This window comes from Haemorhous mexicanus, chromosome 19 (genome assembly GCF_027477595.1).
Source record: "Haemorhous mexicanus isolate bHaeMex1 chromosome 19, bHaeMex1.pri, whole genome shotgun sequence".
NCBI lineage: Eukaryota > Metazoa > Chordata > Aves > Passeriformes > Fringillidae > Haemorhous > Haemorhous mexicanus.
The window spans coordinates 8,702,542-8,824,365 of NC_082359.1; the positions used below are offsets into that span (position 1 = coordinate 8,702,542).

At 41.7% G+C, this 121,824-nt stretch overlaps 3 protein-coding genes and 1 long non-coding RNA gene across 6 annotated transcripts; 2 read left to right on the forward strand and 2 right to left on the reverse strand.

Moving 5' to 3' along the window:
* The first annotated feature begins 3,746 nt into the window (after window positions 1–3,746).
* On the forward strand, window positions 3,747–21,899 carry SUSD2 (sushi domain containing 2). Its single transcript, XM_059863294.1, has 15 exons — window positions 3,747–5,944; window positions 7,212–7,416; window positions 8,743–8,894; window positions 9,382–9,549; window positions 9,775–9,949; window positions 11,365–11,566; window positions 12,586–12,671; window positions 12,882–13,150; window positions 13,709–13,852; window positions 14,258–14,413; window positions 15,446–15,694; window positions 15,995–16,267; window positions 16,799–16,984; window positions 21,219–21,309; window positions 21,614–21,899. Exons 1-15 carry the CDS (start codon window positions 5,878–5,880, stop codon window positions 21,624–21,626), a joined length of 2,436 nt encoding a protein of 811 aa, XP_059719277.1. The 5' UTR covers window positions 3,747–5,877; the 3' UTR covers window positions 21,627–21,899.
* LOC132336131 (uncharacterized) lies at window positions 13,420–21,266 on the reverse strand. The gene is made up of 2 exons (XR_009488804.1): window positions 20,964–21,266; window positions 13,420–14,605 (listed from the first exon to the last, which is right to left on the reverse strand). It is a non-coding gene; the product is annotated as an uncharacterized LOC132336131 (long non-coding RNA).
* Window positions 21,900–23,413: 1,514 nt separating the features above from the next.
* Window positions 23,414–53,601, forward strand: KREMEN1 (kringle containing transmembrane protein 1). Its single transcript, XM_059863295.1, has 9 exons — window positions 23,414–23,648; window positions 33,014–33,176; window positions 36,002–36,093; window positions 40,717–40,841; window positions 41,276–41,429; window positions 42,244–42,576; window positions 43,207–43,365; window positions 44,512–44,596; window positions 45,324–53,601. Exons 1-9 carry the CDS (start codon window positions 23,570–23,572, stop codon window positions 45,484–45,486), a joined length of 1,353 nt encoding a protein of 450 aa, XP_059719278.1. The 5' UTR covers window positions 23,414–23,569; the 3' UTR covers window positions 45,487–53,601.
* ZNRF3 (zinc and ring finger 3) lies at window positions 53,572–119,925 on the reverse strand. Of its 3 annotated transcripts, none has more exons than XM_059863291.1 (9): window positions 119,512–119,924; window positions 84,069–84,194; window positions 67,476–67,550; window positions 64,087–64,218; window positions 63,049–63,159; window positions 61,916–62,083; window positions 59,908–60,010; window positions 57,445–59,190; window positions 53,572–56,424 (listed from the first exon to the last, which is right to left on the reverse strand). In XM_059863291.1, exons 1-9 carry the CDS (start codon window positions 119,749–119,751, stop codon window positions 56,381–56,383), a joined length of 2,745 nt encoding a protein of 914 aa, XP_059719274.1. In that variant the 5' UTR covers window positions 119,752–119,924; the 3' UTR covers window positions 53,572–56,380. The 3 variants fall into 3 exon arrangements, with proteins under 3 accessions (XP_059719274.1, XP_059719276.1, XP_059719275.1); XM_059863293.1 differs by lacking the exon at window positions 119,512–119,924 and adding an exon at window positions 118,838–118,987; XM_059863292.1 differs by lacking the exon at window positions 67,476–67,550 and having other exon boundaries at window positions 119,512–119,925.
* Window positions 119,926–121,824: the final 1,899 nt, after the last annotated feature.

Sequence of the window (121,824 nt, forward strand, 5' to 3'; positions counted from 1 at the left end):
GACAGAGTACTTAGTGAAACAGGCTGCTGGGAGGTTCCTCAGCTTTTATGTGATCTCAGAAGTGACCTAAGAAGGAAGGAGCTTAAAGAGTCTGCCAAAATGGATCCTTCTTGGAAACAGCAGCTGAAGCAGACTCAAACAGTGCTTCTTTTTTCTGCTGGGTGTAATGAATAGGATAAAAAAGGAAGCCAAAAAGATTTCTGACATAATTCTTTTCTGATATTAGGTTTTTTTCTGAAGCTTCTGTCACTTTTGATAGCTTTTCAGTTGCCCAAAGTAGATGTGATTTAACTTGATGTTATAATATTAGTACTGTCTGCTCTGTAAAACAAAACACTAAAGATATCATCCAAAGAGAAGGTGATTAATTATAGGGAGCATTTATGTTTGAAGAGTCCATCCTTAAGGTTTCAGGGCTAATTAATTCCTGATAAGAAACTTCTGAGCGAGAAAACTCATGATGGCACTAGTAGGGAACACCAAATTTACTTGAGAGAGCAAACAGAATTTGTTTGGTATATTGGTATGTGAAATCCCACAAGGCTGGATTATTCCTTCCTTTATCCCAAATTTTGAACAGGCCCAGTGACAGCAGACCAGCTTGTTGTCCTGAGCTAGCTCACACCTGGAGCTGTCTCACCATTCTGTTCCTGGGTTTACCAAGCACTGAAGCCCAGCATCTTCCCAGAAGCAGAGATCTGAAATTCAGGAATTAATTTGTTAACAAATATCTTCATCCCCTTGGTCAGCTCAGACAAAAAGAGGTTCAGTCCCAAGGAAACTCAGGCCTCCACATGGATTTAAGCTTGGAACTTTGCAGAGGAAAGCAGCTCTGAAATATTTGTGTGCAGACTGACAGCTTGTGTCCCAGGCTCTGGGACAGAAATCACCAGCAGAGTTCCCAGAGTTCAGAGTGAAAATTCTGTTCTGCATGAAACTGCTCACAGAGACCAGGCACTTCTCATCTGACACAGGAAAGGTCTGGTGATTTTTCTCAGGGTTTTTTTGGTTCGGGTGTTTTTTTTTTTGGTTTTTTTTTTTTTTTTTTTTGTGGCTGGTTTGTTTGTGGGTTTTTGTTTTGGGTTTTGGTGGGGTTTTTTTTAAGGCCGTATTTCAATCACACTCAGTCATTTTCCCTCCAGTTAAAACCCAGCTGTTAATTGTAGGTGTTTCATCTTGGTGAGGCTGTGAAGCTGGAGCCAGTACAGTGGAAATCCCACACAGCACACAAAGACTCTGCTCCAGTCTGTCATTTATTGCCTGAATGGAAAGAGTAACAGCCCAACACAAATATTTGGACTTCTCTTTGTTCTTGCCAGGGCTCTTGAAGCACACACACACGAGCAGATTGCATTTTGTTTTGTGAGGATGGGAGAAGCAAAAGAGAGACAGAGCTGGGAATGAGCCAAATCAGCACACAAGAGAGGCAGAGGCTGCTCCAGGGCTGTGCCCAGGTGTGCAGGGCTGGAGCACCAGCACAGGGAGTTTTCAGGATGAGTGGATTCCTGGAGCCTTATCAGGGTGTACATCAAGGATGGCTGTTGATTATGAAGAACATCACAGAGAAGAATCTCCCACGGGTAAATCCTCTGTCTGTGGGGCTGTGAGCAGAACTGAACCAAACACCAAAAGATAGAGATCTTTTGCTCCAGATCTGAGCAAAAATCCAGACCTGGACCTTCTCAAAACTGCTCCAGCCTTGTTACATCCCACTTGACCAGAGCAAACCTTTAACCAGATAAACAGCACCTTCAAAACAACAGCATTTTCCTGTCCTTATCTCAGAGCAAGGGCAGGACCACTGGAAAGCTCAGCAATTCTGGCTCCACAACCACACAGGTATGATGTCCTACCACTCTCACATCTGCTGCCAGTCCAAATACACAGCTGTGGCAGGGCCAGCTTGTCTTTGGGAGCAGTTACAGAGTGCTCACCTCGTGTTTGGTGCTCTGGAAACTCGTGCAAGGTGTTGCCCCACCTTCAGAAAGCACAGGAGCAGGAGATCAGAGCCCTCCACCGCCCGCAGAGCAGGAGGCCATGAGCAGACCTGGTTTCACTGATAACAACAGCACAATTTACACAGCTCGTGGAAAAACAAACGGTCTGGTGGTTGATATGCCTGATTCCTTGGCTCATGGCCCAAAGAGGGAAGCTTGGGAGCACTGAGGAAAAGATTCAGAAGACAGGCCTTGAGTCAAACACCCACCTGAGAAGTTTGTGACCTGCACTTGCACCAGGACTGAGCTGAGGAGCTCCTGGGAAGGCACTGCTGTCTCCCCAGCTGGCTGCTGCTCCATTTTCCCTCCTGGTGCTGGATTTCACCAGCAATCACAAGAGGCTGCTTGTCTTCAGTTTGGAATATGAGTCCCTAGTGACATAACTTGTAATCCATATAAAAGGCAAGATTAGAATTAACTTCTAATATTTCTCCTACTGTTCACCCTGCCCTAATCCAGCATGGTTTGCCAAATACTAAACAATACTAACTACTTCATTCAGACCTTTTTTCTGATGGTAAAAAGAATTGAATCTGCTCTGCAATCATGGCTGCAAGAAGTAAGAAGTGAAAGAAAAAGTCCAATAGCAACACTCTCTTTGCTGCTCTGTGCATAGCAATGGGCTCAACCAGACACAGCAGCTACACAAACTGTTCTGCTGCAGTGCTGGGAACACCCAAAATATCTGTCTTTAGAAGTTCAGTGCTGTGCTGGGTATTCCTGATCCATGTTACAATTATTCCTTAACATTTACCATAGCTCTTCACATCCCTCCGTGCCAGCATGCTTTCAGAGCTGGGTTCAGGCAAGCTGACTGCAGGCAGAGAACAATGCAGCACTTTCTCTCTGCAATCTTCCACTGGGGTACAGCCCCAGAGCTCCCCTGGGCACACCTGCCCAGCCCAGCCCAAACAAACCTGAGATAGTGTGGGCAGGAGCACTCTCAGCTCTGCCTGGCAGTGCAGCCTGCTGGCAGCTCTCTGCTTCTTCACCCTCAGAGACACACACAGGCAAGTGGGGAGCAGAGTGGAAGTAAACTCAGCACTTGTCTTGCAAGGCTCGGGATAGCATTAGAGCCCTTCCCATGATCTGGGAGCAGAGCAGCAGGGATGCTTCTTCAGAGCTGGGAAAGCAGCTCCTGCAGGTGTTGGTCAAGCCCCTTTCTCTTGGCAGCCTCCTGCAGGGACCAAAGAAAACAGGAATTGCTGAAGGATCAGCAATCTCTTGGCAAGCACTTCCCAAGTCAGCCTGTACCAGTCTTCAGACACCCATGGAAGGAGAGGCATTACCTGAATGGCTTTGCCCAGGATCTGCAGAGGTGCCAGCTCACCCAACTGAAGCCACCTCGTCCTGCCCATGCCAAAGGCTCTGGTAGGAGAGGGCAAAGCACAAAGCTCTGCACCCGCTCCCAGCAGGGTGGACAGCAGCAAATAAACAGACAGATGGCCTTTGGCAGCATGTTAAAAAGCATTTCAGTTTCCTAATGAGAAACAGCTCCTGCTGTGGGCACTGGAGCAGCACTGGGACCATCCCCCTCTGCACCAGACAGTGACACCAGCTCTGCTGCACATCTCAGCAGGGCAGTGACAGATGAGTTGCTGTGACAGAGCCCAAGTTCTTCCATCACGTCAGTGCTACCTTGTGTGACCCAGGGGTAGCAATAACAGCCAGGCTCCACTCCATCATTCTGCCAGAGTGAAACTATTTAGAGACAGGTTCCAAGGGCAGCCATGAGCTTGCTTCCCTGGCAGGCTCACTGGGCCAAGAGCTTTGAGAGGTAGGGCACATCTATACCCCTGAAGGAGGTGAAGGCCAGTAGGGACATGGTTTCCTTCATTCCTATAAATGCAGGATGTGCCAAATGTATGGAATGTGCTTTGCAGAGCAGGATTAGCATGGGTCCTGCAAAGCTCTACTCGCCCGAGCACGGATTTTGCTTAGAGGGTTTCTAATCTCACTTGTTTATCCTGGTTGTGCATGATAATGAAGGTGTTCCAGAGCCAAGAGAGATGACAGAAGTGCATTCCTAATGAGCTGCTCCCTCTCTTCCAGCAGAGGACTCAACAGCCTACACAAGGCACTATTTTTTGTGAGGGCTGGGGCTGGGCTTAGGCTTGAGAGAGTCCGAGAGCCTAAATCCAGGAGCACTGGCACTGGGAAAGCCATGCCAAGGCCATCCCAGCATTGCTGCTCCTCCATCTTTCTGATCTGAACCAGGAGCACTGGTGATGGGCTTAGTCTGAGCTCAGTCTCTGAGCTGAGGTGAGACTACTGTGAGTGTTTGAGGAATCCAGGGAACATGGAGCTGGGAATTCCAGGCAATAATAGACCAATGCCTTAGGTCTGTTTAGTTTGTGCCTGTGAGAACTGGGGCTCAGGCTGGAAAGGTGCTGTTGGGAGCAAAAGATGGAGTAAATCTGCTCTCTGTGCAGTGAAGGACTGAGGAGCAGGGAAAGGGAATATTTATGAACTATATGAATATTTCACCCAAACTGGGGGGGGAGGAGCAGTGATGTCCATGTTGTCCTACAGAACTGCTTCACTTATGGGTCAGAGAGAGAGAAGGGAAACCACTTTTTATTTTCTTGCCATTTTTTCCAGACAGAAGTGGGACATCACCTTTCCCCTCCCAGAGCACTCCAGGCACATGGGGAGTAGCTCAGTGCTGGCCCAGTTTTCTGAGAGATAACAACATTTGAGAGCTTTAAGTGTTACTGACAACTCTGTTGTCTCTTGATTGCAAAGATTCAGTCCTACAGACCCAGACTGATGAGACAGAAAGGGAATTTCTCCATACAGGTTTATCCAAAGAAACACTTTCAGCTCCCTTGCTTTCAGAGCCCAGCTCCAGCATGCAGTTTCTTGTTCCTGTGCATGTGTGATTGTTGCAGTCACTGAGCACAAATATCCCTTGCAAGAGCTGCACAAGGGCTCATTTCTGTTTGCAGTAGCGCTGTGAGTCACCAGGTGCCACCAGCGAGTCATTTCAGCCTCTGCTCATGTGCTCGCCGCTCGGATTCCACCCACAAAATTCAATATATCCGAGGATTGCTCCCAGACAAAAGCTGCCAGGACAGAGAGGACTTGGGGACTTCACCTCCCCAGGACAGCCTGTCACCTGCACCTGAGACACTGGGGCTACGTGTTTTCCTTCCTGTGGAAAGGAACTGTCATTGCTGTTATTCTCTGCCTGGATCCCATTGCTGGAATTTCAGTTCCACCTCCAAAATTGCATATATCCAAGGACTGCTCCCACACGAGAGACGTGGTGCTGGGGAACAGGCAGAAGTGCTCTGAAAAGGAGGGGAACCCTCTGATTTAAGCCCTTAAAATGATTATAAAGGGTGAGTTTCCTTCCATTTAACCCCTTAAAAAGAGGGAAAAAGGAGGGGTCTACCTTCACTTAAATCAGCCCTCATGCTGTCACATCCAGTGCAGTAAGCATGCTTCCTCAATATCCCATTATCTTCTGAACTAAACTGTACTGTCAGCATGTATTCTTTATCATTCTTCTAAGTGATAACAGGTTTTAGTTCCTCCAGCAAAATTAAAGCATATAACTTTTGCCAATGACCCCGTGGCCTTGAGCTTTGAAGCAGAAATGCTTGTAAAACAATAAACATCTACCCCCCTTTCAGAAAAACTTGACTGGTAATGTGAAGGAGTTGCAGCGACTATCTCCCCATCTATCTTTTCCTGGATTGGAGATGACCTCTGAAATGGAGCATTTCATTCAGTTTGTTTTGCTTCAGTAATTTACAACAAACCTTTGAACAGTGAGAATCTTGTTTATTTCTGGACACCCATTTCCATTGAAGACTTTTCCCAGACTAGCACGAAGACTATCACAATCAGCCATCCTAAAACATCTGGACAAAATATGAAATTCATCAGCTTAGATGTTTATTTCTTCATTCTTTCCACCCTCACTGCTCTTTGGAATGCAGGTAAGTGATTTTTCAAACATTTTGCTGCTTTTAACTGCAAACTTCTTTGACTTCTCTACTTCAGAATACACACTTGTGGTAAAAAATTGCTGATACCATCTATACAAGGTAAAGCAAAGGCACACGGGCCAGCTTTTACCTGCATGGTTTCATTTTCAATCCCCTCCTCTGTAATTTCCAGCTGGTCAGTGGATCTCTTCTGTAAGTAAACAGACAATCTGGATAATGCAGTAAATATATTTAAAGACAGAGAAAAACTTTCTAGCTTCCCATACTGAACAAGTGTTTTTACTTCCCTACTTTGCATTTTCCTGTGCTTGTTCTTCACCACCCTCCTTGATCCCTACCTTTCTTTTTGCTTGTGTCCTCCCAAATAATCAATCTTATCTTAGTTACTTTTTCATAATTGGTTCCAATTTTGCAAGATCCATGTCCAAATTTAGAATTTTTGATACTAACCTAGATCATCTCAGCATTGCATGGTATTCTTGATACAGCTCCCAAGCAGTGTCATCCTTGCAAGATATCACTTCCCAAAAGGTCCTCAGTGCTCCCAGCTGGCTCTGCAGCTTGTTCATCTCAATTAACTCCCCCTAAACTGTTTGTGAAATCCAGTAATTTTTGAGAGTGCTACTGTAATGTCTTTCTTCTTCTAACTGTTTTATTTGTTGAGTAGTTTCCCATGGGATGTCCAGTAATTACTGACAGTCTGTAAGCCAAGAGCCTCCTCACCTGTCTGTGTACCCAGAGCTCCTAACACCTGCCTTGTTAAGGCCAGACTCAAATGAAATGCACAAAACAGACATTTCAGTTGCTCTTAATAAACTTGTGTTGGAGCCCATTTTGTTGCAGATGTTAACTTTCCAAGAGCATTGGCCTTTTGTTCTTAATGATTCCCATATAGGGTTCATGGTGGGGGACCCCTGTTCTGGTATGTTTAAGACTTATCCTCAAAAATAAATGTAATTAGTGGCACTTACTGAGGGGCTGCTCTGGAGATTTATCTGTCTATTACATGCAAAAATACCCATGGAATTAATGAAATTATATACTGTCTGAGAGGTAAATAAGTGTATTTTGCTATTCAAAATGGAGCAACCTTAATATGCAGGTGATTACAACCTTCACCTAAATACATTCCTACACTAAAATAACCAGCCTATTTTATTTACTTACAGCAGTCCTTTGGATGATGTACTTGTGCTTCAGAGAACATCTAGAAGAGTTCAATAACATTCCTGACCCTTTTTTTTCTTCCTTTAACAAGGAGCTCAAGACTCTTGTGCACAGCGATGTGGGGAGCTGCTTGGTACCTGTTCTTGCCAGGTGACATGCCAGTCCTTGGGGACATGCTGTCCTGATTATAAAGAATTTTGTCTTCAAATTTCTCCATACTCAGGATCTCTTATGGGAGGCAAAGACTTTTTGATTACCAACACAGCTTTTGATGCCTCTTCTGTGCTAAAATGCAGGTGGGCCATGATTTTATATTCCTCTGCCAAAGGGAGGCAAATCTTTATAATCTCACTCTCCAACAATAGGCAATTACCACAAAACAAGACCAGTCCATACAGGAGTGAAAACTGTTAGGATCCTGAAATGTACAAAATTTCTGCTCACTCTCACCCCTCAAGGACACCTGTTGACTGTATTTCTACACAGGATTGTTTCTTTTAGGTGGAGTTATTGTGTGGTACAAGAGTACATGACTCTGCTCATTCCTCCCTTACCATATTAAAACAGTGACTTTTGAAAAGAGTTTCCTTTCAGGGCACTCAATTGTCAATATTTTTTTAGCATTTCCCTTTGTAGGAAAGAAGTATTTATTTCTTAATCTGAATGAGAAAACAGCAAGACAGAAATGTAGGTAGGACACCTGATGTTTTTCCTGTAAGAAAAAGCTGTGTATCCTAAATGTGTCAGCCTGTATCACACTTGGGTGCACGTGGCACATGCAATACATACAGTACACTGAATTTTGATGACCCAGATGTTGTGCTATTACTTCCACAGAAGGTTCTGAGTGAGATTTTGTAGTCCTTCCTATCTAGGTAGCAATACCTGAAAAGGTTTTCAATTCTTTTTTTGGAAAACCTTTGACCCAGGCATTCATTTTGTTGAACACAACTATGTACTTCGAAGTACCTGCAGAGTTACATAATTATAGCCAAGGCAAATTCCAGTGCAGAAAAGCAAAGGTCCTATTTCCTGGCAGACCCCAGCTCCCTCTGATACTTGGAATAGATATTCAGTCCCCATATATCAGTCTTGAAGAGTCACAGGAGGGTTAATCCCCAGGACTCTGGGCAAGAGCTCTAACTGGAACCAAATGGTTAAATAACAAGCAGTGCCTTCTGAGTTAACCTTTGCAACAGAAATTCTAGAACAGCATGAAATTACTTTCGTTGCCCTCACAGGACTTACCAGGGGAAAAAAAAACAAATCAGAAATTTGCAATAACTGCATTATGGTCATTGTTACCCACCCTGTAATCCTACTAATGCTATAACGTTATTTTCCTCTTCCTCTTGCCCCTTTGTTGCTAATTTATCATGTCTCATTCCCCCAGTAATTAAATAGTAAATTGAAGGTTTGTGGATTGCTGTTTATTTGTGCAGCTCAGAGCAGAATTCACTTTGATGTAATTAGCAGATTTTTCCAGTTTATATTCCCTGCTACAAGCAAAACAGCCCCAGATTTGAAATTATCCACACATGAGACAAGGTTGCTTGCTGAAGCACATTCAGAATTTTCCTTCTCTCTATGGTGACACCAAAATATGTTTTCAACATCTACAGGTTCAAGCAGCAAATCACAACCAGTGGCTACATTGACAAGGATGGGAAAGCCCACTGCATCTCCCCATTGCTTTATGAGACTGGTTTCATCCCTTTGGAAGTTTCTACAGATGCTGGGTCAACGTTTCCCTACTCTGGAACTTGGTTATCAGGTTACTTATATCTACAGCATCCCTCTTCTTCCTATATTCTTCCTCCATGCATGCAAGACTATAGAAGTCTTTTCCTTTTGATCAGTTTTATTCTTCCTTAACAGGCCTCAGAAAAGAAAGTCTCACTGGCCTCATGTTAATTCATCTTTTGAGAGATGAACTTTCACAGCAATTGAGTAGCAGCAGTAGCAGCATTAACTGATAAAAAGTCCTGCTTAAAAATGAGTTTGACCAAAACTGTTCCCATCTCATCCCTACTTCTATCCCTTTTTGTCCCCTCTTCAAATAATTACATTGTGGTGTTGGATTCTAAGGACTGCAATATTAGTAAGGGTTGCATTCTCTCAGCTTCAGCTTATTCTTTTCATGTCATGCATCCTGTGCTGTGTGGAAAATCCTGCTAAATCTTAAATAATAGAGTAGCACTTTTTCAGGACTATGCAAAGCCAAAATGTCATTAGCCCTCTTTTTCTGCTCTGCAATGCAGTACATCACAGCAAAGTTTCAGATGAAGAAAAATGCACTTTGGTAAATCAGACAAAGTGGCAATATTATGGCACCTCCAACACTGGTGGAAACTTAACTCTTACCTGGAAACACCAGACACTTGCAGCAACCCACGTCAACATAGAAGTCTGGGGATACCAGGAAACAGGTAAAGTGACCCTTTTCCTACAAGCATTTATCACACACATAACTCATGTGCAGAGCTCTGCACAGCTTGTGATCACTTTCACTGAGACCTGAAAGTATAAACAACTGATGACAATAATGTCAGCTTTTCCTCTTCATTTACATATGGGTGGAGACATCTCATTTCAATCTTGTGGCTATTGCTCTTTTCCAGCATCCAAAACCCTTTTCCTCCTCTATCTGACAGGTGACACTTATTCAGAAAACTCGATGGCTGAATGGAAATACCTTTATACTTTGGCAAGAGAAACCCCCAACACAGGGAAATATTCTTTCATTCCTGTACCTGCCAAAGGAAGTTACAGTAAATGGGACTATGGAATTTTGAGAATTATACCCAGCAACTATGTTGATGGGCAGAGGCAAGTGCATCTCAACATGTAGTAGTAGTAGTAATAATAATAATAATAATAATAATAATAATAATAATAATAATAATAATAATAATAATAGTTACCTTATAAGCTGTTGTCTCCTTTGGAATTCAAAACTGAGACTCAGGCTCTATTTTCTGGGAAAAAATGGGGAGAAAACTGGAAGGTCAAAAGTGAGAAAAACTCATAGGTCAACATAAAGGCAGTTTACTTAGTAAAGAGGAGCATGGAGGAAGAATCACAAAGTCTCCCATGACTGATGCACAGTTAGTCACCCAGTAAGGGCTGTTTTGGAAAAACACCTCTGCAGTTTTATTGATGGACATGCTGGTCTAGGGCATGGAATATCCCTTTGGTCAGTTTGGGTTGGCTGTCACAGCTGTGCTCCCTCCTGGCCTTCTTCCTGGGGCCAGCATGAGACACAGAGAAGACCTTGACACTGTGCCAGCGGGAGATAAACACTGGTGTGTTATCAGCACTGCTTTGGTCACAAATCTAAAATGTGGCTGCTATGAAGAAAATTACTCCAGCCAAACCCATGCTGTCACCAGAGTAGGATCTGCTGATTCTTTTGTTTTGTGGCAGCTGGGGAGGAGTCCCTAAATGCAGAACTCAATCACTGCAGCCACAAGCCTTCCTCTTCTATTTTGTATGTGGGTTTTTGCATTCCTTCAAATTTTATGCCCATTTTCTTTTATTTCATTGCATATTTCCCCATGATTTCTGGTGAACTACCTGTGTAAGTGCTCCATGGATATTCCTTCATAATTCTTCCATATCTGCAGGTTTGATGTAGATGGTGTAGACTGTGAGTATATAAATGCCACCTCTGCAGTGTTACAACATATTGCTAATATGTCAGAACCTTTTTGAGCATAGAAGGATAAACTTTTCTCCTTCTAGAAAAATTTTTATTACACTTTGTATATGATATTTTTTAAATGGGGAAAAGCAGAGTGGCTTTGGAACATTTCAAGGATTCTGATTGGTCTCTGTAGCCATTAGTCCTGATATTACTGGGGTGCAGTTGTTATGTTTTGTTAAAGAATCCAGATATTCTTCATTCTGGCCTAAATGAAATTGCAATGTCAAAAGGCATGAATACAAAACCTTCCTCTAAAAGGATCTATGTAAGCCAGAATCATGATTACTAAAATGTATTCTGATTATTGCATACCTGTTCCATGCTGTCCTGTCACGTCCTGAATTTGGAAAAATGTGATGTGCCATAATTTTTTGAAGGAAAAAGAAAGCAGTGGGCTTTGTAATGAAATAACTTGAAAGTCAAAAAAAATGCTTTTTAATTGTAATTAGCAACTGAGCCACAGTGCTACTGACAAAATAGTGCTTGTTCAGCTATCAGATCTATTTTTTGTTTCTCTTTTTTTTCTTTTTTTTCCCAGCAATATTCCATCCATCTGGAGCACAGACCATGCACTGGCTTGGCACCTTGAGGAGGACTTCAGAAATGACCCAAATGCTTGGGCAACTGCAAAATGTATGGAATGGGACAGAAAAGAAGAGTTGCTTCCAAACTTCTTAGAAGAAATTATAGACTGCCCTTGCACCTTGGCACAGGCAAGAGCTGACACTGGCAGGTTCCATGTAAGTTATTAATTTATCCCTCTGGCTTATTACAATTCCAGGTGGAAGCTTAAGGAGTGCCAAACTCCACACACACCCCTGTTCCCTCTTTAAACATCATTACAAGGAAATTAAATTACATTTAGATTTGCCCAAGTAGCATATCAAATGGCAGAGGTAAATACAGCTTATCTAGGTAGTATGAATCAAAGTGCCTATAGAATAGGAAATGGAAATGACACTCAAACAGAGAATTAAAACAGGAGTTCCAATGGCAGACTGAAAACACTCTGTGGAGCTGGGAGCAAGGATGGCTTCTTCAAGATCTTACAAGATCACAGTCAGTGTTTGAAGGTGATATCCCATGCTGTGGCAAACTATTTCTGCCTAGTTTTTCATACTTTGCTGCAAACCCTTCTGCCATGTACATCAGAGCTGAAGCCCAGAGCTGTAATTCATTATTTCCTTTATCCTGCTTCCTTCCTCCTTCTCAGCTCCACTGTTATCAAGGAACTGACAAAAGCTAAGAAATCAATTGCCATTCAGTCTACACTTTCACTTACACTGCTGATCTGAGGACCAGATGAGAGTGACCTTCTCTCCTATTTATGATACCAAATGGGGGCATGTGTTTATGCATTAAAAAAAAAGTTTAGGTAAACATTGTTACTATTCTGGTTATGAAGCTCCAATCATGATGTGTAAAAGCTTGTGAAGATAAAGAATATAAGAACATAGGGTAAACATTTACACTGTGTCTGTGTTTGTTGTACACTTACAGTTGAATCCCCATCTGGCTGCCTTTGTTCTTCAAGGTCTGTTGTAACAGACTGCAAAATGTTCAGGTCAGACATGTTGCTCCAGACACTTGAGTATTAAATTCACCATTTTTCCTATCGTTCCACGCTATTCAACACAAACTTAACCAGTTCATGTCAACTTTACACACATGTCAGATACAAAGGGTGGGAACACAATGTAAGAACAGAAAGGACAATGAAGCAAGAACCCCATTAAGTGTGAGCATTGATCTTTTTCAGACAGATTATGGCTGCAACATTGAAAAGGGGAGTGTGTGTACTTATCATCCTGGTGCTGTGCATTGTGTAAGAGGCATTCAAGCCAGGTAAAGAACATTTTTTAAACTGTATTTTTTTGATTAATCCTTTCACCTCAGAGACAGCAGCATCACAGCAGTCAGGGGTGAAGTCTAACTGGACATCAGATAAAGCTTGGCAAATGAAATATTTAGCTGTATCCATAAAAAGTCAGTAAACAAATAGAAACAAACTCCACAGAGCTAAATGATGATTTTCTTGCTGCTTTTCTCAATCAGTCCCCAGTATGGGGCTGGACAGCAGTGCTGCTATGACTCCACGGGAACCCAAATCCTCACGTACGACTCCACCGGAGGCAGCACACCTGATCGAGGACATGACTGGGGTTCACCACCTTTCTTGAAGCCTCCCCGGATACCTGGCTTTTCCCATTGGCTTTATGATGTTATCAGCTTCTATTACTGCTGCCTGTGGTCTGATAATTGTGACTTCTATATGAAAAGGCGGCCCTCTAGTGACTGCAGGACGTACCGCCCTTCCCGAGCTGGTAAGGCTCCAAAATATCCTCGTGGAGTGTAGATTTTTCAGACAGTGTTGGCTTCTAGAATATTTGTATATGTGCACATATGAGTTGACAATGGTGAGGGTACAATATCCTGTGAAAAAATTCCATGGAAGGTTTCTTTTGATCTATCACTTACAAAATCTGTATGTGTAGTTAGGGGTCATGAATGAGTGGTCTGGCTGCTTAAAGAAGACCCATCAAAAGTATTGGCAGAAGCAGAGTTTGAATTGGTGAAAATACAACTTTACAACTTGATGGCAAGGTGCATTGTATTAGTTACTATACAGATTAAAGCATACAAAAGAAGATAAATTAGAAGCAGCTTGGAGCAATTTACATGGAAGTTGGAAATGCAAAAGGGGATAAGGATGCAAAGGATATGGATGCAAAGATAAGGCAATAGCCCTGTATTCATGTCCAAATCTCCCCATATATTGCATATGACACAGAATTCTAGCCTCTGTCCTTTCTCATGAACTTGAGGAGTAACAGGTTGTGATTTTTGCTTGTTCTTAATTCTCTTTTTGCTTTTAAAAATAGCATCTGCTTTTGGGGATCCTCATTTCTTTACATTTGACGGTCTGAACTTCACCTTCAATGGCCTGGGAGAATACACATTGGTAGAGTCTGATCTCACATCCCTGAGAGTGCAAGGGAGGACACAGCAGGCACACTTTTCCAATGGTAAGTTGGTAAGAGAGGAAGCAGAGCTTCTGAACTTCTGAGATTTGCAGAACTGAGATTTGATATTTGCTTGATTTGCACTTAGCAGCAATCCTCCTGTCATCTCTGTTGTTTCTAGTTTTCTTTTTTGGCCATTTGTGAACAGTCACCATTCTGAAGATAATCAGAAAGCAGACAACATCTTCAGGAAAAACTTCCCAATCAAAGTTTAATTGCTAGTTTTATTGGGTGTGAGTAATGGAAGTGTAAAATTTCCAACTGTGTTTAAGAACTCCAAAAAAGTTCTGATTTCTCTCCATGCCCATTCTCATCAATAAGGAAACATAAGGCCAGTTCTAGAAATCAATAGGCACAGCTGCCAGCTGATGCATTTTGATAGCATTGTTGGTTTTTTTCACTTGGAAGGAACTGGGGCTCAGGGGACAGGCTTGTCTGCAGTGGCCATGCAGGAGAACAACTCTGATGTGATTGAAGTGCGCTACTCTGAGGATTTGCATCTGGAGGTCCTCCTGAACCAGAGGGCTCTCAACTTCTCTGAACAAACTTGGATGGACTTGAAAGGTTAGTTACACATATCAGCCTTGTCAGCAATTCCATTCGGATGGAGCCCATGGACAGTTAAAAGTGCCTCTAGGTGCATGCATTTCAACTCTCTTTTCAGCATCTTTTGGTGTTTTAACACATGGCTTCAGTGTCCATGGTTTCTATGTCCTCTTTCACTTTTTTGTGGAGCAGTGGTTTTCCTCCTCAATCCTGTGGACAGTGAACAGAATTAAAAACTCTGTCCTCTACATTCTGCTTTGAGCTTACTGCATCTAATGCAATGAAGCCAGCCAAATAAAATTAAATATAACTAAAATATATCCTAAAATATAATTCAATTTCATATTTACCTATTGGGAGCTCTCTCAATTGGTCAGATATTATTCCTCTATTCTTCTGCCAAAAAGACTATCTAAAGTTGACTTTTTGTCCAACAGGGCTGTGATCATTTGATTAATCTTAATGATAATTTGACAAATACTCATCATGCCTCACTTTAATTTTAAAAGTAATCCCTTTATTCAGCAGGGGAGCATTTCTGTGGCTAACAATTCATATTCCTCACTTGGCTGAAGAGCAGGTGGAGGGCTACACTGCCAAGGAGCTGCAGAAACAGAGATGCAGGGAGGAAAAAAAAAATGGAAGGGACATTGAGGGAGCCTGGAGAAGAAGCCATATTAGGGAGGTGTTGACAAGACAAGGGAGAAGGAAAGGAAAACTGTGACCACTGAGAGAGGTGCTTCCAGCTCACAGCCACTCTCTGATGTGAACATCTCATATCTTTAAGCTTCTGGGCTGGGCCACTGGCAGGAGGCATCTTATATCAATAGTGGACCTCTCTTTGCTGCCCCTCTCTAGTAGCCATCTTGTCACAATTGTAGTGTGAAGGTGTGGCTTCCCTTTAAATGCTTCTCAGAGTGCAGCTCAGAGTGGAAGGGAGGAAAAGCTGTATGAAAAAGGGTTAAAACTGATGATTTTAACTGATGCTAGAACACAACATTTTTTTCACTCTGGATAATTAGCTGTTTTCTCTTCCTCTCATGGTTATAGGTCTCTTTCTCTATTCTACACCTAATCAGAACATCACAGTGATGTTCTCTTCTGGGTCTGGAGTGGAAATAAGGGGAAATGGAGGATTTCTGACCCTGACAATTCTGCTCCCAGAGAAATTTATAAATCACACATGGGGTCTCTTTGGGGTAATGAATGGCAATCCACAGGATGACTACACCTTCAAGAATAAAACCACCATGTCAGTTCATGCAAGTCCCCAGCAGGTGTTTGAATTTGGAGCTAGCTGTAAGTAATTTCTATGGTCTATTATTTCTTTACAAATTTAAGACAGCTTATGATTTAAGGACTGGGAAATGAAGTCTGTGCCAAGCAACTAGTACTGGGGGAAGAGAAGGGAGTAAGAGAAATATGTCCACCTCTACCCACATGGGGAGTGAAAACAGAACCATGTTGGAGTGTTCAGCACTTTGTACCTACATATCTTCCAGTTTCAGCTACATTTCTATAGATGAACACTTGGATTAATAGCAGAAGGTTGTCTATGCTGGCAATGTTACATGTGAATATCTCTTTCTGTCTCCCAAGGGGCAATTGAAAATGGAACCTCTCTCTTTACTTATGACACGGAGCTCTTACTGGACAGTTTCTTCTATGGGGACAAGCACAATGCCTCTTTTCTGCCTGTGTTTTCCCCTCATGAAGATCCTGCTGATCCCCTGCTAAAAGAGATGGTCTCACATTGTGGCTCTGACCCATTCTGCAGATTTGATGTCCTGACAACAAGAAACCTTCAAGTGGGAAATTCCACAAGACTTTCCCATCAGAATCACAAGCTGCTGGTAGAACATCTAGAGCCAGGTGATACAACATTCCACAAAACATCATTACAGAATTACAGGATACTCTGAGTTGGAAGGGACCCACTGGGAAAATCAAATCCAAACCTTAAGTGAACTTTCTATAGGGAGCATCACTATAGATATTTCTACATGGCATCTAAAGAGTTAAAAATGTTTGAGGAGGCTTTGCTTAACTGTGAAACTGTTCATGCACCTATAAATAATCTGACCATGGGGAATCATGATTGTACCAGGAAATCTCTGTACTGATAGAATACTTAGGCAAGTATCTCAAAAAATTTCTTTCCATTTTTCTTCCACTATAACACCACAGCATAGAAAGTTTATCTTCACTTTATATGCATTAAGTTGTCTTCCTTGGACTTCAGAATAAGTTTTAAAAGTAGCAGGAAGTATTGTCTTTCAGATAGCCTAAAACTCTTTGTTTGTTTCTCCATGAGTTGCCATTAAAATGCTGTTTGAATCATTGTGATGGAGATTTGCTGGTCTAAGTCCTAAATACTCTAACCAGATATGTTTCTTTTATTAGTGATCTCTTGTGGCTGGCTGGATCCTCCAACCAATGGAAGAAAGAATAATACTAACTACCTGCTGGGCTCAACCATCAATTTCACCTGCAATGAGGGCTATGAACTCACAGGAGGGTCACAGGAAAGAACTTGCCAAGTGTCAGGAGCCTGGTCAGGGGACACACCCCAGTGCAGCCAAGTAACAGGTCTGCTGCCTTTTAGATATCACATATTGTCACTAAAAAATCATTATCAAGGACAAGGCAATCTCAGAATACCATGATGGCCCTTGACAATGCAACTTCTCTTACTTGGTAAAGCATTGGTCATGAGATATCTGAATTTCTAGAAAGACTATTATTCAAATCTAAATAACAGGTGACTTATGGTGGTTCTGTGCATTTTGGTGGAGGTTTAAAAGCTTTTGTTTTATCAATGGGTACCTGATGGTGGGTGAAAAGAGGATAGAGCCAGGATTTTTTCAGTGGTGCCCAGGGACAAGACCAGAGGCCACAGGCATGCTCTGAAACACAGAAACTTCCCTCTGAACATCAGAAACCCCTTTTTTACAGTGATAATGATTGAGAACTGGCACAGCGTGCCCAGAGAAGTTTGAATATCTCCCTCTCTGGAGGTATTCAAAAGTTGTCAGGTCATGGTCCTGGGCAACTCACTCTGGGTGGTCCTGCTTGAACAGGGGAGTTGGATGAAATGACCTCCAGAGGTCCCACCCCACCTCAACTCTTCTGTGATTCTGTGATTCAAGAGCAGACACAGCCCACACTTGTTGAACCCTTTCACTTTTTTTTTCCTAAAACATTATCTTATCTCAAAACATAATTCTATAGCAGTAAAAGTATTGTGAATGATGCAATAGTATTTAGAATAAATAACACAGATTTATTCCCCCTCTTGTGTTACTACTAATAGATTATCAGTTAGCCTGGGTTTGTTGGATTTAGTAGCAGTTTAGTAGCATAGGCTGTCTCTATGATTTACAGAAAATGGCCCAAAATTTTCTTTTTATTCATTCACCACATACACTCCAAATGTCCTCAAGATGGCAATATTTCAAAGCACCAGGGTGGTGCAAGGCCAGATGGCATGTTGAAGCACTTTCAATGCTAAGTTAATAGCTCCCAAAAGCACTCATCAAATAATTCATACTAACAGATTCTCCATTCTAAGACCCTTCCAAAGAAATGTGGGAAGTGCACTTCACATCAGCAACGAATTCCTGTCATGCTGGCACATTTCATCAGCCTCTGCTGCCTGTACCAATTGCTTGTACATTTCCAGTGCATTCTGAATTTAGTAATATTTGTAAGATGAACTGCAGTGAGCTTGGGCAGCAGAAAAATTCACAAAGGCCAGATCTTAAAAAGGCAATGGCAAAACTTTCTGCCAAGCTGAAAGCTAAGAATATTTTTCCACTGCTGCCATCAACCACATACATACTGGATAAGAGCCAGTCAGTCTCAATAAGCAAAACAGATGCTGACATTTACACTAGCAAAAGGGGGACAGAAAGGCAGCCCTGTGAGATCAGAGGAAAGGAGCTGGAAGATATGCAGTGACTGATTGCATTCAGAATGATGGAGATGTGACACAGCTTTGTGGATAAGCAAACAAAACACACAATGTTTTCCAATGCTTTCCTGGAAGGTGACAAAGAAAAACAAGGTGTGAAAAAATTTTATTGATCTGATTGCAACAAAGATCTTCCTTACTATTTGGTATTGGGTGTTCTAGTTCATTTGCAATGTGAACCAAAATTGATGGTCTTTATAAACTGCAGGATGTTGGAGTACGGCAATGCTGTCCACAGCAGCAGGATACTGACAACACCAACAACTGAGCAACTCAATATAAAATACAAATTTCTCCATTCTTTTTTTCTTACTGCTATGCCCTACTAGTGGCATTTATAGCTAGCCTTGTTTCTCCTTCTTCCATAAGGTGTTCTGCAAGATGTGTTTGTCAGAGGAGGCTATTTTATTGACAGGACCAGGTCTCTATAGAGAAGAGAGGCAATACAGTTCAAAGTTCCTTTCACTGATATCTAAACTTCTCATATTTTAATAGCATGGACAGCTAGTACTTACTTTCCACTAAATACATTTCTGCCTCAAGTTCAAGACACAGGTGAAATCCAGTGCCAGTTTTCCTTCTTACTTCTCTACTTGGCTATTTTCTCTATTCTCCATCCCCCAAGCCTTCTCTTCTCCAGAACAGAAAAGGTCCTTGTGTTGTCAAAATCTGTTGTTCCTGAGGTCAATTTTCTTTATTGTTTTCCTCCTTTCACAGCAGCATGCTGCTGTTTCACCAACATCCATTTTATCAAGTCCTGTGACAAAGACCTTCTTGACACCAAGAAAATGCTGACAAAATTAATGGACAGCCCTTCCCAATTTCTGGGTGCCTGAATGGGGGACCACTGACCTAGCCACTGTGATCAGCAGTCACTTTTTTACTTTGAAAATGAACTATTAAACACACACTTTGTCAAGTTATTTCTTTCATGCTGGTCAGGAGCACAGAGCCCAGCCCTCTGTTATTCTAAGCCTGCAGGTGTATTTCTTTTCAGTGTTGTGTTCATGACGCTGCAGTTTTGTGGCACATCAGATTCAAACTCCTGCAAATCATCAAGGTTTTTTTAGTTGCTACATGCCTTTTCAAAAGAGAATATTTAAAATAAAGGCATGGGAACCAGGAAAATTGGATAGGAAAAGAGGTGGAAACAAGAAAATGTAATGCCAGTTATTTTACAAAATCCATTTTGGTATTTTGAAGCTTCAAATACAAATTATGTTGTTGGGCCTGCATATTGTTGTTTTTGAGTTTTGCTTCCTTGGACTAAAGTTTCCATGGAAATCCTCTGCTAATAATTATTTTGCTATGCTTCTAATTACAATCCCACTGCAAGTCTTGCCAGTACCACAGCAAGCTCTCTTCACAGAATATCACAAAGAGGAAGAACAAAGAAGCCATCCAGCAAAAGCAAAAAGGAGATTCTAGTAAAATGAGATGTAATATCCAGCTAAAAATCATAAGATAGTGGCAACATATGTACATACAGTCTTTTTGAGACAGACAATATGGGGATATTAAGGGCAATCTAGTTTTGTTTGTCTTCTGGGTTACATTCTCCTTTCCTCCCCCCTCCTCTATTCACTTTTAGATTTCCTTTTCCAGTCTCAGGCTCTGTGTAAATGCTGTTCATTTTGAAAAGCTGTCAGAAATCTCATTAGTCTTCTGTGTTTTTTTCAAACACAAAGATTTCACAACAGAGGCAAATCACTAGTGGACTAACTACTTTAACCAGTGGTGGGTTCTCATCACTTGGCAAAGACTGGGTGCCTCCCTGTGTAGGATGTGTAAGACAAACATTGAGCCTTGTTCAGAAGTTACTGGATGATGGATCAATTCTTGTGAAACAGTTTATGTATCCAATTTCTTTCCTTAAACTTCACTATAAAGCAAATCAGCAGCTGAATAATCTGTTCTAGGATCATAGAAGTGTCTGTTCTGTCACTCTGCCATCACTGTGTGCTAGGCTGTGGGTTGGGCAGGTGTGAGAAAGTGATGGAAGGAAGGGCTGACAAAAATGAAGCCCTGATGTATTGAGGCTCAGATACAAAATGCAGGAATCATTGTTTCTCCCAGACAGTTCACTCCTCATGCAGCATCTCCTAGCTTTTACAAATATTCTTATATGGTAATCTGCCATTGCTTAGTAGAATAAGAAAACAAAATGATAATTTTTATTCAAAATTTGTTTCATATCTGGTTTCTTTCTCTTTTTCAGGTGTCCTTGTTAGGCAGTCACAGAATCAAGTAGATAGTTTTTTTTAGTGTGTTCAAACTCTCTAATGTAGTTCAATGTACCCACATCAGAGCAGTCACTTCTCTTTTATGTAGATTATTAAGCAGCAAAGGTAGTCCATATTAAAAATATTACCCTATTTCTAATGCCAAAATAGGACAATATTTAAAGCAATCAAACTGTATGGAATAAGGACTGAAAACGATTTGAGTTGTTGGGATTGACAGTTCCACATCAATATTGCACATTCAAAATGTTGACTACATATTAACCACTAGCCACCCTTCGTGTTACAAAGCTTTTGCAGCCACCTGCCCTAACAGTAAATTGTAGGAATTCTGTTAATTCCTAATCTTTACCTGTTTCAGAGAATCTGAAAGGGTGAAAGGTTGGAAGGGACCTCTGGACATCATTCAGGCCAATCCCACTGTCAAAGGGAGGCAGCTCCACAAGTAAAGAGAACAGCAAAATTAACACTATATGCACAATTTCAAAAATTGTCATGTGACTGCATTCAAACAGATATGAAAAAATGTATATCAAAAATGTATATCAAACCATGAATACAAAAAATGTATTCATGTTTTTTTTTGTGGTTGGTCTCTGTTTTTCAGCTATCAAACAAGTAATTGTTATTGGCAGTGTATTTGGAATAGTTGGCCTTGCAGTCCTGGGACGTCTGGGTTATTTATGCAGAAAGAAGAGGTAAGCCTTAACTGAACTGAAAACACAAATGAGCCTCCTAAAGAAATAGCAACTGCTATGACTTTTAAAATAATTTAATAATGACCACTGGCAACAAACTGCCAGTGTGATACAGGTAAAAAAAAGTGCAACTGATGTATAAACACTTATCAGCTGTGTGTGAAACTGGTTGGTAGAGAAAGAGGGCAGTGTAGTGAATGAAAATGATTTTGCCTAGGAATACTGGTGGATTGAAATGGAGATATGGTTGATTTTCTGAACAGTTAGCAACTGTTACAAATTTTTTAATCCTTCTCTGTTCCAGTGTCCACAAGTAATAGAATGCCAAATAAAATGGAATCGAAACTGAGTGAATGGAAACAAAATGGGGTTACTGCCCTTGGAAAGAAGACTGTATGTGTGAGGAAGAACTAAATACTTCTGAACCTGTCACCAAAAAAAAGCACAGTGCCAAGCTAACAGAACACTGCTATTGTTTTTCAGTATTTCATTGCTTAAAAATGCTACACTCACTATGAATTCAGCTGAAAGAAATAAGAATGTGGCATATTATGCCGTGATATTAAAATTTATGTGTAAAACCATGCTACTATTTGAAGACCATTTTTTGCTTTCTATATGTGTCACAAAGGCCAAAAGAAATGTAAGCATATTTTCCCCCTCAAAATCAACAGCTTTATATGGCAGGAGGTTTCTGTATGATAAAAGTGAGATGCATCCTCACTGTGTATTGATACAACAGTTAAGGCCTACAAACTGTATTTTGATTGTTCCCCTTTAGAATAGCAAATTGTTCTCTCCCTGTATGGCTTGCTATTTGATTACACAGCAGTGTTGTAAAGGGGGTACAAGGATGTACCTTGTACAAAGGATGTTTGCCCTATTTCTGTTCCTGACAAAGCAACTTTTTACACGCTCTTTAACTGTTAGTGTGGGGTTTTTTTCGTGTGGTTGCTTTGTAGCAAAGCTGTTCTACCATTACTAAAATGTTTCACAGGCCAAGTAAGGACTTTGTAGAAGTTTAGACAATAGCTTGACATTACCACCTTGACACTTTGCCCTTTGGTATCTTCAGCTAGATGAAAACAAGCAAACAAACAAACAAACAAAACCCAACCCAAACAAACCACAAGCCCTATCTTTCTGCACGTGCATTTTCAAAAAGCAACGATGCTCCTGTCGGTCGGGGAGCTGCTGGCCGCTGTGTTTGTGTTTGTCGCTCTGTGTGTGTTGCGCTGTAGGCGTGGGTGTCTCCTCATGTCCCCGTGTCCGTGCCCGTCCGCCAATGCCCCGGGTCCCTGGGCGTGGTGGGCTCCTGCGGCTGTGTGCTCCTGTCTGTGTGGCTGGCTGTGTGGCTGTGTGTTCCTGTTTGTGTGGCTGTCTGTGTTCTGTCTGTGCGGCTGTCCCTGCCACCCGCGGCCGGGACAGCGGCCCCCGCCCGGCCTCAGCTCCGCCCGCCTCGGGACGCGGCCTACGGGGGACACGGCGGCTTCAGCAGCCGCGCTGCTTTCGGCCAGGGCTCCCTCAGCACGGCTCCGCCGCCCCGGTCACTTCTGTGGGGCAGCTGGTGCCTTTCCACTTTTAGAACGACGCCCCAAATCGCAGCGTGCGGCGCTGGCACCTCGCCGCCCACAGAGCCGCTCATGCCCGCATCCCTCGTAAAGTTTGCAGCGTTCTCTCCCTGTGCCGTGGCCGACCGTGCCTTCGCGCCTTCAGGAGAGGAGAGCCGGGCTGCACCTGCGCTCGCCCATCGGCTCCGACGCCCTCAGGGGGAGCCCCGCGGGGCAGGGGCACCGGCCGGCCGCGCCAGGCCACGGGGCTGACGGGCTCTTGCCCGACCACTTCCGCGGGACACTGGGTACGAGGGGAGTGACGAGAGCAAGGCTTGCTTCGCTGCTGGGATGGAGGAGTGTGTGTGTTTGTAGTGAGGCATCCCGGCTAGCGAGGAGGGCTCTGCGGGGCCAAAGCGCTGCCCCGGGGCGAACAGCACCAGCCCGAACCTGTCGGTGTCAGAAGTGGAAGCGGCAGCCCTGCGGTCCCGCGCCGCAGCAGGTTGGGATGTCGGTCTCTATCCTTTCCTGTCACATGGCTGGTAATAGGATCCCTCATCTGCCACTCGGCACCTCGCCGGGGCGCACTTACAGGACACATGCTGTAGGGCCTCCGCTTCCCGCACTTTGCGCTCTTCCCGGCCGCCTGCCACCCCCGGAGAGCCGGGGCTGCCGCCTGCGAGCGCGGCGCGGCCCGGCGGCCGCTGCCTATGGAGCCTCCCGCCCTCGCCGCCGTCCTGGCCTTCTCCGGGCTGGCGCTGAGCTGCTGCCGCGAGCCCGTCCTGTCCGGTGAGTGCCGCTCCGCGGGGAGCCGGGAGGGGGACGCGATCGGGGCTGCTCCCCGAGCTCCTCGCCGGGCTGAGCGGCGAGGGAGCGGGGCAGCCTCTCCCCGAGCTCCGCAGACAAGCAGCCCCCCGCGGAAGGGCTCTGCCGGCCGGCAGCGCCTCTTCGAGGTCGCGGCGACGTCCCTTCCTGCTCGGCAGAGCCGTGCCGGGCTCGAAGCTGCTCGTGCGGGTGTTTTTGCCTGGTATCCCGGGGTATTTGAGGCTCTCCCAACTGTGAGCTCGGGATCTCCTATGAAAGCGTGATGTAAGAGAAAGAAGAGCAGCACGTTTCTCTATAAAAGTGGTTCGATAGCTAGGTCTGCGGAATGGAGGCAATTAAAGGGAGAGGGGCGTGCGATTGTTTGTGTCAGTGGGGAAAAACCTGGGGCAGCAGAGCCAGAACTTGAACGGTGAGCATCCCTCCTGTCCGCAGTGTGCTGCCCCAGCTCCCGGCCAAGCCTGGGATCCTCTCACCATTTAGAAGCCTGAAGCTTCACTTCCTAAGGTGATTGTTCATTTGAAGTTTCTCGGCACCCTTTTCCCCCTCGGTTTAGTTGTTACTAATGGTTTCAAGTACTATGGTTCTCCTCTGGTAAACATTGGCCATGCTTTGCAAGATCAGAAGTGGCAGTTCCAGATGGTCACAGCCATCAGATGTGTGGTCCTTCTGGATACATTTTGTGTATTCTTGATTGCTGTTTCTTCTTACAGAGTAGAATTTGCTCTCCTTCTTTTTGAACGCATACTTGCTTGTAGATGTGCCTAATTAGAAACGGAAAATACTTGCATAGCCATTTTCAGGGAATAAAAAACCTTTTACAAAAAAAAGTTCTGGTAAATTTTACTTCTTCTCAGAAGTAAAATATGAGAGTATTTTCAGATAAGCATTTAGAGAGCTGCCTAGACAGGGACCATGTCTAAGAGTCTGTTCCCAGTACCATTAGGACGTGCTTGGTGCACACAGTGGATACTCCTTCCTTTGCTTAGGCTGAAGAATGTTTGCTTGTAAGGTTTCTGAACAGAACACTCCATGTGTAACCATGTCTCTCACAGAGGGCTGTGTGACAGCAAGTGGAGGATATGGCCCAGTGTGAATGTTTGGCTGTTAAAGAGGACAGAAGTGCCTGAGCACAAGCAGCTGGGGCAGGGGGAGGAGGGAAGAGTATATAATGCCTCCAAATGAAGGTGTAGCAAGGCAGAATGGATCTAGAAAGCACTGCCACCCATGTGTCTTCTGCTCAAGAACGTGGAAACAGTGCAAATCCAGCAACTTGTAATTTGTATGGCCATGTACAGGATCTGCAGAGTTCCTAATCTGCACAAGGTACACATCAGGGTCTTGGTCTTGACCCTTAATCCCACAGAACTGAAACGGGATCAGCTGTTGCATTTGAAACTAGCAGAATTCTGAAATGACAAAAATTACTATTGCTTTTGGAAGGCAGTTTGTTGTATGGTATGTTTTTAATGCCTGTTCCTTGTTTTGGTTTTTTAATGCACGTCCTTATAAGCTTTTTGTAAAGTGCAGTCAAAATAAAGACTGTCACCATCACTTGCTAAGATGGGAGAAAAACTCCAGGAATCACTATATGAAAAATTACTCCAGTTGTTAGAAATGAAAGTGAATTAACAACCATTTTTGCACATGGTACTATGGTACTTTCCACATAATGTTTCTGCTTCACCATGAGATTTTTAACAGTTTCTGTTAATTCATACACTGACATTTCTGCATTCAAACCTTGGCATTTGTGCATTCAAACATCAGCCATGCATCATTTCTCAAGTGGATCAGAAATACTAAGTGTGTGGATAGATTACCTACCATTAAAGGACTGTTTGAATTTGGTGAGTTTTGTTACAAGGCCAAAGCAATGGAAATGCCTTCAGCAAATGTTAGTTTTGGTGAACAAATGTTATTTTATATACTCAGTGCAATAAGTTATAATTTCTAGTTTCTGTATTTATACCGTTCATTTAATTTCCCCATCAGAAATGTATGTGATTATCAATCTCTTTTTCCTTTCTCTGTTTTCTTTCCATTTAGCAATACTGAGTCACCATGTCCTTGGTTTTTTTCCCAGCTGAGTCTTTCCTTTGAGCTGTTATTCCAGCCTTCTCTTACAAACCTGGTATCTCTTGTCATCTTATTCTCTCTATGCCTTAGTGATTCAGAGAAGCAGTTCTACTTGATATACCATAAGCAAGCCTCATGGAAACATTTTAAAAAGCTTTTTTTTTTCTTTCTAACTAGGCAGATAGGGGATGAAATAGACATTTCAGCATATCATGCTTGTACATGTATAGAGCATAACTCAAAATCCAGAGTTATGTGAATAGATTTAGGCAGGATGGAGCCAAAGAACTAGGAGGGAGGCAGGGATTACATGCTGCCAGCTGCAAAATTTTCATTTTTGTCATATCACACCATAATGGTTGTGCAACTGACCACTCCCATCATCCACACAGTGGCTATGGCCCATCCTGATCAAATTGCCAAAGGGATTCAGCCCTGCCACACTTGACAAGGGAACAACAGTTTTAAAACTTCACAAAGAAAGAAAACAAATGGGTGTATTAAGGAACAGAAATTCTTATGAGGTCACATCACACTTTCTTACTTCCAGTGATGAAGAATCACAAGGCAAGCAAGTGTGTTTGCATCTTGTGGCTGAGGAGCAGCCAGCAGCTGCAAAGCTCTGGCTAATATAGCATGTTTGTATTGTACAAATAAAAAGACAAAAGGGACAGAATGCATTTAGAAATAATGGGAACTGTCTCTTGTGCTCATAACCTAACTCATCTGCTTCCAACATATTCCAGAAAAGATCTGTCCAGACAGATTTTTTTTTAACAAATAAAAAGTGATGAAAAGTGATTAGCTTGACAGAGTCAAAATTTCACAAGGATAGCAAGTTCGCATATATGACAGCTCACACACTGCCAGGGAACACAAGTATCAACTCTGCATGTCTGTACATTTCCAGGAATGTGCATTTTTACAAGATAGATGCTTCAGTCAAGGTTTGATCAAATCTCAGGTGGCAAAATTCAAGTAGAATCAGATATTCACTGTGGCTACTCTCTGGCTTGGACCAGAATTAGGTCTCTAATTATGACTAGCAAAAATAATTGCATTTGAGGACTTCCAAAATTCTATGTGTATGTCTGTGTGTGTCTGCATGGATATGTAGAATGAGCAGGATACAATTCTTAAACTACATGTGGAGTGCCCCCACATTGTAAAGGAAAAAATGATCAGCTAATTAAGTTCCCTCATAGCATCACATCAAAATTTAACTGATTTAGGAAATGGGGAGTTGTTTTCTAAGAATTTTGAAAATTGCTATTTTAAACAATGATAATTCTTTCATGATGTTTTTTCTTTAGCTTGTATCAACTGTTCTGTTGTGGGAGGTTCTTACTGTTACAGCACAGGCACAGAAGCCTGACAGTTTTGATAAGTGGTTGTATTATATTGGCATGAATTGGAATAGAAAAGTATTGAAATAGTACACTATTTTTTTACTTGGGTAGATCTAAATCAGCCTTATACTTCCCAAAAGCATTTATTTTGCATCATAGTATGGAATGAGATTTTTTTTTTCCTGACCACTCATATGATAGTATGCAAATTAACTTTTGGTTCAGTCGATAAAACTGCATCTTCAAAGAAAACCATTGCAATGCTAAAAATATTTTTAATAATGACCACAGAAGCCATATTTGTGTCTTTCATCTCCTGAAGCTTCTTCTGGTTTTAATCAGTGATCCCACATGAAGAACTGTGGCAACCTATGATAATAGAATCCCTATTCACATCTCTAGGGAAACAGAAATGTTCTCATTTGAAGAAGGTGATGTGGTGTTCTGCCCCTTCCACCCGTGGGCCCCTGCCTCTGTCACTGCCGGGGTATCTTGGCATCAGTTAAGTGGTTTCTGTCCTTTCCTCTGTGCATTACTTTCTCATTGAAGTGTTTCTGCTGTCTAATTATACCCTTTCAATCAAATTAGAGACTGCAGCATCTGGTTAGTGCCTGTAACTGTTGCCATCTGCACCTAGATACAGTGCTTTCATTTAAGGAGGAGTGCTTAAATTGCAATCTCCAGCCAGAACTAGAACAGTTTAGATAGAATGGATATGACTTAAAATTATTCTTGGAATACTCTGCAAGCACATGCATCAGGCAACCCACACTGAGTCATTATCGGACCTGGCACCCTTGGTTTCATACCCTTATATTCTACTTAAGCATTTTTCTGACTTTTAGAAAAGGCTGAAGGAAAAACAAGTGAAAACTGAGCAGGCAGTTATACCACGTAAATTCAAGGAACCTTTAATTTTTGGTCCGACCTTACATTTAATTACACTGCTGTAATGAAACCCAAGATTTAAATAGTAGCCACTTTCATTTATCTTTCATTAATCTGGAGATCTTTAAAAGAAAACCTTGCTTTTTGTTGGGCAGTAGGTGGTAGGGTAATTTCTGGCTTGGGTAGGCTAGTTTCAGGTTGATAATTGTTGTCAGTCTCTCTGGACCCTGCTCAATGCTCCAAGTAGCTTTGAAAACATTAAGCAAACAAAGTGGTTTGGTTTGTTTGTTTTTGTTTTTTTTTTTTTTGCTCTCCAGTGGAATAGGAAGAAGTTTGTCATTCAAGATTTTCAGTCTCAAAAGCTATGTACAGGCCTCAAACTTGGAAAGTACTCTAAGAAGTCATTTAAACCATCCTGAAACCTCCATCCCTTCAGTCTGCAATTTGTAGAGTCTCTAGATAGATGTCTTTGAGAAAATCAGTGGAAGCCAATGCAGACTCTGAAATGTCAGTGATTAATCATCAATAAAACATCAGGCTGTTACAGTCTGCACTACCTTAATTTTTCAAATGATCCTAAAGTGGCGCCCATGTGGAGTGCAGGCAGCCATGCAGTCCCAAAGTAACAAAGGAAAATGATCATTGTAAGGTCCCTACATTGAAGAAGAAACCGACACAGATGGAAAGAATTTCTACAACAGCTGCTGTTTGATCTTCCAAATGTTGATCTGGCTCTAATAAAACTAATTGTGAACCTGTATCACACACTGAGTATTCACTTACAGTGGACAACATCCCTAGTCTTGTTTTCTGCTTTTTTGTTCTAGCAGTTGTTACTCAGTACATGCTTACCTGGCCTCAGCATTCATTTTAAAAGTTACTTGCTGTCAACCATGGCACCTGATGTGTTGAAAACAAAACAGCCCTGACCACAAAGTGCTGTCCCTGTTTTCTCACAAAGGCTCATGAACATTAGCCTGAACAGCATCTGTTGGAACCTTTTCTGACTAGAACCACTGTAAAGGTTCTCTGATTAATTATCTCTGATTAATCTCTGATTAATTCTGTTTACAGACATCCCCATGACACAGCAGAAGCAGCAGGGTCATTAGGCAGTTAATTGAGTGAAATCATCATGGACACTGATTCTAATCACATATTTGACATAAGCCTCTACTTCAGACTATGTCTGAAATCCAGCTGACTAAAATCTTAGAAGTATGAGGTCACACACTTCTAGATTTGAGTGGTCACAGCTTTCTTCATGTCCTGTCTGAAACCCTAGTGTTTTAGTAGAGGTTTATAGCTGACAGGATGGTCTGAGCCTTGTGTGCCTGAACAAAATCCTTATGGCAAATCTATCAAGCACAGTGGCAACCTGATGCCTTCTTGAGGGCTCTCAGCTGTGGTATCCCCAGGGTGTCTGTCCTTGCCCCTGGGACTTGGATACAGTGCAAGTTCTGTCACAGTTGACCATAATCTTACAAAACTTTAAGGAATAAGGCTTGCTGAAATTCACAGAACCAGTATTTGTTTTCTTGAGTCACAATTCTGATGTTACATTCCAAGTGAGGGGCTTCATACCCTAAAGTGTCATGGGAGTATCACTCAACCTAAGGGTGCCACAACACAGAGAGGTGGTTGTTGCTGCTTGATTCACTCATTTCCCCCTTCCTTTTGCATAATCTACCAAAGAGAAATCGGGTGATTTGAGTAAACTGAAAAGTTTTACCAACAGGATTCAGTCCAGTCTTTTCTGACTGTTTAATTTAGATGACCTCATCCGAATTAGTTCTGTGCAGACAAATCTAGGTGACCTTTTTTTAAGCTCATCTTTTCACAGAATTCTTGCACCAGTGGTACAATACAAAAAGTAGGGTGGAGGCTCTAACCTCCTGTTCTCCAGAATCTCTTAGGGCTTGGATTTGAAATAGAGAGGACAGTGGCCTTTCTGCAGACAAAATGCACCTTCAGCACATTGAGAGTATTAATTTCCTGGTGAAATCACTAAGGTAGTGTCTTGGCCGTCATGCAGCAAAATATGATGAAATCACTGTGTGTGATAAATAGAAGAATTTTTTAGTTGTTGCCAAGTAATGCTTACTCTAAATCAAGGACTTCTCAGTTTCCCATGCTTAGCCAGTGAGCAGGTGCACAAGAAGCCAGGAGGGAGCATAGCAAGGACAACTGACCTGATTTTTTAAAATGCCAATATTTATTTGAAAATATTGGGCTCCCATGCTATGGCAAAATTATTACTAATCCTTAAGGAAATCCAAATTCCCTGTAACACAAAAGGTTTTGTATTTCATTTGATAACAGCTGCTAAATTCCATGACTTAAAGTTTTCACTTCAGTGTTTCAGGGATAATCAATGATTTTCCGTGGTATCTCACTGCCTCCCCTTTCCACATCCACATCTAAGCCAGGGGAGCTTTGTTACAACTCAGCTGAAACATTTGTACCAAATCTCTTGATAGCACAAAGGAACACGGGAGGCCCTGATACAGCTACCTATTGTCTGGGGAACAAAAACTGCAGTTAAGAGGAATGAAGAGAGATAGGTAGGCTAGATAGATAAGCTCTGACTCTTCCTTTTTTTTTCCTAAAGTGCAGTGCAGTTTGAAGAAAATCAGTTAAAAAAAGCTGACATGAAAATATAAGTCACTACTGCAAGTTAAAGCATGGGCCAGTCTTAGCAGATCCTAAAATGGACTGAAGTTAACTTCAGTTTAGTTTGTGTGCCAGACTAAATTCAGGTGTTGTAGCATTCCTTAAATTTCTGAGTCGATGGAAGTATATATTGCTTTTCATATGTAGATATATTTTCTGGATGTGCTTGTCACCCATCACAAATGCTTTTTGCTACTTATTATTTTGTTTATCTATTTTGATTATGTTTTTCCCTCTTTCCTAAAATTCATCAGCTTATATTTTTCAGCTATAACTTCCAAAAGCTTTTATATTAACTGCAAAGCAAAAGAGGCATTGAAGAAAGTTGCAACACAGTCATGACCTTAGAGTGGGTTTTTTTCATGTTTACACAAATATCTGTGGTGGCCTGAATACTGGAAACTCGGATTTGCATTTTTAAGCAAATGCATGCAGCCCACCTGTTTTGCTAAGGCAGGTAAATTACAGTAAGGAGGAGTATTGACCTGAAGCTTGTTTTTGTTAAATTATACACCTTTCTGTCCACAGATGATAACAGAATATATTAATGGCTGTGCAGACACCTCTTCTATGTGCCTTCAGCAACAACATTTCATTTAATAGAAATCCAAACTTGCCTAGGCATGAAAGTGCACAGTGAAAGCACAAAACCATTGTCTTTCATCTGCTGTGTAATAGAACTCTGAAATAATTATTATAATTGTACCATTCTGATATTTGTGAGCCCAGACTAAACTAATTTCAGAGGCATGGTTTTAATAATCCATTTTTCCTTCTTCTACAGTAGTTCTAAATACAAAAACAGTACACTGTTAATATCAGGATTAAAATGTGGGTGGGTTTTTTTTTCCTCTTCCAACTGCAGCCACACAGATCTTTCTAGACTTGTTTTGTAAGTTAGATTTCATGAGGGACACCTGAGATCAGCACATACTTCAGAGCACTCTCCCACTCCCTCAGGGCAGTAGAACATCTCTGCAGCTGCAATATGGTTTCTACAGAGAACACTATCAGATGAAACAGGAGGTTTCACAGCCTGTAGTGAGCAGAAAGCTAATTTTCAATGAATTTCCCCAGTAATGCTGTCCAGTACAAAGAAATGCTTACAGCAGTGTAACACTACAGTTTTAATTCTGTCCCAGACTGTTATGTTTTAATCCTATTCTTAAATAAATGCAAGGATGATAAATGTTAGCAGCTATTAATTATAAGCAGGATGGACTTATTTATGGTAAACTAATTATAATGATTCTTCCTGGGAGATAATCACAGAATGGTTGAGATGAAAGTGACCTCTGGAGGTCACATTGTCCAACTGCTGTGCTCAAGCACAGTCACCTAAAGCAGGTTGTCCAGGACCATGTCCAGGTGACTTTGGAATATCTCCAAGGATGGAGATTCTACAGCCTCCCTGGACAACTTCTTCCCATGCTCTGCCACACTCACATTGCATAACTTAATCAAAAATGCTTGGCAATTTCAGCAAAAGTAAAACTGTTCATGCATGTGGATATTTATTTCATCAGAAGATGGCCAGTGAACATGTCCGTGGCCAGGGGGTTGGAACTGGATGATCTTTAAGGTCCCTTTCAGCCTGAACCACTCTACAGTTCTGTGATTAACAAGGCCCAGCAAAGCCAGGCAGCAGGAAATTTGTAGTTCAGCTGAGAAGGGGCTAATGTATTTAGTGAAATCATTCTCTGCTTTGGTTTCTAACTTGCTGAGTATTAAACAAATCTAAGTGGGAGAAAATATGAGTGAGGCAGAAGAATACTGACCCATGCCTTTTAATCTGAAAGCATAAATGCTTTAGTAGCAAATCACAGTATTGTGATCATACTCTGCTGAAGGAGGTCCCTTTCTAAGGCAATTCAATCTGTAAGAATTTTTCTAAATCAGAACGTAACTGGTGGTGAGATCCACACTTACAAAGTCTTTCACTTTAAAGTACAGATAGTCACAACTTTAGCTGAAGTGGCATGAGAGTTTGGTTAATAAGTAGCAGACTATAAGGTCATATGATTTCATTTTTGGAAAATTAACAAGAGTCATCCTAATGAGTAAAACACAAGGAAAACAGTAAAAAGTATTATGCTTATTCAGAAAATGCATGTTAATTGTGTAAACCTCCCATCAGGCCTGTCTTATACATTGTTTATTAAAGTAATGACATCATAATCTCTTGAATAGAGGTTTGACTGAGAGAAAGCTTAAATCCTAGCCAGCATCTTTAGCTGCCTAAGCAATGCAGGAAACATGGTCTCTTGGATATGGGGTGGAGGGTGAGGGAAGAGCAAACACTAAACCTACATACATTCTTTTTCCATTTCTCTTTCTTCCCAGAATGCTATACAGCCAATGGGGCTGACTACCGTGGCACTCAGAACCAGACCTCCCAATATGCAGGGAAACCTTGTCTTTTTTGGAATGAGACCTTTGAGCATCCTTACAATACTGTGAAATATCCCAATGGGGAGGGAGGGCTTGGAGAGCATAACTACTGCAGGTAAGAAATATCCCATTGCTTTCACATTGCCTGAACACCCAGTGTTACTTTAAGCAGTTGACAGAAAATTAGGAAATGTCCTGTTATACAGTGAAGAATGTCAGAACCATGGGTATCCAACACTTTTTGGTTTACCCTGTTATCAGTACCCTGAATCTATCAGCATCCTTATTTTCAACCCAGCTCCCACACTTTCTCAGCACAGTCCCTATCATGTGTCCAATTGATAAGGTGGCACAACAGAGAAAGACTACAGATTACTTAAATGAAAAGGTGGAGATTAAAAAAAAAAAAATCCAAATTAGAAGTACACAGTGCAGTGAGTGTCTGGAGGAGTCTCTGGATGGTTTTTATCCTCACACACAAGCCTGGTTCTGTTACACTATCCAAGTTTTGTTCTAATGAAAGTTATGTAGTCACTAAAAATTCTAATTGAGCATCAGTGATTTAGAGTTATTTGAATTCAGAAGCTCATCTGTCAGGGGTTACAGTACTAGATTAAACCATGGCAGATGCATTTCTATTTCCTTGCCTTCTAGAGGAAGTCCTCCATAACTATGGATAGAACTTAGAACAAAACTTAAATAAGAAGTTCTGATTTGGCTCCTCAATTCTGAAGTTATTTTCAGAGATGTTTAGGCTCTGTAGGCTTTTTTTAAGCTCTGTGTCTCCATAGGCATACTAATACAGAGCTGTGAAAAATACAGTGGTCACTGAATTCTCTTTGATAATAATAGCAGAATCAAGAATGTAATTTTGATTGTTGCTGTGTGGCAATATTCTAGACAAGCTGTATCCACAGAATCTTACTTTTGGCAGTCATCTCTGGCTAATATTTTGGTTAGTACAAAGCAAACATGTAAAAGCTGAGCAAAAACATGCATGAGAAACTGAATGTTTATCCAGATACTCAAAAAACACTTACTTGAAACTTGTTTTACCTAGCAAATGAGAACTTGATAAATGCTACAATTAGCAAGAAGCCTATAATGTGATAGGTTAATCTGAGAAATTACTTAATTACCAAAAAGTTTTTTACCTGAATCTGCTAGGTATTAAATTGTCCTCATTTTCTTCCTTAGGCTGTATCACTTGGCCTAGGAATATTCTCACAGGTGTGTGGAATGACAGTCCTAACTAATGGATGACTTTTAACTTCACATTCTCTTGAAAGAAAGCTTGGAAAGTCACTAAGAGTGCCAGAGTATATCTGTAGTATGCAAATGTTGTCAAGGGCTGTGATACAGCTGTTTTAACTTTCTCTGACATTCATCTGCTTGATGACAGTGGACAAGTGGATTTTCCCTTTTCTCAGGCAGCACATACCTCACAAGGCTTTTTCAAGGCATAATACATTGCCTTGAGATTTGATTTTTGGGGACAGCATTTGAATAATCAAATTTTACACTTGAAGTATTAATCAGAAGCATGTTACCTCTCCATGGGTGGTCCTTACTTGGAACACTTTGTTTACTGCAAGACACCCTGTTAAGATGGAAATGCCTCACTCCAACCATAACAAAATAATGAGGACTGAAATTTTTGGAGATTTTGAAAGACAGAGTTGGTTTCTAACTGCCATGCACTTCTGAGGTTGAAGACAAAGATTTCTAAAGACATTCATCATGTTTCTCTCCAATTTCCTCGCATTTTTAAGGCATTTCTATGTAGAGTGCCATTCTCATGATTGAATTCCTGACATACGGTTTCTGTCATGAAGATGTAATTGCAAAAATTCCTGCAGCTCTGGATACAAGGGAAAATGGGTTAGTTCAAGTACAAGCTTCACTTGGTTTTAGACTTCTACTTTTTTTAGCTACTGGAGGTTCTTGCATTACACCTAAATTCCTAGCATAGCTAGTCTTAGACTTTCCTGGTGCACTGCCTCTACTAATCTGTTTGAAAGCCTAACTAGCAACATTTTAGTCATCTAAACTGCACTCATCTCACCAGTTGTTTTCAGCAGTCTGCTATTTGACCAAAAAACATCCACAGAATTTCTAAAATTGGATCTCCCACAAAAGAGTTGTTAATAAGCATAAATGACAACATGCAGCTGGACTGACACTTCAGTAGAGCTGTGTCATTTATAGAATTCATGCCAAAGCACATGATAAAAAGATTGCAACTGGTTATAATTTAAAAAAAGGTCATATTTCAACCTGACTGTCCAAAATAAGAATTATTCTCTTAAATAGATCTTTGCAATGTGAATAGCCTTTCACAGTGTATATAGAAAAAAACTTTAAATAACCTAATGACTAATTAGGTATGCATTTGTAAGTGGTGCTACACAACAGCAAATAATTATAAAAATAGTGATCATCATCATCATGGACATATAAGGAATGAACCATCAATATAAAGAGATCACTGGAATGGATTTAGTTTTATTGAAAAGGAGGAAAAAATTCAGTCTTTCCCAGAAGACTTTATCACCTAAGTGTTTTTATCACCATACACACAGAAAGTTGGAGTCTGGACTATTTTGTACCAAGGCAGAAAATCAAGTTTATGAGTCTATGGAACCTGTACACAGGATGTGGGACAGCAAATCTTCCTCTCTGTCAATACTGACCAGAAACATCTCTGCACCTTTTAACCTTAGACTAAAACAAAGCTATATCTTAGACATTACTAGCATCTTATGCTTGATGAAAACTGTAATAACCAAAGCTATCTGAACTTTCTCATAATGCAAAACTTTGCGTTTTTTGGTAGGTACTAGAGCAAAAATAGTAATGCCATTGAAGCTTGATAAAATTGAAAAACCACACACACCAAAAAAAAAAAAATTAATTTCAGTGACTGTTTTTCTCTTTCAGAAACCCAGATGGGGATGTCAGCCCATGGTGCTATATTGCAGAACATGAAGATGGAATATACTGGAAATACTGTGAGATCCCATCCTGCCGAAGTAAGAGCACCCTGCCATTCTTTTAGGCCTGCATCTCAGCTGAGCAGAGACTGGCAGTTCCACAACAGTGGGTGGTGATTTCCAAACACAAACTAGGATAAGGCAAAACAGCTTCTTTTCAGTTTCAGACTAAGCTGTATTTTAAACAGGTTTCTTTGAGTTAATGACAAGCTTACTGAATTGTTCCTCCACTGTTATCCTTTTCATCTTACCTCAGAATTAATGGATTGTGGTATTTACAAATAATACCGTATGACAGGGAATCACACAAAACTTGTGAAATACTGCTAGTTCTTTGAATCCATAGATCATTAATTTATTAAAATCTAGAGGGGAAAAAAAAAAAAAAAAAGGAGTTTTTACAAGTTATTTATGTGTCCATACATTGCAATTAGCTCATGAAATGAATTATATTAGTTTAATGTGTACAGGGCAGTTCCTCCAAGAACTGCTTGGAGGAAACATAAAAATATGAGAGGACACAGTGAAAAGGTGTCTGTGCTGTATGGGAACTCCAGTAGAATTCTGTCTCTGGCAGGTGCAGATACTCAGCATTGCTGTGAAACCACAACTTGGACTTCATTTGATTTTTTTGAAATCAGATCATTTACAAGCTACTTACATGAAGCTTCTTTCCAGAATTTTATATTTTTACTGTTTTCTATTTTTTTACTGTGTCCACAGAGTCATGATTTGTGTATCTTCCAAAATTTTCTTTCCCAAATCACATTCTTTAAAATATGCCCAAATATTAAGAAGATATTCTAGTCTTGCATGTTAACAAGCAACTACAGCTACACATTTTAGTAAGTGTAATCATCAACGTCCTCACTTGCTTTCCTAACTTCTTTTGGGCAAGTACCCTCTATTTCTAAGGCATAATTTAGGTCTCCACTGCTAAGTACCAGAGCAGGTGCCCATATGTGGACACACATTTGATTGGAAGAAATGTATTTCTTACCTGAAGTTAAGAAAAAAACAGACAAGAAAAATGGAGCTAAAGTGATTTTTTTTTTTTACTGTGTTCATAGCTTTGTTGTTTTGGGGTTTTTATGAATGTGAATGACTCACATCTTCATGCTAGGCAAACAAATACCCCAGTGTGACCTTAAGACAGATGGCTTTTACCTAGACTTAAATACAGATTAAGGAGTCTAATTTAAATAACACAAAATCATTCAACACTCTGATACTCATTGTTCAGAGGACATCTTACTTATTTTTCTAATATATAAGGTATGATTTAAGAAACTTGACCCTCCTAATTAAGAAATTTAACTTGGTCTAAAATGAAAAAATTTGCATTTTCTTTAAAGACCACAGATGTTAACAAATTATCTGGATATGGCACCAGGAAAAAAGCTGAAAGACAAATTCTCTCCAGTCCATTTGTTCTACACAAAGGATCCTTTTAAAACCAGCCTTGCTCATTTTCTCTGTGGTGGGGAGCAGAGGATTTAAACTTGGACACTTACTTGCACAGATAATCCAGACTTACATTTACAAAATGTCCTTTTGACCAGTAGCAGCTGCTTCAAGCATTGCACTGAAACTCGATACTAGAAAAAGGAATTGCAGCAATTTAGAGCAAACTGTACATTGCAAGCCCATCCAAATCTTAATACAAACCTCATGGTTTATGAAGCTGTGTAAAAAAATCTTTTATTCTTCATCAGACTTTCTGTTTTCAGTAAGCATGATGCTAAGTCATAGGACCATCAAAACTATCTTGTGAAGTATGCAAATGAAATGCAAAGTCAGTTTTTGAATGCAAAACTTGACTTTTGTGATGGAGCAAAAAAGCAATTGTTTTTTAAAAAAAACCTATTCAAAAATTTTTAGAGAAAAAATTCTTATATAAGCTTCTTTACCTTAATGATATTTACTACTAGAAAATTATCTGGAACATAAGTTACCTATTAACTGTGCCCACATAATGCCATGGCAGTGCCAACAACATGAAGCATCTTGATTGCCTAGGGAGATTTGCATGCAATGATTCATCTCAACAACAGTTAAGAATCTACAGTTAAGAATTTTTCATTATGGTGATGAATTCACATGATTATCTCATGTGTCTCATTCTCTAACATTTACACATAACACTACATGCTTCAGTCAGAAATGTGTTCTGATATTCTGCAAAGGTAATGTACAGAATTTAGCAGTGTTAGATGAAGATGGATGAGCACAATCACAGAAAACAGTGGTAGTTACTCCAGGAGGAGCTTTGTCTTCCCTTTTCTTCCTCTCTCCTTTTTCATGTCTGCTAAGCAGACTGGAATGGACAGAAACAAAATAAAAGGCAAGGCTGCAGCTCTGAGTGCTGAGAGAACATGTGCATCTCACATGGAGGATTCAGAACTGAATGCTTCAGATGGTTTGTTTGCAGTGCTGCAGCTATTCCTGACTTTTTTGGTCTCCTTGTTAATGAGGTTAGGTTTAAGTTCAAAGGAAATAACTTACACTTCCAAAATGTGAAAGAAAGAAGGAAAGAAATAAAGGCTTGCTATACCACTTAACTACATCTTCATGTTTATGACTCACATGACTCTCTCCCCATAAACAGATTTCATTACTGGAATCATATTTCCAGTGTGCATGAATGTAATGTAATAAATTGGACTGAAATATGGAGGAGGTGTTAAATGGCAGGGCCAGGTAAGTTATACAGATCTGTATGAACACAAGAACAAGAACAACCCTAACAATTTGTGCATGTGCAAAAAGCTGGGAGGCTCTTCAAAGACAGCTAGATGAGCATAGCTGGAACATGGTTTTGAGCTCAAAAGGATTAATTCCATATTTTAATACATTGAATATGTGCCTCAACATGTAAAATGCAGAAGCTGTGGTGTTTGCCAGGACCTCATTAAGTCAAATGCTACTTAAAAGAAAAATAATATGCTTGTGCAAAAGAAGTGACCTTTTAAGCAGAAGAGGACAACTAGAAAATAGATACAAATGGGTGAAGACAGTGTAATAGTGAAACATCACTGGTGAACATGGAGAGTAATTGCAGAACACTGAATACCTCACTTTTTGGCCAAGTTTCTTTAGCAGGCTAAATATTAAGAGCAAAGAATGTTAAAATACTGCTGGGACACCAGAGACTTATTAGTCTTAGGATGTATGCTTGATTTAGTTAAAAAATTTAAGAAGTTTTCAAATTACTCAGGTTTCTTAGCATACTGAAGTACTAATCCTCTGGAGCCAAGGTTGAAAGGTCTCACTAATAAAGCTACTTTAAAAAAGAAAAAAAATTATAAATCCCAGGTCTCTTAGGAAAATGAGCTAGGTTGGATAACTAGGAAGCTTTTTCAGGGCTGTGAAATCATGTACAATACAAGAAAGAATGAGCTCTCTCATGAGTTATCTGCCCAGCTGTACTCAGCTGGGGTGGGGCTGCAAGTGGGGATTTCCAAAGGTATGTTAAATCAGGCTGTAACTTGAAGTCTCAGTACTTATATGAATGTTGCTGCTATATCAAAGCCATAACTCCATGCAAGTATTTATAATTGAAATTGTATTCTTAGAGAACAAAATTAATTTCTGAACAGTATTTCAAGCAATGTTATGTCATTATTTATAATAAGTTTACTGGGTACTCTAATAACCAATGACTACATAAATAAAACACTCATACAGGTCTCTGAGCACATCATGTCAAACAGAGCTGTGGCAGTTGGGTGGACAAAAAGAATCCATGTCAATCTGGCACAAGAATAAAACTTAACATAGAGCTAGTAACAGATTTAATTTCAGGCATGTGAATAGATATGACAAGTGGGCAAGGGATAATTTTCTGCCATTATCCCAGCACTGTATTGTACTCCACATCCTCTCCCGGGGGTGGTCATGGCTAAATTCCAGTGCTTTGATGAAAAGTGCAAAACCAAGAAAAAAAAACAGAGCACTGAAGGGAGAAAACTCTGATCTCCCATAGTGACCAAGGAGCCTTGAAACATCATATTAATGTAAATAGATGGCTTGGTTTTTTTAAGTAAAATTGATCATTTTTAATCTCCTTGTACGATGCTTCAGATTCATATCAGAATTCAAGTTTTAAATATTAGGAAATTCCCCTATATTAGTCCCTCCCATAAAACTTGCCAAACTCCATTCTAAAAGTGTTTAGATTCCCTTCCTCAAATACCCTGTTTTGAAAACTTCCAGAATGCCCAGTTTGGAAGGTCAGACAGAAATACAACCAGTTTAATTTACATTTTCAGAATATGCATGCCAGTAGTAAAAAACCAAAAAAACAAACCACACAACCCCCCTGAACCCACTTAATGCCTTGGGTTCTTTAAATTGCCTCTTTCAGGAGAAATGAGCAAGGTATTTATCTTGTATATTTTACTGCAGCTTACTGAAACCAGCTAGACAGTCTTACAGGTATATTGCTGAGATGATATGATACTCTTTTGTCCCATCACTCATCCCTGGGCGTGTTTGGAAAATATGACAAGAATCATGCAGAGCATGAGTAACAAAGAGTTCCCATAGTGCAGCATCGAGCCCAGAACGTAGAGAGAGCTGCTCAGAGACCAGGTAGTTCATGAAGTGGTGTGGGATGTTTACAGGCACTTTAGAATGACTGCTGTGTGTCACTCCTCCCAGTGCCAGGAAATCTGGGCTGTTACAAGGACCATGGGGAGCCCCCACCTCTGACTGGCACCAGTGAGACCTCCAACAAACTCACCATCCAGACGTGCATCAGCTCCTGCCGCAGCCAGCAGTTCAAGGTGATTTCCTTCACATCCATTACAAAACCTTTTCAAAGACAAAAATGGCAACATGCCTAGAGGTCTCTGTCATATTTCTCCTCTTGCCCTTTTTTTTAACCCTTGGGAGGTTAGAAAGGTGGAAGGTTGGACTTCCAACACAGAGATCAAGCCCTCTCTCTGCATCCAGAGGAATCTGAACAAATGACTAATGAATAATGAAAATATGGTTGCTTACTGCAATTGTGTCAGGGTGCCCTCCCTTCCATCTTTCCCCCCAGTCCTAAGCAGCATCCTGACAGCCCAAACAAAAATAGCCTGTGGTGGTTCCTCTGAGTAATCATACTTCTCCAAAACACACATTTTCTGCTGCCAGCTTTCTTGCTCAAACAACCTCCTGCTGTCACTCCTTCAAATACTTTTCCTCCCTTCCTTATGCATCTTTGTTGTCAAAGTTTGCAGGCATGGAATCAGGTTATGCTTGCTTCTGTGGAAATAATCCTGACTACTGGAGATACGGGGAGGCAGCCAGCACGGAATGCAACAGTGTTTGCTTTGGAGACCACACTCAGCCCTGCGGTGGGGATGGCAGAGTCATTCTTTTTGACAGTAAGTATTGAAGCAGGCTCAGCTTTTCCCAAAGGAGAGGCCTCACATGTTCAGCAAATTGGGGAAAAGGCTCAAAACAAAGAGAGCTGTTGCACATCAAACAGCAAAACACCTCTGTTCAGTATAAAATAAAGCTGCTCTTTCTGCCTAAAATTCTCATCCATTAATAATGTGAAATAGCTCTTCCAAGAAATGATGCTTGCTCATGCTCCAGAGGTTCTTTCACTTTCCTCACAAGTGGTACTAAGTCAGCTGTCAGAAACTCCCTAAGAATTGATCTTGGTAGAGAGTAAAAATTTGTATGTGCACGTGTGGATATGCATTGTCAGTTGGTGGCATTTGAGTTCTCTCTGGATTCACTGGAGTTTAAGTTTTCAATTTCCTACAGCTGAGAAGGAATGTCAGTCATTAAGCAGTGAGAGTTAATAGTCACTAATCCACTTTCCTGCCTGCCTGATAGGTTTAGAATAGAAGCCCCTGAATCAGTGATTTATCTTTCATCCCATTTCTGCAAGGATGCAGGAGAGGGTGCCTGGTCACACACAAGGACAAAGGAAAGTTGCAGTGTTCAAGACTGATGCATAGGTCAGAGTAATGAGGCATGAGTATTCCAAGAAAAGGCAACAAAAGCTGTGCTGAGGGAGGGAAAGAGCAGCTGCAGAGACTACATCCTGCTGGCCTAGCCAGTCTGTACCTTTAAGTCACATTTAAGTATTAGAATCTATAGGGTGATAAAGCTTGGCAAAATTAATGTATTACTTCTTTTTTTTCTTTCTTTCCTCCCATTTTCCCCCTTTTCCTCTTCTTTTCACAGCCCTTATTGGTGCCTGTGGAGGGAATTACACTTCTGCTACAGCTGTGATCTATTCCCCAGATTTCCCTGACACATATGGCACAGGCAAAGTCTGTTATTGGACCATACAAGTTCCAGGAGCATCTCAAATCCACTTCACCTTTGTCCTTTTTGAAATCAAAGATGCTACAGATATGGTGGAATTGCTGGATGGTTACACCTACCACGTCCTGGCTCGTTTTAATGGCAAGAACAGGCCTCCCCACACCTTTAACATCTCCTTGGATTTTGTCATTTTGTACTTTTTCTCAGATGACATCAATCAAGCCCAGGGATTTGCAATCAGGTATAGAGGTAAGGAGCTATCTTTGCTGTTTCTACCTTTCAGTGAAGCATTTAATTCCCACAGGAGATTTCTGAAGTAGCAATTAAAGAGCAAATATTTCAGCTCTTGTCTAACAGGTCTTTCATCACTCTTGTTGCCACTACTCACTGGGTGAAAGCTTCACCAAAATTCCTCTCAGTTTAGAACATTCCAGTCAGCTACATCATAAATAGCAAAATACAGGTTTTCAAAACCTGCACTTTGCTGTTTATTTCATAACTTCAAGATTCAATTCTATACCTTCCTGTTAAAACAGATTGGAAAATGACAAAGGAAAACAAAACAAACAATAATCCATCTGCACGTTGGTTCATCTTGGCTCCTTCCAATAGTCTCTTCTTCTCTAGCTGAAAGTCATCAGGAGAAAATGTTCTGGTCCTTGAGTTGCACCTGCTGTTATGATGAACAGTCAGCTTCCAGAAAAATGCTGAGAACCCCAAACTGGTGAAATACAGGCTTTTTTAGGAATCAGATATAAATCCATTATTTGAGTTCTCTTACATAAACCAGAGAGCAGCATGTCTGTTTATAAGCACAAAATAAAGTCAAATTACACCTGTTAAGAGATTGTTACTGTAATCACACTCCTGTCTTTTCAGCTGTGAAGGACAATGTGCACCAAAACAAGATCCCAGTGAATCACACCCTTCCAGAGAGAACAAACGAGCAAGCAAATCTCAGCATCAATGCAGCCCGGTCATCAAAGATACTCTATGTCATCACAACCAGCCCAAGCCACCCAACCAGCTCCATGCCTGGTAATGACACAATAAAATGTGAAAATGGGTAAAAAAACAAATTTGCCAAAGCAAAATCTGGAGTCACTATTTCCTTTGCTGCCTCCTCCAAGTTAGCAGATCCACTGTGCATCTCACTAACAGATGAATTTTCATTCAGTCTAATTAGCACTAACTGGGATTCTCTCATTACATTTCAAAACACTTCTCAGCCTAAGTCAGAAATAGTGTGAAGATGGTGAGTTCTTGAGAATGGAAGTGTCAGAAAATACAAGTCAGAGCAGCCTCCTTACTGAAGTCAGCTTTAGTGACCTGCATGCCCAGAAGGGTACAAGCTGCTGAAAAAAGAGCAAACTTTACTTGTAGAGTCTAGAATAGCTTGAATGCTGTTTGCAGCCCTGATATCCCAATTAACAAAAACCTCATCAATAATAGACAAGTTAATGGGTGTAGGGGAGATGTCACTGAGAACTGTCATGTGTTCAGAACTCACCTTCAGGACTGAATTCAGGAAATTACTGAGCTGTGAATAATTGAAGGCTGGAAATGCACTCTTGGTGAATATCACTGTTATTCTCTCCTGTTGTTAAACCACCCTGGCTTTTATGTATCATTGGAACTGGGCCTCAATCCCACGGTCCTGGAGCTGTCTGCATCCCAAACCTGAAACAGGAGCTGCACACCCAAACCAGCCAAGGTGCAGAACATGCCCAGGAATAGTCTGGGACCAGCCCCAGCCTAATGCTGGCTCACCACAGTTACACCTAAGCTGCCCAGTGTTAACTGCCCAGGAACACCAACAGAAACTGCACCTTTGGATTCTATGCAGTTCCAAAAATACTGTTTAAATCATCATGTACAGGCAATGCTTTGAGGAAAAGGCAGTGGGTGGAAGGGAACTTCTGCTTCCTTTCCTAGATAATTTTACTAGCATATGCTTTGAATTTTGCCAGCTTTCAATTTTATTGGGAGCAATTCTGCAAGGGAAAAGAGCAGTTCTGACTGAAAGTTGTATGGTTTGTGCCAGTCTGCAGAAAATACTTGCAGGTTTAAGGCATTGTCAAATTCCAGAGTTGAATAAAGCATCACAAGTTCCTTTCATGCAATATTCTTACTGTAAAAACTGTAAATGAATGTACTGAGAGCTCCCCCTTTTCTCTTTTGCAGAATGGACAATATACAGTCTCACAGCACTGCTCATCCTAAGTGCTACAGCCATAATTGCAAAGATACTTCTGCACGTTACCATGAGGTGAGTGTGGAGCAAAACCAACCACAGAGAACCAAGATCTCAGCTCTGAACCAAACCTGGGGCTCCTCTCTTTCAGTTGTCACATTGGCCATATTCCAAGTTAGTTATTACTTATTTGTATTCTCATAGAAGATCCTAAATAAGCACATTTTTAAACTTTCCAATCTGTTAGGATAGCATTTGCTACTAGACTGTCTCTTCTGCTCTTGATTTGACAAGTTATGTACTTTAGGAGGAAGGAGGAAAATGTTTTCAGACATCCAGGTTTAGTGAGAAGAGGTCAAATTGTGATTCTACTTTGCAGGGAAAAAATTAAAACCTCTACACTCCTACTAAGTAAATTTTGGCTCCTGTAGATGGACACTCACTGAGTGGGTGAGTTATCAGCAAATCAAAATGTTGAACATTGTATTTACATAGTACAATCATGCTTAAAAATATACAAGGAAATGAATTTGTATTAATAGCAACTATAATAATAACAGCTACAGTCTGTAGAGCCCTCTTAGCTTAATGTCAGTGCTGTCATAGGGTGGCAGAAGGATACTTAATTTTTCATTTGATTGAGCCAACCAAGAAACACTCCAAAAACCTGCATTTTGCACAGCAGGCAGGAAGGAGTGTCACAGATGCAGTGCAGGCTGTGAGCACTCCCAGTGCAGACACATTAATAACCACAGCTACCCAAGCACATTAACACAAGAGTGAATTCACTCGTGTTTCCTAGGTCCCACCAGATTCCAGCTGCAGCTGAAACAGAGGATTGCAGTGATGTCACTACTGCTGGTGAGATCTGGAGTATATTTTACCAACCATCCACATCAATATCCATCTTCAAGAAGAAGCTTCGAAATCAACAAGATGATTGCAACCCACTGGTGGGAAACTGAGCTGTCTTTTATTTTGCAAGAATGGATCTCCTCAAAATCCAGGTGACTTGAGATTATCCTTCCTTTTTTTTCCTCCCAGCCTCATACCTGTTTTCCAAAAAGTCCATTTCCAAAGGCCTTTGAGTGACTTTGCTTATCTGCTGTTCTCTTGGATATAGCAGTGACAACAGATTTAATTGCAGCAATAATTTTGAAATACCTGGTGCTCCTCAAGTCTCTAGTGCTGCCAATACTGCCTTTAAACCATTGCACTTAAAATAGATGTAAAAACTCATCACATTCAAAATGCCCTGTACCCCTGCCAAAGGTAACTGAAGGGGTATCTACAGGTTGAGGATTTCTTGTGTCCCCCTTGCCTGTACCACTGTATTAGATCAGGCTACTTTAGTCCTTTTATTCTCAAGGCTGAAGTCAGAGGTGGGTACTGCTAACCTGCTCAGCAAACAGCTTATTTTTCTTGATGTAAACACATCTCAGTGGTACTATACAGTAGAATGGGAATCAAAGACTGGAAAAATCATCAGCCTGCTTGCTCAGTGCTGAGCTCTTTCTGCATGTTCTGTTTCTGTGTCTACAAGCAGAGATGCAAACATAAAGAATCAAATTCAGGATGCCTCTATAACAAGAGTGAGCTACAAATATGCATTTTGATTGACCAGAGCTCACCAGGTCAAGGCCTGCAGGAGCATTGAAGCCTTTCTAATGAGTCTGTCTGACCCATCATTCACTGATGTTTATGATAATTTTGTTCATATTCACAGTGACCCTTTAAAAAACTAATTGTACTCCAGCCTGAGAGCCAGCATTCATGCTGGGTATAAGCTTAGGGCTTCTTAAAGGATTGTCCAAAGATACTGTAATCCACTGAATTTTTATCAGTGAGGCTGACTAACCAATTTTTGCTCTGAAGCCACATGTACTGATCTCAGCAGCCCAAACTATTTACAAAGGTGTAGGCTGCAGTCACCAACTGCCCTGGGCCAGGCTGTGCAGCTGAGCATGCACAAAACACCTGCCTTGACACTCACCTGTGAGGAGAAGTGTCTCCTGGCCTGCAGCACTAAAACCGAACTGAATTTTTAAGGTAATTGCCTTAATTGTCAAAGAACTAAAACATCAGTGGGGTTCTGATCTGTGAACTATTTTCTTTGAATTGCAACAGACAGCATTAACTATTTCTGCTCTTTGGTAGACTGACTGTCCATCCACAATAGTCAGATTTCTCATCCCACCACCAAAGGTGGGAAACAAGTGATTCCAAGGGATCAGCAGTGAGTCTTTCAGCCTCAGCAGGTTTAGACCAGCAAGATATTTAGGAAAAACTGTCAATGCAAATGTCAGATAAATTGACTGGAAAAGTTTACTCTTAAACTCAGTTAGAGAAGGTTCACTGAGAACCATTAAACACACTAATTCTGGTTAAGTTTGAATGTATACCAATGGCCTGCATAAGCCAGATGTGCAGTCAGAGAACATATATTAAGTGCATCTACAAAAAGTAATTAAGAAAAGTAAGAAAATTGTCACTGAGTTTAAATTTATTCCGGTATCCGCCCTTATGTTTTTTAACATATAACTCCCTCCTTTTTGTGAGAACTACAGATTTCACTGAAAAATCAGGGCACCAAAGAATTAAGCAGTGAGATCTTGTGCCTTGCCACTGTAGATCTGGTCTTTTACCTGAACTGAATTCAATCCAGCTTGATTTATGTACCACAGATGAGTGCTAGAGACAGCTGAACAACATCACAGTGCATGCTTAAAAGAAACCAGACTTTACTAAGCCAGCAATTATGGAATTGTTTATATAAAAAATGGAACAGCATGGGAACATCTAGTACTTTCTTGCATGAGCTGCTGGAAAGAATACAGGAAAATATAATTACAATATTAGCTAAAATGAAGACAGGACAAGCTGTAAAAAATATGCTGGTTCTCTCTTACGTGTCACCACATTGGACCAAAATCCATAGTCTGTTTCAGACCCAGCACAAGTTCTGAAATTGCCTTTTTTAAAAGTAAGGTTTTGCATCATGCTGTGTGGAGAAAGAGTTCACCTCAGAGATTCAGAGCAAAACAAAGCAGGTTGGTTCCTAAGCATCCTTCATTTGGTGCAGTGATAGGAAACCAGGCAGAGAGAATCACAGAGAGATCCTCAGGAGCTGTTACAAGCACATAGTGCTTATCACAAAGTGATGAAGCTTTGCTTGCCTTATCAAAGGCAAGTTAAACATTTTGTCAGAGAGACATTCATAAAGCAGTTACCTAATGGTGAGAAACTGAAAAAACACCAGGAACACCCAGTGACTGGTTTACACTTACTGCAGAAAGAAAAAATACAGAATGTTACTCTTCTCTTCATTAGTGAAGAATTTAATTTCACTATAATATTAAATATCATTACAAACAGCAACAAGGACTGACACTACTAATGCAAAATCTACAGAACTTAAGAAGTGAGATTTTTGTGTTGCTCCCTTAGCTCCTCAAATATTTTTTTAAATAAAATTGTATTTTTTGGGACTTTCACAGGGAGCATTAATAAAATTTTTGTACAAAAGTCCCATAAAACCAGCACTTACAGCAGATTAACTGGTCATGGCAACAATAAACAGGACTAGTATTAGACAGTGCATGCGTAATACACTGATAAAAGCATAGAAGAAATTATGTTCCTCCCCTACAGAATTTTTCAGACTGGCTGATTCCAGATCCTGCTAGTGCTAGCAAACAGAGCAATGGATGGAAATTCATGGGCAGGGTCCCTTAAATAGCACTTATTACTTTCCAGGGCTGAGACCATGAAGGGCAGGTAGATCTCATGTGGAATTTTTCAGAATGTGGTAGGGTCACTCACACTGCCAGTGCAGACACTTCAGGGTGTGCTGATTTATGGCCAAGAGATGTGGTATCCATGAACACAGCATGTTTCCATCTTTGCTGTAAGGGTTTGGGGGAGAAAGAAGCAGAAAGTGTGACCATGCACAAGTGTTGTAATCCCACAAAAGAAAAGCCCCTACTACACAGGCAGCTGAGAGCAGGGACACCTCAGGATGGTGGTGTCTACACCATTTTCTCCAACAAACTGAGAATAACTGCAGAAGAAGAATTTCTTTGGAATTGTATCTGAACAGTCTTCTGAGCTGCTGCCTAGCAGTCCCCTCAAGAGGCTGGACAGGCTGCAAATGTGACACTGGCTACAATGTCAAAAGCAACTGCTTTGGCAACCAAATCCTGATGAGGAGCTGCCTCCTCCTCCACATGGATTTCAGCTCCTGCTCTGGCCCACTGCTCACTCCTGTGTTGGTGTGACCAGCTGTGTAGTGGTGCAATAAACTGATCAGGTCAAAAACTGCCATGGCTTTTTCTTCCCTGAGTTACTTTTTACAGAGCTGAGCTCTCTGACCTTGCTCCCTGGGTGGTGGCACAAGGAGATGAGCTAGGAGCTCCCTGAGTGCACACTGAGCAGACAATGAGCCACGGGGCAAGGGCAGATGTCTGCTCCAGGAGCTGGGGCCATGAGCACTTCTGCTGGAGCTGCCACAGCCATGGGTGAGCCTGCTGCCTTCACTGCACCCAGCTCCAGCAGCCTCCACTGTGTGTGCACCTCAGGTGGAAAGGGGCCAGCTGGACAAGTGCCTTCCCTCATTCAAAATCTGCATTTAAAACTAGTTTAGTTTGCTGACTATGTGATTTTATATGTATTTTTATCTTAATATTGTTATGTTGTGGGAAAATAGAGACTTTGTTATGTAAAAATGTGTGATGTGTTATCATAGTAATATATATATTTGTATATGTATAGGAAATGCATTATTTAATACAGCATATTATGCTTCTATCTTGCTAACATTTTATAGGAAGAAAAGATGTTAGTTTACACTCTGGGAAAAATAAATCTTCTGTACACTGTAACCCTGGGGGGGGGGGGAATCCAAAGATACTTCTTTGGTATATATGATAGAAAGACATTGAGAATAGGGGAGCTCAGCCTCACTTTTGTTACAGAATAGATGCTGATAAAACAATTGCTGTAAGAAACACTTTCCTCCTTTGAATCTCATTTCTAGCCTGTAATTGTATTAGGCTGTTCATAAGATTCTGCAAATTGATGTGCATATACACTCTGGATGATTTTTACCATCAAACATGTAATCTGCTTTTGCAATCAAGCATTAACATAATCTTCTTCAGGACTTGTTTCTGCTAGATTTTCTACAGCCAGGACAATGCTGAGGAACTTTATCACATTGCTCATGCAGACAATCCAGTGGGATTGCAGAATTAAAGTTTGTGTATTCCAACCCCCCCAGCAATAATAGGAGATTTTTATGGATAGTCCTGGAAACTGCACTGAATCTGCAGCCTGGATGACTACAGGTCAAACACATCAGCAGACAGATGGCTGCCACTGAATGAGCATTAGTAGCTATTCCACTTTCATCTCCTGCTTAATAAGCCCTCTCAGGCAGTGGGAAGGAACAGTTTTCTAGTGCACCACTTTGCCTAAAGGAAGGGTGAACTACAAAAACAACTCCTGACAAAAACTTGTCCAACTGGTTCTTACTGCCTTGCAGCAGTATTTCACAATCTTCCAATGAAATACAGTTCACTGGTAGTTTCACCTGAATATTGTTCTGGACATTTATGAACAATTCTGCTACCTTGAGAGTGAGAAATACAATTGCCTTCAGACCATACCAATTTTTTTTTTTTTTTAACAACACATCCCCACTAGACACACATTTCATGCCACTCAGACTTTCCCAGATTTACTGAGCACCTGTGCTTTGGGATGAAATTTGGCATTGTGAACTTCAGTCTAAAGACATTTTGCTCCAAATCCAAAAGCTATCACATGAACCACAAAAGGTTGTCAAGAAAGCAGAATAAATCACACTTGAGGTGACTCGCTGCTGAAGTATGCACTGTTTGTAACTGTTCACCCTGCATTCAGCAAATGGATGTAAATAATAATTATGAAAAAATAAATACAGTGTATTTGTGCAGGAGGAGTTCAGTTAGGATGACTACAGTGTATACAAGCATGAAATAAAGGAGGCAGAAACTGCTGCAGTTCACCTGCAGATTACAAGAGCACTGCCTGCTGTACATGTTAGAAGAGAATAATTAGAGCAGAGAATGATTTCTTTACATGTAAAGTATGATACTGCTCTGAGACAAAATTTCTGAGGTAAGAGCAAATTGAAAGCTTTCAGTTCATGTGTTTTCAAACTTTTAAAAACTGTATAAATCCATTCAGGGCTTGCTTGGCAATTGCAGCACTGTGTAATGCTGTTTCCACTTTCTCGCATGATTCATCTTTTCTCTAATTAATTCCTCCTGGCCAAAATAATGATACATTTTAAGAAACCTTCAGCAACCTTTTATGTAAACACCAGAAAACCAGTGACAAATACCAAAACTGTCTCCAGCTTTTCATGAAGACTCATTTTTCTTTTAGAAACACAATTGTCACAGGGGACTGGCCTCCCCTTACACAGGGGAGGTTACTCTGCTCTCCTTTCTTGCCATTCTGGTTTTGAGACTCTGGCACTTTGGTTCTTTCTGGGAACTGTTCCCTTCTTTTTTCTTGCTTGTTTCCTAAGCTGCAGTTTCATTCCCCACGAGGGAAATGTGTTCTTTATCCTGAAAGAGACACTTTTCTACGAGGCATTTAAGTCACAGGAGCAGGGTGCTTTCACTGCAAGATAAAATATCTGGTTTCAGGTATGCCATTGTCTCCCTGGCCAGAGAATTAGGCCAGGCTGGCTCCACAGGGTATGAACGTGACCATCCTTTTAAGGGCATTTTTCTCTTCACACTACCCAAGCAACGACAAACGTCACCTAACAGCTGCCATAGGATTTGACAGATGCACACGATTTTGCAGATAGTGTTACAGAAACACCAAATGTTACAATAATGTACAATCCACTATGAATAATCTGCTCCTGCTTGTCTATTCCTACTATATCACGGTTCTGTGGAGGTTTGTGGTGCCCCACAGGACTCACATTTTGTCACAAATTGGTCCTTAAGCATCAAACCTGAAAAGTAAAAAGAACCTCCCCCCCCTTTACCAAATATCCAAATGTTCATTTTGGACAGAAAATATTTACATTTAGTCATTTTTAAAAAGCCACAACAAAGACTAGAGAATTTCACACAGAGTCAAGCACCACACACAAGCTCAGCCCTGCTGTGTTTCACGCAGACAGAACACGGGCTCACTGATTGTTCTGTAGGACACTGTCACAGCACATGTCACAGCTGGGACAGCCACTGTAGAGCATCACCATACAATTTCAGAAGGCTTTGAGCATTTGCCCATACAGAGTAACACCTTACCTCACCAGAAGGCTTCAGGGACCTGCCCATACAGAGTAACATCCCAGCACTTCAGAAGGCTGCAGAAATCTGCCCTTCCTGAGCTCTAGCCCAGCCTTTTATACCCTTCATGTTGATGCACTGCACCTGTGTGCCCCTCATGGTTGATGCACTGCACCTGTGTGCCCCTCATGGTTGATGCACTGCACCTGTGTGCCCCTCAGGGTTCATGCACTGCACCTGTGTGCCCCTCAGGGTTCATGCACTGCACCTGTGTGCCCCTCATGGTTCATGCACTGCACCTGTGTGCCCCTCATGGTTGATGCACTGCACCTGAGTGCCCTCTGCTCCCTTTGGTGGTTGCTCAGGACCCCTGGGCACTCCATGGCTCGTTGCTGTCAATGCTGCTCACCTGCTGCTCACAGCTGTACCCAATGTGGCTCAGCCCCATCCCCACTCCCCGTGACCCCAAACTGTGCCTACAGGACACTGAGGGTGGTGGCATGTCCTGTTCTTAAAAGCACAATCACCTGGCAGCTTTCTTCAGAGCAGGGAACAAGAAAATAGAAGATCAAGAGCAGCAGCAATCAGGGGGGTGGAGGGAGGGGAGAGAAGGGAGATTCAGGTGTGACCTGTCAACATATGAGTAACCAGGCACCCACACATGGGGGCTTTATGCTATTTGTAAAAACAACTGGTTTGTGAACTAATTTGCATATAAAAGGCATATCTGTAATCACTGGCAATTGCCAAGACTCTGTTCACTGAGCAAAAACAGGGGCACATACTTTAATTGGGAAGCACCTGCTCCTGTTGCTCTTCCATTGCTGTGCTGTCTCCCACACAGACCAGGCTCTTCTGTTGTACCTGAGATCAGGATAGACACTGGTCCTCGTGCTGTGAAGGGTCCCCTACAAAATACTCTTGAGCAGTCTGCCATCCCAAATGGAGTTACCACAGATGAAACAAGGAGGGCTGGAGAGAAGTAAGGCTCATTTCTTGGCTGAATCCTGAGGTGATTGAATTACAGTGCATTTGAACATGGATGAGAGATGGGCAATGTCCAGGGGATTACCAGGTGAAAATCTCTGGGAGAAGGAGAATCCTGGAAAAAGTTCCCCAAGTGTATCACTGGCTGGGAAATGAACAGCACATGAAGGTGAACTGTTTACACAGTAACATACATAAATACACATGTACAAACACACAGAGAGCCACACAGCCCCAGGCTCCCCTCCTCTGGAGTCTGCATAAACATGTCTGATGAAATTGTGCTCTCTGCTGACAAAATGAGGACCACTAAAGCAGTACCAGTGATGCCATGATCCAGGGCAAGGACCTGGATCTTGACTATCCAAGCTATGATTTACCCAGCTGTGCCCACCTGTATCATGCTCTCTCAAAACAATTTCCTTTCAGGGCAATGAATTACTTGTACCTGAAATTACAACAAGAGTTCAGTTCCCCTACCACAAGGAACAGGCAGGTTCCAAACATAAATGAGGATTTCTTTTAGCAGATGTGCTACTTCCATGTGCCAGGGGGGCTCAGGGGCTTGTGTGACACCTACCCCCCACTGCCCCCCAGTACCTGGAGTGCTGTGTAAAGGTATATGCATATCCACCTCTCTGGTGTTTAAAAAAAAGGAGAAAATGTTGTTTATTAGAGTTCATCTCAGTATATCTAGGACTATACTTTGAGGAGAACAGTTATCTATGTCCTTTCCCCCAAAACAAGAAGGACAACTCCCACATGTATATGCAATAAAACTGTATTTTTTGTGTGGTTTTGCCTTTTTTTTTCTTTTAATACAGACATTTGTACACTTTCTTACAAAACTGCAAGTAACTACACTTCTCTTAAATCATTTTTGGTCGGCAAGTACTGTAAAATCTTTGTGTGCAATTATCATGTATTTACAGGGCCTCGTGTTAGTGATTTTCAGTGATTATTACAATAATGTCACACACTCTCAACATAAGACATGGCTTAAGATAAATATATTAGTAAATAAATATTCTGAGAACATATTTCCATACATGAAATGTGCTGCTATACATATACAGAATATATACAAGATGCTTTGTAGCTTTTAAAACATTTTTAAAAATGGTAATGAAGGAGAAAGAGCCCTTTGACCATATTACAAATCTTTACAGCAAATTTTATACAAAACAATTTTAAGTGCTATAAGACAATTTTAATTAAAAACATTTTAAATAGTGCCTCATGAGCCAAACACAATGACAACTGTTCATGTAAGTAGTAGAAAGGCATTTTGTTATAAAAACCATCTATCATGGCCAGCTAGCCTGTAGGTCTGCACTGGACATAGTTTTATGTTGAATGTCAGAGGCAGCACAGAAGGCAGGTGGAGGGTGTCTGTGGTATGGCCTGCAGAGACTTGTACCAGCAGAGATTTCCACAATGTGTGGGACCAGTACATCTGGGATCACCAGGAGCCAGAATATTCAAATCCTTCTAAGAAACACTTTTACCACAATATGCTGTTTTAGTTACAGAGTACAATGTATCTTAGGTGGTCTTTACAGTGCCTCACAAAACACCAAGCAGAATAACCAAGCTACTATACCATAGCTTCTAAAATGCATTTCTTTTTTAGTGGAGGAAGGAGAGGGTAATACTTAAAAAAATTTTTTTAAAAATTTCCAAAAATCACAAACCTTTAGAGTTTGTTCTCCCAACACATACCACTTACTTCAGTCATTCAGAGAATGAATAAGTTTTTAATAAGCTTTATACACAGAAAATGTGCTTATTGACATTTTTCTTTTAATCTTATACCCAGATATTGCCTTGTATTAATTCTCTGAACAGCTGAATTTTGGTGCTTGTCGATTGAAAAGATGTAATGTGAATTCCTTTAGGTGGAACTTTTTTCCTAACTTACTGGGTATGAAAGCAAAACGAAATAGACAAATGTATTTGTTATTTCTTAGATATCTGTTTCCTTCTTTTAAAATAGTTCATTTGGGACTACAGGGAATACAAGTTAGCTTTGCTGGGTCTCACAACCAGCCCAGTGCTGTCAAGGACATTGCTTTGGCAGAATAGGAAGTGTACATCTCTATTTCATGTCTTTGAACTATCTCCAAAGTGTACTGAACTTAGGACAAACCTTTTCAGAAGACTGGCACTGTGGGCATTAAATACTTAGTTTCCCTTTAGAAGAATTCCTGCTGTGAATACACCACAGGATGACACTGTGTCCTCAGGCACATGCAGCATGACAGGCAATTTAACCCATGCTATGGTAGCCTCTTACTCAGAAGCTGCTGTTTCCACAGGAAACAATTGCTATCAGAAGTGACGACATAAATTATCTCATGATAACAAACATCCCCACTAGGACAAGAACAAGAACAAAAGTATGTGCCCAGGCTAATGGGGTACAGAGAGCACTCTGTACACAAGACAAAAATGAAGCACAACCGGCTGGGCCCAAGAAACCTTTAAAACAGATCAATCTATGGAAGCTACATCAACCACAGCAAAGAAGAAAATAATGATCAAACCAAGTCCCTCACTTTCCCACACACACAAAAGGTGACAAGCACTCCTTCCCTAAGGCATGCTTGCAGCCTGTAAGGAAACAAGAAACCCTGTTTCCAAAATGAGCCAGCAAAGCTGTGAGCACACTGCAAGCTCTGCTTTCCTGCACATGCCAGCATTCCTCACAGCTGTAACAGGGGCTACAGGTGCCTGAAAAACTTCCTATGGAAGGAAAAGTTCATTACCTACAAAGGTAATACTCTTTTTAAGCACTTTGTTCGAGCATCTGCTTGAGGGAGAGGTCCCCAGCATTCTTCACTGGTCAGTAGAATGAGGTCCACGGTTTAAATAGAGGAAGTGAGGATGAGAACAGTCTGAGCTCTCAGTTTCCTTACCCCCACTCTGTTGAAACTAATCCTAATGGCAGGACACCTTCCTAGCCAAACCATCAGAGCAGCATGAAAGGGGGGAGAAGGGAAGAGGAGAAAGGAGACAGCCCAATGCTTCACCTCCCTCAAAATCACTCACATAACTTGCTGGCTGCTAGGATTTGCTACTGGGATTAGTCAGTATCTGAGCATCCATTCAGCAGCTGTATCCCTCTGGATTACTATATTTCAAGGTGCTATCTGGTTTCTAAGGCAGGTGTAGCCCTGAGCTTATCAAAGGCTGGACTCCTTCAAGTAGGAGATAACAGCATCTACACATAGCCTGGCTTATTTAACACACTGTGTTACCTCTCAGCAAGAGGTCACTTCTAAAAAGAAAATATAAATAACACTTTGTCATTAATATAGAAATGGCACTAGAGCTCAGAAATGCTCCACACCATGTCCCACATGGGCTTTGCACACAAATCAAGGCCTGAAGGCTTCAGGCAGGAGGGACAAAGGAGACAATCAGACTGATGTGAACACAGAGGAAGTAGGGGAGGGACTTCTCCACATTACCACTTTTGTGTGTTTGTCAAAGCTAAAAGAAAAATTAAGTCCATGAGAATTTGGAGTCTCTGGTAAGCTCCGCTTCTCCATCTGGGATCATCTGGACAGGTCTAGTCACTGATTTGGCTTCTCTCCAAGGGATGAGATCCAGCACCTGAAGGATAAAGAAAACTAAGGAACATTGCATCTAGAATATTGCATACAGTCTGGGGCCCCCAGAACAAGGCACTCACTGACTGGAGTTTCACAGAGAGCCGAGATGCTCAGAGGGCTGGAGCCCCTGGTGTGCAGAGGCTGAGGGATCTGGGCTGCTCAGCCTGCAGTAAAGGCATCCCAGCAGCTCTGCAATGCCTACATGGAGGCTGTCCCAGTGATGAAACCACAGTCCTCACAGACATGCACTCTGAACAAGAGGGGAGGAAGTGAAGCTGAAGTGTCAGATGTTCAGACTGGATGTAAGGAAAACCTTTTGACCATAATGGCAGTCAAGCACAGCCAAAGGAGTCCAGAAAGGGACTGCACTCTGTGTCCCTGAAGGTTTATAAAGCCTGACTGGATAAATTTGGTCTGACAAACTTGGTCTGGACTCAGAGCAGGCTCTGCTTTGAGCAGGGGGCTGGACTAGATTATGGCCTGAGGTCCATTCCAAACTAGGGTACCTTGTGATTCTATGAAGACCCTTTAAAATAACCGTGGCAAGGCAGATAAGAAATATCCCCTTCTTTCAGTGAGTGGCTATTTTTTCCCCTTGTCTATGTCCACAGAGACTTTCCCACATACTCTTCTATGGCAATTCCAAGATTTTCACCTTTTTTTAAAAAAAAAAAGCTCTTCAGCTTGTCTGTCATCTCTCACAGTGGCACTGCCTGCTTAGGCAACTCACCACAGCTGCCATGACTAGCACAGTGTCCCTTGCTGTGGGAACTCTAATGGGGGCCCCTCCCCAAAAAGCATGAAAGCTTTTATAGGGTTAATGAGTAAGTTATCACCTTCTCCTCTGGCTTTACCAAATGAGCACAGGTAACCAGGGAATAATACTTTGGGGCAAATGGTTAGTCAATAACCTGCTCTTATGTGAAGGGTGGAGTAACCTTCATGGAAACAGGTAGCTAGGAAGCATTTCATACACTAACACAGAAAGGTAGCAAGTAATCAAAAAAAGCACATATGTTACCTGTGGCCTTTGTGGTCATCATAAGCTTCTGGGAGTTCAGAGTGGGACTGGGAAAGGGCATTCCAGTTTCCTCCTCCTGAGAGTAGTTCTGCCGCAGGAATGACGTTGCCTCATAGCACACCTCCCTCTCGACCTGTACCTCTCCAATACCTTGACAGTGCAGGTAAGTGTCCAGCTCAGGTGCTCCATCCCAGGAGCTACAGCCTCCTATGTGGGTCCCTTGGTGCTCTGGTGGTAGAATCAGCTCACAGTCTCTGTCTTCAGGAATGATGGGAATGCGTTGACCCAAATCACATACACCCTTACAGCAGTTTGGCAAGGTGTCATCAGGAAGCGTGTACTGCACATTCACTGCATAGTCTTCTGTATAGCAGCCACCACCTCCACTGCCACTGTTGCTACTACAGGCTACCTGCTTCTCTTCATAGAAGCAGCAGGGCAACCCCTCATATTTTACCCCATCTGTCCTATGTAAGTGGTCTGAGTTAATACTGTACAAGCCTGGGGTGTTCCCTGACTGTGGTTCAATTCCTTGGCCACACGTCCCCCACAGAGGAGAGCTAAGGAAGAGTGCACTACAGTCAGCTGTGCCATTGCTAGGCTCCAGGGCAGAGTGCTGGAATTCAAAGCAGCATGCGCATGCCTGCTCCGAAATCGACCCTGCTATCTCTGGATTCTTCCAGTTCCTTTTAACATCCAAGGCAGCACCAGGAGTGGCCTCAGGTCCTCCCTCTGAGGTAGTGCCATTTGGATCCCTGTGCTCTAGTGAGGAATTACTGCTATAGTTCATATCCATGCTGCAATTAGACAGTTGGTCCCCTGAGGAAGAAGCTGGCACAGGCCGGAAGTCAGCACCCACCAGACCATGACTGTGAGCTGGGAGCTCGTCCTGGTGGGGCCCTTCCAAGAGCACAATTGCACCCCTGTTTGCACCACCAACCTCACCCACTCGGCAAGGGCTCCTGCTGCGGTAAACGTAGGGGTCATAGTCACTGCTCAGAGAGCTGCGGAAGGTGGAGCAGCTCCCGTAAACCCCCTGGTTACTGACCTCAGTGCAGTCAACCATGGAATCGCTGGAGGAGCAGTGGCACTGACCAGAGCTGCTGCTGCTGCTGTCACTCCCAGGGCAGTCAGCCAAATACCCACTACACACCGAGCGATGACCGTGATAGCAGCTAAAGCTGGAGGTACTGCCGCTCTCCAAGCGGGACGAGGGCATTACATGTACCACGGGAGGGAAAAGCATGCTGCTACCAGGCTGAAAGGCACGGGAAGGACCCTTTGAGGCAATGCCAGCTGGAAGCTGTCCATCTTGCTCAGGGTAACTAAGGCCTTGGAAGTAGTAGTGCTGATACATGGTCTCGTATCGGGAAAAGCACGCTGCTTTGGAAAAGTTGCGTCCGCCAAACTTGGGTCTCCGGAAGTTGTGAGCTGGAGAGTAAGCCCTGTGCTCCAGGCTGCAGTGATGTGTGTTTAAAGCATGGTCCAAATGAATGGGCTGATAACTGCGGATATAGGCTGGGGAAGGGGCTTGGTAGAGGCTCTGTTCACCGTGTCTCTCCACTGTCAGCAGGGTGATGGGGTTTCCGTGGGGGTCCATGCTGGTCCGAGTGGGATACGCTGTGATCTGGCTGGCTCTGTGCACTCGGCCCGGGTAATGGACAGGCAGAATCACCCTCTGCTGCCGGCTGCGTGCTGGGTTGATGGATTCCAGACAGATTGGAGCTGCATTCCCCTTCTTCTGTTCTGAATGAGAGAAATAAGAATGGAGAAGTAGAACTAGAAGGGAATAAAATTACTTTATGCAAGAAAGCATATTTTGTTTTCTATATCATTACATTATGCACCAATTTTTTACACGGACGGAAAGAAAAGCAAAACAAAAGTCAAAAGCATGTCTGGAAAATTTGAAACACCCAAATGTATTTGCTTAAAAGGCAAAAGAAGTGAATTTATTTCAGATACTGTTCTCATATACACAAAACCTTTTGCTTACATCTTGCAGAGGCTGAGAGAGGCTGGAAATCATTGCTCAAATTTTCACTTTATGCATTTTTACATAAATGGACAGCGCCAGAAAACTTTCTTAAGACAGAGGAAATGAAAGCAGGAAGAGGGCAAGTAAGGGAAACCACGTTCCAAGTTACAACACCATGGAAAAATAAAAGCCCATACATTGTTTTCTTTGTAATTCTCAAGGGAAAACATATCCCTTTTCTCCATGTGTCCTTGCACTCAGGGCTGCACAACACTGCCCTCAGCTGGGCATCATCCCCACCCCAAGGTTATGCCAGGAGCACTCAGCTGTTCTCTGAGAGTTTGGGGCTAACTGTATTTCCAGGGCTGTGTCACAATAAGGACTGAGAGCTGCACAAGAGATTCACAAACAGGCACACTTTTATTTCATCTTTTCAGCTGTCTGAAATAAAGAAGACACCAGAGCATGCACACTGCAGCACTTACCTATGATGTTATGGCGGCAGTGAGGGCAGGTGTGGTGCTGCAGCAGCCAAGGATCCACACATTTCTTGTGGAATCGGTGAGTGCAGGGAATGACACGCAGTTCCTACAGGAACAGATGAAGCACCATGAAAATCTACTTCTTCCTAACAAGTGAATTTTTCACAGCTTATTCCCAGATTTTTCAACCTGGCTATTAAATGGAGCAATTTCTAGTCTTGTCGTGCTAACAAGGAAAAAAATGGCATCAAGACAGCCAAGAGCACAACAGGTAGTGCTCACCTGTCTCTAAAAGAATAGTCTGCAGGCACCTCAGGACTCCATGCAGATACAGGACATTTCTTTAGGACAATTTTGTAGTATGTCCCTATCACCCAACACCTTTAAGAAGGCCATCATAAAAGTTTTCCTTAATATATTCAATGAACTTAAAAAAAAAAAGAAATCAAGAATAATGATGTACCCTTCCTACAATTATTCACAATGGAAAACACTCAGGTAAAAGCAAAACCAACACTGTGTGTTTGATACTTTTTCTCTTGCCCAGGACTCTAATCCTTCAGCTGTGATCTGTTTACAGGATTTCCTGAGCCTGATGGATATCTCAAACCTGCAAGAAATCTTTCCTCTAAGTACTGCTCATGAGCTCTCCCCATGAGCTTCGGTTTTCAATTTCTAACATGCTTTGGCAAGGAGTTCCATGGGGCTACTACCTCCTGGTGGAGAAACATCACACAACTTTGTATTCCCCTGTCCCCAAGCAATCTGGGTCTAAAGAGTCCTTGCCCACTTAATCATTCAGGTTTTTTACAGAAACCATTCAAAATGTTTGATCATTTTGTGACTACCCTTTCCTGAAGCACCTTCCTTTCCACTCCATCTCTTTTGTGAGGTGAGGTCAGAAATACACAGTACTCAAAGTGAGACCATGACTAAACTTACACTGTGTGTAATTATGGCTTCTGTCCAGCTCTCTAGACCTTCCCATCTCACTTCTAGTATCTGATTTACCTTTCTAACTGCCACAAAGTGGTTAAACTGCCACTAATTTGGTTTCACAAAGCTATGTAAAGCATCAAGATCTTGTTCCTGAATAGCAATGCTCAGGTCCCAACCCATCCCTGATACATGTGAAGCTCTTCCCCATGTCTATCACTTCAAGCTGAAGTTCATGCCTGAATTTCCTCTGCAGTCAGTTTGTACAGCCCTTTTGAAGTCCTTGTCTACCTTCATCCTCACTACTCTGAATAATTTCCCATCAACTAATTTTATTAAACTTTCTATTTGCACCTTGCAGCACTCAAATATGCAGCTGGTATTTTCTATTGCCTTAAAAATTATGGCTCTTTTATGACAAAATAAAATGTCTTCACATAACCTTTCTAATGGAAGTTGATAGCTGTGAATATTGACTGCCTCTATTTTATTTAAGGGGCCCATTTTCTATTTCACCCTTTTGTTGCTTCCTCTGGGTTGAACTGTCATGGACACCAAGCCCTGACATCAATACAGTGATTGTAACTGAGGAGTCAAAAAACTGTTCCTGAATGTTTTGATCCCTCTTCCTCCTCCTCCTCTGGTTTCCCAGCAGTGCTGCGTACTTGACATTTTAAAGACAGGGTGCCATCAAATCTTGAAAAAGCAAAACCCTAAGGGTATTCCTTACCTCCAGCAGAGCTTGCACGCATCATCACCTCAGTGCGTGACTTGTCAGAAATACCCAGAGAGAGAACCAACTGCTGAGGCAATGCTGCCTTCTTTGTGACTTGTTCTTCAAAATGCAAGAACAGTGAAGGCAGCAACTTGCAAATGGGATCCCTCACCTCTCACTCTGCAGCATGGGTAATTTAGGGCTGCAGGATGCAGCTGAGGCCACATTGGCTGCTCAGTGTGATCAAACTGAGAAGTGGCACCACCTCAGCACAGTATGTCCCCAACAGCCAGCCACGTACCACAGTGCTAAAACCACCTACACTCCCAGCCCACGGTGAAGAAACCTTTCATCCTTTACCTCCCCATCAATGTACTTCTCCAAGCAGATGGCACAGTCAGAGGTGGAGCTGCTACTGAGTGTATCCAGAGCTCCACAGTTACTTTCTCGGTGTCCCTTACTTTTGGACTTAAACTTCCTGGTCTCCATTTTCTCCAGTGCTTGCACTGCAAGCCTGTTCATGGAATTCTACATGAGAAGAAACAAAACAAAAAAAAAAAGAAAAGAAAAAAGAAAAAAAAAGCCAATGCTGCTGTGTAGGGACTTGAGTGTAATACCAGAGAAACACCACCACAACATATCTTACAGATCATGTCAGGCCCAAGTGATGTATAATTTCTTAAATTAAACAGAGAGAAGGCTAATTAGAATTCAGATCAGAAGCCTCATGGAAAAGAATGTATGCCACATGCAGAAATGAGAATGATAAACTACTCTGAATTAGAACTGGATGAAGGTGCTGACAAATGGGAGACACTGCAACTGCTCAATTGATAGGCAGCAACTATTCAAGCCAATGTATAAAACTTGGCCAGGAATTTTTTTTTTATGTGTCAGTATTGATTGTAATGCCCCAATATGCTGTTACCATCATATTACCTGGAGCAATACTTGAGAAAGGGCTTAAAATGAAATAGTATAAATCAGCTGTATCATTTCCTCCAGGACAAACTCTAAGTATGTCACCTGGAATTTCTCCTAACCAAGCTTTTTACCTTGAAAAGCCCTCCCATTTCAATAGATGTTATCCTATTGAAAAAATTTGTGATTTATTTTTGACCCTCTCCACAATACAGCAGCAAGAGTCTGGACTCGTTTAGAAGTATACCAGTGCTACTGATAACCTGTGAGCAACCAGAAATGTTCTTTCTTCCCAGTGCCTATGTGGACTGCTTCTGCACTGTTTTCATTTAGGATTTAACTGAAGGAACAACATGATTTAACTGAAGGAACACCATGAGTCAATGTAAGCCTCCTTTAAAGATATTTCCAAGTTCTTCCAAAGGCCTACACGCATGGATAAAACCACAGAGGCACAAAGATGGCCATTGTAAGTCAGTGGCCTGCATTTCCAAAAGTTGCAAAGCACATTTTAGGACAAAGTAAGAGAAGCTAACTTTCAGCACTCAGTGAATTCCCACTACTGCTCTTACCTGACTACGTCGCTGTTTCAGTTTGATCTTGACAAGAAGAATGAGGCAAACGAGAGACACAACCACAAAGAAGGCCAGGAAAATTCCCATGTCAAAGTACTCCGTGGGTTGCTTAAAAATTAAAACAAAGGTATTATTATTCCTTCCTTTAGATCATACTCAAAGCTGTTGTTTCTTTCTAATTTCTCAGGGGCTTCTGCTGAATGTACACAGTCAGAATGGCAGAAGTCAGGGTACACATTGTTCTGTTCATTAACTGGGATTCCATAAGACAAAACCTGTGTTTCATGTGCCACTGCAAGTGAACGGAATACACAGAATGCCAAGCATGAGATGTCAGGTTTACAATCTCTGAACTGCAAAATCCAGGTTTTTTAACTGAGTGAATCACATCAAAACAAATTTTTATAGCTTATTGGGTTGCTTGTGCATGTAAGTGACTGAAAAATCAACATTTGAATTTTCAAAAAATGGCTCACTTCTCAAATACATTTCTCAACAGAAGGATTCCATTAAAACGAAAAACAAAAAACCAAAGTGGTAACTGGGACATGGATGACCTTCAGTTTTGTTCTTCTTTAAACTATACATAGAGAGTGTTAGGGGGGAAAAAAAAAGTCTAGAAAACCTACTTTATATTACAATTACAAACATCAGATAAGATCATAATTAATCTACGTTTAAAATACTACACAGAATTATTAGTTAACACAGGGCAAATTGTCTTACAGAACTGAACCATCAGGAGCGTGCAATAACTAAGAAAAAGGAAAACTTCTACTGTGTGAATTTTTAAGTTACTTCTATACTCAAAAGTATCCTTCTGAAAGACAGCAGATGCCACATTGTGGATTCTATACTTACACCAAGTCCAGCTGCTTGTCCACAGTGCTCAGTTTATTTAGGTCAACAGAATTTCACATGCATTAATGCACATAAGGAGCATCAGAACATCTTCACCCCCAGAGCAGTGAGCAAGCCCTGCCTGCAGTAACAGCACTGTCATACCCAGAGAAAGGATCTGAAAGTCTCACTCACCCGTGGGGGGCGATGCTGAATCCTGGCCCGTGCCACCTTCTGCTTGTTAACTATGTTCATTAGCTTGACAGCATCAGCACCTTTCACATACACCACGGGTCTCTTCAGAGGGTCCTCTGAGCCCTGGTTCAGCTAGAACAAAAAAAAAAAGTAGTCTGCTCAGAAGGCATGTATCAGGAAAATCACTTTCCCTCTGGACAATGCAGAGAATGGTTAAGGAGTATGAACGCAGAATTGATTTCAGGCACCAATTCTTCTCTTCTAGACCTTTAGCTAAGTATTCCACACAATTAAACTTTTGACTTATGCTCTGCCTTTTTTTTTTAATGGACCAAAACTAAGATTAAGGATAAGCAAATGCTATTTCTGAACAGCCACTTTAACTTAGCTGCATTACGTATCAGTGCAGATATTAATACTGTAATGTTAAACACAATGAAGAATAAAAATCTGCACATTCCAAAAAAAGTGTCCCTGCAACATTTTATCAATCTTTCAATTTCAACATTATTCACATAGAAATTTCTTCAGCTTTCAGAACAATCTCATATCAGATCAGGCTGTCTTTCAGGCTCTTTGTACCTAGCCAAGTTAAATTAGTAATTTCTGACGTTTAACTCTGCAAACTCATTCAAAATTACTTGAGTTCTAGCAATGATGAGACCTACTGATTGCAGGATGGGGGGCCTCAAAGACTAAAACATTTGAGAGGACCACATAATTCACCCTGAAACTTCCTTCCAGGTCCAGCTATTTTGTCAAAAAGGCCAAATGATAGAATAAGAAAATAATGTGTGTGGAAAAGCATGTCATGAGCCCAACCTCATGTTCAAGGCAGGGTCAACTATGACATCAAATCAGGCTGCTCACAGCTTTATCCAGTCAGATGTTGAAAACCTTCAGGTGTGGAGAATGTGCAACTTCTCTGGCCAACAAATGCAGAACAACAATCTGCTAAATTATATACCAGAAAGAATTACAACTACACAAGGGAATTGTTCTGTTAAAAAACAGCATCAACATGATAAATTCATATAGCTTATTCTGACTGACAAGCAAAATATGAGTGCAGAGGCTGGTTGATAGAAAACAAGCAAGGCACTGACAAGCAGATGGAAATGGTACAGGGGAAAGGAATGAGATGACAGGAATGGGAGCAAACAGAATAGGAGCATCTGAGATTAACATATCTGCATTGTTGACAGCTACCTGTTAGTTCTGGCTAAACCATGTAGAAATTACCAATTGACTGCTGCATCATCCTGATTAAAGGACTCTACTTAAACTGACCAGATGATGATAACAGATTTCATTGAGACTTTTTAAAATTGATTCTTCCTACTATTTGAGAGATTTTCTGAGAACACTGATGAATCTACTTTTAAGGCAGGTGTCTTGTGATGAGCTAAAAACTAGCTGCAGGATCCAGGGATCCTATGAGTCTACAAGCCTTGCTGGCCTAAGGCCAAATCCAATCACTGTCCTTCCATTCCCAGGCACATACTCTCTCTCATAGTTTCTTGCTCAAGAGAGAATTCTCCCAGTTCCTCAGTCATTTTTGCACATTGTCAGACTCTTGCTATCCATGCTGCTCTGGGTGTTGTTACTCCTCTTCAAATATGCAAAAGTAAAACTAAGAAACAAGTCAGACTTCAGAGGGCATTTCTAAAAATAAAAGTTTCATTCTTAATTTACAGTAGAAGATACTCAGATCAATGGGAATAAAACCCATTTAAGCAAAATCCTTTTATTTGGCATCTGCCAAATGATCTGAGGACAATTCTTCCAGTCAGGCCTGCCTCCAATTTCTGTTCATTGACTGGCAGGAGGGACTGCCTTTCATAATACTCCACTCCTCCTTTTCAAAGAAACCTCCCTTGTTTGTTCTAGTGCTTGGTAACAAGCATTCATGAGAAAGCTTCCTAAACAGCTCCCCTCAGTGTCTTAGGATATTTCCATTTGAAGCAAAGATACTCCAGATTACCTCATGTCAGTTTTCCCTCCACTGTTATCTGTCATTGTTTTCCACAATTCCATTATGAGTGCCAAAATGATACTTATTTTAAAGACAAATTACTTAGCACCCCAATGTCAGAGGTTCTGAAGACCTTAGATGAGAACCAAAATCCATTAAAAACAAAGATCCAGAGCAGCATGAGAACAGAGCCAATCCAGTAACTATAACTTTTAGAGTATGAAAGCCACATCCAGCCATTCCTCTCCTGTTTGCCAGTCCTTCCACAGGCTACTGCTCTTACAATCTAACACAGCCTACTTACTGTGTCAGCTACTGCTCTAAGCCACTAACCTTCTTCCATTTTATTGGTACATAAAAATATTCAAACATCCACTAGACTAGTTTCCCAGCTCTTGAGGACAGATGCACCCAGTTTATTATTTATAATCAAGCAAGGAAAGCTTTTCTTGTGAGAGGAAAAAGAGCAAGAGATAGTAACTCAGCTTTCCAAGATCAGAGCAGGGTGGCTGAAAGTAACCAGAAGCTGTAACACAGAGTTAAAAAAAAGAAAATGACAGATCACATCTTTGTAAAGAGATTTTTCCTGTGTAGAAAAGGGGGAAAAAATTATCCCTGTGAATGTTTTCAAGCTCAGGGCTGCAACTTTGATGCACATGCAGACCACAGTACTCAAAGCATCCATTGCACAGGATCTTCTGCACTCCTTTGTCCAACAGATGCTCATTTCAGAATTAAAGGCAGCTTCTTTAATGTAAACATTGATGATCTCTCTTTTCCCCCAAGAAATACAGGCTGCACTTAAAAACCTTCAGCTCCACTTGTTTCTGCTCTAACAGAAACAGCAGTTTTGTTTCAAGACGAAAGAGAACCAAACCAAATGCAGACTATTTTTGTGCTTATGTTTCTTCACTGAAATAACCCAAAATTAGCTGAAGTATGCTAAAGCCTTTCATAGGGCTATTACCTCACCCACTTCAAATAAAAAGACCAAAGTTATAACAAGACTTGGAAAAAGAAGAAAAACCCTGCTTGTCCACAAAGTACATAGGCAGAAATCATCAGCTGTAAATGAGAAAGAAATGGTTATAAGCTTTAAAAAGAAACTTGTTTAGAATCAGGTTTGAAAGTTGTTTCACAATCTCAAAAATAGCAGCTGTTCAACAACACTATTGATCACAGGCTGGATAGGCCAAACATCCTGTGTTTTGTACACAGAGCTGGGCAAAGAAAACCTCCTTGATTAGATAATGGGCCACAAAAAATTTGCCTCCATCCTCTTTCAAAACCATAATCCCAGACCTGGATTCTAGATTCTAGCAAAAGCTAGAAGAAAAATCTAACTCCCCAAAGTTTTCCCTTTCTGCCAGGTTCCCAACACTTGCATTGCTTCCTGCCTGACATTGCTGCATACCTGATCAATGGCATCTGGGTTTTCAGAAACATCAAAGATGACCGCTGTGGCTCCTCGCTGTACTGCTCGTTTTGCCTGCAATAAGAAAGAGAGCATCCTCAGTCCCACCCCAAAAGATAACTTCTTAACTCCAAAATTACTACTCCTCCTCATCTCCAGATAGAAAACTTAACATTTTGTGTTTCTGTGTAGTTACAACAAATGATAGGACAATGACAAACAGGAGTTCCTGAACCAGCATGGAATGTAGTTAAACTTCACTACAGCTTCTACAGGGTCTCTGCCCCTTCCTTCTCAAACTCCTCTTTCAACAACCTTTTAATGGAATTCAAATGAGATTTAGACCCTCTAAAGACTTTAAGTAGAAGAATTTTTTAAAATTATATTACTTTCCCTCCATTTTACCTGGAAGTGCCATTAAAAACCATCTTCCCTATGACTTGGAGTGGAGACAAGCCCACTAGTGCAGAAAATTAAGGTGGACTGGGCTCTTTATACTTTTTCAGTGTCAGTCTCTCAAACTAGGATACCACAATCTCAAAATGTGTCTCAGAGAATACTGCTTTTTCTGACCATCAGAGGTCAGAACTGTTGCATACATTCCTTATGCTGATCAGAGCTACGTAAGTGCACAGCTTTTCATCAAATACAGTCCAAACCTAGAGTTACCGACTGCACAGAGAAGGCATTAGAAGATATTAAGATCCTCTGGGATAGAGAAAACAAGGCTAACACAGGGGTTTTATCCTGCTTCTGCCACTGTGTCTCTGTATGTTCTGTTCAAATGTTGCTCAATGGCTCCACAAAGCAGACATTCCCAGAAACTTTTCAAAATCCTATTAACTTCATGGATACAGAATATAAGAAACTATTTCTCCAAGCAATGACAGCTATCACCACCACAATAGTAAATAAGAAGGCACTGGCCCTCCACAGAGACTACCAGAAGTTGAACTTGTATTGAGATATAAGAGAAACCAATAAAAGCAATAAATTATGAAACATTAATCAGTAGTTTCCTGGAAAAACGTTGGTCAATACAGAGAACTTGGTTTGAATACATAAAGGTCACTTTCTTTGCTCTATTGTCGTATTTTATTTTAAATCAAAAAGGCCCATCAGACAGCACATGAGGGAAACCAACTCCCAAATTAGAGCTTTTTCTCAGCCCACCAGGTATTTGTCCCCTTTGAAGTCGGCACACCTGGTTAATGACTAAGAACTGTTGGGGAGGAAGAGTTAAAAGGAATCCACCACCCATTCTCCTGTGCAGCCCTGAGGTGAGGGCTCATCCAGGTTTCCCTTGAAGGCACCCCTGACAGACACTCACTGCTCACAGAACCGTTCAGGCTGTTCAGATTCTCCAGGATGATCAGTCAACAAGCAAGGCCCCTTGATCTCCGAAGAGATTTTTAAAGACACTTTGCAGATCAGCGCTAATAAAAACCCCTTAACTGCGCGAATACACTGAACGAGCAGCAAATTTCCACCACCTGGTGTTAAGAGAGGAAAAGCACCGAGTAAAACAAATCGTGCTGCGGAGTTTAATGGCAAATGGGGGTGAGCCGTGTGGCCATCCTGCCAAGTGCGGGGATCATTTGACCGGGGCCAAGTGCGGGGCTCCGGCCGCCTTCCCCCCGCTCGCCTCGCCCGCGGCTCTGAGGGCCCAGCGGCCGCGCACAGCGCCCCCGTGCGGCCGCAGCGCCCCCGCGCCGGAAGCGCCGCCTGTCCCCGGCCATGGAGGGGAGAGGAAGCGGCCAGGGCCGCAGGGAGAACGGGGAAACGCGGGGATTTATTCATTACTGGGGTTTAAATCATGACACCCAGGGAAAGGCACTCCTGCCTGGAAGTTTGCTCCAGCCAAACCTCCTCTGCCGGAGGCGCTGACCCTCCTGCACAAGGTGCTAAAGAGCCACGGCCCGCAGCAGGAGCTGGCCCAGCCCTCTCCGGCGGGCTCGAGGCTCCGGCTCCGCGGCTTGGGGTCCGCCTGACGGGCCCGGTTCCGCTGGCCAGAGATCAGAGCGCGGCTGCCTCCGCCTCCCCCGCCTCGCTCGGCCGTAAAACCGGGCACCCCGGAGGGAGGACAGCAGGGCGAGCGGCGGGGAGCACCTCTGCAGTCCCAGGTGGCGGCCGGAGCGCACCTGTGACCGGGGCTCCGGGCAACCCGAAACACCTGCCGGGCACCGCCGGTCCTTCTGCATCGCCGAAAATGCCGCAGGATAAAGTCAAAACGTCTTTGAAAATACCCTGTCCACTCCTCAGTAATCAGGGCAGCTCAAAATAACACAGCAATGTTAAGTCCCACTTAAAATAATGCCAGTCTGTAATAGGCACGTGATTTTCTTTTTTTTTTTTTTTTTTTGGGCTAACCAGCATTTAGACTCCCTCAAATCATTTTTCTAAGCAAAGTGACCAAACCTACATCAAAAATAAACACACGCTGGATGATGGGGAAAAGTAAGCTCATACTTTTACATTTATAATACTTGCGGCAAACAATCAGACATTTCCACAATTCAATTCCCATTCGTTCGCCAGGCCTATTTCTTTCTGTGATTGTCTTCTGTGGCTTAAAACAAATTACTATCACTACGTATCAGTATTCTCCTTTTGTAAAGAGTAATGGAAAACAAACAAAAAAACGTAATTGCAGTTCTCATAATTCAAGTGATCACTTTGTTCACAGCGACAACCTCCCAGTCCATCTCTGTGTTCAGAGTCTAGAGTTTATGCTACTACAAAACAATGGACGTTACCAATAAAATGCACATTAAATACTGTCTCCGATTAAAATCTGGCAGAATTTACTAGACCTTGTAATCTAGGTAAGATAAGAGGATTTGCATGTGACAGAAGGTCAAGAAAAATACCTCTCCACCTCTCCAGGCCTGAGGAATTTTAAGTTATTAGCTCAAAGAACACCAGAAAGATTTTAAGAGCTCTGCACTACCTCCCTGTGGGCCAGGCAAATGCAATAAGGAAGTAACAACTTCCTTGATGAGGCAAACTTTCATCCCAAGGGACCAGATAATTATTAAACAGGTGCACTGCTCCTCTGGTTCACTCAAGTCAGGTAGGACAGCAACAATCAAACAGTAAGTTCAGCTCCTTCCTGACATCTTGAAGGACTTTGCATGCTTGCACATATGAACATGGCAAGCATCTCCTCCCCTCTGCTTTCTAGTATGGTTTCATTCAAATTATTATTTCATTTAGAATGCAACAGAGGAGAAACTATCATAAGAAAAGCTGCTTAACAAGGTTCCCCTTTAAGAGTAAAAATCATACCAACATCAGCCTTTATTCATTAAATTTACTTCTTTGCCAGAGTTAGAATTCCCCGAAAATATCCAGCAGTATTTGCACCTGAGGACATGACACTTTAATCTAATGGATTTCAGAGAGTGAATAAATTACAGATGAGAGAAAGACCAAGGCTTAAACTATAGGTGGGGAGATCAAAGTTCATTAAGCACTGCAAGCTCTGCCATTTACATCAACATAGTAATGCATTACACATCTATTAAGAGAGTACCTTTTGTTGAAAATGGCTATTGGCAAAGCCAGATTACTACTTATAAATGAACTTTAAGTTAACATCCTGGATAATACTGATGGACTGAAGGGAGAAAAGAATGCTTTAAAAATACTGGCTGCCTGTATAAGCCACAGATATATCCTGGTGATATAAAATTATGTTCTCACAGATGTTTTTACATTAAAAACTACTTATCTCTCTTACTGGATTTGTTCACCCAACTCTAGGTATTATCTTCTTGGAACTTAGTACACTCTAGTTAACAAATATTAATTATAATTATGGTATGTGCTACATGAGCAGGTTGATTTATTCCCTGGGTTAAAAAAACCTCACAAAGCTGGGGAAGAGGAGGCTGGGCAATGGTTTAAGGAATAACCAGTACAAATGCCAGTAAACTCCTTTTAGCAAACTATTCCATTGGGTGTCAGCATTATCAGCTGGTCCTCCAAAATGAGGACACAGTACACAGAGAACAGTCCTATGGATCCCAAAAGCAAAATGCTGCTAGAACTCAGGGTAACAGCACAATTCCAACAGGTGCAACAACAGCTTTTTCCTACTGCCATTCCTTTTGTCAGTACATCTTGGTTTTTGGGGCAGAAAATATGGTATTACTCTAGATCAGTGCAGAGACTGTTGAACAGAGTGGTCAATAAAATTGATTTCTATGTCCTTATTTAACTGACAACTGACCCAGCCTGAATTTTCTCTGTCAGTTTTTGAGGGTTTTTTCCCCCTTCAGTTTCTCTATGAACTAATAATTATTGAACTTGAGGCATATTTTCTGGATATTCCCAGCCCATCAGATCAAACAGTCTGTGTCAGATCTCTCTACATGGTGGAGTCAGTGGCCATTAATCTGACAAAAGAGTGGGATTATGCAAGCAGTGTTAAGTGGAACGTTTTTCATAGCTGATTCTATCATCAGCTGTCTTCTGGTGCTTTGAAATAAGAGAAGACAGCCTCTCACCCAGTGTACTGGTAACACACAAGCAACACTCAGTGACATGCAACTTGCAAACTCTGTGACTCCAAGGAACAAGATTTTCAATGAAAAGCTGCAGAGTTTTTTGTTTTACTGCTCCAAAAAAGCAGTTCAAGGATTTCAACGATCTTGACTGCTGGGAATACAGCTGAAGGAAGGAGGTTTCCATCTGCAGTATTTCACCAAAATAAATGATTGATATAGCAACTTAGTGGTCTTGGTCTTCTCTTGAGCAGACTCAAAAGTAACAAAGTCTGTTCCAATATCAATTGATTTGTACCTGTTTTCTCCATATCAAGTCATACCACAAGGACATAGACAATATTACTGAGATATGATGTAGAATATGCAGTACTAGGTTCTATAATATTGGCTTTTCTAGTAGAGGTTTGCTGTAGTTGTGTGGTTAAACTATGACACTTCTGCAGACTTGTCTTCATTTTTTTTTTTTATCAGCAGAGGACAACTTTGGTGCTGAAACAAGCATTAGGAGCCTGCCTTATCAGGGTTTAACTTTCTGCAGCTTTGAGAAAACCTCAATTAAGTCTGGACAAACCCAGGAAGTCCTAATGATGAGGAGACCACTGGTTCTTACATAAATGCATGATGGAACTGCAGGTTGTGACAAGGAGATGTTGCCACTGCCAGTTTGCCACTCCAGTCAGCTGAATGGTATTTTGACCCTGATGCTCTCAAAGCCCTAAACTTCTTCAGGGGAGAGGAATACCTTAAAAAACCCTGTTAAAACAAGCATGGGGTATGAACTGCACCCCCATTCTATGCAAGGCAGCGTTAGATTTTCAGTCTGGCAGAAATGGCATCACATGAAGCTAGGCAATAACATCCAAACCTGCTCATCATTAAGAACCCTACATAAAACCCACACCACTGTGCAAATACACCTTTGCACCTTTGCAACTATGAAAATGCAAAAACCTGTTTCTCTCAGAGCTACACAGAATACAGACAACAACATCTGAACCATACAGACAACAACATCTGAACCATTCAGGCCTCTCTCTTTTCTCCCCCCACACTGCTATCAGGCTCAATCAATCACAAAAAATACCTTGTCCCTTGAACCAACACTGGAGCTAGCAAGCCAGGCCACAGGCCAATTCTGCAGAGCAGAGGAGGAAGGAGAAAAGGACAGCCATCTACTTTGCAAACAGCACAAGTTACAAATTAACCAACTGATGCTTCAGACCTGTTAATGTACAATTCCCTGGTAATTCCAGAAACTCAGTTAAGCCAAGCATAAACAGGATGCCATTTCAAACCTTTTCTGAGATAATGAAAAAGGAACTTTCTTCTGTCTGAAAACAAAGGCAGAATATCAAAACAAGACAGTCAAATCCCCATGTATGACACCAGCATAAAACCCCTTCCTGACTGGAATACTCCAATTCTCTGGCACCTTGAGATATGATTTATACACATTCCCTGTAGATTCTGAATTACACAGCATTACAACAGTTGCTTACCAGTTAAAAAGTATAGAAAGTGTGAAGCAGCATTTTAAAATTTAAAAGCATACTCACAAAACCAATGTATATTTCGGTAAATAAAAAAAAAAGGAACCTTAAAAAGCTATGTACTTGCAGTTTTAAATAAACTATCACCTCATGCCAGACATAATCACATCAACAATATATAGACACACCAGTGTGATTCATACCACTCAGTACTGAGAGGCTCTCAGATGCTTAAAATGAAGAACAACAAAACTAAAGTGTCTCTCTTTTCTGGGGTTAGGGAGAAACACTCTTATCAGTTCTGAGTCTAGACCGAGTAAAAACAGTAAGAAAAAGACATTTCTTTAATCCTGAACACAGCAAAGCCTGCTGGCTGCACATCTCTTAAGATCCATTTCAGAGTCATGGGACTCAGTCCCAAAGGCTGACCTCTGCTATCACCATGCTGCAGGCCAGCAGCCTTGTTGCTATGACAAGGCACAGCCACAGAGAGAAGGGTGAGCACTGGAAGAGATCAAAGGAGGGGACTGGGGTCTTGAACTTAATTACATATTCACAGAGAACCTAGCACACTCAGCAAGAGCTGGGTAGCTGCATTCACAACAATTGATGGTTAACCCTTCAAGCTTTTCCCAGAACTTCTATATACAGTTACCTTTGAAATATAATGGTCACAGGATGAGGATATTTTAGGAATTATGTACTATAGCATATGCTATAAAATACCACTACAGCAAATCCAGATAATTCTTTATCTTTTCACTGAGGGTGTACTGAAAGTAGATGGATAGAAACAACAAACTAGACCTAAGATAATTGTGTACACATACATGCAAGCATATTGTGGTGCTGAGAGAATAAAAAACAGATATAAGAATGCATTGGAGGAGTGGCAAATTAAACTATTAATGCAGACCACTATAGAAAGGCATCCCTACAGTACCAAAGCTGTTTAAAAAGAATGTACTGAAGCTCCTCCTATAGGCATGTGCTCTAACTTTAGAATTATAAACTGCTATTTATGTACATCAAAAGGGAAAACAAATTATAAGAATTGTCGTGTATTTAGAATGAGAAGTGGCAAAACTTTGAAAAATTGTTAATAAGAATTCCCTCTAACCTCAGTCAGTTTAATGGGGAATGCTTAGTATCATCTGTCTTGCTTAGCCTCACCCTCAGGAAGCTGACCTTCATCAATAGGTTGGTATCTACTGTGAACAAGGACATTTTAGAGATAACACAATTATATGAGATGATGAAACAATAAATCCATATCTCAACAGTGACAGAAAATGCAGTGCTCTTTGCAGGGTTATTAAGTGCCTGCTTGCAATCCCTAACAGTGTGTTCAGATAGATATGATATACACCAAGGTGAGTTGAGAAGAAGCAAAGGTATTTTCACTTCCACACAAGTCAAAGTGCTGCAGTCCATTGCCCTGGAGGTTCTGCCCTCTTTGGCAGGGATGAGCATCTGCATCTAAGTCTATAGAAAGACATGTAAGCCCTACTGAGGTACTTCAATCCTTCTGAATGAACAAAATATCATGGGGGATTCCCTTGGAATCCAGTAAGATATTGCTGATTCTGTGAGATCCTCCCTCTCTACTACCGGAATCAGCTTGGGTAATACATTCAATAGTAAAAATTTACATGGTGGGCCAGTATTCCAGTTTAGCTAGCAACTTTCCATGTTCATGGCTGGCTAATACAGGATGATATGGCCCTTCTTCCAAACAGTTATCCTTGGTTTTGGATTAGTTTAGTTTCAAGGTCCCAGACTGTGGTGGGCCCTTGTTAGTTTGTTGACTCCGTAAAAAAAAAAAAAGAAAAAATGAAAAAAATAGATAAAAAGAAGTGGAAAACAAAAATGAAAAAGGTGGAGGATTTTTGTTACAAAGGGAAACTGGAAACTTCTCTCCACGCAAGCAGAGACATGGCTGTATTGCAGAGGCCTCGGGGCAAGGATTAAAGAAAAACAAAATAGAAACCCTTCCATCTCTAATTAGGGTCTTCATTTGCCAAAGAGCCATTCCACAGCAGGAGGAATTACATTCAAGCCGTTGCTTGGATAACGTCTCCCAGCAGGTTGGCTCCTCAGAACAGGCTACTCTGAGCCAACAATTTCTGGTTACTTGGAGGCAAGCAGCCTGCTTATTGTTTTAACTGGCCTGGCTTTTACAGCCAGTTTTGCTGAAGAACAATCTTCTATTCAGAATGCAGAGATAAAAGCTTCACTTGTTTTGAATTTGTCGCCAGTTTCTTTATCCCTTTCTTTTTTTAAACATGGGAATTATAGGTTCTGGAGATTGCATTATTTCCCTTGTAGACTTCAATGTTTTTCTCCCTCTAGCCACTTGATTCTTTGCCAGTGAAGGCTGCTGTCTGGAGTCCAGCCATTCATCAGCCCCTACCTCATCATTAACACTGCGGTGCTGGCGGTCACAGCTCATTGCTGGCGACAGGAAATCCTAACTTGCAAGAGGTTAACCACAGCCCATAAACAGTCAGACTGGCTCATTAGACCCTTACACTCAGGTGAAGCGACCCTCTGGGAGTTTCAACACCATCCATGGACCTCAAGTCTATGGATTCTGTGCTCTTTGCAAATGCCTTGTCCCCCCACACACCCATTTAAAAGCTCACTCTTTGGATCCTCAGGTCTAAGGTCCATCTTTCTTCCTATCCCAAAGGGACCATGTTATTTGAGCATTTTGAAAAATTACATGTCTGTGATGTGTTCTCTTGGCTTACCAATGGAACAAACCACCAATGGGCCAAGAACTGAGACATTATTGCACTAGAATACATACATTCTTGTGATATTTTTAATAGTCTCTGTGAGAGTTTCATATCCCCACTGAACAGTTCTAAGGCCACAGCAATGCAAACACTAATAATGTATAATTAATCTGTATAACCTAATTCATGTCACAAACATGTCCAACTCAAATGTTCAAAAACTAACCTGCTAGAATTTTAAGTAGCTCAGTCAGTACTCCCTGCACTGACTAAAAAGCACTTCCTACTCATTTTGAGTTCACAGTATGATCACTTGTTTCATTTGGAGTCATTTCCTTGAACTCAGTACAAATGTTAAATCATCACGTTATCCAAAACCACACCTCTAGATATCACCTGCTCATCAAAAAGATAAAATGTTTAGAGCAGAAAAACATGTTCTGGCAAATTATCTCAAAGCAGTAGGATATGAAGCACAATTTGTGTAATTTTTTTCTCTTTCCTTCCTTTCAGTCTTGTGAAAATCATTGCAAAACATTCCCACTTTATGTCTGTAATTTCTCAGGATCCAGCTTTTTACCACTGTCAATTGTATCTGCCCAATTTTATTCTGAATATTGGAGTCCCTCTGATGCAGCTCTGGTTACATTCCGAAGTTCTCCAATTTCTTTCAAAGCCTTCTGTCTCCTACTGCACCAAAATTAGGCATGTCACTCATCTGTGAAGTCCTAAATAATTCCATTCCCTGCCTCCGTATCTGCTCCCTATTTTCTTCACTTTCTGGTCCATTTATCTAATTCTGCTTGCCAGGCTTCTTTTGTGCTCATTTCTGTACTCCAACACAGCAGCACTTACTTGCTCTCTCACTTTTCTGTTTCAAACTCTTGCAACTATGCATTTCTCCTGTTAGAGAAATAGGTAGAGTCTGCATGTAAAACAAAAACAACTCTCAGTGTCTGAAAGGCTCACAAGGCACAGAGAATAATGAGGGTCCAGAAACTTAAGATACAAATAATAATAATATGTAAATGCTTCATGTAAGTGCAGCATGCCTTAAATAACTGTTCCTTAGTCTTTACCCAGCCCTTGACTTCCATTAGTTTCACTGGGAGATCTGACTGAGCTGAACTCCAGTAACACATGTAGTGCAACAACAGCTGCTTCTTTAGCTTAAGGGAGAAGCAGCTGTGTTCCACAGTTGGTTAAAAAGGAGTGAAGATGGTGCTGGGGACTGCTAAGGACTCAACTCTAAAAGTGGACTTTTATTTAAAGTAATCAATCCAACAATGGCAAATCTAAGGAGTGCCCAGAGGGAGAAACACGAGAGAGGGCTTTGTTCATGAATAGCTGATGCTTTTCCTAACTGTGCAGGCAGCATGGAAAGAAAGTTTGGAAAATAATACAGTAGCAGATTGCTGGCACTAGTTACCAATGGAAAGAGCTCACCACTAGCCATGAATGAAAACCTGACAGAACTGCTTCTCCTGAACTGCATAACCTGATTCAGCCCTTGTTTGGCCCTTCCTTTGAGCTCTCTCCTCTTTGGCTTTGATCCAGTTCTTTTCTTTCCTTCTGCATCTTTCACCACACAACCCATACACAAACCTTTCCTCTCCCCACAGTTCAGCTGGTTTGGCTGTCAGTTCTCTTTCCTGTGCTCAGCCTCTCCTTTCTCTCCTCAAAGGGACTGCAGAAATTACAGTGGAAAGCAGAGATGGAGTGAGAGGATTTAAACAGGGAATACATGAGAAAAGTACTTATAAACTCAAGAATTCAGTTACAATGATGACACTGCTGTTTCATGCAGTGGCCACATGTTCTAACACTCTTAGACTGCAGCCTTTCTTCCTTTTTTCTTTCCCATTCAAATCCTCTTCTTCATCTGTTAAAATAGGCTTGTTGCTGGAGTATGGTCTGTGGGGGATGAACAGGCAAGGAGATGGGAAGCAGAAATACACTGAGCTTTTGGCAAAAAAAGCTCTTTTTTTTTTTCTTCTTGTCTTTTCTGTGTGCCATTAAGAAGAGCCATCTTCTTCCTGAAAAAAACATGTATTATCCCCTCTTCTGATCTCATCTATGCTGGAGTTTTGTTAGAACTCTAGAAATCACTGTGTCTATATGGTGCAGAGGTCTGATCACACTGCTAGCACTGGGGAAGTAAGAAAAATTAATATTAAAACATAAATGACATCAAAAGTACTTCCACAAATAATAGTATCACTTCAGATATCATTTTAAAATATGTTTTATGGTTGTTTAAAATGGATTTTAATATTTCACGTGTCCTGGAGATTATAAATGATGCTGAAGTGGGGAATAACAAGAAACAATCATTATAATATTAGAGTACTTAAGGTGTTCTTTGGTGCTTTGGGAAAATTATCATTTTCTCTTTCTCTATACATTCTTTAGAACAAACACAGTAAGGACAAACACAAACATGGCAGGATTACAATTATATTTACTATGTTTTTTCACAGTAAACCCTAATTTTAGGTAGTACTAAGACAACAAACCCTGGAAATAAAAAATTTTAATGCCAAGTTAATGAAGACTCTTAAAAGAACATGACTGATGCAGAAGGTCTGAATCCTTAACACTAGCCAGGATGCTATTTTTCCCCATTAAAACTCATATTCACTTTTCATTACAAAACAGTGGGGTTGATAAAAACAATAGTTTTTGTTTTGATCAGGGTTCTGGCATGCTTGATATTGCAATATAGATCTGACACCTGGTCCAAAGGAGTCTAATCTCATTCAAAAAGCTTTCTTCTACTTCATAACAACTTCCTTCTTAACACAGAATGTCTGGGAGTTCAAAACAACCAATATTACTTTTACACTGCCAAAAAAACCTTTCTCAGTCTGTAGTCTGACATACATTTATGCCCACACTGCCATCACAAAAAGTAGACCCTACCTCCTCTTGTTCCTACCTTCACTGGACTCTACACTGTCAACACAAACCTTCAGGTGAAATAAATAAACCAACCAGCTTAAAAATCACTCATACTATTACTTTTCATCCACACTGATTAAATTTTGCCACTAATTTTTGAGACTACTGCCTCAAAAAGAATTACAAATTCTTTTTGGATGCTGTTTGCAAAGAAGAAACGCAGGCTAACAAACAGAAGGTAGAAAAGGTCTCCAAAATGTGGAATAGATACCATAAATAGGATGTCAACTACTTCAATGGATAGAAGAAGTTTTCCTGAAGTGACAATATTTCCCACTGCATGCAGCACAGGACTCAGCACAGGGTGTCTTACTGCAGCTGTCACTACCAGTTGAAGGTATCTGAACAAGCAAAGTTTTGGAAACATTGACCAATGGTTTTAGGCATGTCCCTCATTAATTTTAGATCTTAATCTATGGCATAGTTCAGTCCTAATTTCTGAACAAGTTTAGCATAGAAGAGCGTTTGCCTAAATTCAATATCCATTTCTACAGGAAATTATCCAAACTGTCTATAAAACTATTAATTACAAAGAAACAAAAAGTATACTTATACTGTCAGCAGCCAACCTGAGCATATAACTGAATGTTTAATTTAGGCTATTAATATAAAGGTGTAAGTTGCTTTTGTTTAATTTGCCTTTTTTTATTAGTTTTGGTAACTCAGAAAGAAAAAGATTAAAATGGACTCCTCACAGGCCTTCTTGTTTCTCAAGTCTTAGAACAGATCTCTCTTTATTCAGGAACTAAATTACCAACATAGCCCCATAAATTCTCATTTGATTACCTTATAGGAATTTCTATATTTAAACTAAATTGTCAGACAAAAGGTTAGGAATCACAGTTCAACTGTTAAGTGCATTTTCAAGTAATGATGAATTTTGCCCCAGCCTAGCTAGTATAATAATAATGATGACAAGGTAAAACAAGAGATTCTTCTAGTTAGCACTTGTGTAAATTTCTGTAAATAAGCTCTTAGAAAATAAGTGAATGGATATTGGAAGAACTGCAGGAATTTCCTCGTATTACAGATTTCTTTCATCTGAAGAAAACAGGAAGCTGTAGTAGCAGGGACATCCTGTCTTTGTTAGGTTATACTCAGATGTACATCCTCAAATACATCTATCCTATTAATACAGAAGAAGAGCAGTCCCTGGAAGAGAAAGAAGAATGAAATCCTTTCTTGTGGACTTCCAATCCTGCAGAAGGGGAAGAAGTGCTACTTTTAAACAAATCTTCAGCATTTTCTCACTATCCTGTACTGAAATAAAAAACCAATGGTATTGCTGAATTGTATTTCACAGTCTTGACAGATGTAATTTGTTTTGAAAATTACTGGGGTGGGAGAAGAACAGGGGTTTGCATATTGGAGAGTACAGGACACGTGCAGGTACGGTGGATCACAGAATCCCAGAGTGGTCTGGGCTGGAAGGGACCCTAAAGAACACCCAGTTCCAAGTCCCCAGCCCTGCTAGGATGCAGGCAGGCAATCAGTATTGCAGGCAACCCTGCTTCTCCCTTCCTCCAGCACAGTGCCACTGCTGGAGCAGTGAAGGAGCCTCATTGTGCTGTGTGCAGAGGGAAGGCAGGAATTCCAGGAGGGGAAAGGTTCCCTTTGAAGCACATGGCACGAAGAGCTTCCCAGTGACCATGGCAACAGCTCAGTGGGTTCCCAGCCTGAGAACCAAGTTACTACAGCCATGCCTCAAAACCAAAAAAAGTCTGAAAGAAGGAGAGAGGGGGAGGTGGGGTTGGGGGTGTGGGGGAGAGAAGCTGAAGCAAAATTAGCCTGGCAGAAACTGAGCGGCTCCCTGGTAGGCAAATCCAGCCAATAATGCTGCTCGGGTTCACGGGGTTTCCTTTTCATTTCCAAAAGCTTTCTTCTTCCTCTGTCATTCCCCTTCTAGCCCTATTCAGGAGCTCATAAGATCAGTAAAACCCAGGCCTTTGCTTTGCCTGCATGCAGCATGGCCTCAAACAGGGCTGCACTGTGATCAAAGGTAATGGTAAAACACAGCTGCCACACACACTCCTTGCCTCAACCAAGACCCAGTTTCCACAGGCACTCTTAACAGCAGAGACATTTTTTTAAACACTTTCATTTCCATTATATCATATAAAGAAGGACAAGCAATGACTAAGAAGGATGAGCGATTATAAAATCAATATGAATTACAAATCAATATGAAAATTACAAAATCAATTTGAAAATGGACACATTAAATTCTGTATAGCTACCTGTGGATAAACAACTAGAACAGAACTTCTAAAAACACAGGCCAAAGTTTTACTTTAAAAAAAAAAATTCAAACAAACAAAAATACCACCCCTAAATCAAAACAGACCTCAACAACCAAAACCAACTATAAGAATAAAGCCATACAAAACTTTTCACCAGATTAATGTGTCATACAATTTACCTCTACAGCTTTTAACTAGTCTACATTCTGTTTCACCATATTCCACACTTTTGACAGTATCACCTCTATGATGCTCCACATTGGGGTCAGGTTAAATCAAACTTAATGAGGAACAACTTGTAGGTCTGCACTCCTTGATTTCTTCCTCCTTTTCTATATGGAAAAAATTCCAATTCCTTTCCCTGTTCAAGACCAGCCCTCCTCCATTTTCCTTTCTTTTCCTTCTCCTACTCCCTTCCTTTTCTTTTTCCTTTTCCTTCTATTTTTCCTCTTCTCCCTCCCTCCTTTCCTTTGCTCTCCTTCTCCCATTCCTCTCCCTTTCACATTTTCTTTTAAGTCAGCTGCCAAATCCTAAAAATAACCAGAAGACACATATACACATGCAGCAGGTTTGATATTTACCCTGGCAAAATAGTTTACAGGCCACATTGAATCCTCACATAGCAATTTGTGCACCAAACTTCATGGAAACTGAATTTTTCAGAGACCCAGACAATCATAACACCACTTATTCTCACTGCTAAGATAACCAGGCTTACTGAACTGACAGACCTGAAAGAAGCTCAGGGCTGATGCTCCTGGAGCTATCTGCACTCAACAATATTCCAAGAATTCTGAGAAGTCCTTCTAAATTAGGACATAACTTGAGCAGAGTGAGAACTGAGCAGAAGGGTTGCTAGCAAAAGATGGAGAGGAGAAACTACAGCAGAGAGCATGAAATAGGGAAGAAATATTTCAGGAAGAGAAGAAAATCCAGAACAACGAATGCAGTGCAGTATTGACTAGAACCTTGGCCAGACTTTTTTCACCTGTTGAAACTGACACATTTGGAATTGTCTGCCCTAATTCTCTGGACACACCCTATGTCACATCACCATCATTATGCATCAAAGCAGATGCTACAGAGCTCCTGAAGCAAAGCCACAGTCTGCTGCTCAGCAGGCCAAGCTTTAGGAAGCCAACACCAGCAGATACTGAGCTGAACTTATTCTGGAGATGGGTGTGGCTTTGGGGACAGGAGGAGTATAGAGGACATGGTGGGATATAGGCACATAGCAGTGGGCCAGGTATAGAATTTTAACTTTTTTTTTTTTTGTGCTGGGTACCTCTGCTTCAAGTTTCTTTATCCATTTGCACATCTATTTCATCACATAATTTTCAAGAGCCTCACAGATGGGACTGACCAGACTCCTTCCTGAAATGGCTTGCCTCAGGATTAAACTTATTCCTGGAGTTTGCTTATGGATCAGAAGGCATCCTTCAGGACTGAATCCTCCCTAATTCCCATCCTTACAAGACCTCATCCTCAGATTTTATCTTTCTAAGAACAAAGAAGCAACATCTAGAATTTCTGTGAAACAAAAACAGTTTTCCAAGTTAAAAAAAATAAAGCTGTATTATGCAGAAATTCAATAGAAAGAGAAGCCACTTCTTAAAGAGATGTTTTTCCCCATGTACCACAATTTAAACCTGCAGCAACTTTTAGACAAGCAGATGGCTTCCCATTTCCTTGGAAAGGTGAACTTTTACAAGTTTTGTTTATGAATTTACACAGGCAACTTTTACATTAAAAAATGTCAACCTGCAATTTTATTTTCTGCTTGATCCATTGCTAACCTATAGTCACCAACACAATCCTACCAAATTTAGGCAGCTGGATTTTAGGATGAACCCCTGTTATGCAGTAATTTTCAACTGCTCAGTTACTGGTAGAACTTGTGGCCTGTGCTCTTTCACACACTTTCAAACCCTCTAGACTTCAAATGCCAACATATAAGAACCTCAATACTCAAAACTTCTAAGGCATGAACAAAAGAAGATCACCTTTGTGCTTTCTTTTTTTAACATATCTGGGAGCAGTAATGGCATATTAGTGACTTTACCCCATAAAACAAAGAGAAAAATTTTGCATTTAATTTAAGATTCCAGAGGCCCCATTCCATGGGAAGATTCGAGGATTATGAAAATTTTGATTTTTTTGACCAGTACAATAAGATTCACTTGTTATTAGAGGCATCTGTCCTGCAATGAAAGTGAATAAATCTTTCTAGGTTACAAAGCTTCTCTTTCCCCAGAAAGAGGAAATTAATGTATGCATTCTCAGAAAATGGTGCCTAAGGAAAACCAGGAAGATGCTTTTTCATTTTGACTGCTTTGACCAAGTAGGAATCACAGCTGCAGTTCGTCCCTTCTACTCCAATACTGCTTCTGCTAAAAAGCCATTTTTGCTTTCATCGTTCTTATGTTGCTACAGAACTCAAAAAGGGAATGCTCAGCTCCCCATCACCATCTCTATCAACTGAGTTAGGACAGCATCTTTCCCTGAAGTACCAAGAGTGAAAACAGGCAAAACAGGAATATTTTGTGGAGTAAGGGGAATTTTCCCTGGGTTTATTTCTTGCTGATTTTTCTCCAAAAGGAACTAATCCTTCCAAGAAATATTTACATGCAGCCCCAAGCTATCCCCTTACCTTTCCTAAGACAGTGAGGCATGGCTTAGGCTCCAACTCTGGCTGCTCCAATTTCACCACTCCTACCCAGCCATATTCATACAGGTCTTCCTCATCATTGCTGTTACACAGTCCAAGTGGATGCATCTGAAACAGAATCAAAAAGAAACTTTTAGCCAATCATTAGAATTCAAGACCATACAGACATATAAATAAAAATATTAAGAAATAATAAATTAAAGTATATTTGTTTTAAGTTAACATACACCAGAAAAACTGAAAGGTAAGGCTGCATATATGAAGAATTCAGTATGTTTCTGAAGCATGCCATGAGTACAAAATCTTTGCAATTTTAGGTAAGCTGTCATCTTGCTTTTAAAAAATCATTCAAGGCTAACAATTTAATGTGATTTTAAGTCCTTTGCTCAGATATAAAACTCTTAACTACAAAGGCCCCTCTTGGTATTACAAACCACCTTTCCTTGCAAACCGATGGAAATAATACAAAATGCTTGGCAGAGTCCCTTCTAAAAGCTTTACACATCATTAAGATCCAGACCCCATGTTTCAGAGCTATTATCACCTTTTTTTTTTAATAATTGCACAGTATTAACAGGCTGTCATCCTTTGAAACAAGCCTGTCATGTAAGCCAAAGTAAGATACAAGAAACTTCCTAACCATTGTGAAGCATTCTCTATTGTTTCCTGAACCCAAATGATGTGGGGGGTAAGGCTATCATGAAGTGAGAAACTTCAGCCTCCTTTCAGACATTTGTGTTTCTTACTCTAGGCAACAATATGTCTTTGTTTTAACTTCAAATATTTAATCTGTTCCTCCTCCTTCCAACACTTGGTGTAGTTACTCTAATTAGAGTAGTTACTCTAATTTTATTACAGCAAGGATATTCTTACACATCATTTGTCTTTTCCAAATCTGCTGTCCTTCCTCAGGATAATATCTTTGTGTATAAACTAGAGTGTCACACATCTCACTTCTTGTACTGTATACTGTCTTCTCCTTGTTCTCTTTTCCCTTGGATGTTTCACAGACCCTTGTCTGTTTCCCAGGCTTTAATATATATTCAGAGGTCTGTGCAAAAAAAAAAAGCCTGTACTTCATCCAGTTTAGTGTCTTTCCTTAAATCTCAACTTTATCAAACTAGCTGAAGAAAACCAGGAACTGATACCAACACTATGACAACTCTGCTTTCTGGTAGCTGATTATAATAGGAGGAGATTATACTGCTCAATAATTTACATATATATACCCCTCACTAATCCATGCAAAGTAGCACCATGTAATGGCCCCTAATCCTACCATCACTTCTGCATCACCAGCTTGTCGTTTTGTCCTTTTCTCCTTTTCTCCCATGTCTTGTACCCTGACTTCCATTTTGCAAGTGATACAATACATGGAGTGCTATTTATATTATCTTGTGGGGCCCTAACTTTCTGAATAACTTGGGTGATTACTGTAAAATATGTGAAACATGACAGTGAACTGACACAATACAGGGATTTTCCTACCACTTGTTATTTTTCAAGATTCATCACCAATCCATTCCAAGAATAAAAAACAAGCCACACTGTACTAGGTAGGCTCCTAATTTAGCCTCTCTCCTTTTCTTTTTCCCCTAAATGAGTTACTATCACACACTGCTGAGCTGTCTACTATCTCACATGGATGAGCAATTTAACTTAGTGCTAAAAGCTTGGGGGAAGTACTATCACTGGAAGATAAACCACTCCATAAACTCAGTATCTGATGGATAAACTCTTCAGCACAGACGTAAAAACAGAGGATGGAGTCAGGCAGAGTGCTCTCTCCTAAACTGCCAGGGCAGATATACCAACATAATCAACCCCACAGAGAGTCCACAGGATCCTTTAAGCAAACACAAAGCTTTAATCAATATTAAGCATCTAAAGAAACAGAACCATTTCCTTGATGTAATTCCCTTGATATAGGGTGTATCAATTGAGCTTTGAAACCATAACCCATATCTAAGAAGTTTCTAGTTCAAAATCCTTGAAATATGCTGGGGCACTTTGCACATGCCTGAAAGGGTAGAACTGAAACCACCACTCAGGTGCTTTTATCCAAGGTTACAAAATCTGTATACATTGCTGAGAGTCTAAAATAACTTTTAAAAGAGCTGCAGCAATTTTATGTGGGTTAGTGTTACAGGGCAGACAAACATTAAACCAACAGATGAAGAATACTTTGCTCTGTAACTCTATCACCTAAAAAGTCCTGATGATTAAAAGAGAACTTTCACCCTTTTGCCCTTTTTTTATGTCTGCCAGGATAAGGCTTTATAGTATTACAAAATGCTGTATGAACAGCTCAGGATCTTTCTACACACAGTCTCGTGTATAGAAAAGCTTTGGTCTTTTTTCCCCAACCACAGAATAAATAACAGCTCTACCCACTTTAGTCCAGAGAAGAAGGACTAAAGAAGGTAGAAGGCCAAAAGAACAGAAAATTCTTTCCACTGCCACTTTCCTCAGGAATACTGTTATTCTGTACCAGCTTCCAAGTGTGAATGACCCTCTGGATCAGACTCACTCTGCAGTTTTGTCCCTGGAAATCAGTATAAACCTGAAAGAGCTTCCTCTCTTCCTTTTATAAACATGTATTAAAGACACAGAAAAAGCCCAGAATCAGCACCAAGGCCAATAAGACATGGGCTTCAATGACAGAAAACTTTCTGTCCAGAAAAGCACTCCAGCCCTCCAAGCCACAAGCAGTTGGTAGATTCTGCTTGGATACCACAAGCTTACATTGCAGTGATCTCTGTAGATCATGACAGATAAAATATACTGTAATTTTCCAAACCAGAGATATCAATTAGAAGTGCAACAAGAGCATGTGAATTGAAGAATTCAAGCCTGAAACACTGGTGTTACTTCTGATTAAGTGCCCACATGGAATGAAACACCATTCACTGGGGCTGATGGTGCTTATGACAGGACTCAACCAGTGCAAGTGTATGCCATGTTCTCGTGGTTTCCTGTCACAACACAAGTGAATTAATCACTGGATCACAGAACACAAAAAAGTTAGGCTAAATGAAAATATCTGTCAGGCACAGGGAGGATCCAGGGTGTTTCTCCATCACAGACATTTTTTACTTTTAACACACTAAACAAAAGAGATGATGGACAACCCACAATGGCAACAATAAAACTAATTATCTGTGAGGTGGAAAATTATCAGTAGTTTCAAACTGTCACAGTAAAAAGCAAATTCAAAATACTACAGTGCACAAGCCTCTAAAAAGGAGGAGGACTATTCAGGCTTTTTGTGAAAACTTGAACTCTTTATTGCTGTACAGCCTGGAACAACAGACACTCCATATAGCTTTCCCACCTGGAATGCACTTGGCATGGATTCATCTCTGTCCACATGAATTCACATTCCTTCACTAGACAGGCTTTTGAAATAAAATTTATGAGATTTTGCAGTGCTCAAAAGAAAACATAAAAAACGAGTCAACCTGAATAGGAACTCTGTCATCAGGGAAAGCTTTCTCCTAAACCAGGTGTAGCCTCTGGTAGCTGAAAGGAAGAGAGTTCCTTTCCTGGCTTACCCCAGGAGTATGGAAGCAGAGTCTGATAACTCAGTTCAGACCTCAGACACTTTTGGTCACCCAGCCCCTCAGTGTCCTGCCACCACTTCCAAGCTCTAGGTCTTGTTTCCTTCCTCCAATCCCTTTTCCCAGGGAAGCTTCTTCTAAAGGAAGGATCCGAAGTCTGAAGTGTATCAAGGCTCAAGTGAAATTAAGGCAACCAAACAATGTGTTTTACAGGAAGCAGAAAACCATTAGTACACCTCTGCTGGGAGATCTGTAGTAAGCATCTCCCCTGTCAAACCAGACTTATTAAAACACAAAAAGTGGACTGAGTGTACATGCTTTATCCAAAATGCAGTAAGTCACCAAACAGATTTTGAACAAATAACTTCATTCACCAAAAAGTACTGGAGGATGCAGAGTGTCTGATTCAGAAACAACCCACTATTTTGGTGCTAGACTCTCAGAAGTTGGATGGAATAGAGGAAAAAGGGGCACACTCACAAATACAGACCTATTCCTTGGAGATGCAGAGAATTAGGCAACCATTAGGAGCTCAAACAGGCAAGAGATGTCAAGACTAACAAGTATATTAACAGCAAGAAGAATTGCAAACAATAAATGTCTGCTCTTGAATGGGGTTGGCACAAAGCAGTAACAAAGCAAGCAACCAACAGCTGTAAGGAGGATGGAGTTAGGAATCATCCATGCAAACCTGGCATAAGGTGTCCAAGGAATCAGAGGATGCCTCCAGATGTCTAATTAGAGCTGGCTGCTGCAATTGCAACATCAAGCTCTATTATTTTTCACAGGTCATGGAGATTGGGAGAAGACCCCTGATGCTAGGAAAAGAATGCCACACTCATCTGCAAAATCCAAGAAGACAGATCTGGAAACCTTTCTCCACTTACTCTTCTGTATTAGCACAGCAAGCTGTTACCAGAAACTGATTTAAGGTTCTTGACTGCAATATTCCAACCCAGCATTACTAAGACTTCACCAGAAAGAAAAGGCTCAGGCCTTAACTCCACTGTGTCATGCTGTTAGAAAAAGGCTTCAGTAGAATGTGCCATTACACATAAGCATTTCAAAACTGTACAAATAGGGGGAGGAATTTTTTAAGAACTAAAGATTAGGGTTTCTTTTAAGAAAAGTTAGGCATTGCTATTGTTTCTCATGATAAAACATGAGGGTTTTTATGCTGGCTGCAGCTGGAACACAGCAGCCTTTTTGGAAAAGGTGAAAGCCAGAAGCATTTCCCCATCCTTCTGCAGCTTTGCCATGCAGAGAAGAAGGTTTATTCCCCAGCACAAGTAGCAAACTCCATTAGGATATGGTTTCTTTTCCCTTTCAGGGATATTTTTTTCTGTTTTAAAGAAGTACACATCCTGCAAAAAACCAAACTGCCACAAAATGTAACATGATAGGACCTGAGCATTTCAGCAGGGCGCTTTTCTTGGCTATCAGTTGTGACCATGCTGTCCAGCCCAGTGGTCAGCACTGAACCCACAAGCGGCTTCCACTCCACTTTCTCTACAGCAAGAGCATCAGGCATTCCTGAAATCCTCTCACAGTCCACTTACTCCAGGAAGTATGCCAAAAGGGATGATGAGAAATCCAGCCTGTGCTGTAATTGAATGTAAAACCAGAGATACTCAGTTGAACACATCCACCATGTAGGAGAGGCCAGGCACATTCTACAATGAAGACTGGCCACTGCTACACAAAGTCCACCAGATCCTGTGAAAAGGAGCAGTAAGTTTTGAAGAGCAGCCAAAGGAGGTTTTGTTAACTAGGGAAGCAGATCTTAGCACTGATCTAGTTCATCAGCAAACTCAATTCACCTGTGCCATGGTCCAGCTTCAAATCCCTAAGGAGAGGGAGAGAACTGCCTGAAAGACATTCCCAGGCATCCTCCTGCTAGGACTGTCCCAGCTCAGAGACACTACAGATACCCACAGCATGTGCACAGTAACACATGTTTACAAAGCTAAACTCAGCACATTTGCACCAGATTTGCTGCACAAGCAGGGATTGTACAGCCTAAGCTTTGCAGCTGAGCAATCTATTGCAACAAAGCAGCTGGACATAATTGTTCCAAACACTTTGCAAAGGAAGCTCCTGGTCCATTCAAACAGAGAACTGGGGTCTCCTTCCTTTAAAGCATCTCAAAAAGCAAAACTCCTATGAAAGGATGTACCTACTATAGACAATTTGAAGGAAGATTTCTTCTCTCAGGAATTTAAGTGCTTTGATTACACTGAGTTCTCCTACCATAGTATTGACAGAACCAAAGGAGAACAAAATCATATTTACAATTGTGACTTCCCCCCCACCCACTTTAAATTGGTGGAAAGATGCTGGCAAAAAGTGAAGGCATAATGTCACTAAGGATGGGAGAAACTAGAGAGAAAATCTGGAAAAAAATGATACCTTCATAAATTACTTTCAGCAGAAGAAGGCCAGTAGCTACATGATAAAACAAAATAATTTCTGGCTCTATAACAAACAAGACAGACCCCCAAAACACACTAATTACCAAAACTTTAGACATAATCATAACTGGCTGGGAAAAGCAAGATAATCTTACATCTCCTGAAAAACTGCATTTGTCCCACAGCACTCAAGCAGGGACTAATAACTGAAAATATCAGGTCACTGCCATATAACTTCCTTGGCTTAAGTTAAAGGTCTGATATGGAGTTACAAATACTTTGCAACTCAGTTTTCTAGCAGAAAATGGAGTAGGAAGTATGAAGACACCCTGACAAGGACTGTACAACATAATGGGATTTGTTCAACCTTAGGGAGTGTTTGGGGCCCAGAAAGAATGAATACAACCAATCAACAACAACAAAACCCAAACAAACAACAACAAAACCAAACCAAACACTAAACCCCAAACAAACAAGCTACCAAACCCAGCTGACGGAAGCTGTTCATATGAGGAACCCTAAAAGAAATTTCCCTCTGCATTCCTTTCCCAAAAACACAGAAGATGCACATTTAGAAAATCTGGCTGGGATGAAAATTCCAAGACTTTTAGGAGGGAATCAGAAGACAACACACACACGTGCACATACAGAGAAGGTAGGATTTCATTTTAGAAAAGCACACAGCTCTGAGAAGTCTCAAAACTATTCATCTGCCAATTGACTTTTAGCAAGGAAGTTTAACAGATTGACAGATCTGATGCTGACCCAAAATTTCACAGTACTGAGACTCCAGACCAGCAGTGACTGTTCTTTGTATGTGCACACTGATTTGAGACATCCAAACTCACTGCAGTTCATTTTTCTGACACCTGAACTGGTCTAGATCCTGGCTTTCCAGGCAGTCCTTGATGAGGTAAGAGGTGACCCCTGACAAGAGAAGACATTATTTTGTGTATTTTGCAATAAGCTACTAACAAGCAGAGCTGGTTTGCTTGCATTCAGGTTTGTGGGGAACTTTGCTAGACAGAGAAGGGTAGGGAAGGAGAGAAAGAGGAGTTAAAAATAACACAAATTATTTCTGTGGCATCATTTGGGTTAGAAAGTGAAGATCCAATTAAACAGCAGTATGAGAATATACTAATTACATCTGCAGATCACAGATACCCCCCACACCCTATTCTTCTAATTCTGGGTGGAATGCTGCACTGAGGCATTCTAGCTGCATACACAGGTACATCCAGATTATTTTCTTCATGTGTACTGTAAAATACCCTCAAACAGATATTACTCCTGCCTTTATTCATCAATATTCCACATCAATATCAACTACCATTTTGCTGTCCTTGCCACACTTCGATGCAGATTAATTTCGTAATTGAGAAAATTTGAAAAAGGAGATGGTGAAATTTGTACAAGTGTGTAAACACTGTTACTTACAATGCTCTGTCCTAAATAACCTCACCTGTTCACCTTTCACCATAGTGAAAATTGGATGTGTTTGATCCCCTCTAATACCATACTTCTTACCCTACAGCTACTGCCCCTACAAGACCCTCATGAAGGATGTTCTCAGTATTTAGCAAAGTCTCATTGTCTGGATTTCCAGAAGCAGTCAGTGTCCATGCAAAATGTGACCCAGGCACAGAGCTCTAGTGCATCCCTTGCCATCTCACAAGGTGGTGTCCCCAAGAGGAAGCATTCACTGGGGCAAGAGGGAGGGAAGAGCAACAGAGAACGTGCACACAGAGAAAGGCTGCACTACACCTAAGAACAATATTGTACTTAAAAAGAGGGATGGGGGAAGGGAACCAATGTGAGTAGATTGTTACAGAAGAACACAGAGTCCTTACCACAATACTAATCAAACTTCCTCTGTCCCATATACACATGCCAAACAGGAACTCTGTATTTCTGCCAGAAACCATTTTCCATATGCATGACAACATTTTATCTATATAGAGAGGTAAAAGCCACAGAGGGGGGAAAAAAAAAAGGTGAGAATGCAGAAAGAAATGAGGCTTAAAATGCACAACACTCCATTCCATCCCCCTTCCCCTCACGCCAACCTCTCATCTATAATCCAACACAAGAGAGACAACAGGCAAACAGCAAGAGGTCATCTTCAAAGGGCTGGTTGCCAAGGGAGGCCAGTGGAAAGAGCGAAGGCATGTCCTCATCAAAGTCCAGCAGCTGTGGGAGAGCCACAGAGGTGCAGCTTCCCCTGGGGCTGCAGTGAAATTCAGAGATGGAGGATAAAGCTGGAGCTGGCAGTATAAAGTGGGCAGCTTTGCACTTTGCTTCAGGGGAAGCACAAAAGAGAAGGGTTAGGATATTTTAATCCTTCTCTCCACCCATTTTTGCACTCGAGATACTTGAACTACTGTTTAAACTCATCTAGATACATTGTGTAAAATATGCTGCAGTAGGCAGAAGGCAGCAGCAAGGATCAGCTTTCTACCGAGTTCAAAATTAAAATTTTATCTCAGTGACTATGCTTAGAAGAGGGATGGAAAAGGTACAGCAGATAATGCACAGCCAGCTGTAGTTTCATTACTGCTCACAGAAAACATAAATACCTCTTCACAGTTGGAGCCTTGGGAGGCAGTCACACAATAAGCACTGCCTGCAAACACTACCCAACAAAATATGTGTTATTTTTCTATTTGTTATTCCAGTGGAATAACAAATAACAGACTCCTGGCTACCTGCAATATTTGCAAAAAATTAGAAGGCAACCTAAGAGCAATCCCAGACTCTGCTTTTCAGAATTCTCATAACTTTTTGAGGCATTTTTATTAAATGATGACCAAATGTAAAAATTAAGCCCCTAGCCCTCAAATATAGGAAAAGCAGCTGCAAATGCAAGCAGTGAAATCTAACAGATGAATTAAAATCTGAACACAAAGAAGTATCAAAATTGCTCTATTATGAACAAAAAAATTTAAAATTCAAGAAATAATTAAAATTTTAACGTTGTAGTTCTCAAAAGCCAGGAGATACTCTATTTTAGAAAACTCATTTTTTCCCTGATAGAACCAGTAGTTTGTTCTAATGTTCTCTTAAGTGTCTTAATTAGCTGACAGAGCTTAAAAATACAGTTGATGAATTATCAACTAATGGTGGGATAGAAATAATTTCATTATATTTACCTCCCACATCATGCTCAGTATCTTCCCCAAAACAGACAAAGAAGGGAAGCAGCTGGCATCTGCTAAGGATGAACAGACACAATTCTTGAGCGTGTGTTTTGGAGCATGAAGTCTCAGTTGCTGTCAGCACAGTAACAGCCTGAGTGCTAATTCAAATGGCACCAAAGCTACATGGTTTGAACAAATCCTCTGGGTTGCAGTAGAAAAAAGCTGTCAGCAAAAAAAGGTTTTAATATTTAGAAAATTCTTGATCACTACCCTTGACAGCAAGTCAGTTAAGAAGTACCATTAGGGAAGGAAAGACAGATACAGTCAGCTTTAGTCAGCATGAAAAATAAGTTTTCTCAAGGCTGAAATGTAATAGTTCACAGCCTAAAGATCAACTCTGTTCCTCAGTTTAGTATGGGAACTGATTTTTTAATACTTACATGCACACTCTTTCCAGAGTCTATGAACTATACAATCTCTGGCCAAGAGAAAAGTTCCTTCAGCCTGTGCTGCACAAGATGCTCTTTAAACTTTTTGAACATGATGAAAACTGAACAACCTAAAACAGAACACTGGTTTTGTGTCTTTCAGAATGATGTGATGGAGACAAACAAACCCCCATCTCAGAGCTGTGCTCTCAGCTCAGTGGTGGAATAGGGATTTCCCAGCTCCCAGAGCCCGCAGCACACCCCCAGGCACAGGCCCAGCAGAGGTGGGATTCCAGCAGTGCCTGCTCCCACTGCCCAGACCAGACTTTCCAGCACCCACTCTTCTTCTTCACACTCTCCCCCAGCTGCTCCTCCCGCACTGCATTATTTCTAAGGAATTGTATTTATTCCTCTGTCTTGATATGAAAGTACCTGTGCTGCATGCTCTGTTTAGTCTGTCCTCATTCCTCTGCCATAAAACCAGTTCTGACCCAGTCTACTGCAAATCCCTTCACACACCTCTCCCTCAAAACATTAGAGGAAAAAAAATATTGGAATCAGCTATGGGTATTATGGGTCTTCTTTACTTCTCTGTTATGCTGCTATTAGACTATTTAGGACACCAACCCTTACTTCTTACCTTTGCACAGATTTCTGTGAAGCTTTACCTTTAAGGTATCTAAATTTGAGGATAACTATCATATTCTTGTGTTGAATTTTGTCATAAGTTACAAAGCACTCTCCTGGTCTCTACATTAAACTTTAGCTTACACTGCAAAAACCAAAAAATGTTCCAAGAAAATCTTTGTGACAGTTTACAATCTGAAGGTTCATCTTCAATTGTTTCTCAAAGTTTGCCTTTTGGTCAGATTCTTTACCTTTTATAAGCCATTCTGAACCAATACACAAACCAGTAAAGTTTACAGAAGTTCTGTTTCCAACTCCAGCTGTCACATGCCTTCTCATATCCCTCTTTCCCTACTTTGTGCTCCAAGCTTTCTTCTCCAAAACTTATCATTTGACCTTCCTTTCATGTGATAACCTGGATTACTTCAATGGATTGTACTCAACTTATGCCCATGGGAAAACATTTTAAGGTGCTAGGTAACTTTCAGAATGAAAGGACCCAAAAGGGAAAGCAGAGGTCTCCAAATAGGTACTGTTTGCTTCCAAAGTGTCTCCTCTTTCTGCAGCATCAAGTTCTCAAGAAATTACTTCCACAGCACCCTTCATGCTCTGTACCAGCTTTGCACATTTTCTGGCAAAATCCAAACATCACACCCTGTTTTATGTGCACTTCTTTGTCAGTTCCAATCAGCACAATCTCTCTGACCTATATCCTGTGGAAACAAGGTGAAGCCAAAGTCTCCTCTGTGGCTACACAAGATGAGGCTCAAGAACAGGATGTAACAACAGAACAAAACTCCTTTACTGGAAGGTGAGATGCCCCTGCCCAGAGAGGAACTGAGTCCTTTAAAAGAAGTACAGGCCAGTATGTAAATCAGGTGCCAAGAGTTGCTCCTGAAAACATATTAAGGTTTAACATTTGGCTATTTCCATAAAAGAAAAATACCTGCTGCACTGGCTTCTCCATTTCAGGCAAAGCAATGAGTAATGCACTGTTTCAACACTTTCCATTACAAGAATTCAGTGCACATTGCAATCTTTCATGTTAGCAGACAGAAAGCACTCAAATCCACTGGGGAAAAAACGCCCTTCTTAAAAACTACCACCTGATGGCAGCCTGTGGCTTCGCTCCTATTGTTCCAAGTGGCAACTGGCAACCATTTTGAGTGAGATTAGCTCTACCCTGAGTCACCACTGAAGAATGCTCTGTACTAGAGAGAATGACTTGAAAATAAAAAGCTATGCTTAATTCTAACGTAGCACATTGCTGAACTAGTCTCTGCAAACATTTCACACGCTGTGAAATTCATCCTCCCTCTTTCAAGCCTGATTTGTTTTGTTTTGCACAGGAAATAACCAAGTTAAATGTAACACAGGCTCCACAACTCAGTCCAGTGCACAATTCATACAGATCAAAAGCTGACTTGATGGCCAGTTTCACTCCCTGCTCACAGCCTATGCTTTGACATCTTGAACCAGAATCAGAACTATTCTGCACTCAACTAATTATCACTTCTTTGTTCTTTTTAATTTATCAAAGGCACTTGCAGGAACTTAGCACTTGGTGCCTGGAGGATTCAATTAATGTTATTTAAAGTCAAACGAACAATAATAGAAGTTTCTGGAATTCTGGAGAGCTGGTGCACTCCCTTTTCATTACAAGGGGTTTATTCCTAATCTAAGAGCAAAATTCAATTCCACTTGGAATAAAAATCTACAAGAAGTGAACTGTTTTACAGAACAGTAACCCAAAACAGGTTTTCCCAGCTTTTTCTGAGAAATATTAATGTACATACTTTATCATATTATAGCACCCTATGTATGGGTGGAAAAAACAGGTACCAGAAGTTTCTAAAGTTAGATTTTTACCATAATTAAAATAATTAAAATCATGAGCCCAATTCAGCCTTCAGTTTCAGATGCTTGTGCTGTATTTCAGGAGACATCAGAAGTTCTTCCTCCTTTTCCCATCTCTTTCCAGATGACTCCTCCTTCATATTGCCTCAATTCTCCTCCACCACTTCACTCCCACCCCAAGCTGTCCCCTTTTTTTCTCATCCAACTCCTCCAGCCCTGGCATACAACCCATGCTAATAAATCCAGTCAAGCCTATTGGCTTGGGTGTAGTGCTGTGTATCTCCTGCTGGCACACCTCAACACTGAGGTATGCCTCACTGATTGGGAAATTAACGCTGCAAACTGCACTCCAAAAACACAGCAGTGAGGGGTGAATGAGTGCTGGCTGCAGGACATTCCCCTCACATGTCAGGAAGTTTGGACAGTGCAGGGAATGAGGTAAGATACTACGAGAAAAGAAAATACAGTGTTGTGGTTAAAGCAGCTGAATGCTTCCCAACAGATGGGATTTGCTTCCTCTGCCACAAGATTCCTATGCAATGTTGGGCAAGTCAAAAGCAGCCATGCAGGGTGTGACCAAAAATCCAACCAGCACAGTAACCTATCCCCAACAGTTGCTAACTGCAGAAATTCGGAGAATATGAAAAGCAGAAAAAAACCAGAATGATTATGCTTGAGATACAGCCTCTGAATTATGGCTATCTGTGATTAAGACCTCCAGAGCAGAGATTTCACCCAGAACACTGTGTTTAAGTAAGCAATGCATCTATGTTCCATGTTTTTACCTAATTCCTTTGGAATGACACACATACTTATGGCTTTTACACCATTCTACAGCAAGAAACACAACTACTGTTTTTAAAATGTACTTTCTTTTGCTTTACTGCAAAGCTGTTTTGTGAATTTCACTGAGAATGCTCTGATAATTGTATTGCAAGGAACAACCAATAATTGTTCCTTAATCGCTGTCTTGGCATCAGATTTTACTCCAAGTTCTTGTCAACAGCCTCTTCTCCAAACTGGTAAAATTCAGTTCTCTTTCAATGAATGTCAAACTGTTACATGACTCAGATGATCCACAGCTTGTGATCTATCTGCTCCATTATCTACTTTTCCCTTCCACTTTTATGATGCACTGCACTTTTATTTGCAGCATTCAAGCTCTTGGAGCCCAGTGGTGCTCACCAAGTCTTCTGCTTTGCTCTCTGATAATTTGCTCTCTTACCTTTCCTACTAATTGCAACATCCCATGAATTTTTTAGTGTAAGGATAAGGTTTTTCAGAGTACACTTTATTCTTAAGAAGGAAAAGAAATCTTAGCCACAATTTTGAGAAGCTTTTTATGATGCTTCTGTGTTCTTCCTGGTGCATGCCTCCAGCTTGTATCACAATTAACCAAGCTCAGCACTGACAACCTGCTGTACATACAGCTGTGACTTGGGAGAATCCCTTTCACCAAGGTCCATAAAAGGCACATTCAACCAGATATAAACGGTGGGGACACAGAAAATGTGACAGATGCAAAAATAAAAACAAAGTCAATGGAATCTCTGCCCCAATCATGAAAACAAACAGGAAAGGCTAGGCACTGTGAAAAGAACAAGCACACTCACAAGCACATCTTTGCTCTCCACTGCTGGGGAGCCTCTAATTTTGTCTGCAGTATTTAAATAACACTGAATTGGTGTTCATTTTTAAAAATAAATGTAAGAGTCCATTCCATCAGGCATTTTGAGAATAGCTTATCTATCTATAGAAAGCTAATATATATCACAATCACCAAAGGCCACATGGGAAAAACATCTGTGCCTGGAAAAGCCATGGTTAGGATGCTTCATTGACTGTCACACAACATGCAGCCTCTTTCAGGTAGCTAACAGTACAGCAAAGTATTTACATCAGTCTTGAAACAGTCATTGCAGTTCAAGAAATCACAATCCCCCCCAAAAATACACCTATTCAAGTAACCTTCTCTTTGTATGACGAGGCCACAGACAGAATTACTGTATTTATACCTGTAATACTGCTGTTCTCTATAAAAAGTTAGCACATTTCCTCCTAGATTAACAACCTTTTCTAGTTTCTTACACAAAAGAAAATCTGAATGAACAAATCAGACATGGTAGCTGACAGTGCTACAGCTCTGTTCCTATATATACTCCCTCAGGCTGGAGTCTGAGTAAAACCTGTTCATGATCAAACTCATCTGCTCACTATCATCATCAGCTTCCTGTTCATTCATCAGTGTATGAATGGTTACAATAGGGCCATCAAGACAAAAGATGGCTTCAGAGGGAATGTCTAACAGAGGAAGAAGTTACATCAGCCTGACGCTCCTTTGTTCACAAAGCTCTGACCATTAATAGCAGCTAAAGACAAGGCAGCTGCTGCACAGAATTAGGAAGAGACAGAAAGAACAATTACTTCCTGGCAACGTTTTTTTTCCCCCTGCAGCTCAAAAAAAAAAAAAAAAAAAAAAAATCACACTGAACAGTAAGAGAATGAGAAAAATTCTGGAGATTTAGTTGTCTTCCCTCCAATCCTGTTAGTGAGCAATTTAAGCTGGTACCTGTCAGACATGCCAATAAAACTGCTGTTCTACACCTCCTGCACTACGTGCAGCAACATGGACTCCACTGCTCTTCAAAAATAAAGTGCAATGTCACTGTGTGCATGAATCCCAAAACCAAAACAGATTTTCTCTGTGTGCTCTCAAATTTAGACAACACATGAAGTAATGGACCAGAAAAAAATATGAAAGAAAAACCCATCAAGGGCTCTCCTGTAGAACTTGATCCTTATGGGAAGACCTAAGCCACAAGCTGGCAGAGCCTGGAAGCATGTACTGCAGAATTCTCACCATATGCTTGCTCTAATCTTACATTCCTTCACAAATATCTGCTACTGGTTTCTGCCAGAGTCACTGGAGCAGAGGAACTTTTTTGGTTAACTCAGCATGGCAGTTGTGTTAATTCACTTGGCTGCACGAATCCAAAGGCCACAGATAACTGCTGGCAGAAGTGGCTGCACAAACTCAGTAGAGCATACAGGAAATCAGCTAAAACCTCTTTTTTTCATTCTGTTGCTCACCAGAAGCAAAGAATGGGGATGCCATACTGATGGCAGAACCCATCAATTTACCCTGTTCTATGGGCAGAGAAACCTCTGCTTTATTAACTGTCCTCTACAGACTGGAACAGTCTGTCCTTCACATATCTGGGTGGGATTTCCAAAAAGAATGTATTTTAAAGCAGAAAGCCATGGTAACTGCTAGGATTTCCATCCCAGAATTTTTCTCTAGCCTCTGTGTATGGTGAGGGGAAAGTGCCTGCAGCACTAACACAAGTACATGTCAGAGCCCATCTCAAAGCTCTGTAAGATGTGCAAATTTCCTGGTGCCTGAAGGTTTGCTAAGTAGAGACCAAAATCAGAGTGTTTTAGGTGTATTGCAGCACTATCTATTAGTGTCAAGTATCAAATCACACACATCTGTAGAAGCAGCATTGCAGAAGAGACAAGCAGGAGGGTGAAGAGAAAAAGTTTTGATGCTGACCAGCAAAATTTAGAAATTTCCACATGAGGCAACACAAGAATGCCAGTATCATCCCACATATGCCACAACAAAGAGGATGAATCCCTATTTCAGCAGGGACCTTACTGCTTGCCTTGTTAAGGTAATAAACTGATTCAGCAGACTATAAATGTACCTAAGAAGAAAGCATCAAAGTTAACAATATAAGCAGTCACCTTTCCCTCATGATAGATTTTCAAACTTCAGAGAACCACAATTTTGTGTACTAATCTGAACTGCACTGCAAATGGTCTCAGACCTACAGGGAAGGAAAGCTGCAGATTTTGCCAGCAGAAACAACTACTTTGATCTCTGGCATCCTGGAAAACATTTTGGGACTGAGATAATCCCATTAAGTCTTTATTCTGAAACAATCAATAAGTGAAACAATGCAAAATGGTGAAGCTGATTTTAAGTTTTGGAGTTAAAAGCTTCCCAAAGACTTACAGAGGGACAGGTTGTGCCTCCCATGGACCTCCAGTCTATACCAAGAGATGCATGCAGGCTTTGCTCACCATCTAAGCAGAAGAGCTTGTCCTGCCTGAGCTCCAAACATGTGTAAAATCAATGTAATCATATTCATTGATATGCACTGCCTTTCTGGTAGTAGTTACTCATTCAGGCTTTGAGTCATGTGTTCATGTAACTTTTGGATATCCGACTGTGCTAGCTCAGGTCATTCCCATACATCACACAGGCACACTCTTGGGTGGAAATGCTGGACTACCATGCTCTAGGTCACAATTTCACAAGGTTCCCCTGAATTATAAAGGTGGGACCTTTATAGGCAAAATGAAGGTTCAGAAACACTTCTGCAGCTGTAGCATATAAAGTAAGGTCTGTAACAGAGAAGGTTGAAAACTTCCTCCACCCCTGCACATCTGTTCCAGAAAAGTCCCACCTCTTCTTCCCCCTTTCCACAGATAAAGGGGGAGAACAACTGTTTCTTTCCAATTCACAGCTTGTGCCTGAACAAGCCTGTGCTTCTTGACAATGGATCTGGTTTATCACTTCCCCTCCAACTCCACCTTGCCTGTGCTTAACTTCTTTTCATACAAATCCCAGAAATTTTTAACTGGCATTCTCAAAGAAAACAAAATAAGCTTCCATTTTAATAAGGACAGCAGCCTGAAAACAAGCATTCCTTCCTTTGCCATTTTCCTACTTCATTCCACATGGACACCACAAGTGAGAGAACACCACGTGCAGAAGTTGTGCAAAGTAAAATAAGAAAAACTGTAACTTTGCAGACACTTCAAAATGTTTGAGCTCCACGCTCTTCATGAAAACCTTCTATATAGTGAGGTATCCCTGCTCTATCTCTGTGGCACATGCTTCACCTCTCTAAACAAACAAGGACTGTCTTTGTGCCTTTGTTTAAATTAAGGGGAAAAAAAAAAACCAACCTGTCTCACAGGCTGTGATTACATCAGCAAGAGCATTCTCCTTTTCTCTATCAATCCTCCCTTACTCAGGCTTTGAAGAGCCTCTGTGTGCTGCTGCCACTTCCTTTGATCTTTCTATTTTATGCCCCAGGGCCAGCCCTGATAATATCTGCTTTGCCTGCACAGTTTTGGAAAAAGCAGCAGCACCCATTCCTGTCCAAGAGCAGCTTTGTGAACACTCTGAAGAGGCATGTGTGCCCTGTGATCCCGGAGCAGCAGACACACAGCACACACAGCCACTGCACCAACATGTGGGCAACCTGCCTGTGCCCTCCTGCCAGCCTGCAGCTCGCTCCTCTTAAAGCACAGATGACCCTGACAACTTAGGGTTAGTCTTTCAGCTGGGCAAAGCAACTGCACAAACCCCAGAGGAAAATGCTGCCTGTTTCAGCAACTGAATTCTTGACACTTTTTGTTCAAAGATAAAAAAAGGCAGAGGCAGAAAGCTAAAGACTGAGTGGCAGAGCAGCAGGGAAAGAAACAGAGATCCTACCAACAGCCAAGTGTCTGATTCTGAAACGAGTAAAGATGAAAGGAGACTATCATTATTATTACTATTATTATTATAAATAACTCTAACTTGAAACTTGGAGATCTGACCTGCAGCACTACCATCAGAGTCTCTTCAACAGATATAGCCAGGTATTTAAAATGTTACCCCTCATTAGCTGTTGGGAAAATTGCTTTTGGTTGTCCCTTTAATGGCGTTGCTAGAAGGAATTTTGTTTTCTTCAGTTTCATGTAATGGCATCTCCCCAAAAAATGCATGACAAGAGATTACTAATCCAAGAGACAGTGTTGCCCTAGAAAACCAGGGAGCAACTTCAGTCTGTCTCGTTCCACTGCTGGTGCTGGCAGGAGACACCACATGTGTCAGAGCCAGTGTGCAGCAGGTTTTGCCCGTGGCAAGGTTTGCTCTCCAGAAGAGCCCCCAGCAGTGCCATGCACAGCTCGGAGAGCAGAGGACACACAGCTTCCCACTGCACAGTGCTATTCACCCATGGCTTTTCTTGCAAACATCATGGCTCACTTTCCTCCATGTGGGGCAAGTGCCACTGCTGTCATTCTCCTGTCAGCTCTACACTGAGAGCTCAGCTTGGCTGAGCTGGAACATCAGGCCTGAGATTTCACAGGCTCTGGCCAGCTTCGGAAAGCTCTTTCCAGACAAGAGTTTGACCTGTTTTACACCACTCAGCAGAAGTGAATCCTTCTCATCCCAGACAGCAGCAGGGTGCACTTCACTACCAGATCACATCAGAAGCAGTCAAGGAACTTCCAACAGGACCCCTGTATTTCTCATGCCTTTATGGGAAAAGATATTTTTAATCTGTATTTCTTGCAATGTGTCCTAATCCAAAAATGTATAAGAACTAGATAGCATTTGAAGAATTTCAGAAAGCAAGCCATCAGACAGAGACAGTGATGGCAAGACTGAAAGAAAGCCTGACCTTCTCTGCCATCTCACCCTGCAGTTGCAGGGAGCTGCCTGCTCCAAGCTAAGCCCACTGCAAACTGCTACAACCCCATTCCAGGTTTTACCCTCAGCCGCTCCTCCGAGCACTTCAAAGGAAAAGTATTTTTGTACAGCCCAGCAAGGAGTGTAAACTGTTCAGCTGCTTCCAAAGCAAGATTATTTAACTCTTAAGTACCCAATATCCCTGCCCTCAGCAAGGGATTTCTGTGTAAAGAAAAAAAAAAATTTACCAGGAGCCTAAACGTTAAGTCTGATGTTTTCTTGACTTAACTAAAAAGTGACATGCCAATAGTCACCTTCCCATTTGCCCTCTCTCTTGTTTTGGAGGTGAGAAAGAGGTCAGAAAATTTAGGACACATAAAATCAACTTGTGAGTGCCACAGAATCACAGAATGGTTTGGTTTGGAAGGGAATTTAAAGCTCATCTGATTTCAATCCCCTGCCATGGTTGGGACACTTTCCACTAGACCAGGTTGCTCCAAGCCCCATCCAGCCTGGATGGGGCATCCACAGCTTCTCTGGGCAACCAGTGCCAGTGCCTCACCATCCTCAAAGTAAAGAATTTTTTCCTACTATCACACAGATACTTTCCATAACACATTATGAATTTGTTTAAACAGCTAGAAGACATCATTTCTCTTCAGTAATGTCAAGTCAGCTATAACTATCTAAATACCTTCTGAAGTCAGGCCAAAGGATCCCACAAATCCAACAAACTCCAGTAAACTAAACGCTTCCCTCGGCCTCCCACCCATTCTCACAGTAGTGACAAGCTGGAGCACAGGCTTCCTAACAAATGAAACCTCAAATAAGTCTTTGCAGAAAATATGAAAATAGCCTGGCTGGCTTTCTGCTGAGAGACAACTGTAGAGGTAGACACTCAATGTTCTGTTTTAAACATAATGGGAACAATAAAAATGGGACCAATTTAATTACTTTTGTTCCAAAGTTCCTCATGAAGCTGGAGTTCCCAGACTCAGCAGTTATTTCCCTGGCACTGGGAGCACACAACGAGTGGGCCACTGCCCACCACTCCCCTCCTGTTCCCTGGGGTCCCAATTTTGCTTCAGGCCCAGATGGCTCACAACTGTATACAACCACTTATAACCCACCTTCCACCACCAATACACAGATCCAGGGAAAGGCACTCATCTTTACATTAACAGAAGATGGGTGAACTTTGATCTCAAACAAGCCACTTCATTTTGTCTGACATCAGCATATATACTCAAGCATATGTACTCATATATTTCAATTACAGAATCTGCAAAAACCATTGGGATTTACTGTATCCAAACTTCTTTTTGCTTGGTTATTAAACAACAGAGGTTGCCTACTAATTAAAACCAAGACTCTTGCTTACAGTGAGGCTGTCCATGCCATTTTTCTAATAATGTTTTTATTCTATGCTTTATTTTTTATATTGCAGCTTGTCTGACTTGCATTTGTACAAGGTTACACTCAAACTTCAGCTGCATCTTCTTTACTAAGGCACATCTGTATTTAAAACACTCAAAACCTGGTAGATGTGCTGCCAAAACCTTCATCCAGATTACAACACAGGGTAAAACACAGCTGCATTTTTAGTTTGGACATTTTAGTTCTGAAATATTTTTTTTTTCTCACACACCTAGCTGGTTTTTCAAATAACTGCACCTCTGTTACCAACACAGAGAATGAAAGCTCTGATAGATTCAACTCCTCATTGCTTTGTCAAATATTATCCTGTATCTGCAGAATGGAGAAGAGGTTCCTTTGGAGAGTGCTGCAGGTATATAAAGGTAAATCCCTTCCTCTGAAGGATAAAATAAACAGTGTTTGCTGCAGCACTGCCACAGCAGCAGCACCACCATCATGATGGTTTTGGTAATAAGGATTTGGGATTTGCCACAGTAAATAATTGTGTTCCCACATTGCCTTTTGTCTGGTGCCATTAAAATTTCTCTTTTTTCTCCCTTCTTTTCAGCAGTCTCACTTATTTTGAGGTAGTCCCAAAGCTCTGAGAGCAGGACAGGATTGCCAACAGCAAAGTCAGGGGTGCACATGTGGAAAACACAAGCAATAAAACTGGTGTGGGTGTGTTCCACACACACTCTGGGTGTGCAAGGCAGTGAGGTACAGCCAAGTGCTTTTGCCTCAGACCTGATTTTGCTGAATGGGGGAACAGTCTTGAGTTTTTCTCCTAAAGCTGTTAGGAATCTTTAACATCCAACACATGAGATACCTCTTCCAACCTCTCTGTGGTTTCAAAACTATAGTTTCAAAGTTAAGAACAGTCAGAACTGAAGAAAACCTGTAAAATTATGATTTAATGTGATAAAGTTGTCAATTTCATGATCATAGTTTTCTACAAGACCTGTCTCAGTACACAAGGTGGAAAAACAGAGTAAGGGTTAAAAAATCAGAGACATACTAAGGAGCATCACATGTAAGAAATTCTCTCTTTTCCTATAAGTTCCTAAGAAGTTCCTATAAGAACTTCTTATTTGAATGCAAGTTGAAAAGTTACCTGCCAAATGATTCTGTGCAAACCTGAAACTGGCTAAATAGCATCCCCAATGTATATGATTCATATGGCTGCCTAAACATCTCTACAAACATGGGTAAGAAACTCACACCAGAATATACACAAATAACAGCCAGTTCTACATTATTCAGGTTTCTGAATTCCCACTCAAAATATTCAATGTTCTAGGTGCTGCATTACTTCACTACCACTGGATAATATTTGCAACAGCTGCATCACTCACTCAGCAGCAGAGCCTGAAGAGTCAACACAAACTCTACACACAGGAGACCCAAAATTTCAATTCTTTTTTTCCAAAGACTATGGAAACAGCTTGGGCAAATCACAACAGCAGCCTTCCCAGAAAGATAAACCAGAGAGAACTCTGTTGAGCTGTACCATGAAAACACAGCTGTGGCTGTTTGCAAAACTTTGGTGCTGCAGTTGACAGCTACCAGGGCAAGTGTGTCCCAGGGAATTTCAGTGTCATGCAGCAGTGCCTGTGCCTGAATGTCCAGCAGTGCTCAAGGTCAATTGTCATGCCCAGTTCTTCCTAGTGCTGAACTGGAAGACTGGACAGAATACAAAATATTTGATAACAGATCACTATTACCTGGAAGAAGTATTAACTTTATATTAACATTTTTGCACAAGTGATTGATGCAAGGGGATGTGTCAGGCCTGCAAGAGCCATTAAATCATATTCTAAAAGTTAAATGAATGTTCTGATATTTGTTTGAGGGGAAAACAAAGCTCTGCCTCTCTCATTTTCAGTCTAGAGACTTCTTCAACCAATGCAGCAGCTTAAACTCTCACACTACAATTTCAGAAACGTGATTTGGCTTTGGGTAGGTAGGCTGGGCAAAGGTGGCTGGCAAACACTTCTGATCACAAAATGTACTAGAAAATGAAGGTTATGACAAATTTTCAGGATTCTGCTATATGGACTACAAAAGCAGTATATTACCTACCAGACTAGCATACTGATGCAACTATTGCATGACCATCTTTGGGGCAATATTAGACCAAAAAAAAAAAAACAAAAAAAATCCTGCTGGAACTTTGAGATGTGTCTGAATAGCCAACTTTTGGATCTGCTTCTTTGCACTTTAATTCTCTCTGTCAGATCCCTAATTTTGACCCTAAGAAGGGCACTGAAGTGATTTCCAGAGCACTACTAATTAGCTTTCTTCAGGAAAGGTAAGGTCTCTTGAGATAATAAATACCAACCCTAGTGCTCTGCCTGCAACCCACCTGTAAGTAATTTCATCATGCAATATCAGAACATGACAGAAATAGTGCCACCTATACAATTGTCCTGAAGGATAACCACGACTCAGCACCAGTGATTATTTTAACAGACCCTGCAGGGCTGGGCTGGGAATTCCAAGATTCTACAGCACCTTGGCATTTCCCTTCAGTGTCTCTGAGACTTGGTCCATGTCAAGGGACCAGGGATAGGACATATTAAAAATAACACGTAAGGAGCATCACATGTAAGAAATTCTCTCTTTTCCTAATTTAATTCTCTTTTACTGCACTTTTGTGGCTAGATATAACAAAGAGCTTCTATCAAATACCTCCAGCTGCAGAACTAAACCAATCACATTTCAAAACAAACCAAAGCTTCCTTCTCTACCCTCAAAGAAAGATGAGACGAGAAATTCAGCTACACAAAGATTAACACTGAATTAGTTAGAGGTTATTATAATTTTTTCCTGTCTTAATTATTGGAGAAGAGTGGGGCTGAAACATATGAATCATGAACTTTTATAAATTCTCTTGCAAATCATTTTCACCTTGAAGTTCAGAAACTTCAGTTGTGTTTCCCTGGTAGCGCCTTGAAAATTCACACAGGAGCTAAAAGGAGAAAGTGAGAATTTAAAGGCAAGAAAAAAGCACCAGGCAAGAAATCAGAGGGCAAACCTAACTGTTTTCTTCCCTTGCTCACCCATCCAGATTTAACATCAGTCACTGCTTGTCCATCAGAGCTCCTGTGACCATGCAGCCAGCCCCAGAAACAATCTCAGGCTGTAACCAACCTCTGAGCCTGTCCAGAAGCTGCTCCCCACTCCTCTCCATCCACCTTAGAGAGCAACAATGTGGGCTTGGAAATGCAACCTGTAGGACAGCAGGGGAGAGCTGCTGCTCTGCCAGGATTAGCTGCCAAATTTTAAACACCCTGAATGAAGTTTATTCACCCACTGAATAATCCAGGACCTGCCTCAGCACTAGAAATATGATCCAGCAGTCTTAACATCAGAGATCAACTCTCCACCAGCTAATGAGAGACGGGAACAGGCCAATATCAGAAAATAAAAGTATTTTCCTAAAACATGCATGATTTCAAAGCAGTCTTTTCTAGCATTTCAGTTAGGCAGCATATGCTCACCTGTTGCAAAGCAGAGCATATATTTTGTTCTAACCCATTTTGTTCATGCTTCCAATAATTTGCTTCATTCACTGTTAGCATTCATCCCTCAGCATCTGCAAGGACATTTCATTGACAGGTTTCTAAATGGACAGTAAAAAAACCAAGCCAAACCAAAAAACACAGGTACCCATAAAGTCCCAGTCAAACAGCACATTCTTAATTGCTTTAAAGATTACTACACAATTAGAAATGTACTCTGTATCCTTAAGGATTAAGCTGAAGGAGCACTGAAAATGCCTGAAACTACAATAAAAATACTTTTTTTTAGAGTAAAGTCCCTTATCTCTAATTTTTTTAAAATTATATTCTTCTAGCAGGTGTCTCAGCTTGAAAAGGTAAATAAAACCAATTCCTCCTTCCAGAGGCAGTCTGTAATGTTAATTCCATACAACACAAACAGCAAAAATCTGTGAATTCATGTAGAGATTCTCTTTCAGACTAAGAAATGCTGTCCTCTGCTGAGAAATGGAGCCCTGCAGTTGGGCATGGATATGCCACATTATCATACTGATACAAAGATTAAATTCCTCTATCATACAGTTCATGAACCATTCCTTAAAGCAGAGCAGCCATAACCACATGCCTCCAGAGGCAGAGAAAGTGCTAGAGGATATTCTCCAGCTGGGCACTGTTTACAGTGTGCTGTACCCAGCAACTGCTTTAGCATGGCTTTCTTCTAAGGCTTGTTCAACTTCTCTCTTGTTCTTCTGGTTTGCTGTTCCAAGCTTTTTTTTTTGTGGCAAGAATGCTATAAAAAATTCAAGTTCCCTGCCCCACAGCTTTCCATTGAACAGATACTCAGGATTCCTATTACTTTTCTCAGTCCTTCCTTCCTGGACTAGTCCTAACCTAGGTCAAAATTCTGCTATCAAGAACAAGAGCAGATTGCATTAGTTTGAGGATTCTGTTCTAAAGACTGCAGAACCCATTTTATCTGGAATATGTTTATAATGACAAGATTTCAACATTCACCAGTACTTGGATAGTACAACTGCTAAAAAAAAATATATATATATATATATATATATATATATATATATATATAAAATTCAGTAGTAGTGCTTCTTAAGTAGTGCTACCTAGTCTGACCAATATCTTTACCTACGAGGTTGTTTGCTAGCAATATCCTTACCACCTAGTATGTTTTAGCATTTACACAGGAAGCAAATGTTTTCCCAGCTTCACCAATTTGAATTCTAAGACACCAAGTGCAACTTAAGGATGGAAAAGCAATTTGATTTGCAAAAATTCTCACTGCAATTACATTTAACTAGATGTATGCTACTGTCTATTACTTCCTACTAAGACAAAGCACAGTGACAGAGGGAATCACAGAACATTTATTAAGATCAAGTCCAACACCATGTTCATCACTAATCCAGGTCCTCAAAAGCCACATCCACACATTTCTTGAACAATTCCAGACAGTGACACCACCACTTTCACTAGCCAGTCTCTTCCAATGCTTTACAACCCTCTGAATTCTTTTTCCTAATATCTAATCTAAACCTCCCCTAGCCCATCTTGTGGTTGTTGGAGAAATCCTGCCCAGAGACAGAAGTATTGAGTATTTCCACATTTGATAAATTTTCCTGTCTCACAAGGATATTTCAGGGTATGTAGGGAGAAGGAATTCGTTAAGAACAGTTTGGAGGGAATTCGTTAAGAACAGTTTGGAGGCAGGAACTAAAGAAAAATGAAGTCACTATCACATCCACCCATCCCTAGACACAAGCACTCAATGGCACTCCAGCAGCCATCCAGCTCTTTCACTAGTTTTGTACATTACAAAGTTCTGTTTACTGGCATATTTCAGAAACTCTCACTGCTACATTAGTAAGTTACAGGTCTCTGTTTCCCTGCTGAATATCTATAGCAAGAGAAGCCTTACTCTTTGAGCAAACTCTTATATCAAACAGAAAGCAAGCACTTTCCTCCTGTGGTTAATTTCCAGTGCTATTTATTCACCCAGGCAGTGACATTGATTTCACCTGCTGAACTAGAAAAGGCTATGCCAACAGAGAAGTGCATCTACAACAGAAATGTCTAAACCCACCTTTTCCTCTGTAGGCTGTACATTAAAACTAATTATCGTCACTGAAAACTAGGATTTTTTACTACATGAAACCATTCAAAATAATACACACAAAAAATCTACAGCTTCAATAATGGTATTCCAGGTTTACCTAGGAGATCATCCTGCAGCACCAAGTGTACAGAACTTCACCACAGTGAGTGCAGCAGAGAAGGATCCAGGAATTTGCTTGAACTACCAGCATCCACATGGAGAAGTTCCAGGAAAAAATGCCACTGCTGTGCTGTCCAGTTGGCCATGGCAAAGTTTCTGTGGGTCAGGATATCAGGAATAAGGGAGTCCACATGACATCCACCACACAGGCTAAGAGGATACAGCAGAAGGGAAACATGGCAGGGAAGGGGGAAAAGAGAAGCCCACAGCAGAAGCTGAGGGAACACTTTCTTATGACACACAAGCTGCCTCCTGTGGCATCATCAAGGTAAAGGTAAATCACAATGAGGCCCAGGACACCAAAGCCAGAGGCATCTGAAGTGCCCAAACCCCACACTTCTGTTTACTGAAGCTCAGAGCCAGCTCTGAGCAGCCACTGCCAGTGGAGCAGGGAAGCACTAATGCAAAGCCTGAGATGGGTTAACACTTGAATGAAAGCTCATCCATCAGGTATCTTTTTAACACTCCTGCTCAAGGCTGGTCAAAGTTTCATTCAAGCCAAACCATTTGAGTGGCAATTTGCTTCAAAGACTTTTTTCCATAATTTCTGATCAGCTCCTGTTGAGAGCCAAATCCCAAGTTTTGAGTTCCTCTTCACACCACAGCCTGCTCCTAACCTTAGGGTCTATGACAAACATTTCTGTGATTCCTGAGGGTGCTCCAGGTCTGAGCCACTGCAGACCCACCTGAGTTTATAGAGGTAATGGAGAAGGTTTCACTGTAACTGGGTTTTGCTCAAATTCTCTTTTACTGCATCTATCTTTTATATTGTGTCTGTAGCAAGGCTCAAACAAGGAGCTGTGATCCAGTTACTGGACTACCCTCAAGCTGCAGGAACTAGAAAGGAAATCAAGTGGTTCCCCCCTTTAAGTAAGTATTTAAGCAATATTTCTGTAACATAAAACCACTCTGATGTCTACAAATCCAAAAGAGACCAAAGAGTAAACAGAGGGAAAGAAATTTTGTTGTGTGAGGAAGAACTTCTGCTCCAGTTAAAAAGAATACATACTGGAGTGATCTGAAGCTGCCTATAAATATTCAAGAACATCAAAGCCGGTCCTGTTAAATTAAAAATGCTGTCACACAGATAGGAACTAGCCTCTAGCACTGCCAGCTTCAACATGTGAGCCTCTGATCTGAGAGGCAGAGGCTCAGCTCTTCAAGAAATTTTATTCAGCATAAGAAGAGGAAAAAAAAGTGAACCAGCAGTTGAGTTTAATAAGGATATTAAATACCTTATGAGTGAGCTAAGTAGAGCTTAACTCTTTCAGGACACTTCAGCCCTTTCACTGAAAAGGACAGTAGCTTCTTCCTATACAACTTCCAAGGCTGGGATGTCTCTGGGCTCCAGGAAAGTTTCCATCCAAGCCCCTGAAACAAACACTTAGCACAGCCTTTGGAAACAGAGATTCTGTTTGTACTGCATACCTCACACACACGTGTGCATATGTTCTGGCTGACTACTCCACATCAGGGATCTATGTTTAATACTAAAGCTGTCCAGAAAGATTTCAAATCACCTTCCCACAGTTGCCTGAAGATAACAGGAGTGGCAGGCAACAGGATAGCAGACCACTTCATTTGACTTTTGTTATTTGAGGACATTCAGCTCTGGTGTGAGAAATTTACCCCAATGTGCAACTACAACTGTGTTATTTCACTGTAGAAAAAACTCTGACAATTCCCAGTATCCAAACCCAAAAAGACTATCCCTGACAGTTCTGAATGGGGGCAGGGGGAACTTTGCAGAGTAGCTTTCTCAAATAAAATAGTGGAAAACCAAATACTATCATACTTTGGAAGTTCTTTAGCATTAATTAGTCCACAATGTCTTTTCTTCAGATGCAGTTTTGGGATGTAAAAGATAGTATCTTTTAAGGAGGCAAAACACTGCTGGCTACCAGACTGGGGATACCTTGTCTCTGAGCAAAAAGAGTCTCCAGACCTTGGCTCCTCCTAAATACTGAACTCAGCAGCATCCCTTGGCACTGTTTCAAGAGTTCATTTCTTGCTCCCAGCCTTGCTACACATCATCCAGGATATCTGCCAGCTTGGCATCCAATCCTAAAGTGTTCATCTACTCTTTATTCTCACAGCAGGCAAGACAGCATCTGCTCTGAAAGGTTTCTAAATAAATACAAATCAGGTATGAGAAAGTATGCTGGGCCTATTAAAATACAACACTGGAATGGTGACCAATACCTTTCCCTATTTTATCACACATACCTTCAGAGACTGCTTTAGGAGAAAAACCCAGTGTACCTAAGAAAAGGGCAGCAACTGCTGCATTGCATATCCTAAGCTCCAAAGGCAGCAAGGACAGGCTAAGCACAAACAGAATACACCAGTGCACACAACTGGCATGCTGTATATAGAATATTGGTGGTTTATCTATGAGACACAGGTATTATTACTGTTGCTGTTGTTGTTAGTGTAAAACCAATCAAGGCTCAATTAAGAGTGCCACCATTTATCCAAACCCAAACAAGTCTATAAATCTTCAAGAGCAGTCTCTGTGAGGAAAATAAAATAAAATTTAAAAAAACACACAGCCTGTAAAAAGAGGTTCTTCTCCATGAACCACAGAATTGTGAAATTGACCCATCAGTATAAAAAATCCTAACAGAATAACTTCTGCATTTCCAGTTCAGTCTTTCAAAGGTAAATTTCTTAATGTGTCATCAAAGCAGACAGTTTAAAAGCCCAAGCTTGCAGTTCCAAAGGTGAACTCAACTGCAAGTTTGGTTTGAGCCTCTTCTGCTTGGGGGAGGAGGGGCAGAGTAGAATGGATAAAGAAGTAGAGAAGGATTTTTCACAGCCACACTTAAACCACTTTTTATTGTGTGTATTTTTTTAAAGCAGGCGAGCATCAAAAGCCTCAAAGTAGGAAAACAGACCTTGGCACAAACTAGACTCTTTTCTGAATTAAAAGCAATTTTTCAAACACTACAATCAGAAGTATTTGAAAGTTGCTTACCAAGCACATGCAATAAATTCACAGTAGGAGGCACATACTTGCAACATGCATGCCTGTACAGCTAATTAAACAGTTGTACTCAAACCATGACTGCAGACTATAACACATGGCCCTTCGTTCTTCTCAGGCCAGACACCTCCTCACTGCTTCTTCCATTTGCTTTACTGCTGAAAATTATGCAAAATAATAAAGCAGCTTAAGCTCAAGGAAACCAACAGAAAGCTTAAGCTGGCCATCAGCTTTAGGAAACAACTAAAATCCTCACACTAATGCACCGAGTAACATGTGTCTGGGAAGCCTAGAGAGTCTGCATATATTAAGCTGCATATTTAAGGTTGTACTTGTGTCTGGAACATAACAGGCACCTAATCAACCTTTGTAAACTGGCTCTTCATCTTAAAGCCAAGTGTAACAACAAAAGTCTCTAAGCAGCATGAAAAGGAAATTCAAAAAAATGAATGAAAGCAGTCTGCCACTGTGAAGAGGACACCCTAAGTCACCAGAGGCCTGTTTTCCTGAGCACTGCTGCTCAAGCCTAATGTAAGCACAGCTTCACCAATGGGATAAGTGCAGTCAAGTGCAAATTTTGGGAGTCTCAGTTGGGAATCTGCAAGATCACACTTCCCTGGTCACCTCTGGCTTGTACCAAGCATTCGAGAAAAATGCAGAAAATATGATTACTTTTTTATTAACAAGAATCTTCTGCTGCTGTTTTAACAACTTCAAACCACACCTTTGTTTTTAAACAATCTGTTTTTCCTTTGCTGGTCTCTGTGAGTGTGAAGGGCCCTCCTTTTAAGCCAGGAAAAAAGAAATAAGGCCAAGCATTCAACTTGCATTCATTCTGTTTTTATGTGTAGGCACACGCTCTGGTTTGAACATATTTGAATATTGAAGGGCAGATGCCCAAAACAACAGATAGTATGTACCAGTTAACACTTAATGCTTCCTAAATTGAGCACTTCCAATGTACCAAGTGTATTAATGCAAATACCTGTCCCACCTACATAACTGGGTAGAACATACAGCAGATTATTGCATTACAGATTACTGCATCCAGATCTTATCTTTCCTTAACCAGTCCAATGCTGGCCTCCTGAAAGCATTCATACTTTCAAAAACCGTTTCTGAAAGTTATTTTGGTTCAGAAGGGCCTCACTTTGCAATTCCAAAACAAGAACTAGAAGACTGTAATAAAAAAAGGGAGCCTTTTTAAATACACACTCCACCACAAGATGGTATAAACTGGAAGAAAATTACTATGTATGCTAATCAATGGTTTTATCCAACTACTCAAGACTTTCCTATAAGATCTCCTTGCAGTAGAGCTGCCTCCAAGTCTGCCACACTGAATAATGTCCTCTAGACACTTCACCTGGTGTCATTTCAGACTAAGGCAGCAGCTGTGCTGCCCATCAAGGGCACCAGTGAGGTGTTCAGGGGGGCTGAGGGCCAGTTCCACCCATGGGGCATGGCTGGCCACAACTGCTGGTAACACCATAAAGTAGGCTGTAATTAGATATAAACCACTGTAGTCACGTAGATCCAGTCTAAACATAAATATATATATATATATATATATATATATATATATAAATGAAAAAAAATTCTCCAAATGGATGCATGTTGAACAATTTTTGAGTACGACTCTTCTCTGGGATTTTTTCCTGCTTCCAACTCTGAAACAAGAGGAGCACATGGAAAAGGAAGTGGTCAGCATCCTGCCACCAAAGGCAAGGTTTTCAGCAGTGCAGAGCTTCAGCATCTGTGAGGAAGTTTAACTAAGCATACAGACATATGCAGAAAAATTACCTGAACTCCCACAAGCTATTTTCCCCACCTGATTCCCCACCTTTACTTGGAAATATGGAAATTGCACTGGTTGGTCTGAGTATTGAGCCAGTGCTGTGAGCTTTCTGCTTTTATTTACTTACTTAACCTTCTTTATTCTTCTTCCTCTAAACAGGTCACATTAGCATTTTTTGTTCTTTCCACTGTAACTTCTCCATACTTTAATATCTTTTACTGCATTTTTTTTTACTGTGCCTCCCACCCTTTCTTCAAGGGACTGCCTTAGTCTTGCAACAAGGCTCTGATAGGATTCTGGTACTGCTGCAGCTCTGTGCAAAGACCACAGACAGCTGAGCTTCCTCCAGAACCAGTAACTGATCACTGAATTTGGTACCTCATCCTCAGATCAGTCCCCTCCTGGGTCTTTTCACCACCATTTTAGGAGACATCTTAGATATTGCAATGCTGAAGAATTAATAAAAAATAAGCATCCTTATTTATAATTTCACAGCTAGAAGCCAATGAGAACAGGCAGCTCCTTGCAAAATAAGCCAGTAATGATGGGACTGGGATGGAGCTCAGAGTGTGAGAACACTGCTCAGTGTCAAAACGAAACAGTACAAGAGGATAAAAACCTAAACAAAACACCTTAACAGGCTGTCTTCAACTACAGTACACAACAGGATAAACCATGATTGAAACTTTTTTAAAAAAAGGACAGAGGGAGGGATAAAACTGTGAAACAGCTGGACCAATCTGTCCTGAGATCAAGCCCAAGACAACAGCTCTGCTGTGAGCAAGCTGCCTCTGCATTACACTCTACAAAGGCTGTCCAGGTATAACAGCCATGCAAGTCTTAGCCTAAGTGATCTCTTGTTTTGAAAGCAAATTATGCTTCCTTTAAGGACACACTGACAAAGCCAACCTGAAGCCCAGATAAATGTACTGTGCCTGATGTCCTCAGGATCATCACTGCAAGCCACAGATTCACAGCTAGGTATGGAAACTAAAACAAACCCAATCACAGGTGCCTTCATATTCTATGAGGATAACTAGAAAAGAAAACATTCAATAAGACAGTGACTCAAAGCCACAAATAATTCCACTTCCTCATTTTGAAAGGCCTTAAGGCACTCAGCAAGAAGAAACCTAACCTGCATGATCACAAAAGAACAACCAAAAAACCCCAAAAATACGTGGTTTTGTCTTCCACTCTCAAAGGACACAAACATTCAGCCTCCTCTGATCATGGCTAGACATCTTCTGTACCTGCAGAGTTATTTCAAGTCACTCCTTTCAACACCATTAAAAACTGCCAATGCTTCTGAGGGAAGCTTGCAATCTTTGGTAACTTTTGCATTTTGAAAAAACAGAGGAAAGATTCAAAGCCATTGAAGTAAGGGGTGGGAGGGAGATGGAAGGAAGGAAGGAAGGAACACACAGGCACTGTCTTGCAGTCCAGTTTGAAGGCTCTCCACCTTCTACAAGTGAAAGACGGGCAATAATTTGCTACTAGGAAGCGTCATGCAAGAAGTTGGGAAGTGTCCCACTTCTGTTTTCTTCCTGGAGCTTAAAACACTGAGTTATGCTTGTTCTCCCCAGACTGTTACCTTTTAAGCACAAAAAAATATATGCAAGTGGAGATTGTTACATCATCTACACACTGCTCCAGTTCAATGGCTACATAAAGTTCATCATTTCCCCACTGAGGCTTCCAAGCAGAAACAAACCAATCCAAACACAAACTTTCATGGCACAAGAAAAACCTCCAATAATATCCTCAAATCTCTCCTCCATGCTGGTTCTCTCCAAAATTGCACATATCAGTAATCCACCCATCCTACTGTATTCAGCGGTAGCTTTAAGGCAGGAATACAAAAAAAGTAAGACTGAGATAAAACTGACAATGATGAATGTGCATAATTTGAAGTTTTTGACACACCACAGGCATTAAATTTGATCCTCTTTCCCAAGCACCTCACCTGAGCAGTGCAATCACAACCATAACTTTATAAGAAACACGATATTAGATGCTCCACACCTCAGCTATCAAGGTGAACAAGCAGCAGGAACAGGATCTCACCAGTTGCATGTAGATTAAGATACACAATCTCACTCTGAGCAATAAAGCCACTGCTAGTCAAATCAGTGATTTTTGCTGTCCAAGCACTGTCAGTCTGTGGCCATGTAACACTGAGTTTGAGACAAGGCTACATCTGAACTTTTGCCCTGAATGGTAGAAGTTTCGACCATAGGGAGTTCTCCAGTGATAATTTGTTTCAAAGCAATATATCATTTTAAAGGTTTCAACAAAGTCTGGTTTTCACAGTCACTCTCCAACCAAACATCTGCAACTTCCAATCTCTTGACCATACCAATGGCCAGTATACGGCCCCAAGAAACATGGGATATTCCTGTATGCCAGATACCACCAAAATTGTTAGACTTTCCAGCAGTTTAAGGACCAGCTGACACAGCAACATAAGGATGAGTTTGCTGAATACAAACTGTGGCCACATGAAAGAAGACATATGAACATTTCATCTCTCTGAAGAGCTATTCTGGGGAGACACTTGACCCTAATAAGATTCATTCACAATAACTTGAGAAACAATATAATAGCACACCACTACTGGATAGGAATCTGACCAATAACCAGTTCAGGAGTGGATGTATGACCTATCAAAAGCTGAAAGTGCATTGTTTCTTAAGGTTGGGGTTTTTTTGTTCAGACTTTCAAGACCAATGAGTAATTGATGCTATTAACATAAACAAAAGTAAGCCTTTGTGTAGTCCCAAAACCACAATTCCTTTGATCCATTCTTTAATGTGTGCCTGATTTTCAAGAACTTCTAATATTTCATCTTAAAGAAAAATGCATCTTATTCTTGAAAGAGCTGTGTGCACTGACAAAGGGGCTGGGGCCAAGAAGAGCTTGCTTCACTGACTGATGTACGACTAGCTGCTGCTGAACAGGTTCTGAGTGGCAACAACTTCATGAGCCTTTTCTAAATCTCACTGTGAACTTTAAATTATGATCCAGAACAGCAGATTCACAATGTTCCACAAAAATACAGCCCAGCTGAAAAAAAAAAAGGAGGCAAGACAATGCTGTGAAAATCTTGATCAATTTTGGCTCTGATAAACTCTTTCAGGATGAGACAGAGGAAGCAGGACACTGACAAGAGATATTATATGCAATCTAAAACCTCAGCAGTGAAAATACAACTGAGAGCATTCAGTCTAGCTGCTCTGGAACAGTATCTGCCAGGTTCTCTCCTCTGAAAAAAAGAGCAGCACACACAGCTCATTAAACAAAACAAAACAAAACAAAAACCCAAACCTGTTCATGGCGTATGTTATTTAGCATGCATCCAGATGAATAAGCAAATCAATATTTGAGTGATAAATGACTGTAAAAGATTTGCCACATCATGTGACTTGCACTGTAGTTTTTCCTATTTGGGGTGCTGTCTATTCAGGCATGAAGAGGAAGCAGACAGGTGATGTTCCAAACAATAAAGCCTGCCAAAGTCTATTTAATACCCTTGTTTCAAGTTGTGCAAATCTGAGTCTTAACAGTTTATTTTTTCTCCACTTTTACTTACAGTCACCAAGAAAGTATGACCTCAGCCTATGTTCTGTTCTTAATACTAACACCTGACACAAAAGGAACCTTTGAAGTCTCCTGCTGGCCTCAAAGACACTATTAAGTCGTAAAATGAAAAAGCACTAAAAGGTTAAAAAAATGTCCATGTCAGTTCCAGCCCCTGCTAGCACCACCTCTTCTAAATGTCATAATTATAACTTAATGGGTCCATCCCTCTTTTCTTTGAAAAATTACCTTACATCAGCAATTTGGCCTCACAACTCCTCTTCTTCCAAGAGAACTTTTATAAGAAATCATCCCAGCTGAAACTCTTTTGAAATATCAAGCAATCATAAGCAGTATTCTTTACTTTGAAAAAAAAAGTTATTCTGATAGTAATGTATTTGTGTTTGTAGAGCTTTAACAGATATTTCTATAACCTACTTGATATAAGTTAGATTCTTTTAAGTTTTGTATGTATATTTACATGTGTATGTGTGGGTACATATGCATACATATATGGAATGCAAACAAACCAACCCCACAGCTGTTAAAGAGAAATAAAGATTGCTATTGGCACTTGCTTAACAGTCAAACTTACTAAAACACCATTCAAGTAATTTTTCTCTACTTAGCCAAAGGGGGAAAAAATAAAGTCAGCAATTACAAGCAACTACAAAGGAATTAGATAAGCACCTTCAAGAGTTTCAATAAGAGTAAACGATAGTTGCGTTCAGTCAAAGACAAGAACCATTTCTCTGGTGAGCAAGCCAAGCGCAGCTCTGCACGAAGCGTGACGCGGTGGAAGCCGGGATCCGAGGGACCCCGAGCGCAGCAGCACCGGCTCCAGCTCTGAGCGCCGCCGGGCGCGGAGCGGCCAACGATGGCCACAGCCCGAGGGCTCAGCACTCCACGACTGCCGCGGCAATTTCAGCCCGGGCCCCCCCGCGGCCCGGCCGACCCCGGAGCGGAGCAGCCCCGCACGGCTCCGGCCGCGCACCGCCGGCAGCTCCGGGACCGGCAGGGGCCGCCCGGCGCGGCCCCGCCTCCGCCCGCCCGCCCGCCCGCCCGCCGGCCCCGCGCCCAGCGGAGGGGCGAGCGGAGCGGAGCGGAGCCCGCCGCGCGTGTGAGGCGGCCCCGGCTCCGCCCGCTCCCGCCGCGCGGAGCCCGCGCCGCGCGCCCGGCTGTCAAAGCGGGGCGGCCCCGCGAGCTGAGGCCGGCGCTGGGCCTTTGTGCGCGGGCGCGCATCTGTCACCGCGTCCCGGGCCGCGCGGCGCACGTGGGGCGGCGGGCCCGGCCCCGCTTTGTGCCGCAGGTGCCGGGCCCGCGGAGCCATCTTGGGGCAGGCGGCGCCCCCCGGCCGCGCTCACCTGCACGATCTCGCCTTCGGCGCTCAGCGTGGCCCCCGCGCGGGAGAAGCGGCCCTGCAGCCCCGTGGTGTAGGTGGTGTAGTCGCCGCTGGGGCTGGACTCGAAGAGCACCACCTCCACGAACGCCGTCTCCTTGCCCAGCGCCGCGCCCGGCGCCGCGGCCAGCAGCACCCCGAGCAGCAGCAGAGGCGGAGGCAGCGGCGGCACGGGCAGCCCCGCGCCGGCCCCGCAGCCCCTCATCGCGCGGCGGGAGGAAGCGGCGCCCCGCCGCCGCGCATCTCTCCCGAGCGGCTCCAGCTCCGGGGCCGGGGTCCCGGGCTGGTCAGCGTCCCATGGCAGCGGCCCTCCCGCCGCGCTGCGCCCCGCTCCTCGCTGCCGCGCTCCCCTTCCCTCGCCCCGGCTCCTCTCCGCCCTGCCAAGCCGCTTCCCTTTCATCTGCTCCACGTGACGGCCACCACGGGGTTATCCCCGCCCTCCGCGCCGCGCTGACCCGCTCGGTCCCTCCCGCCGTGCACACACCGCCCGCAGCCCCGCCGGGCCCGGCCGAGCCGAGCGGTTGCCGTGGCTGCCGGCGGTCCGGCCTGGCTCGGCCTGGCCCCGCGAGGGTCTGAGAGCGAGCAGCACTCGGGACGGCCCTGCCGGGATCGGCTTTCCACGCGGCCGGGCCTGCAGGGCCGGGAGGCGAAGAGCAGCCCCGGAGACCTGTGGCAACCGCCTGGGCCCGCGTCCGCCGGGGCTGCTGCCCGCCGGTGCCGGGACTGCCGCGCTGCCCAGCCGCGGGCTGCGGGCCCAGGGCCGTAACGGCTCGGCCGGGCCGCTTCCCGGCGCTAGCGCGGCCGCCGGCCATGCCCGGTGCGTTAGGCGCGGATCCCGAGCGCGGTGGCACAGCCCGGGTGGACGCGCCCCGGCGGGCGGAGCAGTGCTCCGGCAACACGGGTACCACGGCACCCATCCTCCGCAGACAGCGCTGCGCTGCCGGCCGGACGTGCCAATTATTCGCAGGTGGCACCCGGCGGGCTCCTCGTTTGTGTCTGGGCTCATCGGACCCCTGACCCCACCCTCCTGAATCTGAGTTAGGGGAGGCTGGGTTCCCTGGGCTCTTTCGCTTGGCTGTAAGTGCGAGTCTACAAAACCTCCATCAATGATGAGGGGAAAATGTGTTGGTAATGATTTTTGTTGCTGTCTCGCACAAGAACTGGATGTCAGCCAATTACGCATTTTTCCATTAAAAGTGTGTACAGCTAAGTCATGGAACTCAATACATGGTGTTACACAGCCTAAAAATGTAACTCAGTGACAAGGACGATTGAGACAAACTGATCCAAGATCCCTTGTTGACTGTGAAACGCAATGTTTGGAAACAAAGCCCAGCCCTAACTCACTGGCAGAAGAAATAATACTATAGTCTTCAAATGGCCAGCTCTTTTCCTAAATATACTTTGTTACAGGTGAAGACCAGGTAGTTCTTCCTTAGCGTGACACAGTGAGCAATGTTAGCTTAACACATGGAGGATTTCTTCAGTGGCAACGGGTCAAGAAGGGATTGCAGGACCATAACTCTGGGCTTCTACAGTAAGCCACAAAATACCTGACACTACAGTACAGTGGATCAAAGGCCACAGAACTATTGCATATTTAGAAAGGGAGCTGGAAGGGACATCACTGTGGTGCACTATGCAAATTTAGATGTGGTCAACAGGTACTAATTTTTGATTACAGGTATATTTCAGTACAATTTCAGAAATTCATGGCATCTAGTGTACTAAACAGAAGCATTTTAATCCCTTAGTGCAAACTGCCTCTACTTGATTTTCCTTCCCCCATGAGGCAAATGACTGATGCTTAGCCAGCACATGGTCTGCTACATCACAATCAACCTAGGAACAGCTTAAACTGGAAACTACCAACAGAAAAAGATGTGAATGGGGCACTATACAGCAAGTGGACAGATCCTATGCCTAAAATAAGAGTTGCTGAAGATCTGATCCATTCCACTTGGACTACAGACACAGCAAAATTGCCTTGGAGCAGCCTCTCAGTCAAATACTGAGGAGTGACATGAGGCTCTAGGTCTCAGGTCACCAAGTTCCCTCGACTTGGGCAGAAATCCAAGCAGGAAGTTACAGGAAGAGAATGGACTGTCTATCATTAAAGCATCGAATATTTCTAATTGGCATCCTGCCCAGTTAGCAGTATAGAGTTCACAATTCAGTTATGCCATAATACTTCAGATATGTTTTCTTTTTTTTTTCCCTGAATGAAAAACTGAGGTCCAGGGTCTGAATACAGAAGTCTCAAGCATTTATAACTACA

What these genes read in the sequence shown, in the direction of transcription:
- SUSD2 (XM_059863294.1), top strand. Translation starts at nt 5,878, where the DNA reads ATGAAATTCATCAGCTTAGATGTTTATTTCTTCATTCTTTCCACCCTC. An exon ending in CTCTGGAACTTGGTTATCAG is followed by an intron (nt 8,895 to 9,381) that starts GTTACTTATATC and finishes TCTGCAATGCAG; the next exon opens with TACATCACAGCAAAGTTTCA. An exon ending in GTACCGCCCTTCCCGAGCTG is followed by an intron (nt 13,151 to 13,708) that starts GTAAGGCTCCAA and finishes TTTTAAAAATAG; the next exon opens with CATCTGCTTTTGGGGATCCT.
- KREMEN1 (XM_059863295.1), top strand. Translation starts at nt 23,570, where the DNA reads ATGGAGCCTCCCGCCCTCGCCGCCGTCCTGGCCTTCTCCGGGCTGGCG. An exon ending in GGAGAGCATAACTACTGCAG is followed by an intron (nt 33,177 to 36,001) that starts GTAAGAAATATC and finishes TTTCTCTTTCAG; the next exon opens with AAACCCAGATGGGGATGTCA. An exon ending in CCCAACCAGCTCCATGCCTG is followed by an intron (nt 43,366 to 44,511) that starts GTAATGACACAA and finishes TCTCTTTTGCAG; the next exon opens with AATGGACAATATACAGTCTC.
- ZNRF3 (XM_059863291.1), bottom strand. Translation starts at nt 119,751, where the DNA reads ATGAGGGGCTGCGGGGCCGGCGCGGGGCTGCCCGTGCCGCCGCTGCCT. An exon ending in CCGAAGGCGAGATCGTGCAG is followed by an intron (nt 84,195 to 119,511) that starts GTGAGCGCGGCC and finishes ATTCTGTTTCAG; the next exon opens with ATGCATCCACTTGGACTGTG. An exon ending in TGAAACAGCGACGTAGTCAG is followed by an intron (nt 62,084 to 63,048) that starts GTAAGAGCAGTA and finishes CTTCTCATGTAG; the next exon opens with AATTCCATGAACAGGCTTGC.